The 121,972-nt window shown below is 40.1% G+C and overlaps 2 protein-coding genes across 4 annotated transcripts; one reads left to right on the forward strand and one right to left on the reverse strand.

Moving 5' to 3' along the window:
* Positions 1-3,300: 3,300 nt before the first annotated feature.
* Positions 3,301-41,910, forward strand: VIT (vitrin; the record flags this gene model as incomplete). The annotated part of the gene is made up of 18 exons (XM_080341631.1): positions 3,301-3,331; positions 5,054-5,119; positions 6,044-6,200; positions 8,151-8,284; positions 12,506-12,583; positions 15,779-15,859; positions 18,140-18,346; positions 18,977-19,027; positions 23,030-23,068; positions 23,169-23,225; positions 23,861-23,923; positions 28,515-28,562; positions 34,640-34,702; positions 37,423-37,570; positions 37,765-37,868; positions 38,386-38,612; positions 40,595-41,108; positions 41,732-41,910. 18 exons carry the CDS (start codon positions 3,301-3,303, stop codon positions 41,908-41,910), a joined length of 2,247 nt encoding a protein of 748 aa, XP_080197757.1.
* Positions 41,911-54,247: 12,337 nt separating this feature from the next.
* Positions 54,248-119,293, reverse strand: STRN (striatin). 3 transcript variants are annotated; one of them, XM_080341207.1, is made up of 19 exons: positions 118,952-119,293; positions 105,222-105,325; positions 97,805-97,878; positions 94,639-94,717; positions 93,012-93,176; positions 81,060-81,195; positions 79,961-80,096; positions 76,111-76,221; positions 73,713-73,799; positions 73,034-73,177; positions 70,240-70,376; positions 65,537-65,712; positions 64,439-64,486; positions 63,643-63,764; positions 62,640-62,807; positions 60,315-60,455; positions 57,816-57,920; positions 56,395-56,481; positions 54,248-56,308 (listed from the first exon to the last, which is right to left on the reverse strand). In XM_080341207.1, exons 1-19 carry the CDS (start codon positions 119,252-119,254, stop codon positions 56,139-56,141), a joined length of 2,493 nt encoding a protein of 830 aa, XP_080197333.1. In that variant the 5' UTR covers positions 119,255-119,293; the 3' UTR covers positions 54,248-56,138. The 3 variants fall into 3 exon arrangements, with proteins under 3 accessions (XP_080197333.1, XP_080197332.1, XP_080197334.1); XM_080341206.1 differs by having other exon boundaries at positions 57,816-57,923; XM_080341208.1 differs by lacking the exon at positions 73,713-73,799 and having other exon boundaries at positions 57,816-57,923.
* Between the last annotated feature and the right edge of the window lie 2,679 nt (positions 119,294-121,972).

The raw sequence follows: 121,972 nt of genomic DNA on the forward strand, positions 1-121,972 counted from the left end.
GGTCAGTCTAAGCCTCTGAAATAAACATATTTAACAACTTGGCTTTTCTGGCTCAGCAGAACTCATTACTCGGCTTTTTAAAATAAACAAACACTAGGATTTTTTTTTAATATATAGACTTTCGGATCAACACAGTGCAGTGAGTGTACATCATTCCTTCTCTCTGACAAGAAAGAGGATGAAAGTAAATTGCGTGTGTTAGCCATATTACCTGGTGTGAAGCAAAATGAGCAGCTATTATACTACTGTGCAAGGTGCAATACCATGGGGACAGAATATGAGCATGAGACAAAGAAAAGGTTAAACATTTTTTTAAAAAGAGACAAAAGAAAAAAAAATCTAAAAAATTTTATTCTAGAAGATGACAACCAGCTCTTATTCATTCAAACAAGTTTACTCACACCTACACTAAGCCCACTTGATTTTCCCATAAAGGGCACATATTTGACTCAACCCACGGTGCTTAGAGATCGTGCTGTTAGCTCCATGTTACTTGCTCAGAGAGCTTTCAAACAAAGTTCCCTTCTGGTTTTTTATGGTGCCAGTGCTGCTGCAATATTACAGCCCCTTGAGAAGGCGAACAATAACACACGATTGTGGTACAAAGAGAGTACACAAATTAATTTATGCAGCACAGGAGATTACAGGAAATAAACTGCTTACTCCTGCAGAGACAAAGCACGTGGCACCAGCAAAGAATTTCCATTTGCACATGGAACAGACAGCAGTGCCTGACACCAAATATCAAGGACTTAAAACATACACCTCCATCAGAAAATGTTGTAGTTTGCCATACAGTAACAACTAATATGGATTTGACCGTTTGTTTGTAGCATATAGCAGCTCTCAGATCTTTATAAAAGTCAAGCTGCTAATAAAAGGTCTGTGTAAAAATCTTACTTTCTATGCAGAAAGAATAGTTGGCTAACTCTGTCTCTTCCTTAACATTCAAGATTTTTCAAGTATTTCTGGTCGGGAAAAAGTAATCAACATTCTTCCAAATAGAAATTTGATTTTAAAAAATAAAATAGGACCTGGACTGGAAGATACTGAAGGAGATGCTTCTTACTACATTTGTACTTGACTTAGCTGGAATTTAAGCCCAGGTTACTGTATATACTTAACTACTTTGTGGGTCTAAGCATAACTTCTGTTATGCAGTCTGAAGGATACCAATGAGAAACTGTACTCTGATAAACAAAGATCCAGAATACGTTTTAGAAGGTTTACTGAACAGTCACTAGTTACCAGTACTGACTGGGACTGCAAATGCCATATTAATGGAAATCAGGTAAAGAAAAATCTCAGCAAAGCTCATACTCCAGACTAACCCAAGGTAGAAACTTTCAAGTTTGTTTTAATGGGATCCATTCATTTGTTAAAGGAACAATAGCTTTGTGTTTAATAGCAAAGTATCATTCTCGATCTACAGATAAAACATCCCAAAACCTCCCATTAGATCTAAATGAACTAAAAAGTCTGTTGTATGCACCAGTCTGTTTGCAGGATCAGAGTCCTGCTTTCCCTTGCCTTCCCAGAGAAACAAACGAACAAAAAAACACTGTTTTATTCCATTTACTCCATTTACCATTTTGAAGTAGCAGATGCTGCGCCTGTACACAGTATAGGAGATCTCATACGACTTAAATCAGGTGACTCCCATGGCCCCAAATACAATGAACACACACAGACTTCCCACAAGGGAGAGCTTGGAGCCTCTGAACCAGACCCTAATGGTGTAAATCCTCCTGTGCCTTGCCCCGTGTGACAGCTCAAGGCATGAAGGCCAGGACCTCCCTTGAGAGTGTGGCCACCAGAGCTGTGTCACAGGATGTCTGTGCCTTTTTCTTGGCATACCAGTGCCTAATGCAGAAATTAATATAGTGGCAAAAAATAAGTTTCTTCGTTATTATAGTTCATTTCCATCAGGATCCTAGCACACCAGCAAAAGTACAGAGTCCACAACAGGATGCTTTCAAGTGTAGCTATGACAACAAATATGTTAAGTAAAACAACAGACTTGTCTGAATGCTTCTGTTAGCCCCTCTATTGATAAAATACCTGTTATTACAAGCTAAGGGGTCTGCTGAACTCATTTGCTCCTGATTGGCTTTATTTATTAACTCCTTTTAGACTTGTTTGCCTCTTTCTGCAGGAAACTGTTTTAGGAAAAAAAAGAAAAGGGGGGGTAGCAAAACAAAACAAAAAACCCCAAACAAACAAAACACCAAACACTTTCTGTTACCTTTAAAAGCAATACCAGCAGACTAGGTAGAGATTGCATTTGCAGCCAGGAAGGACTGGGATGGCTACTGGGTCACCTGGCCTTGGCTTGGGGACAGCAGGGCTTGGAGATGGCAGAGCCTCCAGAAAGCAATGAGACGCCTTGTGCTGCACTGGTGGTACAAGTGACTTATACAGGCTGTTTCAGAAAGATGGACCAAATATGTTACAATTACACAAAAATTTACAAATGGTTTAATGGGTTACTAAGCTTTAGTAACCTTTTTATAAACGCTCTATGTTCCCTCCACCTGCTGTACAGACGATAGTTGATAGTTTATGGTTGCAGATACATAGTGATTTCAAATTGACTCCACCTTTTTGAAACACCCTGTACATTGTGTAAGACAGGAAAAGTTAGGTAGAGTTGGACTGTCACCCCAAAACACACAGCAACTCACCCATGAAGCTGGCTTTTATATGGATCCTTTACCATCTCAGACCTTTTCTACTCTAGTTAAACTGCAGATGAAAATACCTCAGCACCAAGAAACCAGTGTCACTACAGTGTCACAATTGCAAGATACTTTATGCAGCACCCTTCAGGAGTGAATGGACTTACAGTCTTTGCATCTTTATGAGATTACATGGTGCAGTTTGAGGTGCAGACAATACAATTCTGTGAATATGCCCTAGAAGAGCAGTGAATGAGCTTGAATTGCTATCAGTGCATGTCCACACCCATCATGCCGTCTGCTGCCACTGGCTTCAGAAATAAGTTTGTAGAATGAAATATTGGTTTCTTGAGGCAAAAGGCAAATCTTGGACAGAAGTAAAAAATCAGTCTGTGGAACTGCCACAGCCCAGACACTATCTCCTCTGGGGACATAACTGCTCTACAAAGCATGAGAAGAAGATGCAACATGTGAGGACTGTGTAAGACTGAAAAAATGTGCACAGTCCCTCTTCCCCTGCTGTTCCACTATCACCTGTAGTATCTCTGAATGCAGCCTGATGTAGTCTTCTTTTCCTTTTCAGTGTTCCTTAGTGACAGATCCAGATTCTGCTTTACTCACCATGAAGGTCACAGTCATTGCAACCTTCTTTGGTAAGTACAGTTGATGTGTTGCAATCGGTTTGTGGGTTTGTGCTTTCCTGTCCTGTCTGAGCAGTGGCTCCTGGCTTCTCCTCTTGCCTTTGGAACCCATGGCTGATGAATCTCTCAGCAGTGGGTGGAGTAAGCCTTGGCACAGCTTTTCAGAAACGGGCTACCCAAACTTCTTGACTTTGGCATAGTGACACTATTATTTGCAGAGATCTCTAAGTACATGACCAGCTGTATGCAGTCCATATCAGATAGCACAAATGGGCCTGAAAAATGTCTGTAACATAAAGATTCACTCCAAACTAAAATCAGCTGTGGGAGCATCCCTTCTGAATTTTTCGAGACTCCAGAATTTGCAGTTCATCTTACATGAACAATCTGTTTGACCAAGCATGATTTCTTAGTATACTTTACTTATACGTCTCCCTTTGATGAAGATCCAGCCACCACGTAGCCCAACAGCACTGCATGACTTAAAATGTGATATTCTGAGGCAACGTTCCCTCTAGCTGGGATCCTCAAGTCTGACAGAACATCAATTCTTAGTTCAACTTCAAGGCTATTTATGTTGTTCTTTTGTCTTTACTAAGAGATCAAACTACTTTCTCCACATTAAATTATGCCCTAACATTGCATGTAGTTAGAACTTTGCACTTTATTTTCCTCTTGTCTTCTCCTTCTATTTTCTATCTATGGTTTTGCCTTGGTTACACAACTGCACTAGTGACAAAAGGCCCCAATACTGCATCTATATGCTATCATTTCAGATATTGTGAGATGGATTTTTCTTTTGAGCAAGTTCATCTGTAAACTCTCTGCAACCAGCCAAGGGGGAGAAGAGTGTAACAGAAAGTAATAAGACTGCTATTGCATATTCTAGCAATATTAACAAATGATGAGAGGATCAGCCAACATATCATAGAGAATTTCAATTCCCTCTGAAAGTTCGGGGAAGGAAAAGGTGAATAGCAATGTCAAGTTATTTGCAATGAAGTTATTAATTACCCATAGTATAGAGCTTATAAAATAACACAGACAATGTCATGCACTTAGCAAGTCACCTGACAGGGTAAGCGACATGCATATATTGTGATGTATGTTTTAACACAACAGAGTTTGTCTTTTCTACTGTTACACTTTTCAAATAGTATTTCTACTTACTAAAGAAAATCAGTTCCCTTGCTGGGACAGGATACCGGGACATGCCATGCTAGAACCTCATCCAGTCCTTCATGTTGCCCAGTATCCCATACCTGCTACCACCCGAGAGTAAAATGCCACAACTCACAGGATAACCGGTCTGTGGGGTTATTAAGAAGGATCTTTCTCTCCTAACTTCCATGTCACTTCAGGCACACTGCATGTTGTTTCACTGACATCTCTGTCACATCAAAGAGCTTCCACCACTTGTGGAAATACTGGGGCCTTTCATGGTTTTCTGGACCACGTGGAATCAATGGCATCTTTTGATCCCAATGACATCTTTCCACAAATGAACACGTGAGCTGAATTCATCTTTAATCCCCTTCAACAAACTACTCCACAGTAGAAGCCATCTTGACTACAAAGCTAACCAAGTAGAAACCTAGTTGTGGCTGAGAACATTCCAATTTCATTGTTTTTCAACCTATTGATTCCAGTTTGGGAAATCTTACGCACAGGAGCTTGTGGTGGCTGATGTTGGTAGTCCTACTTTTTCCTGATACTATGTTTTCTTTGTTTTAGGTGTGTTTCTTTTATGTACATACGCAGCTAAGGAAGCCACAAGGAAGACAAAAAAGGCTAAGCTATGTAAGTGGACCCTTTAGTATTCTTGGCTGCTTTACAGCAGACATGTCTGATGCATTAAAAAAAAAAAGTGCCAAGTGAGCTTATATTCTGGTAACTCTTCACAACTGTCTGTAGAGTCAATGGGATCGTATGGTAACTCACATTACTCTATTGAAATCAAGTCACTAAGTACAGTGTGTGCTACTGAACATGCATAAAGAGGAAATTGTATACTTCGCTACTAAAATGTCTTCACAGGTCGTTAGTTACCACACAAGGATCTAAGCAAGCACTAAAATTTTCACAGCAAGACATAAGTGTGTGAAATGGACTTGCTGTAACACAAAGCATAGGTAGCTGATTAGCATGAGACAAGAGGTGCATGTCCTATGCATTAGGATGTATAACTTTCACTGTACTCCTGTAAGATTATTTTTGTCCACAAATTATTTTGCTCATTTAGTTGAAAAAGAAGCCTCTCGAGGGCAAGATAATGTGATGTGGCTGCAGCCTGGCGTTATAGCAGGCACAGAGCTACATAAGCACAGATGGAGGCTTGGGAGACATCCCTCCTCGTGTGTGCAGAGTCTTTCCCCTAATCCCTCCTTCCCACATGTTAACCACAGTCTGGGTGACTACATTTCTTTCTCTCTCCAGCAATGTGTCATAATGGATATTTCCTTCAGAGAAGCAAACACTGAAGGTCAGAAATATCCTCAGGGTTGTTTAATCCATCTTTAGTTACAGCCACATCCCTTAGTAAAGGGGTTATTATGTGTTATATTGCAGATGCAGAACACATAGATGTGTCTTGTATTCCAAAACCACTGATACAAAGACATAAGAAGAGGGCAACCCCGTCACCCAGTTACTCATTGTTTCATGACAAGATCACTTAGCTATAAAAACATTCGGTCTGACTTAACCAAGATTTTGTACTCACAGATGTACCCCAGATCGATTGCGATGTCAAGGCAGGGAAGATAATCAATCCAGAATTCATCGCAAAATGCCCTCCTGGATGTCAAGATGTAAAATATCGTGTTTATGGCACAGACATTTATGCTTCCTTTTCCAGTGTGTGCAATGCTGCAATTCACAGGTGAGTGAGTCTAAATGAGCAAGGGACTCAGGCAAAACCATCATTTCAGCGTAGGGAGCTCTTGGCTTTTCAGACCCTTTAAAGTTCCCACTGCCTTGTAGGTTTGGCTGCAGGCTGCTCTTCCAGTAGAAAAAACCTGCAAGAAAGACCATGTGTGATGCTATGGATCCAATCTTATAAAGTGCTGTCAATCTAGTATTCCTCTTGAAATCAGTCATGTTTGAAAATGTTTCTCAGCTTTAGGAAAAGTGTCTTGAGATTTGCAGATCTCTCATTCACACATAGCAAATTACTATTGTATTATTATTATCCAAGTGGAAGATCGCAATGGAGCTGCTGTTACTTATAAAGCTTATAAAAAAGTAGGCATACTACCTGTGATGAACACATATAACTCTCACACTTCTGGGACTGGTTTTGGTTCTCCAGATTTGAATTTAACTGTCCTTGACATCAAAGGCTGAGTAATGTGATTTCCTGCCACAGAAAATGACACTGGATGAGAAAAATGCATAATACAAATTTTATAGCACAAATTTTGCAGAGTTCTATTAGCCATGCAAAAATGTGCATACAATTTTAATGGAGAATAACTTCACAAGCAAAACACATCATCATTGCAGACAGGATGCAGAGGCAACTGAAAATGCAGTAAGAACTTACACAGCCTGACTGACAACTTGACTTTGTTCAGAGGTATTTGAGCTATGGCAGTGCTTCCAGTTCTGTAAAATAGCTGGGATCCTGAGTGAAGTTAAATGAATAGTTCAGGCTTTGGGACTTTGCACCTTCTCCCTACACAGTGCAGTGCACAGGCTGACGTGCCGCGGTGCATAGGGCTGCCACCTCCTGGCTGCAGCTCCTGCCACTCAGCCCCTCGCTGGGGAGATGACTGCCCTGTGACTGGCTTCAGATGACAAATTCTTCCTTCAGATGCTGTGCACAATGGAAATTGTGTGTCTCTGCATGCAGAGCTTAACCCAAAGGGAAGTTACAAAATACTGATGGCGATTGTGACTTCCCCCATAGTCCCAGTGCTGGCTGCTTGTATTGTTGCTGTGAGGGTTTCAGTTTCCTCATTTGCCAGCTGGGTTTGGCTTTGTTAGCTTACATGTTGCATTTCCGCAGACAGTGACCTTCCTTTCCCTACAGTTGTTTTACCAGCAGCTTCTTGCAATCATCAAAGAAAGCTACAGCTCTAATATATTATTCACTGTTTGCTGCCCATGACTTGTTTTCCTGCACAGTGTCATTCCTGCCAGTCCTACCACCCCTCTAGTTTCACAGGCAACTCGTGTTTGCTGCTTTCCTAATGATGCCACAGCAGGTTGCATGCACTGAAGGTTTTCTGTTTGTCTTGAGATACATGTTACGTCATGTGTCAAATACCATTGAATGTGCACAGCACATGGAGCCTGCCAGGTTTTCTACAGCTTCCAGCGATACTGTTTACCCCATGCAGAGGTCAGAATCAGGCTTAAGTTTTTGCAGATAACACATACTGGAACTCAAAGAAAACATTGTCATTAGAAAAGAAAAAGTCAAGCAAGTGAAAGGTTTGCCTCATATTTGTATTTCTGTCACATAGTTGGCCTGAAAACTCCTCTGAGTACCTCTCCTGTATCTTCAGTCGTTCAATCAAGCTTACAGGAATTTTAACGAAGGCGGTAGCTTGTTCTTGTGTACAACTAGGTCAGCCTTAAACACAGGACCAGTAGATCAGTGAGAAGAGCAAACAGATCCTGACAGCACTACGTAACAAATGGCTCTTCTCTATGTGGAAGAAGCATAAGTATTTCTGAGCAGCAGACATAGCAGTAGTGTTGCAGCTCCAATACAGCCCCTGGTTTGAAGGTAAAAGTGAACATTTCATACCTCTTGCATTGTTGAACAGTTTCTAAGGTTGGGGGTGGAATTTCCACCTTCAGACACCATGTTTTCCCCTTGCAGTGGCATAATTGACAACACAGGTGGGAAGATCCTTGTCCAGAAAGTTGCTGGCCACTCCGGTTACCGCGGGAGCTTCTCCAACGGGGTCCGGTCGCTGTCGCTGCCGCGCTGGAGGGAATCCTTCCTCGTGTCAGGTACCGCGGGGCTGCCTGCACCCCCTGCTCAACCCCCATACAGCAGCTGGCGGAGGAGGAAGCAGCCTTCTCATTTTAAAGACCTATTCAGTCAGCGCAGGCACACCCCACTTATCTTTAGCGTGAATAATGCCCTTCACACAGTTTTTATTCTGGGCATCCTACATGGCCTGCAAGGAGACATGCGCCCCACCAACCCTGTGCTCAGTTCAGCCCAGCATGGGTCTGAGCCCACTGCAGGAGGTGACCGGTGCTCTGGGTTTACTCCCTGAGGGCACCTTAACTCCTGATATTGGTGCATAAAATTGAAGCCTCAGTACTGAAGGGGAGGTCTTCCCATTGTACTTGCTCTCCACCCTGGTAAGAAGTGCTGCTGAGGGAACTAACGAGCCTTTCGGCCATTTGAAGCATCCTCAGCTGCACCTGAGTTCACATCTGAAGTGACTTCTGGCTTCTGTCAACCCACCTCAAGCTACATATAGCCACACTGTATTTATGCAAACTCTCTATTAAGCAATCCTACTGGTGCATCCCAAGCATGTTATGAATTCTTCCCACCTCTATTAGTCATACCGTTTTGGTACCTACTCAGTGCAGGGAAATCCATCTTAATTTAATGCTCATTCCTTTTTTCTCCCCATAGTATATACAGCAGCTCACGTGCATTCATTGACAAAATTCACAGGGGTTTTTGTGGGTTGTTTGGTTTTTTTTTTTTTAAATTAGATCCCCTTTACACTAGCTTCAGATTAGCTTAATCCTATTTGCATTCATTTTACCTGTGTGAAAGGAGGATCTAATTTACATTGCTTCACATACAATTTCTAAATCTAACTTCTTGTTGCATCCATACAGCAGGTAAGTTCTTGCTGGTCTGTACTTTCAGAAGTTTAGGATAGGTATCACCAGTTGATGTTAGTTAACTACATCATTCCTGGAAAAATCAACAGCTCAAGCAACTGAACAGCCACTAAAAATAAGCGTTCTCTTCATGTCAAATTTTGTGCACAGCAAAGGAGGTATGAGAAACTGACCAAAACAAACTGTCATCTGGTGCTTGCATTAATATATTTGGATGCACTTTTTACAGCATTCTGCCATGGGTACACCACATTAAGAGGAGGATTTATTTTCGATGAGTAGGAATTTCCTGGAGAAGCTGAATTGCTACTTGTACTTGTTGCTGTTTTTTTCCCCAACAAACAGCACATTGTAGTTCTAACACATAAATTGGAAATACACTGCTGCTCAGTTGTTATCTCATTAAAGTGTAGGAATTTTTGATTTATAGTAAAAAATCCTTATTCTTAATTAATGAGATACTATAAAAAACATCCAAGAGGTTGTTATATAAGCACATGTAACAGGGGATGACGAGAAATCTGGGTATATGTAAGCATGATGAGATTTGTCTCTCATGCACTTAATTTTATCCAAGCTGAGTGCTCTCACTCATGTGAGTGGAACTACTTAGTTTATAGACTAGCTCAAGCATAAATCTCACAGCATATCATATCATATTTCATATATAAATAGGAAGAAACACTCACAATACCTACTGAAAATGTGGGAATTTTAGACTTTTAGAGAGTAACTTAGAAAACTAAAACCCCAGGAAGGGAGTGCTATTCATCTCAGCAGCCTGAGGCTGAATGCAGTTAGATCTCACTCTCAAAAAGAGATGAGTTGTTTGGATTTTTTTTTTTTTTACAATTATGAGTCATAGAAAGACAGAGTTGCATAAAGCATTCCCCGATAAAAATATGAAGTCACCTAAGGCATTAATTTCAGGACAGCTTTAGATCTTGAACTTGGTCCCCTATTCTCCAGCCGAATTTCCTCTCAGCAGACAAGATGCATACACACTACGGTACACTGGAAATGCACCAACAGTTTATTCCAAGTTAGGATATTGTCACCAGGAGTTTGTGATGTTTAAATTGTGAATGAGCATCCGCACAAAAGAGCACAGAAGGGGGATCCTCGGGGGACCCAGGCGATGAAGTGGCATGATTTAGGGGCAGAGGGGGACAAGGTCTCTCCTCTGGGATGAGAGCAGCCAGCACACCAGGAGGTATGCAAATGTGCTGGTATTCACTTTCAAGCACTGAAATGCCTTGGCACTCAGTTGAATGACTCCATTCAGTTTAGTGGGAGTTTTGCAGCTAGTGGGTTAAGAAAATAGAGTCGTAAACCTCTGGGTTTGCTCATCACAAATAAGCGTGAGAGAAGGAGCAGCCACCACCCCATAGCTTGTACTTCAATGGCCGGAAGTTGAGGTTTTCAGCCCACATGTAAACCCATTTTGAAGTCTGTTAAGCAAACTCCAACCTAGATGCAACTTTTTCCAGACTGTGGAAAATACTTATAACCATTGATTCAGAGAGCAAGGCCACATTCAGGTCAGACCTCAGACCTACCTCTTGATCACATATGAGATGCAAGTTGCTGTTGATCAAAAACTCCAGCATTCAGGAGCAGCCGGCCTCCTCACGCCAGCTAGATTTTTGCACAGTAGTGGACTTCAGACTTGCATTAAAAATCAGATTAGCACAGAAAGATTCTAAATTAAGATCAGATTATTACACTATTGCTATGTCTGTGTACCAACCACTCACACCTGGCAACTCTGCCTCTGTGTGGAATAAAGAAATGCATTTAGAAATCATCTGCAATCCTATAACTTTTCCGTCTTTCTATAAAATTGGCAGAAGAGTTCCCTAGTCCTGCTTGGCTCCTTATCCTGGTTTTAATTTGGGGAGAAATGGAAGGGAAGACCTGGTTGGCTTCACCTAGGTCAGCCTCTGTGAGAGACCCAAGGACAAGGAGGAAGTTCTTTCCAGCTTGTCTTTGCATGCTAACTTGCCAGATCTGGTGTTTGCCAGATCTGTGTTGACTTCAGTGGAGCTGCTCTCAGTTTATACCACTGTAAATGAGAAATGGAATAGCTCTTTACATTGTTGCCCTGTTAGCAAGTCAAACTAACTTCTTCATTGAGGGTTTTTTAATGACATCTGAAATTTCAAAGAGCAGCAAAACAAAGGAACTAGAGACATGAAAAGGGAAAAAGGACAATGCCTCTCCAGCTCTATGGCCATCCCTGCACATAGAGGACAGGTGAAACAGCCCCCAGTTCCCAGGAGTGGCTCAGGCTGTAGCAGCTAATTCTGTTCAATGCTCTGTTGGTCTCTGGATTAGTCACCCAGGATGATAACTGACATGCTCACAGTGCCATATACACCTTCTGAAAGAATCCACCAAGGGGATAAAGTAAAGCAAACCTAGCATCACCATCATGACTTAGGTTTTGCAAGAGGTGGAGGTAGGTCTCACCTGAGGTAGTCTAGATGTATGACATAGCACAGCATCTTGTAGAGACAGCCAGCAGGTCTGGGAGTCCTACATCCACCAACTCCTAGAGACCTGTCTTCCCTACACTGTGCTTCTCTGCAACACTTTTCATTCAGTGATATAGACATACGTTGGGAATATAAAAATTGCCGCAAGAGATGGAATTGCATGGCCACATGTACCAGTAGAGATGGCATCTGCTGCAGTACTAACAAGACTTGTGGTTTAAAGCTTAACTGGGAAATATACCTCATTGTTTTAAGTCAAGACCCTCATTTTAGATCTAAATGTAGGTACCATATGTTCCCACACACAAGCACAGCCTTCTCTCACTGTTATTACTGCAAAAGACTGTTGCCAGAAATGGTATGTTGCAAAAGTGAGGTCAGAAAAGAATGCTGTGTGTGACGAAATGAATCCCACATCAAACATGCTTTCTAACTCATCTACATAGTTGGACACTGGAAAAGGCTGCCTAGGGAGGCTGTGGGTTTAAGTATAGGTTATACAGATGTCCATCAGAAAAGGTTCCCTTATGCTTAACACCATTTGAGAGCAAGGGAATGAACTACCTGACCTCTTCAAATCCTTCCCATGACTTTGTTTTCATGCTTTCTAATTTTGTTTATCTGTTTGTTTATGATGGTGGATTTAGGCAATGGTATTTTTAGTGGCATGGTTTTGAGATTCTACCATCAGATTAAAGAAATCTTCAAGAAAGTTAGTTGGGCAATAAAGAAGCAGGGCCTGATTCTGAATGCATATGTTAGATGGCAGTTTTGTTGCTAGAAAGCTTAGAATATTTTGTGATGGTGTCTAATGATTTTTTTTTCTTTTCTTTTCTTTTCTTTTCTTTTTTTTTTTTTGTAGAGGGCAAGCCAAGAAAAGGTGTGACATATCCATCAACTCTTGAATATTCTTCTTCAAAAAGCACAATTGTGAAATCAGGCAAGTAATTTTGACTGACTTTCTCTTACTTCCATTCACAATTATCTGTTGCAGTTTCTCAGTTATATTTTGTAACCTTTATAAGAAAGATATAATTATTCAAAGTGAGAAATCAATGCATCCCTTAGTATCTAATTCAAATCTCTCATGGCATTTTTTATGTTAAGCATATGGAAATCATTCCAGACAATTTCTATTTTCTGGTCATACCATGTTTCACAGAATTCTGTTTCCAAGTGGTTTCCCACTTGCTTCGTATCTGTTAGTGAATATGATGCTGTACTAATTATATGAAAGCATTTGAGGTTTGACATGTTAACTTTCTTCTAATGTTATTCATGTTATTTTGGGGATATTCAGTGTTGAGAATATAATAATAAATAATAATAGTAATTACAAAGATGGTAATGCACTGCAGCTTTAGCTAAGGATGATACGATAAGGACCTATTCTGTATAACCATTTCAGTTGGCACCCTACTCTGTTAGACTCAAATCAGTTTAAATGATTAACTGTTTTCAGAGTTCCTTAATCAAGTTTCACACAAGGTGGTAGTTGATATTTCAGTGAACATGAAGTACCTCCGTCACTGAAATGACACTTATTTGTGCTCCTTGTATCAACTGTGTAATGTTCAGATTCTTCCTTGGGGGTGTGAATGAAAACAAAATGAATGTCTCATGCTACTACATGCTTACCTAACATGGCCCTTTTGCTGTTTGCTGAGCCTGAGCTTATCCACTGTGAGATGGAGTATAACAAAACATGCGGTATCTTCTCCATGAACTCACATGCCTGTCGGTGGATGCATCCATCCAAGGCCACACAGAGGTTGCTTGAAGTCCTGCTCTTCTCCTATACATTATTGTTTGGTCTGTGGAAGCAAAGTACAGAGCTCTTTCCTCATCTTTAGACTTTTACTTGCACAAAGGCAAATTTAAATCTCAAAGTTGTAGTTTTTCAGACTGAATATGCATCAAACTATGCCTCTAGTTTGTTATTCCTTTGCATTTACAATCAAATCTGTACAGATTCATACGTATCCTGACTGGGTATGCAGGAATTAGAATCATAGAATAGTTTGGGTTGGAAGGGACCTTCAAAGGTCATCTACTTCAACCGCCCTGCCATGAGCAGGGACATCTTCTACTAGATCAGGTTGCTCAGAGCCCCATCCAGCCTGGACTTGAATGTCTCCAGGGATGGGGCATCTACCACATCTCTGGGTAACCTGTGCCACTGTTTTACCACCCTCTTTGTAAAAAAGTTCTTCCTCATGTCTAGCCTGAACCTCCCTTCTTCTAGTTTGAAAGAATTACCCCTTGTCCTATCACAGCAGACCCTGCTAAAAAGTCTGTGCCTATACTTCTTATAGGCCCTTTTTAATTATGGTAAAGCTGCAATAAGGTCTCCCTTCTCCAGGATGAATTACTGACTGAAATATTATGCACTACTGGAAGGGAGGGAATACCTTACAAATCTTTGCTTCTTCTAAGAAATATTTACTAAAACCATATCTCATCATTCCCAAATGTACCCACGCTTCAAATATCAGCCCAAACATCTCACACCAGACCAGGGACAATCACAGCCAGGGTTGAGCTCAGCAGGTTGCAAAAAACTATTTCTTTCACAAGAGCTAAAATCCACATTATGTAAGGATCAGTACAGAAATGGGAAGTGTCATCAAGTCATGTTTCAGTCATGCAAACAAAATACGAGGAGCCTGTTCCTGCAGCAAACCAAAGATGCAAGTGGCTTCCGTCACTTTGTTCTTGAATCAAACAGCGTGAATGAAAATGTTAGGATCCTAGCAACAAAGACTGTGCATGCACACAAAGAAAACCCACAATGATCAAAGGAGCCAATAATAACTGTTACATCAAACCCAGTGCTTGAGGACGCTACTACCTTGCTTTGCCCAGCCCTGTTCCACAGGTAGCACAGAGATCTGATGGTCACTGTCCACTGTCCCCAAGATCCCCTTGGCTCCATCAGCCCTCTTTAGCCCTGCCACCTCGGCCCAGACATCTCAGCTATAATGTACTAGAAACGACTTGTTCTTAAGGTGAAAAATCTCTGTAATATTGTGCTGGGCCATTTTGAGATAGAGGATTTCCTACTTCTTTCTGAATTTTAAAAAAGTTACCTTTTTTCATCTGATTTAAATTATGGAGACCACATTGCACACTTGGATACTTCAACCCATTATCTGTAAGAGATCAAGGCAGTCCTTTGAGGATTACACTCACTTGCTGCCAGATTAGCCAAAAAAAATCCTGCTTCACACCTGATCGGTTGTCAGAGATGCGATTTTGGTTCTCATCCCAGTGGCAGTGGAGATTCATAGTGCCTGTCATTTCACTAAATGTTGCTGGTGGTTACAGTGCTTCCCAAATGCTGGGCATAAAAAAACCTTCTCAAAATTGTAACTACTCACAGCTGATAAAAGCAGTTAAAAGATGTTGTTCTAAAAAATAATATCCTTTTTTTGGAAACCATTAACCCTGAAGTAATTTCTCAGATAGGTCAATGCTACCAAAATAGCTAGAGAAAAAAAAAAAATAGGAGATCAAAATCCTCAGACATAACAGCAGAGGTAGATTCTTTTTCAGGGTAGCAGCAAATAAACTCTAATAAATGTTCCAAGTACTTTGATGACTTTGTGTCTTAGAAGAAAAAAAAAAAAAAAAGGTCTAAAAAAATCCCCCTTTTCCTTCTAAGCCAGTTCATGGCATCCAAGATGATCTGACAATGTCAGGCAAGAAAGAACTACATCTGAATGTGAATTAGTGACTAAAATAGCTAGTATTAGCTAGTATTCCCCAAACACCCTACATACACTGTGACCCTAATTCTCAGGACATGCTGCTACTCAGAGAAAAAATCAACACCATGATGCATTAATCTTACGAATATTTATTGCTCACTTCAGAAATTCTATTGACGCTGGCAGGAGCTTTTGGGCAGTGAAAATGCCTAAATTGAGCACCAAAAATATGAAGTGACTACTCTCTAGAGGCACCCAGTCATCACTTTTTCTCACTAGGTGAGAAAGCTCTTATTAGATTGATTGACCTTCCTAATGCCAGGTGATGGGATGTTTTCCTTTGGGGCCTGATAATCTCTACATAGGAGAACTAAAATTATTTTCTTCCAGAGCTTCATTTCCTAATATGCTTAATTTTATTTCAGAGCCTAAAAAGCCAGAGCAAGACCTAAAAGCTATGAAGAGTGCAGATACCGCTAACGCATCAGAAAAAACATCGGAACAAGGTATGGCTTGGGGATCTCGGTGCTCTTTTACAGCATTTATCCCAGTCTAAGCTGCCTGCAGATGTGTATAGGAAGCAGACACTGGCAACATATACAGCTTCAGCTCTCTCATCCAACTTCCTCACTACAGCCTCATTCCCACCAAACCAGCCCCATTATGTGACCATCTATAACAATGCCTGAAGGGCATGTGCCAATTCAGAGAAGAGAGGGCACCCTCTCGGTTTAATTTCTGCCTGTGCTTTGGGTGAGTTCAGGTGCCATGAACTTCAAAAGCCTGCGTCACAGCTCTTGGCAGTTTCTTATGCAAGGCATGTGCCCTGCAAACCCTTTGATGATGCTGTGAGGGAGATGGGCACTCTGCCCATAGGAGCATTGGGAACGGCTAGTCCTTGAGAGCCCTGCTCTTGTGTGAAAGGCTCCACCAGAAACCCAGCCAACATGTACCAAGGCAACATCTTTGCTCTTGCTATGCTTCTTCCTTGGGTTTTCTGCTAACAGTGTTAGCTCTCAGCTCCCTTGCTCCTCGCAGCCTGGGGTATAAAGCTGGCTGATATGCCTGCTCCCCGCTCCTGCAGCACCAGATCGCAGGGGAAGAATCACTGTGCCCTCTGTCTTCTTTCTTTTAGTGCAGCGGCGTGGAGCAGGGCACCGTTCAGCCCAAAGAGAGCCATTCATACTGATTTTTTTCAGCTGAGTTGCTTTGTTTTTCTTTTGAACTCTCTTTCAGCATTATCCCATTAAAACTGTCTGAGATCTGAGTTTTTCACTGGCTAGCATTAGGTGGTAATTAATCCACCAGACAGTTTCATGGCGATGCTTTCCAAAAGGAGAACATCCAGCTATAAAATACAAGCTTGTGCTGTGCAGCATTGAATAGGCTGCACACCGTTGCCTTTCAGTGTACACAGCATGTCAGGCCATCCCTGGGGATATGGGCAGGGAGGAGAGGAACAAGACTGAGGTGAACATGGAACATGTTTTAGGGCAGTGTTTTTGTAGATAGGTGGAGAAAATAACCATGAAGGCTGTTTTTCAAGATGATGACTTGAAAGAGCTGTAAGCATGATAACAGTTTCATATAAGGATATTTAAGATGCAAATTTTGCAACTAGAATTGTCTCTGTTCTCACAACAGATGATACATTTTAAAAGTAGTAGGAACTGTGAGATGAGTCAAAGATGAAATCAGCACCTCCCAAGTGGTACTCTCCCCTGCTTCCCTCAGCTAAAGCCCTATCGTTCCCTGCTCTAGCTCTGACCTGCTCCCCGAATCACCTTTACATAAAATTTGTCTTTCTGCCAAAAGCATTTCAGTGCTGTGGTGGGCAACGCGTATTTTATTCTGGTCTCGGACTCCAAATCATCACCTTTTATGTCAGTTGATTTCCATTTACGTAGACTTTATTCATTTATATTTATCCATTTATATGGACTTTCTATCTGCTTAATTACACTGAGAAAAGATGATGGCAAAATGGAAATGCAACTGCAACTGGCTAGTCAAATCACTTCATAGGTCTGAAATGTCTGTCAGGTTGAAAGATGTTCCTGGCCAAAGAGAAAGTGTAGGGGCAAGACTAAGGCTATTACAGGCTGTGTCAGCACCCTCTGCAGAGTGATGTAATTCTGTGTCGCACAGGCACCTGGGCCACACATTCTCACAGCAACAAAGGCTCTAATGGCTGCACAGGTGAGGATGCTAGTAGACATCCTGAGGAGAACACCAGTGCCTGAGTTGCCTTAAATAGTGAGTGCTATTAAGGATGCTTCCATGTGTGTCACACATCCAGCTGCAGTGATTGTAGAATCATTTTGGTTGGAAGAGATCCTTAAGATCATCGAGTCCAATCATAACATAAATCTAGCATTAAACCATGTCCCTAAGAGCCTCATCTATGTGTCTTTTAAACACCTCCAGGGATGGTGACTCCGCCACTTCCCTGAGCAGCCTGTTCCAATGCTTCACAACCCTTTCCGTGAAAAAATGTTTCCTAATATCCAATCTGAACTCTCCCTGGCGCAACTTGAGGCCATTTCCACTTGTCCTATCACTTGTTACTTGGGAAAAGAGCCCAACACCCTCCATGTTACAACCTCCTTTCAGGTAGTTGTAGACAGCGATAAGGTCTCCCCTCAGCCTCCTTTTCTCCAGGCTAAACAGCCCCAGTTCCCTCAGCTGCTCCTCATCAGACTTGTGCTCCAGGCCCCTCACCAGCCTTGTCGCCGTCCTCTGCATTCTCTCATCCAGCTGCAGTGATCGTGTCAATGTTATTACAGGGGACACAATCCACAAAGAGCATCAGACACCTCCAGTGCCGACACCAGCTACACAAATGGCCACCACAACCCCAACACCAACAACCACAACAACGGACCCTTCCACCACAATGCCAAAGCCAACAACAACAGCTGCAACAACCAGAACCACAACACTTGCAGCTGCAGCTAAGACTCGACCTGGACTGCACAGGTTCAGAAATATAGGTCAGTGGCATGATGTCTGCATTGCTTTCCTCCTGACTTACAGCTTTTCTAAAATTTAAGGAACAGGACATGCTGCTGAATATACCATGATTTAGTGGCTCATGAATTCAGTAGTTCAATGCAGAAATATTCGGCATGGATAAAGAAATTAATTCCAGCAGATGGGCTATGGTTAGAGTTGTGCCTTAGACATAAATACAAAATTAGTGTGTCTTACATAAACACAAAGGCATATAGATTCTCTGAGATCAGAATTCATCTGCAGTAAAATTGTGCTTAGTCTCTATCTTTATATTTAATATACTGGCACATAAACTGATTCATATGAGAGTAAGCTCTCCATCCCCAAATGCTGTCATGATTTTCAGGTGTAGGAGTCAACAAATACTTCTTTGATTCACTGAGAGTTCAAAATTTCAGAATTAATTTTGTGATAAGTTTCAATAAATGAAAGTGGTAGTAGGCATTTTTTGTAACAGCCTTTGATTCTTAAAGATTTAAACACTATGAGGGAATTCTCATATGATTTTTACACACCAGGTTTTCCTTAATCTCTCCTCCATTTATTCCTATTCATTAACACCGGTGGTTTTTGTTCAAGAGGTGAAAATTAAAATCTCTTATTTTTAGGTTCTAGCAATGTCCACCCAGCATACTCATCTGTGGTAGCTGCAGCATCAAGTAAGTATGGTAAAGAAGTATGTGCCACGAGGCATGCAGTACAGTGTATTTTAAGGCAGCAATGATTCAATAACCTTTCAAGCCTCAGCAAACTCAATGACTGAATCCAAGTCTGGATTTAAACTGAAAAACAGACACTTGGCCTGAATGTCAGAGGTGCTGCTCACCCACAGCTCTGGGGAAGCCTTTCTAGTGAATATCTGCTCATTTCAGCCTTGACAAATGCTGGGTTTTGGAACACTTGAGACAAAGCTTGTGCTGTTTGAATTGCATTTTCCTATTGCTTCTTTCTGTCTTACTCTCTCAAAGGGAGAGTTGATTTAGTTTTAAGATACATGATGCAGAGGGCTGCATAGCTATCTAAACTTCAAGCTGAGAGCTCTGAAATGCCGACTTGTGTTAAACCAATGCTCTTTGGAAAACCTTGGGCTGTGGTTCTGAGCCTGGTATAAATATGATGTTATTCCTGGCGTGCCATTTGTATTATTGGCAGCAGAGCGGCGGCTGCTCAGAGCTCTGCATCTTGATCCAGAAGCCTGCTCCCGTTGCAGCCCACAGCCTCCAATACAAGTATTTAGAGGTGTTTTCCCATACAATGTGTAACTACTCAGCTGTGCAGTCAAGTAAAGGAGAATATTTTCAACTGTTTGCAAGTTGCTGAGCATGGGGATATGATTGCTTTTGAGTGAAAAGCAAGCTGGGCCATGATTAGGTTTTATGCTCTATTGCTGTTTCTGAGTGCCTTGAGCTCAGCTTTGCTCTCACATATGTAACTGCAGCCATTCTTGCTGCTGAGTAATTCAGAGCCAAGCACGTAGCAGGTATCTTCTGGGCAATTCAGGGCCTGAGGACAGGCATCATCAAGTCAAATTTAACTGTGAGCCCAGAATAAAAGCAGGGGCTGGAGGGGTTAATCTTACAGAGTCAAACATGGAGGTATGTGTATAGCAAAATTTACAGAAGTGCCAACACAATTCAAGAGGATTTAAAGTCAGTGGGAATCTGCGTAATTTGGTACTTAACGTTCCTGTAAACCTGGTCCTGCTCTCTTTCCTATTTCCTATTCCTGCAGGCTGAGCACTGAAGAGGCCATTATTGTCTTTACTAGCAATTAGAAACACTGTTTGAAGTTCCTCAGTCAGTGAGAGATGCATGTTGAGAGTGAAGTTCTGGCAACACTGAAATCAGTGGGAAGGTTGCATTTGTCTTTAAGAAGACCAAACTTTTGGTCAAAAAAACAAACAAACAAACAAAAAGCAACACTCACCTTTCCAAGTCTTTCAATGGTCATTTCATTGCAATTTGGATATATCTCTCTACACAATTTTCTTTACTGAAGTTCTAAGCATAAATTAACTCCCAAAATATTAAATTGATCAGTCTTAGGGGCAGGTTATTGTGGGCTGGAAGAGTGGTGAAGACATACTTCTGATTTCACAGACATATAATTTCCAGGACCATGTCTAGCATGTCTGTTCTCAATATCTGGCTTCCTGAATTCTCCTGGTGTCTTATTGATTCTAAAAGAGAAAAACTGGCTAAAAAAAAATATATATATATATACAGAAAGTACACGTACAGTTTTGAAGCTATGACACAAAGCAGTTTATCAGTTTTCTCTGAGAAGCCTTCAGGACTCACTCCTATTATTCAGGCTAGAGCTTCTGATGATGCCCTTGGCCTTAACCAGAGTTTGGCTTGACCAGACAAAATGAAATGTTCTGTCTATCTTGGCTCAGAGGGACTCATAGATTGACCTCTCACAGGGCTTTGGTAGTTTGCCTGCAAAAGACGCCTCAAAAGTAAATAGCCCTGAAATAGACCACAGGCTGTGGCTGCTGTTGGCTCCAGCATTTCCAGTTCCAGCGACTGGTACTGGCAAAAGTTCACAGGGGCAAGAGAAAAGCAGGACTTGCCACTTAGAGCATTAGAGCAGGGGCAAAGCTCTTCTGTTCTAGCTCTTGTTAGTCTTTCCCCTTTATCTTCTGCTTATCAAAGATATAGAAATGGGAAAAGTATCTGAGACTCTGCTTCATTGCAGGACCCCTGCTTTAAGGCTTGATATGGCAAAACTGCTAAATGAAAAACCACTGATGTGACTAGGATGACATCTGACAGCTCGTTCCTACCTGCCCTACCAATGAGTGCAGCACTTCACCAGTGCAGTATGTAGTCAGGGATGATCCTGGGGGAAAGCAGAAATGGCAGTGAGCTTTGAAAGTAGATGCAAACTCTCTCCTGCTCAGGGCACAACTTCAACTTCAGCCACACTCTGGTACAATGACGACTTCTCCTTCTTTCCAACAGCAGTTAACCAAGCATGCTCCCAATGGCCACCAACCCACTTGCCCCCTCCTATCCCAGCTCTTCAGGCAATCCTTTCTTGCACAGCTGCTTGGACCCTAGATGAGGACTGGGAATAAATCCAGTGCTCGTGTGAACACTGCAATCATCAACCATGCCATGATCCTCAGTGCCACACAGAGGCCAGACTGAGTGGGCACGTGGGGCACAGCAGGAGTGAACAGTCCCAAGGCCAAGCGCAGACAAAAGGAGCATAGATAGAAAGCCAGGTTGCGGAGGGTAGGGTAGACATGGAATTAAAAATGCAGCATAAAATACTGCTGATACTGAGCTAATCTCTACCCCATTGTAATCTGTTTCTACTGACCTTGTAACTGGTGCTATATACACTTTTGGGCTTGGTTGTGGGAAACCCAAAACAAGGAGATCTCTCAGGCTCAGAGTTAATTTTCTTCCACCTCACTGGCATATAGCAATCTCCCGCAAGGAAAGTGTGCCCTGCAAAAACACACACAATGCTGCTGCACAAACAGACTTTTCCCTGCACAGACTTAGAAGTCAGACTGGGCCAGCCATGGTTCACCTGGAGCCAGAGGCACAAGTTTACCGAGTTTAAAAGCCTTGCCGGTTTTGGCAGATGAGCCTGTTATTTTCTTAAACAGGATTTCTTTGGCTTCTGGAGTTCATCAGGTCTCCCAGGACAACTCCTAGAAATCTCATCAAAGGGCTTCCAGTGGCCTGTGAAGGGTCAAGTTCGGGTCAAACACAAGCTATTTGCTGTCATGTAATTTTGCAATATCAAGTTCCCAAGGAGCAGCAATTCCTGTTTTCTGAGGCAACCATGCAAAATGGTCTCATTTATGATATCTTATTGATAAAAATGTCTCATGGGCCCCGTCCAGTGTTCACAGGAGTCAGCTAGAACATTCCCACTGATTTCAGCAGGCTTTGGAATTAATCTTTCTGGGAAAATGAATGAATAACAGCTTGTTAAAGGATAAGTTTGTTAACAAGCTTCTTGAGAATAATTAATGAAAGGCATGATTAAAGATGTGGTTTTCATCTGCAAATGCTTTGAGTCTTTAGTATTTTTGAACAATGGGAATTTAATAACCCAATCACCTTAAAAAAAGCCTTTTGTGTAGATGGTGGTGAAGACGTTTCAGACACATGAATTCTCCCACATTATTTTTGTCATTGGCTCATTACTTACAGTCTGCCTGCTTGCTTGTGTTCACTCTCTGCAGAAAGAGTAGAATCTGGTCTGGGGCATTGTTTTGGGTTGTATTTTTTTGTTAAGCTTCCTCACACAACTAGGACAATTGGATGGTACTGAAATAGAAGTAAACATAGATAACCAGCGGGAGTGAGAGAAAGAAAATTATAAGGGAAAGCAAATCACAGCAGTAACTACAAACCTTTTAAATGCAGACCAGAGACCTGTACAAGTAATATTCATAACTGAATGGGATGTTAACTAGGCTGATCTATATGACAGAATGAGCAAAGCCATCCTTTCTTAAGTCAGGTCAAAATGTATGGAGTTAATATCAGAGAAAGTATATTAATAAAAGCTTTCTCTATACGAGCCATTAACTCTGATAGCTATAAAATGAGAGTCAGTGAAAAAAAAAGGTAGCAGTAGTCCTGAACCAAACATGGTATAAATTGCACTTTTCCATCTTAATGTCTACTTAGGACAGGTTCAGACTGCACAAGGAAGAGGACAGAATACAGGTATGTCTTAAATTAATAATCACTAGTAATTTATATTGCTAGAATACTAGGAAATCTTGTATTTGAGATCTATGTACTAACCAATGTAATATTTTGAAAGCATTCAGGGGAACTTCCACCTCTGCAAGTAACAGAAATATTTTACAACCCAATACAGGTAAAGACGTTACAATCCCTTCTCTTGTTCCTACCCGTAGCTAGTTCTGCCACTCACCTCTCTTGACTCATACAGTAATGCTCTGTTTTCCACTCCTTACCACGTTCATAGCAGGGTGCCGTGGGAGCAGGTAACACACTGGTTATTGCTTGCAGGAAAAACAGACAAACAAACAAAAAAATCCCCGTGGAATAATTAAAATTAGAATTGTCCTCAAAATAATATTCTAAAACAATTTATAAAGGTTTTTACAACATCTGCTGTTGCAATATGAAAGGGGGACTTTGCATTTGCGTACGTTTGGAGGATGAAGGCCTGACCCTTAGAGGAGACACTTGCTTTCAGTTTCCAGGCCCTGAGCATGATCAGCGTCTTAGGATCCACTACTAGTTGGTCTTGTGCACAGGTGTATAGCTACACTGCATAGCACCTACTAACATTTAAACTCTTCACTTCTGCCAGCCTCTTTCAGCTTTTTCCTTTCTTTTTTAATCCATAGTTTCCATTTTCCTTTGCCATTCAGTTTGAAAATATGTGCAGAAAGGCAGTTCAGGGCCACCATGTCCCTTGTAATCATGCTTCTTTCTCCTTGGCTGCTGTCCCCTAACCTCTCACCCCTTTGTTGGCTCATGCAGGTCTTCAGCGCCAGGAGCCTGTCGCTGCCTTCCGGAGGGCTGCCGCCTCTCCAGCCCACCTGGGTGAGCAAGATTACTAACAGCAGATTCTTATGCTCTCTTTCATAGTTTTAGCAACCTAGAATTAGCTCTCAAGCAGTACCGCACATCATTTTCGTGTGTCCTGGAGGAGGACCAGGGCAAGCCTCAGGCACTGCATGCCAACTAGCAGCTTCCTGAGTGTGGAAGGCAAACGACAGCTCAGTCACTGGAAAGCTGTTGTTTCAGGCCGTGGGAATCAGCATCCACCGCAATGTTTGCCCTTTTACTTATTTGTTAGTCAAAATGAGGAACAAAAAACCAGCTCCGTGCAGCCTATCTGGTCTGTGATCAAGCTGAATCTTCTATTCCTGCTGTTGCCAGGAGCCTCCAGGCTGATTGTGGCTGTAGAGTTTGCATTTAATAGTGAGGGTAGAAACATCACCAGTACTTTCCTTCTTCCTTGGCTGCACAATTCACCATCATTGCCAGAAAGCAGGTCCATCAAGTGGACATGCAGCAAGGCCACCAACTTCCTGGGGCAACAGACTGCTTGGTGCATGTACAAACACTAACTCTCCTTTGACAACAAAATTTCTCAGAGATGTTTTTTGTCTGGGTGCAGCCATAGCGGGGCGAGGGATGGGAGCCAGGGTGGCATCAAGGCAGGCAGGGATGTACCTTGCTGACAAGTGCTGCAGACCCAGAAAGCCCCAAGAAGAAGAGCAGAGCAGGCCCACTGGTGGTACCTGGGGCCAGCTGACAGCTCAGGCTGCCAGGCAAGTCCCCAGCAATGAGGCAGGTCTGACCAACTGAGGCAGGATGCCAGACCAGCAAGGCAAGGTCAGATCAGGATCAGGATAGCAAGGTACAAGACTCAGCACAGATGCAAGGAGTAAAGGCAAGGGTATGTGTTTACATGATGTCCCTGAGCAGCACAGATGGAGGACCCACAGATGCTTCCCACAGCCCTTGCCAACTGTTGCATTCAAGCCTAGTCCAGAGCAACAGAGCTGTGCTGCAGAGGAGCTGACCTTGAACAAAATCCCAAATCCCTGGGGAGGGAGAGGTTGCAGTGCTGCAGGGTGTCCCAGGGCCCTGAGGGCTTTGTTGAGAGCTGGGAAGCACTGGAGGAAGCAACAGGAGAGAGCAAAGTAATCTTTGATGCGGAGGTTAGAGGACATTATTATACAGTAGGGCTTTCTAGATAACACAGGCCAAGTAAGTTTACCCAGCAATCTCCCCATCAAAATGACAGTTTGTAGCTGACCTAGTTGCAGCATACTTAAAGTGGGTATGCTCCTCTTCCTGAGATTTACTCTGTTCCCTCACTTTTATACCTCTCTTCCTTATTTCTGTCTCCCTTCTCTTCCCTCTGGTTTCCATCTGTGCGCCATACCCTTTTGGCCATACCAGCATCACAGCCATTGCTGCTTTTTTTTTTTTTTTTTCCTCATCTCATGTTTTTTGTGGTCCCCCAACTCTTTTTGCTCTTATCAAAAACAATGCTCACCTTTAGACGGGAGACAGCAGGTCAATATTTGCCTCTGCAGAACAGCAGAGCAAATATGTTGCCTGCAAGCATGCCAGTCATGGCACTGATTATGTGAAACCACGTATAGGGCAGGTATAGCCTGTGGTGAGAGGCCTGCCTTCCTGGCAGGGCTGGAATGGGAAGAGCCCTAACATCTGGACCAAAGGGTGTGCTGGTTAATCCTCAGGCTAGCCAAATCTTTGTCAGAGAAGCAGGGAGATCACAGTGCTGAGTCTTGTTTAAATCAAAGTCAGAATTTGACACCACCTAATTGTTTAAGGCATCTTAAGGTCCTGCCAAAGGTTAATATGAAGTACAAATTTTCCATCATGAATTATTCTGTATTCTCCATCACAGAACAAGAAGGTAAAAACCCACAAACACATACTTGCTATACTCCCAATGAGTCCTGATCTTTTTTTCAGCCCAAGTTTTGGCAGCTCAGATGTGCTGTTTCCAAGCGGCCAATTTTTCAAATGATCAAAGGGAAATTCCTGAACAACTCCTTGCTTTCTTGGAAAGAATAGTTGTTTTTCTTGATCCTACCAATCGTGCACATGCTGCTCTGCAAACAACAGTGATCAGTTCTGCAGGTTTGGCTGGGCTGTCGAGGAACTTCTCTTCAGCTCAGGTTAGCAAGAGGGTGTGCTGGGAAAACACTCATCCCAACACACTGGTTGCCTGCAGAGCTTCTGGCTGCACATTCTTCAGAAGGTCTCAACTTTTCCAAGCTCTTAACAATGCACATTAACACTCTTGAAATTCCATACTCACTTAGCCCAGAGCTTTTTTTTTCAAGACAATCATACTGATGAGTTGTAGTATTTTAAAAACCCAACCTTCATTTTTATGGGCATCATCAAGTGAAAAAAAGAAAAAGCCCTAGTGGCTTATAAGAATAATAATTTCCTTTTCAGATATGCATTTCATCAAGAGCTTTCTTTGTTATGTGCTTAGGACTACATGCAAGAAGGTGCTTTTGCCTGGATTTACAGGTCACTCAGGAAGCTGTATATTCCACATGTTTGCAGCCAGCTACCAAAAACCCTTAGCACTTTTCCAGTGCTTTTCTTCATTAAGATGAAAAAAACAAGGGCTTTCTCACCACAGCAAGTTTTAAAAGGTTGTGAGACATGAAAAGAGTGCTCAGAGAACCAATAGACAGCTTTTACCTGTAGAGGTTTGGACAGACTAGAGCACCTGCGGTCATTAAGTTGAAGTAGTTCTTGAGAAGAGTGAATCTCAAAAAATTTCAGTGTTGCTCCTACTGACAAAAAACATTTTTTCCTGAAGTTACCAAAAAGCACTTGCATGTTTTTTGAGCTTAAACAGTCAGAGAAGTGAGAGGAGCCTGTGCTGCAGTCACTGAGGACAGTCCCTGGCAATGCACCACCAGCAGATGCAGACCTGTGACAAGTGGGACAGGCACGTACTCTTGCTCATGTCCTTCAGCTCACATCCCTGCTTACGAAGAAGAGCTGGCAGATCTTTGCATGGCTCCCTGGCTTGTTTCATATGCAGTGCAGTTCCTACTGTTTTAAGCACCTTTTCCCCCTTCACAGAGCAATGTATTTGCACAAAACACTCAATAACTGAGGGGTCTTCTTCACTATTTGTTCCATGGCTGGTTTTTTTTCAGCTGGTCAGGCTGAAGAGTAGCTTCATATGAAACTTTTCATGTAGCAGTCACTGGATGCTTGTCTTCCCAGCAAGGGTGAAGCATACCTTTGAGCTGGTTTGAGTGAAGTCTGGTGTTCTTCACGGTGACATCGTTCAGGAGACACATTGTCCACTCTGATAACAAACGAGCACCAGCTCTTCTGTATGGATAGGGTCATACTGCTCTGCAACCAGCACCTCTAGCTCCAGTCGCTGCTATATCCTCATGACTCTGCTGAGTGATGTACAAAATTCTGGCAAACGCCCCTTCCCAGGTGGATTATAAATTAGGAATATTCCTCCTGTCTTTCCTGCTCTTTCCTTCCCCATTACCCAGGCCTGCCCTTTCTTCACCCTACTTCTTCTCCTAAGCTAAATCACAGCAAAACTTCTGTGTATATCATGACTGACTTCTCAGCCCTTCGCTTTCCCCAGTTTTTAGATTCTTCACAGGGTGTCTAAGCAGTGCTAAACGTAAGAAGGGAAAGGAGTCTGGAAAAGTCACCATAGGAATGAAACATGACAGCATTCCTCTTGCCCTAAGGGAAACCACACATCTTATTGAGCCATCCATCTCGTGCGACAAGTCTCCTTCCCAAAGAGAAGCTGATGGCTCCTCCCTGGGATGGCAGCCTAAGGGCAAAGTCACTAGACTGGAGGACACTGGCAAGCTCAGGACTTTTTCCAAACCTACATTGTGCTTCAGCCATTTGCTCTAGTCAAGAGCACCCCAGCTGCCGGTCTGGGCAGGGACACTCGGGCATGGGAGGCAGTATGGATTCAACAGGCCTGACATGTCTTTGTAAAACCCTCTGAACAAACCTGGAGATGGACTGTCAGGGGCCAAGGATCTCACCAGTGCTCCTTGGTACTGTTCTTGTCCTGGTCGGCTGCAAGGGCTTTTGTGGGGCTGTAGCCCAGAGCAAAACATCACTTTTTGGGAAAGCTCTTAAGCAGGTTCCCAAAAAAGATACTTTGTGGTTTATTTATGAAAGCAGCAGTTTTGGTAAAGTTTTCCACGCCTGATAGGCTGCAAGCAAAATTTAGACAAATTCTTTGTTTTGGATGGGTTGAGAAGATAGAAAAACCATAGATGAGAAGTACTTGCAGATTTTCAATTAAAACCAACCTAAGCCAAGAAAAAGTATACTGAAGTCAGTATACTTGCCTCAGTATCAATGCAATTTAGAGGAGCAAAACAAAAACAGATCTGAAGAGGCATATTTAAAATAATAAAACATATTAATGCTCTTGAGGCAGTTATATGAGGCTCCTAAATATGGCTGGAAATGTGCACATAAATGTTTCTAGGTTTACTGATTTCCTTAGGTCCTAGTTGTTCACTGTATGATTGTTGACTATCTAGACTGAGTCAGAGCTTTGTAATCTCTACTAATTCCATTATTTTCAGTAATAATTTTTCTTCTCTTTCATGTGCAAAAGCAGTGGAAACAGACTTGTGGAAACCTGGATTGAGCCTTTTTGATACAGGTAAATATTTAAAGCATCCAGTAACTAGTTTGGGAATAACTGGTTTCCACAGCACATGGGGAAAGCTAACCCTATTCATCAGGCCCATGACATTGCTGATAACAATCTAATTTTAAGGATTAATTGCAGTATTTAAAATTATAAATGAGGCATGTAGTTTACATCTTAGTAGTTAAAATTATTCTGCGCTTGCATACATCTTGAGTTCCTGCCTAAAGTACGAGCAGAACAGATGAGCTCTAGAAAGAGTTGGCAGGTACACTGCAGGAAATGGGCTCAAACCACTGAAATCCATCTGTAAACAAGGTATTTTGGGAATGCCACAGTTGGATTAGCAGTCTAGAGTTGCAATCTGTGAAGGAGGTGACAGATTATTCTGATGTCAATGTACTTAGGAAACACATTCAGATAACTAAGGGAGATGAGCATAAAGAACGGATATCATTGAAAATTTCTGACATTTTAGCCTTTAAAATTGATGTGGTTTAACGTGGCAGACAGCTAAACACCACACAGCCATTCGCACTCAGCCCCACCTTCACAGTGGAATGGGGGAGAGAACTGGGGGGAAAAGAACAGTAAATCTCTGGTGTTAGGATAAAGACAGCTTAATAGGACAGAAAAGGAAAGCAATAATAACAACGATAAAATAATACACAAAACATGTGTTGCTCAATGCAACTGCTCATCAGGCACTTGCTGATGCCTATCCCATTCCTGAGCAGCAATCACCTTCCCCAGCCACCTCCCCCAAGCTGATATGCTGAGCATGACATCGTATTGTATGGATGGATTGGATTCCTTTGGCCAGTTTGGGTCAGCTGTCCTGCCTGGCTGTGACCCCTCCCAGCTTCTGGTGCACCTCTCACCTTCTCGCTGGCTGGCCAGTATGAGAATCTGAAAAGTCCTTGACTACTTAGCAATAACTGAAACATCAGTGTGTTATCAACATTATTCTCATTCTTAACTCCATAACACAGCACTATACCAGCTAATAAAAAAAAAAAAAAAAAAATTAACTCTATCCCAGCTGAAACCAGGACAAGTGACAATATGGAGCTGACAACATTTTTATAATTACTGATGAGTGAAGGGAAAAAAAAAAAACCCTACATTTGTAGCAGGCTCAAGTAGCAGCAAGACCCAGACTTGCACAACTCTTAATCAGGGACACTTACCAACTGCAAATTCTATATGTTCAATAGTTAAGAGATCCCTTTCCTCAGGAGCACTTAAAGCAGGCTGCATGGACTACAGGCCAGTTCATTACAGGGTACTCTCTCTCTTACGAGTGGCTGGACCATCCAACATAAGATGTCTTTTCCATCTCTGGTTTTATTGTTGGAGAGGGAGGTACTGATGGCCCTTGTAAAGACCATTCCCTTGAACACTCTGCTTACTTCAAAGCTGAGGCATGACTAAGCCTTGCACAGGCTGTGACAAGCAGCACAGCCCGCGTGCATTAGCTTGCAAATCTAGTGTCAGCAGCTGCCATCAAAATTTGCGTTGTCCCAAACACAAACAGATCTCCCCTTTCCAGCAGCGGCAGTCTGAGCCAAAGAGAGGAAGTGTTTCTATTTGCTGTTGCCTTCAGCGTGCTTATTTAGAAAAAAGCTACAGCAGTAGCACCAGAGGTGCAGAGGGGTACTTTGAGGCACAAAGTGATAGATCGCATTAAATGCAATGAGAGGTTGAGTGTGGGGGAAGGGATGTTGTATTAATAGTTTCTCAGCAACTGAAGTGCCTGCGTAGACTAGTGTGATAAAGTCTGATGAATTCAGATTGTCACTTCAAAGGAATGGTTTCTGGCGTGGATGTAGTCACTGCTGTCTTACTTAAATGAATGGGAAGTTTAATCAGGATGGACAGCTGTGACAATCAGTGAAGGGAACTTTAATTAGCATGGAGTAGACTGCCCATGCAGCAAGCTGAAATTCCCATGGCAATAACAACATTAAATTGGACTGGCAGAACAGGGAGGCCCATAGAAACTGACCACCTCCCCAATTAGTTGGGGAAGATTGTTTGGTGGGTGACCTTGTTGTTATACCAAGCACAAATCAGCTAGCTGACCTACAACCTTCAAGAACTGGTAATTGCATTGGCAAATAAAAATGAAAAGTGCTGCATCACCTACACTTGGGTTTTCCATACCAACAAAGCTAATGTCAGTTGTATTCCCGGCTAAGAAATATGGATTTTTATTGGATGCAGATAACTGCATGAGGCAGATAACTATGAATTATCTACCCTATACAATTTAATTGCTAAAATGAATGGCACATGTTAATATCTAATTTCACTACAGTGTTAAATCCACCTACTTTCTGTTCTGCAAATAAGGCGAGTGTGGGGAACTGCACATTTGGGATAGCTAGCTGGCACATGTGAGGTATGTGGTGCACAGGCTGTGGGACAAAGCATGTCTTTGGTCTGTTACTAAGGAACTGTTATGGGCCCATGGAATTAAAGCTTGTACTGGAACATACAAAATCAGGAGGACAAGCCACCAACTGTTTCAGGTTTTCAAGAAAAAAAACCCACAATCATTCTCATCCATGTGCCTGACAGAGAGGCTACATAGAAGTCCAAGCTATTGCTTCCTTTCTCTTTCTCTCCCTCATATCACCAATAACTTCTGCATCAGATAAAACCGCCATAAGCCAGCAATGCCAGCAGAAAGAGCCATTGTGCCTCCAGCCACCCTGTGCCCAGGCACCTGTGTGGCCAGGGCTAAGCTCTGTCAGTGGGCTGGTCCAGCCCACCATTAGCCTTGTGCTTTCCTCAGAGTTTTAACTGCGTTCTTTCCCCTTTCTCATTGCGTCTCATCGAGACCAGGCAGGCACGGGGGCCGGTGGTGGGGCAGGAGCAGGTGGGAGGGTGCCTGGCCACAACAGGGCAGTGAGGCTGTTTTGGGCAGCAAGGCTGGTTTGCACCACCTAAAAGCGTCTGTGGGACTGTGCCCGCAGGCATTTATGCACAGGCAAAGCAAGGGCAAAGTGGGGGCATTGCCAAATCATACTGATGAGATTTTCCTCTCCTGGGTTTGGGAGGCCATGGCTGCTGGTGGAGCGTCAGGGTCACCAGACGCAAGTACACAGCCCAGCCTCAGCCTGCAAGAAACACTTGGTCCTGTGACCTCTTTGTTCAAAGTGCCCTCCTGCAGTGCCCACTGCCTTTGCCTGGCTGCTGAACTGCCTTCCTTTGCGTTTATCCAAGGAGGAGCCATCAACACACACCAGCCTAAGCCCAAAGTTTAGTCTCTGCCTCTAAGGCTGTCCTGTTTCCCCTCCCTGCACTGCTGATGCTTCCACCTCACGGTGACAGTGCCTTCCCAGGTCACACTCATGTCTTTCCACATCTGCAGCTGCTGGGTTTGCTCTCATCAAGTATTTTCAGTTAAAATACTCCTCAGTCACCCACATCCCACAGTGCCTAACACAGCAGAGGGTTTAGCTCTCAGGAGCAGCAACTGCACCTGTACAGGATTTGCTTTGTGTCCTTCCTCAGGCAGATTTCATCCCTGGCAGCAAGACTTTTGGGTCTGAGTCAGAAGTGTTTGCTACAGCAGATGTCACTGGACGGAGCTGCTTTCCATCTGTTCCAAAACCATCACTTTTCCTCAGTCGAGAGCCAGTGCCCAGCCTCAGGCAGCGCTGCCCAGCATCACCTGGCTGCCTCCCCCCACTGATGTTCCCCCCATCCAAATAGGTCTCCTGTAGGCAAGCACATACCCCCAGGAGTCCTGTCCCCTGCTACTTGCTTGGGAGCTTGTCCCAGGTGTGCAGAAGAAGGGCAAGATGAGGCACAAACCAAAAACATGCTCGATAATAGCTCCAGGTGGGAAGGATGAAGCCAGCTGGAGCCTGGCTTCCCAGCCCACCTTCCAACAGGGCCAGCCTGCTCTGGCAGGAGGGGGCTGGCTCTGCTAACTGGGGGGAGTGAGGCTTTTCTGGCACAAGAGCCCATGTTGGGATGGGTGCAGAGCCCCTATGCCCTGACCAAAAAGTATCTGCTCCAAAGCCTGGGTAGGAGCGCAGGGAGATGCGCCGGGGCTGTGGGCATCGCAGGGCGCCAAGTGTGTGGTGCAAAAAGTAACACCAGCCAGGGAAATTCTCAAACAAAACACACAAAGAAATCACTAGCTCTTGCCATAAACAAAGTAGAGCTAATCGTTGTGTCCTTTATCTATTTCATTCATTCACAACCACATGGGCTCCTGTACAAAGTCAAGCCCAGCACTCCAGCTAGCTTACTGTCCCTTGCCTAGACAGGCAACAGCAGGTGCCTGGGGACAAGCAAAGCAGAGGGAAACCACATAGTGCTGCTGTTAATGCGTCTGTTTAGTCCCTGCAGCAGAAACTTTCTTCACTGGCAGCTGAATTAAAAACAAACAAACAAACAAACACGAGAAGCCAAAGCAACATTTCTATCCTGTAAGGATGTTGTAGTGTGCTATAGCCACCCAGCGTGGGACCAGGCATCAGGCCAGCTTTGCGTTAGGCACTGCATACTCAGACTTAATACAAACTTGGCCATGACCCAAAACTACGTGTAGCTTTCAGCATGCGGGTGTAAGGACTCAAGGTAGTTGTATTTGCCCCTTATGAGGGGTGGATCATTAGACATAAATGGAATAGAAATAGGAGTAGTGATGGAGGGAGATAGAGCTAGTATTTCCCCCCATTTTCTTGGCTATTTTCTGCATTATTATGGCATGATCATGAATATCTTCAGAAGCAAGCCGAGGTGGTGCATGCTCTCAGAACTGTTACACCTCCCATCAGATTTAGGTGGTGACCTTCACTGATGTCCTTTTGCTGCCTGCGTTCTTTACATACACTGACGCCCTCATGCTTTGCTTGCTGGTGGCTGCCTGGCTGCTGTGGAGAGACAAGCTCTGTGGCACCTAGTAATTTCTCATATTTTTTCTATATTAAGCTCATGCTTTCTAAAGTTACCTTTTTACTGTCTTTCTGAGGTGTGCAGTCTTTCTTTGACTTATTTGGTGATGAAGATTTAAGGAAGCCTTCCTCCTCCTTTTTTTTTTTGTAAAAGTTAATATGCATTTACAAACATAAGCCATTCTGCTATTATTTTCAGCAACTGCTTCATTAGTGAGTATTGGTTTGGGGCTTGCCTGATCACTGCAGTCTCTTCTGAGGATTATCCCAGCTAAATTCCCTTAATCTTGCCTTCCTATAGTGAAAAGAAACAGCTCCTTGCCCTTTCATGGGAGGGAGATCCTATACTGTGGGAGACTCTCACCAGACATTCAAGTCATGAGTAAGTTTAGCATTTTCAAACCTTCTGATGCCAGCCTGATCAGTAAGTCAATGCATCTCATAACAAGATATTCATGTTGCCAGGGCTACTACCATTCAAATACCTCAGTTGGGACTTCAGCTAAAACTTACCAGTGACCCATGAGACTGTTTCCCATGACTGGACTGTAGCTTCGTGCCACCATTTACCCTGTTTCTTTTGTGCTTTCCAAAACAACCCAGCCCTTTCGGAGCACCTGAAGATCTGTGGCTTGCATTACATTGCAGCCACAGCTGTAACATGGTGGGGCTGAGTCGCTGCCGGTGCCTTCCTCTCCAGACAGAAATGTGCTAAATCTGTCACTTATCTGCTTCAGATGTGCAACCCATTGTAAAGCACAGGTGAAGCATGATGAGCAGCAGTGGAGCAGCGCTGGTTCTCTCAGAGGCAAAGCACTGGGAGGTTACCACCCCACACCATGGCCACCAGCCTCTGCACCTGAGGAACCCTCTACTTGTGCATGCTGCTCTCAAGCCCTTGCAGTGAAGGGATTGACTCGCAAAGAGGAGTCAAAGTTGGTGCTTGGAGAGATTTTGGTAGCACTTCTAGAAATGCCTCCACTCTTGTTTTATACTAGAAGTGACATAGGTAAAAAAGGTAAGCTCCAAGGATGTGCTCCCCATCCTTGTTTTCCCTCCCAAGTCAATCCTCAGGCCAGGGGGAACTCTGTAGCCACCTCATTGCCTGCTTCCTTCCAGAGCAAGGGCAGCCACCAAGCACACACCGACAGAGCCTTTCCTTCCTCTCTCTAGGCTTCAGTTCAAAGGAAAAATTGAATCCGAAGCCGCTGGAGTCCATCTCCCAGGGGAACCCAAGTACGTACTTCAGAATTAATTTTATAATTAAGCAATATCATTTTATTAATTACACATTGCTAGAACGCATTCAAATTAAATAGCAAAATGTAAGTTTTCAAGAAAGCCAGAGAAACTCGAGGAACGCGTTTTTCCCTTGCAGAGGAACAGTGATCGCTCTCCACTGGCCCCTCTCATACACATAACTGGTTTCTGCTTCTACAGGGGAGGAAATAACAGCCAAGATTTGTCTTACCTGGATGGGGAGATGGTGGCTGCTCACCGCTGCCTCTTCCCAGACGGTATCAGCTCCACGTTTCTGGGGTGCAAAGCTTCGCTTAGGGACTTCAATGGTGGAGGACAGCAAACCAATGTGTTGCGGCCACGGTTAGATGAGCGAGCCCTGCTGACCAAAGCAGGCTCCTCTAGCTGTGCTGAGTGTGGGCACCCTCCCCACCGCAGTGGGTGGGAAGGAAAGAAACCACCTGAGAAAGGGACCCAGCGCCTGCCACAGCAAAGAGAGAGGGGAGCATGGAGGATCCCTCTGTCCGGGGTGAAGGTGTAGGGTCCCTGCTTGGAAATCTTCTACAGCCTTTTATAATTAAGTCAGATTTTCCCATTAACTCATCTTTAGATGGGGCCCAGAGTAGAAGGAGAAAGAGAGAGTAAGCTCTGAGTGGAGAGATGGGGTCGTCTGACGCCTCCTCATGGGAAGCTGACCTGGAGAGGGGGCTTCGCCCTCCCACCAGTGCCTGGGTCCTCTCTTGCCCATCCTCCAGCAGCTGAATGCCGTCTCTCACAGAATTGGCATTTCAAGGACTCTTTACATTAACTACTGAACTGAATGTCTGCACATTCCCAGGCACTGCTCCTAATACTTAAAAGTATTTATTCCCCCTATCAAAGATGTCAAATACACCTAAAACTGATACAGAAATAAGGGAAAGAAGAAGAAAATGGGAAGCATTTGCCCTACAGACCCCATTGCACTGGAGGAAAGCAGAGCTCAGTGTAACAAAGACGGAGGCAAGCACAGCTGTGTTTGCAGCAGCCAAACTGAGATAAAGCACACCAGAATCAAAACTCTCATCCTGCTGATACCTCTAGGACCATAAAAGCTATAATTCAGATCTTGCCTCCTTGCAAATCAGAAAGCACTCAGCTCCCTCCAGAGCACCTTTCGGCTGTGCCCTTGCAGAGTTCCACTGATGTCCCAGCACCAAAATACTCCTGCTGCCTGAATCCTCCCCAGAAATAAAGTCCGTGTGTAAGAGTATGTAAATCTTTGCATGCCCAGACCCTGCTGTCTAACAAACTCCCATTTTCCACATATAGACTGCATGGTGTAGCTCCCTTTAAAGGACAGGAAATTCAGGAAAACTTGGCTGTTAATTGAGGTATTATTTGTTGTGGGTTCCCGGCCTTGCCTCATGATATGCTGTGAACGAACACGGTTCTCAGTCACGCTTCTATAATTCAGCATTATTAAAATTAGAAAAACAGACAGCTACGGGGGAAAAAATTGAAGGTAATGAGATGGGAGACAGTTGCATAAGCCAGTAAGAACAATCAGTGCTTTGTAGCCTTCAGGCTACCTAATGATTAAAACACACTATTTTGGACAGTCTGATTGATAGGAGACATCATCGAGGGGAAATCAAGAGATGAGGATGACCCGGACACCAGAGGGGGAAAATGTTAATTAGCGCTCTAGTTAAGCCACGTTTTGATCCGCTCCTGGTCACAGTCCAACCAATGAATGTTTTACCACTAACTTGCAGAGAAGTAAAAGCAGGCCAGCAGTGACGAAGACAACATTCACAGAAGGACAAAGGTTAGGTTCATCTGTTTAATTAGAAGGAAGAGAGTGTCTGGGTGCAGGCATAGTTTTTCTAGAATATTGCTTTCAGCCCAGAGAGCCAACACACAACAGCACACTGCTGCTGCTGTGCACGCAGGTAGATGCCTACAGTCGCATGTGAAAAGAGCCCCCACTCAGTCCAAATGCACCAAACAAAATCATCATCCCTGATCTTAGCTCCAGACCAGAATGCAACCGCTGAACACTTCTCACTCAGAAGCACAGTGTTGCCAGGACTGCTGTCAGCAGTTCCTCAGAGACCCCACAATGTCCTTTGCCTCAGGGTGCATCCTGGGCACCAGGGAACTGAGCCTTCCCTCCCTTCTGAACAGCATTAACATCACATGTGAAGACCTGTTCCTGTTATGTCTATCATACTAATTAAGCCCATAAAACTGTAACCAAGGAAATCCCCGCAGCCTGTGCTCTGCAGGCAGCCAGAATTCAAAATCCAAAGGTCTCCGCTGTCTTTACAAACTTTCTCCACCTCTGGGCTGAGAATAAAGCGGGCTAAGCCCAATCCGCATCTCTGAGGACACAGGACATAAGCCAGCTTGCTCCTGCACAGCCAACCTCTCCTCCACAGCCCCCAAACACAGTGCTCCCAGACCGAAACCTGGGGGCAGCTTCTTGTACTCTTGTCACCTAGCTAGGCTTGGATGTTGTGTGGGAGAAAGTCACATGAAGGACCATGTTTACCAATAAGCAGGACAGACTTGAGCCCCCAGCTGTAACCTGGCTTTGTGAAAGGCTTTTTGTAGAGCTTGCTCAGCAGGACAAGTCACTGGATGCAGACTTTTTTAGGCCTTTGCTCCTCATGGGAAGCACAGCTATCAGAAAGGACCAAAAATATTTTCCATGGTTCTGTGTCTCTCCTCAGATTGCAAGGTTGATTTGTCCTTCTTGATGGACGGGAGCTGGAGCATCGGTAAACGTCGCTTTGAGCTCCAGAAGCAGTTCCTTGGTAACGTGGCTCAAGCCCTTGGCATCAGCAGTGCTGGTCCTCTGATGGGCATCGTTCAGTATGGGTAAGAGCTTCTTGTGCAGCTGCTCCCATTGCCGTGCGGCACAACTGCACACTCTGGCAGCTGTAGGTCTGCAGCTGACCTGTGCTCAAGGTCTCACTCCAACTCACACCCAGGAAGCACAAACAGGTCCTACACTGTTTGTATTTTTGCATGTGAAGTGAAAAACTGACAATGGCTTTCATTTCTCCTTTTAGTGATGACCCTTCCACCGAATTTAACTTAAAAACATATGGCAACTCCAAGGATGTAAGAAATGCCATTGAGAAAATCGCACAGAAAGGTGGACTTTCCAGTGTTGGTAGGTGATGGGCTGTTTGCACGTCCTCAGCTCAGGGACAGCTCCAGAGCTTGGGCTGTGGTGATCCCACACCTCCTCGCTGGGTACAGAGGCTGTGACTGAATGGTGCTCAGCGCTAGGGCAGGGCTGCGGGGGAAACTGTTCCCACCATGACCTGTCTGCGTTAGTCCAGGGTGCTGTGAGTCCACCACAGGTGGACAGGACTTACCTTTCTCCTCACAGGGAGGTCTCACCAACATGTTGGGGACCATTGCTAACCCAGCTTGTCACCCCCAGCCTGTCTGGGGCATGGTGAGGGGGCAGATGTGGTTTGGCACACCTGTGCAGGAGGGCCCAGGAGGAACTGGCACCAACAGCAGTGACCTCCCCTCCTGCTCACAGTCACAGAAACAGCTTTCCCCAGCTCCCAGCAGGGCTCCAGCACTTGAGTCAACCCTCTGTCTACCATTTTGTGAGATACTATCAGGCAGAGTGCTTCAAGGCCTGTAACTCATCCTCAACTCCTCTTTTATTCCAGGGAAGGCACTTTCTTTTGTCAACAAAAACTTCTTTTTGGATGCTAATGGTAACCGAGGTGGAGCACCCAACGTGGTTGTGGTGATGGTGGACGGGTGGCCAACAGACAGAGTGGAGGAGGCCTCCAGGCTGGCCAGAGAATCAGGGATCAACATTTTCTTTATCACTATTGAAGCAGCTGCTGAAAGTGAGAAGCAGAATGTTATCGAACCAAATTTTGTGGACAAGGTACTTCCTGGGCTGGGCTCTGACTCTACATCTTCCAAGCTATTTCATTAAGGCTTTTTTCCCATTCCTTCTTACCACTTATGGTTATTTCTTGTCCTGCTCATACTGTCTTGAGGTCTCTCATATGAAGAGGCAGGCAGAAATGCTGAAGTCAGAAATGGGATGAAGTCAGTATAGTTCTGGTTTGGGGTGCAACATGGAGCAAGTGGCATTTCACTGACTAAACATTGGCACAAACCTGCAGTCGTATTGAGATGGGACATTTTCTAAATATACAGTACCGTTGCAAAGCACAATTGTGGCCTGAGCTTTCCACAAGCCTCCTGCTGCACATCTCTGACTTTGCAAAGGCTGAGGAGCCCTGTCAACCTAATGTCAGTGTTGCCTTTACAGGCAGGTCCCATACACACAACTGTTGGGATATTCCAAGGCAGGCACATCCCAGTTGTTCAGCTATACTGGATAACTCAAACATTTATTTCCACTGTTGGTCCAATGTGAGTTATTTTTCTGTTGTTTGTTTCTGCTGCTATGGACTTCACAGTATCTCTCAGAAAAAGAGTAAATCCCTGCCATCTGCAGGGAAAAAAAAAACAAACTAGTGCAAGCCTTGAATGGTTTGTATCTGGCATTAACAGTAGCTGCCTGCTCAACAGTGCTTCAGGGCAAGCTGGCACCCAGTTAGGGCAGGAGGGATCTACCAAGTGCCAGACCAGGCTGGGCTCCGGAAGCAGACTTGAGTTATCGGTTACTTTCAGAAAACAGATTCCCATCTGAACCACATCGCTCTGCCATTAAATAATCTCCCGTGAGTTTCAGAGCTGCTCCAGAGAGCTGCTTCATCTCCGGTCAGCATTTAATTGGATTGTAGTCTCGTTTGCATTTAAGGTTTTTAAAAGGGCAAAGCTACGCTGAGTCTCTGCAAACCTGCCAGGGACATGGTAGAAAGGCGAGTAGAGTGGGGTCAGAATAGGAAGGGGAAAAGGGAACGGTGACTTGATACTGCTGCATCATAACACTAAAATAGCAGCAAGACAGTGAGAGCAAATGAGAGCAGGACACAGCAAGAAGCCCAGGCTGGTGGGAACCATAACGCCCTTAGCTGTTAGGCTTTATGGAAGTCAAGACCAGGCACCAAGAAAACAGGGCCTCAGTCTTGTAAAACACACAGAGACACACTAAAGTTGACAGATAAAGGCTGGCTTAACAAAATATTCTTACCCAGAGATCCGAGGCGTTAGCATTTAAAAGGCACTGAAGCCAAGGACAACTTGATCCAGCCTGTCCCCACCATCCTGCTGACTTCTCCCATTCCCTCTTCTATGCCACCCTTTCTCCTGACCCACACTCACTCGACTCCCAATTAATCCCATAGAAGCCTCCCACACATCCACTCCCTACAAATATTCAGTTATAAAAGTTAATGATTTTTCTTTTTACTGTTTGGCAGAACCAGCACAATGGGAAATCCTTGTAGGCTTTTTGCATTTTCACTAAAATTGCCTGGGTTCTTTTCTCCTTAGAAAGGTATAAGCCAAGGATAACCCAACTTCAGTTCAAGGTTTTAAGTTCAAGATAGTAGAGTTTGTCAGCCGGCAAAATTTTCCTTGTTGCCCTAAATGTCAGGAGCTGAAGTTGCCACCTGGCAAACACACAGGCTCCCATAATGCCCACTGGAGCCACACTAACAGCAGCTCTGTGATTTGGGTGCTTTTTCTGCCAGCAATCTAACTCATCTAAAAGAGCTTGACAGGTGGCAAACTTGCTTATTACATTTCTTTCACTACTATAATATCAGCTCCAACCCACAGCTTAAAAAAAGGGGGGGGGGGGGGGGGTAGGAAAACTGTCTTGTTAGACAAGTGTCTGTGATGTTACACTGACATCATTTCCCAGGGAATCAGCGTTGCTCTTTCCAGGAGTCTATATTTACAATTTAGATACACAATTTCCGTTGCATCCATCCTTGTGTTGCGTTGCAGGCCGTGTGCAGGACAAATGGTTTCTACTCCATCAATGTACCCAGTTGGTTCAGCCTCCACAAGGTGGTCCAGCCCTTGGTGAAGCGGGTCTGCGACACCGATCAGCTGGTTTGCAGCAAGACGTGCCTCAATTCGGCCGACATCGGCTTTGTCATCGACGGCTCCAGCAGCGTCGGCACCAGCAACTTCCGCACGGTTCTCCAGTTTGTAGCCAATATCAGCAAGGAGTTTGAGATTTCGGACACCGACACCCGCATCGGAGCAGTTCAGTACACCTACGAGCAACGGCTGGAGTTCAGCTTTGACAAGTACAGCACGAAGCAGGATGTGCTGAGCGCTATCAAGAGGATCAGTTACTGGAGCGGCGGGACCAGCACGGGAGCAGCCATCAGCTACGCCTCAGAGCAGCTGTTCAGCAAATCCAAACCCAACAAGAGAAAGATCATGATTCTCATTACAGATGGCAGGTCTTACGACGATGTCAGAGTGCCGGCCATGGCAGCTCACCAAAATGGTAAGCCCTTCTATTGCTGCCTGCTCTCCCTGCAGGCCTCGTTATTTATCCAGGTCAGAGAAATGCAGTTTGCTACGATTTGAAGGTACTGGATGAAGCTTTATAAAGGAAGAGTTGTGCCTCACTCTGGGGTCTCATTGAGCTATAACAAGACCAGCATCTGCTTAATAGCTGAATGAGGAACTTAAACAAACAACAACAAAACCCCCATAAATCTGGCAAAATGCAGCTATGTCTAGGAGATCTCAGGGGATTTCTACTGTCTTAGCAACACATGAAGCCTCCTTTGGCTTTCCAGTCAGGACAGTCACACATCTTCCAACATAACTATAAGACATTTGCATTGGAACAATAACCTGTTGTTCAGTTGCCTCTTGTTCAGATACGGAGCAGAAGCTTTACTATTTTTTAAACCTTTTTGCTCTTGGCAAAAGGTACTTGCAAGGCACAATCTAGGCCCTTTCTGCAAATTTGAAAATACCACTTTTATTCAGAGATAGAGCACTGCAACTCACTGCCCACATTTTTCTGGCCTGGCAACTACCTTTGCAATATTGGTCTTAAATCAAATTTAATGCAATGACAACTTTTATGCTCATTGTAAACTCTGGGTTTCTTTCCAGGAGTTATAGCTTACTCCGTTGGAGTTGCTTGGGCAGCCCAAGATGAACTGGAAGCCATCGCGACAGACCCCGACAAGGAACATGCCTTCTTCGTGGATGAATTCGACAACCTCTACCGCTTTGTTAATCAGCTCATTCAAAACATTTGCACAGAATTTAATTCCCAGCCACGGAACTGATGGACTCAAGCAAGGCGGGACCCTCGAGCACTGCACACACCAAGTGCCACAGGCGAAACGTCGGCCCTCAGTTCAAGAAATAGTGGAGGTGTTTTTCTCTGGTTCTTTCCACTCAACAAGGTTGATCGCAGCTCTGTCCCTATGCATGATAATGCTCTGTGTAGACTGTTGGTTTTTTGGTTTTTGTTTTTTTTTCCCCTCTCTGCATTCAGGCTGCAGTAACTCTGATTTGGATGGATAGCAAAAGAGGCAGAAAACATGGAGGAAATAACTGGAGCTATTTGAAAAGCTGCTTCTGTCATAGAGCCCTGGCTTGTCTAATTCCCACCTTTGGGCACAGGCACACACAAGTTCCTTAAAACATGCCACCTGCTTCCTGAAGTGGCCAGGTCCCTCCAGGGAGCAGCCACACTGCTCAGCCACTGTGGCAGAAGCCCCTCTGCGTGGCATTGCCCACCAGATGACACCCACGTCAGGGCTGAAATACTAGTCACTTTTTTGGGGGAAACAGGACTCAGATTTGAGTATGTTCTCAAAAGCAGGCACTCTCTCCATACGGCTGTTTTGCCAGCAAGATAAGCTTCAGCTAGTGTAAATTAAAGCATTGAGATTTATCCAAACCCAGAGACTGGAAAGCAGGTGAGAGGAGCAAGTCAAGCTGCGGGACTCTACAACCATTTGATAACCCCAGTAAAGCCCCAAATCCACAAAGCGGCCAACAGGCAACTGGAATCTAGTGTCCTACAGTACTACATCATCATTTGATTTTGATAAGTGTCTCATCCCCTTAGCTCTCCTGCTCTGTTCTCATGTGGCTCAAGGCCTGCAGGAGAGTTGCCAGGACAGAGGTGACTCTGAGAAAAATGGTGGGTTCAAACTGCTCATTGCAAAAGCATTTGAGACCTGCTGCTCTACCATTAAACCACAGCTCAGAAGAGTTTACAGCAGTCTCTAGTGTGAGGAGAGCTATTCAAGAGCCATTAACAAGATTTAATTTAAGGGCAAATTATCTGAACTTCTGCACTACACTGGGAAAAGCAGCATTTTGAGAATTTACAGATGCCCTCTCCCAAATCTGGGATTGACTGCCATTTTATGGATTTATTTCAAAATGAACCTACTACAGCTCTGAATTATTCAAACAACACAGTTGTTCCTTAAGTGAAGAGATAGCCATATCACTGGTCAGTAGGGGAGGAGTGACATGTTATTATAAGAAAGTCAAAAGAATTGCACTTTATTTAGGAAGCAACAGTTGCTGGCTATGTTTCCATCCAGTACAATTTAAGAAAACATGTTCATTAAGCAAAGTTATCAAAGGAAAGGAATAGAGTTGCAGAGCCAATAAAAATGTGTGTGTTTATGCACCTTACGGCAATCAAAGCCACACCACGTCATGTTTGTGGAACTAACTGGAAATGGAAAGCAATTAAAACTCAAATTTCACATCTTGCACACAAAACAGGCTTCTAATAGCATTTATAATTTCAGTGACCATGACCCAGGATATCTATTGTTCACATAAAAATGTTAATTGAAGTAAATCGCCATAAGGAAGAGTCCTTTCTGTCAGTGAAAGCCCAATCTTTTAAATTGTTATGTTTAGAAATATGACACAAGTAGATAAAAAATTACCAATTATGTAAGCATAATGTAAATTAATGAGAACGGCAGTTTCTGCATGATCTCCCTGGTATGGTAACACAAGCCAGGCTGGGGTCCTCTCAAGAGCTGTCCTGGATGAAACAGTGGTTCTACACAGGGAAGGTTCAGATCTTCCTCCCAGAAGAAACAGTTCCAGCTTTAATAATGCTATCCAGAGAGAAGACACCGGGCACTGCCAGCTTCCAAAAAAAGCAAAACAAAGACGTAAAATATACATGTACACAGAGCTTTTAGCATTCACCTGTGCCACTGCACTTCCACAGCAGTATCATCTTGGCTTGAAAAAAGTAAAGATTAAGCATAGAGAGTGAGGTAGAAGCAGTGCAACCCCTGATGCCCCCATCTCCTGACCCACCTCCCTCACTACTGTTCTGCAGAAAGCATCTTTCTCTGTCGACAAGGCACATTACACAGGCTGGACAAAATTAAAATGAATAAACTGAATTTACTATGGACTTCAGTTCAGACACCAGATTTATTGTCTGGAAAACCTCTTTTCTTGAGGTTTAATTTGGGGGTCTCTGAGAAAAAGGCCTAAGTCTTACTTTTTAGCTACTCTTAATTCTGTGGTTTAATTTTTGATGCAACAGCTTACCACCACATACTGTTTTCCATGCCATACTTTAGCAAAAAGGGAAGACTGCAGAGACTCATCATTTTACTTGTGCTCTGCTGAAACCACAGCACAGACAGCAGAGACATTACGAGCAGTTAGAGCTACACGGGTTCTTTAAGATATGCATTTTAATTTCTTCCAAAATCTTAAACTTCCAGCAATAACAGTAAGCTTTCAAATGCTCTTTTACAGGGAAGTTGCACAGCTATCTTCTGTGTCAAGCATTTATAAAGGGCACTTCAAGGTTTGTTGCTGTTTAAATGGTTTATCTTACATTTATAGAACTATAGCCCTCAGTTGACAATGTGCTTTTTTATTAACACTTTTTTATTAACTCAGGATGACTTTGAAATTGTTGGATCTCAAAGGGCAAAAGTGGTTTAATGTCTATCTGATTCTCATCTCAATTCATAAACACTGTCCTACTCATAAACACTGTAAACTTGAGCATAAGCCTCAAAACTTTTAAGAAAATACCCTTCCATTAACAAGAGTGGATCAGCACAGAACACAGTCCTCGTAACCATTACCTTTCATAACAATCGAACTACTTGCCATCTAATAAGGTCTCTAAATATTGTTTTTGAAAAAAAATAAGATAACTTTCATCTAAGTCTTCATAAATGTTTGAGGGGGTATATTTGTTTGAAGAAAGCAGCAGAACTCCTTCTGTAACATATACAAGCTATTTTGAGCTTATCAATTCAAGTTGCTGTATCTTTTGCAATAAAATTGTCCCAAAGGCATATGTAATAAATGTCTCATTTGTAGTTAAAAAATAAAGAGCAAATATGGTCCATGCCATTTTAGTTTCTGAGATGCCGCTGAGGTTCTTACTAGATTACAGAAGATCTAGCAAGGTTGGTAAAGCCCCAGGTGTTTCAATGTCATCCTTTTACATGGTCAGCTGAAAAAAGGCCTAGGAGTGAGCTAGCAGGGGAAGGATTACCAAGTTACCTATCAGAGGAATCCGCTGTTGAAGCAGAGCCTAATGGCCAAAAGGCATGAAAATCATATGTACTTTTCCAAGCCTGCAAGATCACATATTTGGAACCAGACTTCTTTTGGAAGCTGGAAAAAAAAAAACAACAGTGTTTACACACTTTCTAAACGCAGGGCTGAATCAGAGAGGATCTAGATGTACAGATGCTTCATGCTGGGCCACTTAGTTTCCGATGCCTGGCCAGCGCAGTAGAACCTGTGTCTGGCTGAGGCATCCAAAATCAATACAGGCATTCACACTCTGGAAGACTTGGGAGAGCTCTATGGCAGTATCTCTTGCCTTTAACTCCAGCATTAGCTACTCACGTTCTGGGTGAACAATCAAAGATCGAAGTTCAGCCATCACTTCAGAGAGACGTAACTCCAAGCCCTGTTTCCCAGCAGTATCTTACCTTGCTGGCCCAGAAGCAGGACACTCAGCACCTCTGTTGTCACTGTGCCACTCTGCTGTGTTTGCCCTCTTGCTCCTCAGGTGCTGCTGCTTTCGTGGGGTTCCCCATGGCAGCTGCTGAATTTTGCTTTTCTCATCGGCAGGCAGATGATCTTCCCCTTCCTCCTCGTGTTCCTTCCCCCAGGGCTCTCCAGCACACAAGGGGAACTGTTCCAGGACCAGTGCAATCTAAGGGTCCTTAATGGTTTTAACACCCTATCTGTAAACTCCATACAAAAATTATCCATGTTATCTACTTGGCAAATCAAAGCAAGCTGCAAATATAAATATTACCCAGACACCAAACACTAAGTCAGTCTTCTGTGGTATACATGCCTTAAATCACTTCATGGTTGAACAAAGTCACTCTCTATCATTCTTCTAGTTATTTTTCCTCTGCTCATCAGCAACATTACAGAAAAAATTTGATCCCTTTTCTTTCCCATTCCCATCTCAGTTTGAGAAGTCTTAGATTTCTCAAAGGCCATATACATTTGCTAAATCACTACATATTGAAAACATTGCAAGTGTACATCTATATAGCTGCGTGCCTCAAATTCCTGAAAAGCAGTCTTTTTTTCCTTGTTAAAAACTTACACCGGGCAGGTATCACAGGTTTTAGCACTGCATCAGCTACTTCACCTGTAATCAGCTGTCAGTCACACTGAATGGCAAGAGACACAAGGGCTATTTTCCTTAACACCAGTTTAACCCTTTCTCCGATTTCTAATAAAAACTCTGATAATGAAGTTCAAGAACTCCAGTACTCACTCATGGAAATTATTTAAGCACAAATGACAGCTAAAAGTTTCACCATACAGAGAGAAATATACTCACTTTTCTCACATTCAAACCATCATGAGGACATGTCTTGTTCATAGGCAAAGCCATAAGGCTGCTAAGAAAGGCCTCCCATGTGGGAAGGTCACCCCTACATTGTGAAATCTTCTTTCTCTCTGCCTCAGGAATCTTCTGCTGACCCTCTCTGAAGGCAGAACAGCAGGGTGAGAATGCAACTGTATTCTCATTTCATAAAATAATTCCTTCTTTCCTGCAAGAAGTGAAGATGGGTAGGACTAAATCAGGAGGGTTATTTTACCTACCATGGAGAGGAGATGAGAACTTCACTTATCTCACCCTACAAGCATAGAAAAAACAGGTTGGACTCGCTAACAAGTTGTTCTGCTCAGTTCTGTGTAGGTTCCTGTACCACCCCCTCACCAGTGCCATTCTGAGCCTCTTCCCGTAGCAACGCGACTGCCATCTGTGGTGTGTGGTTTGCTCTCCCTCATCCCCTCCCCAGGGGCAGAACCATGTGCTTATTTTTATGTTAAATGAATGTTCTCCCCAGGAAGTGCACCACATCTCACTGGGATCAAGGTACCGCTGAGAGATCAGCTCCTGCACAACGGCACCGTGCCCACCCTGCACGTCTGCTCCCCTCATGAAGACACAGGGGACTTAGTGCATGGAAAGACATAGGATGCCAGCAGTGACAAGACCACAGAGCTGTACAAAACCAAGACATATGGAGAAATGAAAAAATGAGACGCTACTGAGAACGGTAACGCTTTGCACAGCTCGAGAGGAAGTTCACGTGAAGTTTCCTCATGTCCCTCCAAATGCACGTCTGCTTCTCCTCGTCTGAGCGCACATCCCCCTCCCAGCGCACGCTCCAAGACCACACATCCTGTGATAAAACACAGAATTATGAACACAACACAAAATGTTGAAAAATAGTATTTATTAGCACCCAATTTACATAAGTATATGGTACAAATGACACTTACTTGCTGCTGTAACATTAAATAAAGCTGCTCTGAAAAACCATTGCTTTTTTTCTGGAAGTCCATGTGATTTTGCTCAGCACAGATGGCGGGTACAGCACACAGCTACCCCACTGCACTACTGTCATACCAACACTAACACCTGCAAGGTTACCTCAACATCGGCTCATTTGAAACTGCACACTAACATAAGCAGATCTATATAAATTTAATGACAAGATATTGACTTGATGTATCCAGGCAAGTGAATGCAGCTTTAAATATAACCTATCCAAGAAGTTTCACAAAATAGGAATTGCAGTGAAAAGGAGAAAATCCAGGGCTGCAGTTGAAAAGCTCAAAAATATACTGGCATATTTCAAAATAATCTCCCTCTGAATCTTCTGGTTTTGCCATTTTAAATGCTTATCCAGGATTTTAAAATATTGAATTTTAGTAAGAAGTTTAATATTGTTTGAAGAATCATTTTCATTTAAAGCAAAAATGTATACTTTTTATAATAAATGCTTATCAAATCTTTGGAGAACTAATCACTTTTTCACTTTTCTCATGTCACATGATTAAGAAGCCTTTCTAAAATCATGAAATACATGACATTTATGGATCCTGACTCCGAAGAAAACAATTTCCTTTCACAAGTTAGAAAACAGACTTTCTCACTTAAATTGACATTCACTTTTGTACGACAGTAGCACTTAAACAAGGTAATTTGGTGGTACTGAAATTCTGACACAGCCTCGTACTGAGCCATACACAAACTGACAAGCAGCCTATTCCTCAACTAGTGGGTCTTTCTCATTTGGATCTACCACTTTGCAAGACACCTGAAGCCCAACATTGTTTCAAAGTAGTCGTTCAAAACTGGCATGCAAAATCATAACTTCAGCGTAATTCTGAAGGAGAGTCTTAATTTCCTTTAGGTGTTTACATATCAGTCACAGTAGCCTTTTCGTATCAACTATCTGTCATGGAAGTGACCCAAAAAAGAAGAGGAGCAACTGTAATTACTAACATTTAAGTGGTTATTAATTACCTGTGGTATTTTCTCCAAAAGAGAACTGTCAGGTAAATCTAAGTTCAATAGTTATTCTTGAAGAGAGAGAAAAATAAAAGTATATTAACAGTAAAAAAAATTAAAAAAAAAATTTAAAAATCACACTATGCTGCATAAAGCAAATAAATTTGTCTGGATTTTTTTTTTTAACCTGACAGCTTCTTTTAAAAGAAATCGATTGAAGATAGTTACACAAAATATGATGCAGGTAGTTGATATGCTGACAAATGTCAACAGAAATCTTACAGCAACAACGGTCTTCTTATCACAGACCTTCTCCTACAAGTTGTTTCAGATGCATGATTCGTGGAAAATATAGCACAGGACCGCTTTTCAGTCTGTTTGGGCTATACAGCTACAAGAAATTATTATCTAATGTGCTCAGTTTGCATTTCCAGAAAAAGTGCTACCATATATGACACAGTGTTCAAAACCTATGTATGTTTGTAAATGGCTGACTGCAAGGAAACACTTCTAGGAGTCATACATCTGAAAACAAGCTACATTCAAAAAGCACTACCTCGATGACAGGAAGAATAAAAAAATAAATTCTTAATGGAAAAATATTAGCTTGAACTCCATCGTTCATCCCTTATACAATGTTTTTGGCTGCTTTTAGTAAGAACTCCAAAAATAATGAAAATATTTGGTTTGGCAACAAGTTATCCCTTCCCTTTTGGAATAGTACAAATCCAGCTGCGTAAATCTTTTCTCAGTGTCCCAGTTTAATACACTGGTGTGAGGACCAAGGGCATCTTGGAATAGCAAAGAAGTAATTTTGGGAGCCTGCAATTCAATTCAAACGGAGGGAATGCAAGTAGACTGGGCTTGAGGACCGTGTCCACACAAAGCTCTGAGCAGCTTAAAAACCACATGTGCAGGGATGGTTTACACATGGGTGTGATCTTCCACGATCACAACATGGCTTGTCAACATGAGTGGGGCGAAACTAGTTCAACACACAACACCAAACCCCAGACCTAATCCGGAAGATAGCTGGGCTAAAAAGCACTTCTATTAAAAGCCTTTCTAGTTCAGCCATAGTTTGGATTTTGTCATCCAGCAACAAATCTCTTCTGACAATGAACCAGCCGAGATCAACAAACTATAGTACTGAACTGGATTTACACTTTCTGTAGTGGAATTCAGATTCTCAAAAACATCTTATACAGCACTTCCTACGTTTCCACAACAGACAACAAAGCAGCAAAATGAAGTCAGCAGGCAGAGTAACTCAGCAGAGTTAAATGAACTGGAAATAAAGAGGTACAAATCAGCCTTTGGATGGTGTGAGGGGCAGGGCTGAAGCGGAAACCCCACCACTGCTCAAAAAACACTCAGAGAAAAATCAATAGCCCTTTATGAAATTGACCCTGCAATGACAGTACACTGCAGATGCAATTTTCAAATCCTTGCAAAATATAGCCTGAAGGAGGATTTAAGTGGGAAGATAAAAATCAGATATCAAAAAGACAGATAACCTGCACAACAGGTACGTTCATTAGCACAGGCAGATACATAATTTTAAAGGTGTTACTTCCCACCATCCTCCCTCCTGGGATGAGTCCCACCAGCTGAACAAGAGCACTTGCCCAGGCAAGGACGATTTACAGACAGGTCACCCTCGTCATCCCCGCTACCCCCTGCCTCCCCACGTGTTTGTTCCTTTGCTCTCTTGTACGTGACACTATCTGTTACAATATGGGTTATTTCTTGTAAAACACTCCCTATATAACTGGATGGATTAAGACTGTGGTTTTCATCAGGTTCTCTTCTGCTCAGTAGAAACATTGCAGAGGTTTCGAACAGCAGTTAGGGGCCATGCATTTCAGTCATGGTGTTTGTCTCTAAGCTTGAAGACACCAATGATGAAAGATTTAAGACTAGTCACCTATTGTAACCCTCTTCAACCAAATACATTATCAGATTTAGATAAAATATTCTCAAAGCTTTCATGTCCTTATAGAAAAAGAGCTTCCTGCAACATTTGAGTAGTTTTTTCAGGGAAAACTTTGCTTCCTCTCTGTGACTCAATACTAAGAGCTATGCTGTGCAACCCTACAATGCCCACCAACAGCAGATGCCCAAGAAAACTCAATCTACCATGTCAAAGATTGCAACATCTTACACAAACCAATTCATCATATGTAAGTGGTTTACTATCATATTCTGATTTCTTAATTCTTAACAGTGTATCCAAAACAATTTCCACTAAGCAGCCACAAATTTCAGAATCTTTTTAAATTCTAGATTATAAGCAGCATCATGTTTTCTCAGTTGTTTCCATCAATCTTATCAGCTCACCCATTGGCAAGCTGAAAGACATACATGCTAAGTGACTCACAATTACCTGGAAGCGGGGGGAGGGGAGGAGTGGGAGATAGAAACAAGCCTAAAATTCTACTCTGCTTCCAAAATTTTGTGGTTTTGGTTCAATTCTAACAGACATCATGAGACAAAGTCTTAGCCCTGCAATCCTGTTTTTAAATAAATGTTTATCTGGAAGCAAAGGAGTAGTCCCACTACGGTGTCTGAGGAACTTAGCTTCACATAACTATGGCCCCAACATGAAGACTATCTATGTCAGCAGAAGAGTAAGCTCTCTTCTTAGACTTAAGTAATCAGCTATTACAAATCTCTTGCCATGTTCTCATCTAAAGTGACATAGTTTTGAAACCTGAACCATCTCCACCTTGTACTTTGACACAAAAGTGCATAATTTGGAATCTGGATATATACTAGATTTTATCCTTCATACGACCTGCAACCAACGGACAAATTAATAAATCTAAGGAATCACTATGGCAAAGGCTCCCTAAACTTGCTACACTAACCTTTTAATGTCTTCCTCTGTGATACCATTGGGCTTAACTCCACACTGCTCCCCAGCCCAGTTCTCCAGAGATGACACCAGTCACATGGAGGACACATCAGTTCCATCCATCCCCTAGAGAGTTCAGCACATGGTCTCCCTGCTTCCCTTGCTGTGCAGCACACAATCCGAATGACCACTGCCCACAGCTCTGCAAAGTAAAAATACAAATAATCTAATATGCAGATACTCTCACACTGCAGAAATTACTCAGACTGCAAACCTGATGCTTCAGCAAAGACGACTCCAAGGACAAGACTGCTGCAGTCTCTTGCACAGGCACAACCACAATGGCTGCATTTTCTTCCTTAACTAAACCTATATTACTAGGTTTTATGAGGTGTACTAGATACTTCACACAGGGGTCAAGCAGGCTCCTTAGGACAGTCTGCAAAGACACTGCCAAAGCACAGCCTGCAAATGCTTCCACATACACATCTTGAAATGCATTAAAAAAACTGGAAAACTTGCTTATCTGATAGTTATGCCCGCTTTTTAACTTTTTGTTTCCTTTAGGATGGAATAACACTTCTGCCAATCAAACATTGCTCAAACGACACATCAGTTTATGGAAATTGCTGCTCCCTAAAATTACATTGTTAAAACATAAGGAAGGGGGTGAGGAAAGGGGGCACATCTGTGATCAAACACGTGTACTGAAAAAGGTGGTGTAACTATGTCCTTTATCTCCTACACATTTATTCAAAAGGACAAGTTTCTGGTTACTTTAAGTTCACAACCGCAAAATGGTGTCGCATGACCTAATCACAAAGCTGTGTGGTGAATATCACACACTTAATCAAATACATTACATATGGGACTGCTTTAACATAACATTATTTGAAAACATATGGCCTAAAATATAACCCACAGTACGTGGCATATAGTTCTACAGGCTTCTTGATAAGAACATATTTTATCAAAATAAAGATGAATAAGATCCCAAAAATATTCATCAAGTGACTTTCTTACAGGTAATAAAATCTTTTACAGGGTATGTCAAAAGTTCTCCCTTTGAGGCATAAAAATAAATGCAGACACTAGGATTTTATAAGAGTGAAGAAAATGTTTTCCACAATAGAATTATATCTAGAGCTTCTTCCAGGCTACTCCAAATCATTTTGTGCAAGCATTTAGTTAACTGAATCAAACATGTGAAAGCAAATAGCACAGTGAAGTAAATTAAAAATAAAAATGAGAGTACTTAAACCTAGCAGACCAATTTCCAACATATGGAAAGACTGAAAATTCTTCCATTAAATTAGTTAGTAAAACCAAAATCAGCAGCACAGGCTAACATGCACACAAAATTAAATGAGTTAACCATTAAAAAAATGTACCATGTAAATTATATACGGGAAAAATAGTAATGGTAAAATGTCATATATCGATGTTGCACAAAAATGCTTTTTTGCAAGAACAAGCCTTAGGTCCAGTTTTGTTTCCATCTTCAACAGATGTATGCATCACATTCATGAAAGCTACCAATTACATTGAACCCAGAAGAACTGCACATAAAAGGGAAAAAATAATTTACTGCCCTCAGAGATCCGAAGTTCAAAGCTTATAAAACCAAGGATCATAATGCAATGGGAATTAAGCACCTAGCTGCAAAAGAATCATAACAACATACTGAAAGAAGAAACTTCAGAAGCAACAATGCTCAAAGTTATTTAAAACAGTTGTCAGAAATAAAGAAATATTATTTGGGTTTGCGAGACACCAGCCGGAAGACCAAACGTTTGGTCTTCCCATACAAAAGCATCACATCAGGGAGGAACAAACTAACCAAACAAAAACTACACTTAACAGATGACCTTTGGACTAGGTCAAACAAATCATGGACATGGAATGGAGGTGTGGGCACCAAGATATGAAGAACTGAGCTAAAAACCTGCAAACAAAGTTGTGTAAAAAAAGCAGACTAAAAAATAACTTGAAGAAAGTGGAAATGACTGGAAATAAAGAGCTAGAACCAGTGCATGCATGCAGCTTCCAAATTACAAAGACGATGAGGAATATGCAAAATGGCACAAAACATGGCTTGGGATACTGGCATGAATTTATAAAAAAGAACTACTAAATATCATGTCAAATCCTCCTGTCAGTGAGACATAATCATTGAAATAATCTTCGAAAGGAAGCCAAATTGTTTAGAACATATATAAAACCTCACTGGCCAACACAACGTTAAAATGTACAAGTCTACAACCTTGCTTTAGCAAGCAGATGGACTAGATAACCTAAATAATTTTTTCATCCCTAACTCCTATGATGATGTTCAGAAGATCTGACAGGCTCATGCACAATACCCTGCAGTCCTACAAATATGTGAGCAAGTACAGTAAAAAGACATTGACATCAATTATGAAGACCAGCACAAAAATATATATACTCCACAACCTCTTTGTAAGGCTACATTTGTTTTGTTTTGTTTTTTAAAGGCACCTCATCCTCTAGCTATTGCCAGCTTTTTAAAAAAATCACTTTTCAGTTTGAGCAAGAGCTCACTAGTGAGAAGGAAACATCTTTCAATTCACATTTGAACGGCCACTTCTTACATTCCAATTGTAATCAGAATGACAGTCTTTAAAAACAAGCATGCTGGCCTATTAGCTTTATGTACAGCAATTTAAACAACTGTAACTACATATTGTATTGTGTAAGCAAAAGCACAACATTCATTTCATACTCACACCATTACCCTTTGTATACACAAACTCAAGAGAACTCTTAATACTAAAACATTAAAATGCACCCATGAAGTCTTCCCTTACTAGACACATTTAATACATGTTTACAATATATATACACATATATAATATACATAACTTTTAGAATTTTTCAAATAAATCTTTGTAATTTCCTCTTCAAAAAGCAATAAAATGACACTGAAAGAATGAGTCAAGTACACAGAACTCTCACAAAGTTGAATGCTCAGTTTTGCAGCCAAGCTTCCCCCGTTCCGTCATAAACAAAACACTTTATAAAAACTAAATAATCTGAATTACTATTGTAGTCATCTGTTTCATGGTAAAAGTTCTAATCTTATCTATGGAAATATATTGCATATCAATATCATGAAGTGACATATCTGAATATTCTGAGCAATTAAAGTATTCCAGGATATTTTAGCAGTAAATATAATGTGTTTCAGGCTCAAACAGCACAGATCAACCTTTTATTCTAAATAATATAGTTGATTTAAACTCTGAGATCAGCTTCAAATGTGGTCCCATCCCCAAACATCACTCTAAAAACAACACAGTCAAACCCTTTCCTGATATCTTTCAATGATTCCTTTTCAAAAAGTGTCAGTTTAAATAAAGGTAAAGATTTATTTATCGTTTTCCAGTCTTAACCTCAGTCTGGCATGTGGAAGAGCTGCACTGGGTTCTTTACTACTCACATCAGCATCAGAAATCATCTCCTGCAGAAATTCTGCCTTCCATTCCCATTAGAGGAAAACACCAGCTTCAGGCTTATGAGTAGTAATAACTCTGATGATGACACATAATAGAAAAGAATCCACTCCCCTTCCCTTAAGAAGGGATAAAAAGACTAAAAGATCAGATTAAAAGTTATTTGTCATTCAAATCAACAGAGAAGCCCTGAATAGATAAACAAAGCACATCTGTCGAGTAATTACAAGAAGCACTCATTCTTCAGGTAACCTAATCAATGGCACAATACACCCAGTAAAGTGGACAAGTTTCAAGTTCCACAAATGGTGAAGCTGGGAAATACCTCTAGAAGTAGCAGAATGTCTCAAACTGATGGAACTTCGTATAGTCACCACATACTGCACTAGTAGGACTCATACAAAGCATCGGGTATAGGTTTAATTGTCAAAAGAAGCATGTCACTTTTATCTTTAATGCCCAGAATGATACCCTTTTTAGCAGGAATAGAAAAAGGAGGTGAATATTTGATAGTTAAATTGTAGGAGAGCTTATTTGGAAATCTTTCTGATATTTTCCGGTGCCAGATCTCCAAGAATAAACAGCATTATAAATCTGAATAAGTTAAATCTGCTACTACAGTATATACAGACTGCTTCAGCCTGTCGTTAATCGGGACTAGACTAAAGGCTCAGCTTCTAGCCACACGCTAATACAGTTTTAAAAAAAATTATATCATTTTTTTTTTTGCAAACTAAATATTTGCTGTATAACACAGAAGATGTAACAAAAAACTTTACTGCATTTTAATTTATGTTAGTAATTTGCTTTCCTTTAGTTGCATTTATCTTAGGCTAGCAGCCAGGTGGCTGAGATTAACTATCCGCTACTGCTCTCTGAACAAGATCTACGTTATTATTACCAAAGGGATGACAAAGTGCCTCCCACATGACACAGTAATGAGCATATGAACTGTCACTTTTTCCAGGTGATTTAAGTACATTAAGATTCCTCAACAAGAAGCATCCTAGAAGTTTCCCTCTTGTCCTACTCCCTGATGCAATTAGACCCCTTCTTTCCAGTACTCCATTTTATTAACAGAGAATACATAGACCTAGTTTCACCCAAGGCCTGCCTGGACGAAAATTCACACCCTCTGAAATAAAAGCATTTCTTTTGTTTTTTAACTACCAGAAACTGAGAGTTTCCAAGCTCTCAGCACCAGCTGAGCTCACAGAAATCAGAACAAATGTCAATTTAGAAAACAGCACCCTGCAAAACTAAACACTTACAAACATTCTCTGAATTACATGGCAGGATAAGAAGACACATGCCCTCCTCTTCTCTTTTGTGCAGCTGGTTAAATATATACAAAGCTAGAGTTGAAAGGGAAGCACTCTGTCATACGAACACTTTAGCCAGGGCATCTGCTCCTGCACTGGCAATATAACATTTGGAGGGGTGGAATGCCACATCATGAATGGACTCATCAAATTTTTTGCGGTGAGCAGTAAATTCTTGGATGCAGGTCTTGCTTTCAAGATTCCACAAGCGAATCGAACAGTCATGACCTAAAGAAAGGGGAAACAGTTGTCTTTATAATTCTGCTGTCTGCCACCATTATGAGAAAAAGAAAATGAAATTTGAATGTACTTACTGCCAGACATCAAATACAAGCCATTAGGATCAACAGCTAAACTTGTAACTGCATCTAAGTGAGCTACCATGGAGTGGATCAGTTTTCCTTTGAAAAAAAAGATTTATTTAGGTTATTTTCTGCAATTCGTTATCTGTGTTCACTGATTAAGCCCTACCACAGCTCACATTATAAATACATCTTGTCCTGTGACTGAATTACACAAAGGAATTATGAAAATTATGGAAGAAGTCATTCTTTTAATATTTACAGTTTCAGAAGAGCCACAGTGCCAATATCACCAACTTTGCTAGACCTTTGTTTTATACCTGCAAAACCACCGCGAAGCTGCAGTCACTGTGTATGTTAAATATCTGCTCCTTACGTCAATTGCAAGCAAGTTCAGGAGTAAGATCTTGACTGGGAAGGATAACAGGGGCTGAGTATACTAATAAGCAACGAATATAAACTACATAAGAATATGGGATAATTTAGCTAACTCAGAATTAGTGTTCTATTACAGCTTATTATAATTACACTAATGATTTCATTTTAAAAATAAGAAAACATGGGTCAAATGTACTTTTTTTTTGGTTGCGGAAGATAATAAAACAAAAAAAAAGAGCTTCTGTTTCCTCTACTGTTCATTACAGAACCATATCATCAAACAAATGAGCTACTTTCGGCTTTTTTTCTCATCTTCCTTTGGGTCCTTTCACCTCTTCTTATTTAACATACATTTGGGAGTAGTAAACTTAAAATCAACAAGAACACTGACAGATCTCAATTTAACTTTTCAGACAGTGCAACCTGGAAGCAGTCACCAACTGAAGATTATCAAGGCTCACAGTCAGAATACTGATTAATGTATACTACCATTCCTATCAAAAAGTCTTTTAAAACCCAAGAGATTTATAATAACACATCTTAGTGAGCCTCTCAATACCAATCAGAAACAAGTATTATAAGCTCTCTAGATATTTCTGCAGAAGGGAGAGATTTGGAGAAACACAATGGCTCAAATTGAGAATGATGCCCACAAGGGGACTTCTACTTCCAAGCTGTCAGGCAGAGGTCTTACAAGCACTAATGGAGCTTCCTGCCCTCAGATCAAAATAACATAGACAACACCAACAGAAGCAGCATGAACATAAGCATATAAACATTTTGAAAAAGCTTCCTTTTATGTTAAATATTTATAATCCGCATGCATAAGGCTTTTTAAAACAATGGACAGAGAATGATGCAGGTTCCTTATCACTTTGCCAATAAAGTTGTAAGTGGGCTGGCAAACTTTGACGACGAGAGATTTCTGTGTCAGAGAATATCCAGTTCTTGACAACACTCATCATTGATGTGAATAATATTAATCATAATGAAATTCTGCTTATGTATTATGTTATACAACTGCTGCGACCAGGACCTGCTGAAAAGATGCATACCTGTATTGTTGTCATAGAATTTGATGTGTCTGTCTTCATGAGCTGTGATACTAATTGGAAGAGTTGGATGGCTGATGACTCTGTTTATCTGACAGGAGGAGGTGACTGCTAAGAAAAAACCCACACGTGAATACATGGAAAATGCTAACTGCTTTGAAAGATTGCTACTAAGAAATAAATACATATTCAATCTTGTTTGCAAAAGAATTCCTACCTTTATTAATGAAAACTCCCAGCTAGCAGCTTATGTAATGTGGTTTACTCTAAAATACTTTCCAAATTACACACACACAGAAGCATACGTAAGCTATATGTACGAGTGTAAATACAAACATATATGGTTCAACTTTTGGCCATGGTTTTAGACGGCTGCATCAGGCAAGAATGTGAAGCCAAAAACTGAGGGAAAATACCTTTTTTTCCACTTCCCTACCTCCACATTACTTCTCCCGTCAAGCCAAACTTTCTTCATAACATATAGACAGTACAGGAAAATTAGTACTGCAGGCAGTTATGTTTCCAAGCAAACAAGATCCTATGCCCTCACAGAGCAAAACTCACCTACTATTATTTGATGGATTAAATTTCTTCTTGAAGAAAGGATGGTAGACTATTCATAGGACAGTCATTTTCCTAGCCTTCAAGAATATTGAAATATCATATGCCTATATATATGTATATATATGTACACACACATACCCATACACACACAAACACACACACAAAAGAAGAATAGGAGTTTTTTAATTAGAAATCTAGGCATTGCTGTGATGCACAGACTAGTGCATGTGTGATCTTAAAAGGGATAGATTAACACAAAAACACAAATAGCCATGTCACAGAGCATCAAAATACAGTTATCTTGCTTCATGTGGGAGCTGACTGGTTTTGTTAAGCTGATGCCAAAGAACACTCACGTCATCTAATCAAAATTCTTACTTAAATAAGCAAAATACACTACTATAGGATCACCTGCTACTAAGGTGGTAAAGACTTCACTTTACATCTTTCTATAAAAATTTCAACTCTCAAATAGTGTCAGCATTCACAGGACACTTGCAAATTACGGAATGGTAAATTAAGGAAAAAGCACATTCATATTAATAAACCCCCCCTAAATTACTAAAAGTACATGAGACTGTACTTCAGTCAGCTATTCTTCATTTTAAAACGCCAAGCAGAGCAAGGCTTATAGCAAACAGCAGTGTCCCTAAATGGTGGTGGCAGGGCATTTCAGGTGACTCATTTTTCTCTTGCCTAGTTCTTGTAGAGATAATTTTTTATATACATAAATATCTTTTTTTTTAAATACATACAAGATTTATAACACTATTACATAACTAAAAATACTAAACAGGGACTGCTGCTTGCTATACCATGGTCTCATTTCCTTAAAGGAATATTACTGTATTACAGTAAGGAGGAGGTGGTGAAAAAAATAGAAGGAAAAACAAACAAAAATCCCTCACTAAAATAAAAACTAAAATAAGAAGAAAGGTAACTTCTACTGAATAGACATAACTGACTTAGCAGTGCCTTCTCAGACAGGAACAAAGATGTGAGTTAAAAAAATCAATCCTGCATAGTAAGGAATAATATAAAGAAGGGAGATGGCACTTCCCATTCCCTCTTATAAAATGACAGTCCATTTAGCTGTTTTAAAGCAAATCCAACAAGAATGGCTTATCCCCTTTTAAAAATATAATTAAATGGTAGAATTCAGTGACATAAAACTTCTAGGGGAAAAAATTTTCGAAACTTTCAAAGGCAGAATGTTTACATTGTTTTCAGGTCACAATTTTGGCCTGAATACAAAACCTAATGCTTCAGCTCATTCTGGTCTCTTTCCTAATGCCAGGGCAAAATAATTCACTGATAGCAGGCTCCTTAGTTTCCTCTAAAACTTCTGATACTGGCCGCTGCCACAATCCAAAGCATTATATGGGACCTTGTGAATACTCTTTCACTGGAGCTTTGTTTTTTTCCTACAGTGAAAATTTCAAATAAAGCCCAACTACAAATGAGTCAAGAGTGCATATAAAACTTAGAAAAGGGATACCTCTGAGGAAAAATAAAAAGTATCCACACATATGCCCTCCCAAATTTTTCATAAATTCACCTTTAGATTTTCCTGCTATTACCTCTATCTTGCAATTTTGGACTGCTGAGAGAATGAAAATCTTGAAGCTCCAAAGATCACTGGGCTTTAATAAAGAAACCTGTGCTGTTCCTTGAAAAGGAATCCATATAGTCTGCGCTTGTTTCTACTACTGTCTTCCAAAAGTATATGCACTCTTTTGCTACTGAAATAGCCACAAGGTCTGTTGTAGTAGTAATAACTTACCATTACATCTCAAACACAGGCTGTAACATAATTCACGTTATAATTTAGCATGACACTGCCTAATTGTTTGGAAACACTGAAAAGACCATCAACAGTGGCGATCTTAAACAAGTTTTTTTGGGTTTTTTTTTTTGTTTTGTTTTTCTGATACATACTAGTGTCTGCACTGGACTCCAGGATAAGAACTCGTTGTCGTGTCTCCATGTTAAAAATGCTAGTGTGTCCACTGTTAAATGATGCTACCATGAGGCTTGGGTCACTGCTCACAAGATCTACTGATGAAGGGATTCCCATTTCTAGAAAGCAACACAGTGAAAATTTTTGTAAGATTTAGTTTGTGCAAAGAAAACAAAACAAACAAACAAACAAACCCAACAACAAAATTTAAAAAAATTCCAACCAGTAAGCACTTTAATATCAAAAGAGCCATGATTACGAAATGTTACATTTAAAAATCTACATTATGCCAATCTAAACAGATTTCCCTGTATGATCACTAATTGAATCCTATTTTTCTGATATGTGTATTAACAACATTCTTTACCAGGATGCTGTATCTGGAACTGTGTCTGGACAGAAATCTGCTTTGAATTCAAGAAAGTAAGAACTCCCTGCCCCCTTTTCCTTCCTTTAATGGTAAGAGCAATTCTTAAACAAACTTCCATTGCATCAAGTAAAAGGACATGAAATTGAAGTGGTAAAATAATTTATACGATAGATGATTCATGTTGCTATTAATCTGGGCAAATTCAGAGCTTAAAAAACCCCAAAGCTTCCTAGGTGCAAATGTATATGCTGGCACTGTCAGCATGGGAAGTTACATCAATACATATTCGTATTACCAAACCTTCATCCTCCTGCCTATTATGGTATACATCTGATACCTTTACACAGTAGCTATCTGAACACTACAGGACAGGTGGCAACATCAGCAGACCTTGGGTACAAGAAATATCCCTTCAAATTTTTGTCCTCAAATGTCCTTTCACCATTCAACTATGCGAAAGAACACCACCGGTTGGAACAGAACCAGGAGGGGAAGGAAAAGGTAGACAGTGAGACACCAAGTGTCCATGGATCCAACCAACACAGTAGTATCATCACCTCTCTCTAAACCCAAGATTCATAGGAGAAGCATCTTTCTTGGACACACAACCTCAGGAATGTTGCTCGGGAATGGTGGTACTTATCTACTGGTACTCCAAAAAAGCCAAAAAGGAGTGGTGTGAGTAGACAATCTGTATTATTTCTGAAGTGACTTTCTACCACTGCCCTGCCTGCTTATCTGCAGCCTACAATGGTTCATCTAATGGACTTAAATGATGACTGCTAGATATTGTAGAGAGTTTGCTCAAAGTTCTTAATAAGCCATAGGAAAACTCTTTGAATTTCACAACTGGGTTTCAATCCAGTTTGGAATATTAAAAATCCAAAGATTGTCTCTGTGAGGCAAGACTGCTCACCTCTCCCACTTAATTTAATAATTAAAAACAAAACAAACAAAGAAGCCCAACCCAACAAACAAAAAAGCCACCACACTGTACCAGGAAGTTTTCAAAGTAGCCAGGTAGGCAGGCTGGCAGCAAACCAGGTATGTTTTTACACAGAACCCTGCAGACCTTTGGAAACACAGTTCTGCAAGAACTAAAGTACATGAAACATTTCTGTTTTGCTCAGTCTATTTAACTAATGAGTAATGGCAGATATGACCAGCTTTACACCACACATCCACAAGTTTGTTCAGTTATGTTCAAGTTTATGTTGCCTCAAAGTTGCTCTGAAGAGCCAAGGAACTGTCTCAGTTTGTGGGTTGCCTTTACGACCATCAGCTCTAGGAGAGCTAGGCAATCTCAATGGGCTTATTCTAGAGCACTTACTCAAACAGCACCTTCAAGAAATTATGCTCTAAACAGTAGGACTTTGATTCATTCGTGACATTTCAGTAACTAAATCCAAATGAGAATTTTTTCAACTAGCAGTGTAGGATGACTAGGTTATTGCCATTTAGTTAATACAAACTCAGGAATTCAACTGGAACCTCTGTATTAGAGGCACAAGGAACGTAATCTGGAAAGTACAATGACACCAGCCTGAGACAAAGCACTGGTTACTCCAGAACTCTACTGGGCCAAAAAAAAAAAGGGCTTTTTACTCTGGACAAACCAAAAGCAACAGCCTAATGGAAACTCAGTTTGAATCTGAACTATGGAGTTGATATATTACACTCCATGGTTCTAGTAACATCAGCAGATAATCCACGGCAGTTGGCTTTTAGATGTATGTGGCCATCCTCCCTGCATGTAGATATCTATTCAGCTGGTGTCAAAGGAGAAAAGACCCAAAATTTATTCTTACCAAAACCATTCATTAACAGACAAAATCCAGCAAAGCAAACAAGAAGGATTTCTATTCAGCAGCCAAAAGGATGGCAGCCTGAACAGTGATGCTGATGAACTTTAAGGTAGCGCAATTTTCTGTACCTTGATTATCATTAAATATACTGAGAGCTGGAGCAATTTCTGTAGCTTTCCATAGACGTATAGTGCCGTCTGCTGAACAGGACAGCAAACGCTGGTGAACTCCACTATAAACTAGACCCCACACTGCATCTGTATGGCCTACAAAAGCACCTCTTAAAACAGAAGGATCTGTGAACAAAACACAACAAAACACATTTTAGAACAAAATTTGAATTAAGTCAATACTTGTATGTTGGTCTGTGTTTATGGACCAACATTAAGAAGCTAGTCCATTAAAAAAAAAAAAAGACCAATCAGGTCATATCATTATAGAAGTCTCAATTCTTGTCTGAAGATGCTTGAATTTCATCAGCATATGTGGCATTCAGTTCTCCACTTTACAACTAAAGGAACAAAGCAATGTTTCTGCAGAAGGGACAGTATGAAAATTGGTGAAACACACTTTGATTTTAAAATTCACTTTCAAACAACCATTAATGGCACCTCAGTCTCCTTTTTTCCGAAATCCAGATTTGACGTCAACCACATCTGAATCTGTGAGAAGTGAAAAATGTTTTAAAACACAGCCACAAGGCTGACATCCAGTCAGGTCTGGTAATCTTACTGAACTGAGTGTTTTTAGCCATTTGCAGACGCTAACAGCTTTGGTCTCAGACTATGCTCAGACTATCTTCTTATCTCAACTGCACAGAGATTGTCAAAGAAAAGAACATTAAATACATTTGCTGTAGTTGCCAAGTATCAGGTGTAGTCCTGTACTTTCTCAACCCAGCTATTTCTCAAAATTGTGATGAGATCAAGGCCTTTTTTTTACGAAAATGACATTTTTTCTTCTTGTCAACTAGCATCAGTATTAAAACAAAAAATTATTTAAAGTAATTGGAGCCAACATTCCATTTTCTCTTTTAAGTTTTAAGGAAGTATCTACAAATTATACTATTTTAGCCACATAACATTAATGTCACTTGACATATAATTTCAGTGGTGTGTGAGAGCAACGTACCGTAAGAGTCATAGGGGTCGATGTTTGGGTTGGTTATATTCCAGCCATGGATGAGGCCATCCGTTCCCCCACTGTAACACTGTTCACCATTGCTGCTCATCACCACACACAGCACTGGGCCACTGGAAGAACCACCCCCCCGAAGAAACATTGATTATTATTAAACATTTTCATTATGTGAAAAATGATGTCAACAGAACCTTCAAATTTCCCTGTTAGATACAATTCAATTGCTGCACAGACTGCAACAAAAATTTTGCGTAGTCAGATCATATTGTACAACACTTCCCACAAAAAAGCCTCCACAATATTTGGTAACGTAACTAAAATCAGGAAAATTTAATCATTATGCACATGAAATAAGAAAAGTGTCACACTTTTAAACTATAGGCTTCGTTATTTTGCATAAACAGCTTTTTTCCCTTTTTGAAAGATCTAAGGCTCTTCTGTGAAATCAACTCAGTCCATTTAAATTAACTGCAAACAGCTTCATTGTACAGATGCACATATCTGACAAAAAGGTAAGAGCTGCAGTGATGACCAGAACACCTGATCAAATTTAAACTGTAAAATTTGTAGGTTTTTCTTTTCAAAACTGACGTACCTAGCTCCAGACATAAATAATTAAGCAGAAAGGAGATGAATATAAGCAGATATTTTAAATAACATGGGGACTTAGAGCATGACATGAAACCACCAGTTGACAAGATGGAAATTACTTTTTTTAAAAGTTCTGTGTCTGTTAAAAAGACACATATTTCTCAAAATATGACAATGTTTCTCAGGAAATACTCACTTATGTGCTCTGAAGGTATATATTGGCTCTACATCAAGAGAAGCACTCCTAAATGAAGTACAAGAAAATGTTAACATGCATATGATCTTACACAATGCTTTACAAAAATATGCCAGAATTGCTAAATTCTTAAAATCACTGCTGCCTCTTTTCAAGTGTTTCTCCCACAACTAGCTCTCCCAATATGATTTTTCATATGTCTAGAAATTCTTTACATTCTTTCAATATACAATAGGATTTGCTTGTTTGGTGGCATTTCTTTGTTTTGGTTTGGTTTTGTTTATTTGTTTTTGTTTAAAGACCTTCAACCTTCAAAGACCTTAGAGAGTCACCAAACTCTCACACACCAGTCAAACCAGTAGGTAGTAGGTAGATAGGGAAGGAGTAGGGGGCCATCATATGGAATATATCATTAAGTGTTTCAGTCCCTGCCACAGCAGAGGAGCTTACAACACCATGTTTTTACAGCAACAGTGCAGCATAGTTACAAACTACTTCAAGAACTGCTGCTCTGGACTTCACCAGCCTGGTGCTTGTCACAGGCAATGGGGAAGCCCACGTGCTTTGGCCAGTCCTCCTAAAGGTGTGATGCACTCCCTTACTGTATTTGCCCTGCTCAGAATTTGCTCTTGTTTCCACAGATCCCCAGCAACATGCAAGAGACAGTGAACAAAGGAACCTTGCAACATCTCAGTCAAAGTTTAAAGCTTTACACATGCATATGCATACATATGTATACATACATATGCACATATACATAAAAATGCATTTTTTTACATTTACATACACGTGCAAACACACTACCAGGCCACATCCAAATATTTTCACTAGTAAATTAATTTGCCATGTTATTGATATGGAGAATATTAAAAGGTGAATGGTTTTCCTTTCCACAAACAAAACACGTTCATAAACATGCATAGATTTCTTCTGCCACTCTTTAAAAATCTCCATCCTTCTCTAAGAGCTTGTTTTCCCACTCTCAGATTCAAGGAACAATTTCCATTAACTCAAAGGGCCATCCAGTGAATGGACATCTACAATTTTTTTCTTCATAAGTGAATTTTTTTAATACAAAGCGAAATAATAAAATCTTACTTTTTTGCTGGGGCTGTTTTTTGTAAATTCCACATTTTTAATGTATGGTCCTCTGAAGCTGTTATTAAGACTGGTTCAACCGGATGAAAAGCGAGACCTCTTATTCCATCAAAGTGACTTCTTAATGTGAATTTGGGGTTCCAAGTCTTTCTCAATGCATCCTTATTGTTTGCTATCTAATAAAAAAAAATGCCAAACTTTTAATTAATCTGGAAGGCACAAGGAAAGGAAGAAATCAGAAATTTAGTTTGGCATTTTCAGAGGATCGCAAATTACCTCACCCACTTTTCACAAGAACCTGCTCTTGAGCAACAGTCCATTTAACACTAAACAGACAATTCAAAAGGAGAACAAATGTAGATGTATTCCACAAAGGCAACAAGTAATGTCATCTCCAGAGTCATACATTCTGTGCAGGTCTTAAATACTCCACATGTCTGTTAAGTTACACATTCTAAAAGCTGAAAAGTATTTTTCTGACTGACAGTGCTGTGAACTCAGTTTGGTATTTGAAATTTGATCTATACCTACTGGCTCATTCATGAACATCAGGCCTGACTCAATCAAGCTGTGGTCCCTGAATATCCAAAGTATAACTGACATGGCATCTCTAAAAGTAAAGATCTAAGAGAAACAGAGAGGAGTCTAGCAGCACAGAAAGGAACACAACCTAACTCACTTAAGGCAACACAAGCCCTGTAATAATGCACGACAAATAAAGCTTGCCAGGAGAAGGAAAAAAGGCAAAAAGGACTCGGCTACACACTAAGAATACAACTGGCAAGCAATAAGCTATCGTATAAAGAGATGCAATTATTTCACAATAAATGCATTTTTAGCAGAAGCAAAAAGAAAGCTTAAAAACAAGGGACTTCAACATTGCTCCACTGAACAAATGTTGATGTAAAATGCTGAACAGACTCTTATTGACTGTCAGTCAACAGTCATAGTTAAATTTACCTTCCCATAACCGCTGCTAATGGTGGTTATGGAAAACCAGGAAAACAAACAATTGCAACTCAAATATTGATGATTTCGTATGTTGAAATCTACAGATATTCCCAAATAATTTAGTATCATTAACTGCAAAGAGACAATTGATTTGGACCACTTCAAGAATCTACATTTTATTCTGGAATGTGAGGCCTGGGGGAGGCAGGAGGTTTAGGAACAAAAATGGGTTTTTTAAAAAAGTTTCATTGCTTCTCGATTTAAAAACAAAAATATGCTTCAATTAACAGTTTTTATAGATTTTAAACAATGAGAAAGTAGCCCTGACAAACAGCAGGTTTAGTCTCATCATATTTCTTAATAATGATGTACTATCTTGCTTATGGAGACAAGCCAGTTTCTTTGTCAGTTCACTGAGCTGCGTTGGCTCAAGGAGGGAACAGCCAAATGCTCGAGCTGGTGCAAGGATGGGGCAGGACTGCAAAGTCAACAGCTCTGGCAGATTGGCTGGAGAATGGCCAAGAAAGTTTCAGAAAAAATGGTACAAGACATACAGGGTATTCACAGATATCTAGAAAGGAATTTGGTTGCCTTGATGCAGGCAGCAAATGCCGACTAGGTGATGGAGGGAACCACGCCTGCCAGACCAGCAGCACAGGTCCCATGTCACATCTGCGAAAGCCACAAAGAGACCTCAGACAGCCTAACAGTGCAGGCCAGTTCTGTCAGGAAAATGTTCTCCACTTGCTTCTCATACATTCAAAGATGTTCTTCCAAAGGAGCCCGAGATGATCAGCTTATAAATTGGGAAGCAGATGGAGGGCAGTCCCAGCCAGCGGACCAGCAGCAGAGGTGGGAACAGATGCCAGCGCCTACCTGGCTGTACTGTCACCCCTCTGCACCCACCCGCCTCTCCCAGCCTGCCGGGGCCACGGTCACTGCCTGGGTCACTGCCAGGGTCACTGCCAGCCCTCTCTTCTCTCTCCCCACTAAAACAGAACACTGAGGTAATCTGAGTCTTGAAAAGCAGTTGGTGGGCTGGAGGGAAGGGGAAGATGATGTTCAATTAATACCTGGTCTAGATTTGCCACTAATGGTAATATTTGTGTCTACACAGACAATTTGAAAACTCCAGAACCAGCAAGTAGGATTATGGACACTTTTCTTGTTCAAAGTTGCAGGAAATCAAGCAAGAGCTAACTGCAAAGTCCAAAACCTCCAGGTCAGTACACAATATTAAATGTAATGATTTTGTAGTTCAGATACTCTTATGTACAGTAATCAGGGTATTCTAATTTTATGAAGCTTCTTAATCTACCCAGGAGACTAGGGAAAAAAACAGAACCAACCAAAGTGAACAACTATTACAAAAATCATTTGTAAAGGAAAAGAAAACAACAACAACAACAAAGATAAACTTAAGAGAGTTTTGGCTAACAATCTGGGATATTTAATCTCATTAAATATTTTTAAAACTTACCCAAAAGGGAAAGTTTTCTGTTCAGGTAATAAATTCATAATCTCCATTATCATGTCAAAATCATTACTTAATTTACAGACAGCGAAAGCAATATGTCAAAAGCTTAAATCATAAAATGAGGTGGGCTAATGCTGCCATGTTGTAGAACAAGACAGTAAAAATGTCAGTGGGAAGAAAGAGATTTAAACCAGGAAAGTGTCTGCAATTCTTGAAAGCAAAAATATTTAACTACCAACTGACATTAATCTTCTAACTTCATTCTGCCTGATTCAAAATTGACACTTAAAAAAAAAAACAAAAAATGAAATTTCCACTAATTCTGCCTGATTCACATTTGGCTGTTGGAAGAATGTATGAAGCAGTCCAACATAAAACCAGATAATATTATTTGTAAGCTAAACTTCCGGTGAAATTTGAAATAGAAAAACTATCCTTTCATTTTGCTTCAATAAAGAGTACAGTGCCAAGAGCAAGGAGCTTTATAATTTTTTTTTTTTTTAAATTGTCAGCACTAGGAAAAGGTAAGAGCTGAGCTGAACAAGACTACGAATTCCTGATAAAAGTATTCCATAAAGCCATTTAACAGGGAACAAACGGAAGTTAATATTCTCAGCTACACAGAATAGGATAAGGGTGGATAAAGAAAATAACATTTCATAAATGAAAGCTGTTAGTTCAGGATATAGACACATGGACAAACACAATAGCTGTTATGGACACTTAAACAATGTAGTCACGCACTGAAACCATTAAGAACTTGTACACATGGTTTAGGTTTGTCATCTCCTCTGAATTTACAAATTCAGCAGCTAAATTTTAGGTGTAACTGTAAAATAAATTAGATTTGTACACCATCTTAACCCTCTTTGGAGACAAAATTAGGGAAGATAAGCAAAAAAATTAAGAGCTGAGCCCAAATTAGGAGATAATGCTGAAGTCTGAATGTTAGTAGAGACGCTCTATATCACTGCAATCCTGATGGTTAGCAACATATTATATGCTCAGAAACTTGCTTTAGTACTAGAGCACATCTCTGCAATGTCACACTCAAAATGTGTGTAACCTTTTATTAACTATATAATTTATTGCTTTACAAGTATATAAAAGTGATGTGCAGGTTATTTCTGAAGTCTCAGATTTGATTTGTGATAGCAAAATCCCAGATAGTGATTACTTAAGAGTCAGATTTACTGAAGGGTAGGATTCATCCCCAGTACGGAACACTAAAGAAACACCTCTGACACCCCTCAACCTTGACAGAGCTAGGCAATGCAATAGCAAGATTAATCTGCAGTTCACAGAGCATAAAGGAGCAGATGATTAAAGTAATACCTGAAGTATTTTAAGAAATCAGAAATGCAGACAAAAATTGTGTATGACTGCAAAGAGGCAATTTTAAGAAAGATTTTTCACAAAAAATTGACAGAAAAAGAAGCTGTAGGCTACATACATAGTCACAGAAGTGTTGGCTACAAGAGTCTCCTAAAAAGTCTCTGGTCCAGCTTCCCATTTGAAATGAGACAATTGCCCACACCAGGTAATATAAGCCACAGCTCTCTCACAGTGGAGTCTTAAATACGTCCCAGGAGAGGGATTCCACAGTTCCACTGGGGCACTTGCTTCAGTACCACCTCCTGCATAACACTTTTTCCCCTAAAGACCAAACTGAACCTCCCAAGCCATAATTTGCTACTGTTTCTGTTTTAACATGTAGCACTATGGAGACGCTGGGCTCTGTCATCCTTATAAGCACCTTTCCAATACCTACAGGCTGCTATTTGAGCTCCCCTTACCCTCCTAACAACTGAAAAAGACTAGTTCTCTTAACACCTCCTCTTCAGTTACATGCTACTGGACTCCCCCCAGTTTCTCTACAATGCTCTTGAAGGGGAGGGGCCCAAAACTGCAGACCTGCTCCATGCAGACGGGCCATTAACTGCCCTCAATCTGCTGGCCATGCTACTTGCAGTTTTGCTCAGCGTCACTGGGGTTACAAGTACCCAGCTGTATCCCTGTCACTAATTAAATTTACTTTCAACTTTCAACTATTTGAATGACATAGCAGGCAAATGAGAGAAGGAGAGGGTCTTGCAGAAAGCCTGAAGGCTGCTGTGGATGGGAAGAACAGATATGTCAAGTAAAAATTTGTGACATCCTTTGGCAGCATAATTTCAACAGGAAAAGGTTTTCTGCTGAGTCTGCACACATGTAACTTGCATCTGCCTTCAGCAAGTAGACAGCAGATCTTGAGTTACCACTAATAACCACTTACATCATAAGTCAGTGAATCTGCCTCATTGGCTACTGTAAGGCCTGCCAGTTCTCCAAGACCCAGTTCATTTTCAAGGGCTTCATCTGTTCCCATAATGAAAGATTTCCCTGAAGAAGGAGGGAATGTTAAAGCTTCCACTGCAAGAAAACAAAACAAAAAAATCCTGAAACATAGGTTTATATAATATTGATTAATAAAAGCATATTTTCCACTTCCAATATACTAAACATCTCTCAAGCAGCTGAGGGCACAAAGATATAACAAGATGCATTAAAAACCAGCCATTCTAAAGAGAATCACTGCACTTGCCAATAAACAATATCCTCTGAACAAAATACTTACATGTGAGTTGTGCATGACTCAAAAGACTAAGTGTAATTAGCCACAGGAAGGAAGAGTACACTACCATTCGCCCATATATAATACAAAAGTAACAAAGAAAAGCTCAGGCCCTTCTCCAACTCCACTATAAAATATGCTGATAGGCTCTGGAGAAGCGGAAAAATGTTGAGAAGACCTGATGGGAGTAGCTGGACTCTTCCTTCCTAACAGTGTATCCACATGCATCCAAAAGCACGTCTACAGTGAGGGTGTTTACAGGCACTCTGAGCTAGCAATACGACAGGAAGCCAACAATTCATTGCTGCTTGTGAAATCAGTTTAACTACCGGACAGGTTAGTCAGCACTGAATTCCAGGTTTTTACTAGCAGTTTCTAAACTGACTAGTTTACAGCTGCTGTAGCATGCTTATAGGAGATCCAGTCACTAACATAAACACATCCATAGGCAGAGTCACTAGAAAGAGGAGGGTCGAAGGCTAAGAGGAGTCCAGTTCACACACTCGTACCACATAAGGTTCTTCACCAAGTGGTACAACTAAAAAGTTGTGCCTTTACCATCTTCCCTGTACAATAGCTCCCCCACATCTATACATCACAAAAGGGGGAATGAACAGATGAAAATGTGTTATCTTCTGGACACAAGAGACTTCACTTAATTTTATACATCTTTTGTCTCAAATTATAAGGGTTTTTCAATAAATTATGTTTTTTTCCCCTGTTAGCTCCACTGTAAATACAAGCCTTAGCGAACACTGTTGCTACCAGGGAGAGAAAAGGAAACACCACCTTATTCACCATCTTATTTAGTCTGACAGCACCAACTCTAAGTTAAAACCAAGCAAACAATGATTTACAGTGATGAGCCTCGTGGTCAGGCTGCTTCTCTCTTGTCTCGAAGGCATCAGGTTCAGATGCTACTCAATTTCCCTCCAGTACACCCAGCACAAAGTAAGCTAATCTTTCTGTGGTCTTTCTGTTCCACCCTCAAACCTCTATCGAGTGTCCTGCTCACTACCTATTACTTTTTACAACCAAATAAAAGTCCGTCAAGCTCTGATGTTTGATTAGGTCTTGTAGTTATTACCTTTTAATCACAAGCATCTCTTACTTTCTGCACTTTGAAGTCTAAACTACCCTTTTCTTTTTCTCTCTTTGGAGCTTATGATGTAATTTTCCACTCAACACACAATACACACAGGACATCAAATTTGAAAGGTTAGTAGAATTAAAAAATTGTATGCCAAAAAATGATAGTCTCACATTTATAAAGGCATACACAGCTTTGTAATGCTGAACTCAGACTGATAACAACTAGCTGTCCTCTTCTGTTTTTGTGAGAGTCCATTTGAATCTCTGAATTAAAAAACACATTCTTGAAAGGACATGAAAATAGAGCTCTGCTAATATGGCTCTCAGTACATGTGAGAAAAGTTGGAAGGAAAACATCCAACAAGAAATTCCTCCACTTCTCAAAGTGTTGCTAAGTTACCCCCTTCTTTCATAAAGAAAATCACTGAGTACGTAGGAAACAGAACTACTGAGATCTTTGGTAACTACACCACACGCCAGAGCTTTTTATGCATCTTAATTATAACTTGGCTGACCTACTTTTTCACACTCACTGAAAAAGTGTTAAGTGAAACCTGTGTTTTGCCCATCTTTCAAAAGACATATTTGCTATTTAAATAAAGAGCAGATATGATCTTCTACAAATTAATATAGCCTCATATGTTTATTTTATTATGCTGTATATTATAGAATTTCAAATGCTGAATTACATAGGTGATTTAGTGATTTTCAGAGATAATTTTAATAATGGTAATCACACGCCTCATTGCAAAGATGCATGGCTTTCCATACTGCGACTAGCCACTGAGAATATTTTTTAATTTTTGGAACACATTATGGAAATTAACACACTGGCAAGAGGCAAACTGTTCTGTATTATTCACTACACAATCACCACATACATTTAAAAGCTCTAACTAGACACCTGCATTTACCTGCAGAGCCTTTATTTTTGCACTTACAAAAAAGAACACATACATATATGTGTATATGTGTAAATAAATATATACACTTAAAATCATGTTCATGGAGAGAAAAAGCAGATACTTTTATGTCCTGAGAGGTTATATTCCACACTTGGCTGCCAGGCTTGAGCACAAGCAAAAGCAAGTGCCTTAGAACTTCATATTACAAAGCTGCCAAGTGAGTTTTTGCCATCATGTTCAAAGGTATTCAGCCAGGACTTCACCTAGGTAGGTGTTTTGACCTTACTAATAGTGACTGGAGGGGAGGAATGGGAATGTCATTTATCACATACAGAACTCATAATCCTGAAATCAGTATTTGTGCAGTGCTTGCAAGGTCTTAGAGAATAATCTTTAAGCAGAAGTAACCATAAACATCTACCCTTTACAAAAGGTGTACGCACATTTTTAATACTTACCTTCATCCGTCCTGTTTATCTCGTGTTCAATGAGCCTTGAGCTACTGGGCCTAGAAGAAGGTGCAACAGATGGTTGTAATGAAGGGAGATCATCAACATCTCTCAAGTTTGCAAGCATATCTTGCAGCTTTGACCTGTTGGGCCCTAACCAGAAAAAAAAATTAAATGGTTTATGCGTAGTTCATAACAGCATTACTTACATCAGATATGCTACTGCAGCACATGCAACAATGGATCCTACCTTGCATTATAACATTACCACAGGAAAACTAATGAGCACCTATTTTCAGCAGTAACTAATCATCCAGCATGAAATGAATTTCTTGAAAAGAAAGTGATAGAAGCAACTGATAATTGTGAACACTATTTTCCCCACATTTATGAACTCATACTGCTACTTGCATGGGATGCCGAAGAATGCCTCCAAGTCACACTGATTATTAGAATATTTACTTTCCAAAACAATAGCTGACATTTGTGAATACTTTAAAATTTGTGCATTGGGTACTTTGTGCAGCATATTCTTATGAAAACATGATTATTTTAAATTTAGTTGTGCAGTCATGAACTACATAATCCAAAAGGTTTTATTCATATTAAAATATAAATGCAACTGGATTCACTGGCCTACGTCCTGAAGCTACATATGGTGAAGACCCATGCCCTTCTTGCCACTTACCTGTGCTTTGCTCCATCATTTTCCCACATCCCTGTTTTGACTGTTTTATATAGGATTGAGGCTGAAACATATCTTCGGTAGTTTTTCCTGTTGTAAGTTTAATTAAGAATGGGAAAATGTCTTACCCATAGTCCATTATGTTTTCTCCTAGACCAGTAAATAATACAGCTATTTTTAAGCAGCTCTAACACAGAAGTGTACTCTAACATATGTATTCTCTCATAAAACCATTCTATGATTCTATTTTCTTATTACTTCACAGGAGTGTTTACTACAGCCTTGCAAAATCGTAAGGTCACTAATGCAGTTGCAAACTACTTTGTCCACCCTAATCATAATGACAGATAATGAACTAAACTGTATTTAACTTGTCTGTCACAAAAATTTTATTTGATTCAGAAAAACAGTCCGTAGGATTTTGCAAGATTGTTTTACTATAATATCTGATTTATAAAAACAATATTTTACTTAGTAGCAGTTCAGTGTCTAAGCACCATTTATGATGAGATTAAAGTAATAGAAACAAACTTCATACAATTTAATGTCAAGTTACTTAGTCCCTACTTTTTCCCTGGGCTTCCTTCCTTACATTCTTCATCACTACATGCACTATTATGAATAGCTGAAAACAGGTTGTGATTCTTCCTGATTTTTCCACATTGATGCCTTTCCAACGATGGTTTGTCCATGGAAAGATGCTTAATTTCTGTACTGCAATAAACCATTTGGTCTCCCAAGGTCAAACCAATCAAATCATTCTGAAAGGTATTATAAACATACTGCGCAGCAGTTATCTTCATGAAGGAGCACTGCATGTCCAAGTGCTGCCTTACATCAGGAATTTTTCTCATGAATATATAAAACATGTTCCAATAATATGTCTATATTAACTATCAAATATTATTTTTATTATCAAAAATAAAAAAGCACTCAACAGCTGTTCAAGAATTGCAACAGTTTGATTAGATAATTTCTGCTAAGTTAACCCTACAACTATTTACCCTGAACTACATACCATGTCTGCATATTTTTAAAATGACAGACAAGTTACAAAAATCAATTTCACTGAAATCACATATTGGTATGGCCTCTCCATCTTAACTATAAAGAAATTAAGAATCAATTTTGTGAAACATGAACACTTTATTTGGCCAGCTCAGCTCCTTGTCAGACCTGTAATTTCCAGTAACTTACAGGCTTCCAAAGATGACAAAAATATCACTTAAGAAGTTTAAAGCATGGTCATTACTTACTTTTTTACATTTTAAAAAAGAAAAAAAAAAAAAAAAAAGAGGTTCAGTTTGTGTATCTGATAGCATAATTTCAGCAACATAACCAACTGCTGAGCAGCAGGTTATCACAGTATCAATACAAAAACTAACAAGTCAGCCTCAATGATGTGAGGATCTGACACCTTTTGCATCGTTATTCATGTCCCTTTGGAAGTGAGAATTTCCTTGGTATTCATAAGCATCTTCCCACAAAGGGAGAAACATCCCTCAAATTTCTTACTGGGCTACATGCAATATTATTAATTGACATCATTCACATATGAATTCTCAATATGGCTAGATGTTTGAAACAGCTGTGAATACAGTGTTTCATTTTAAACTCTTCATCTGAGTTCAAAAAGCTTTAAGGCTTACTTATAAAAAACCATTGATTTTACAAAACATCTGCATTTCAAGAAATGTAACAAAAAATATAATACAGGGCTAGAAACTGTATTCCAGACACTGATCACAGGTTTGGTTTTACTTTTGGATAAAAATACCCAACATTTTTAAAAGCTAGTCCCACAGGTATGAAAGTCAATAAATAAAATACTGTGATTTACGAATAAACTGATGGTCAAAGTCGCTTCCTATTTCGAGCCCTGCATAACATATTATGAGGACAGCATGACTTTCATGTTGCGAATGTTAAGTATAAACAGGGGTAGAAATTAACCTGTTTTTGCCCTCTGTCATCTAATGGGATACTCAAGACAGTTTCTGTTTTCTTTTTTATTTACATACCAGACTTTAACTTGTCCTGTGAAACTGGCATGTTTCCAGCTAAGAAAAAGTTCTGAAGTCTTCTATATTAAAGTATGAACTGTTAAACCAATGCCTTTTACAATTTCAGTTTCTGAACAAAGTGTAGTGCATGCTGAAAGCAAGAATTTTTAATTAATCCAGCACCTGGTTGGAAGAAGTTGTATCTAATCCAACTATTTACCAGGTAACTTGATTGACTGTCATTAATTTCAACCCCTGAGAACTGGTGAACAGGAAAGCAGTCAGGAGCAGCAAAGTAAAAGAGTAAGTAATTTTAGGAAAACATTGAAAGAGAGATAGAATTAAGGGTGTGAAAGATGTGGGATTTATGATTTTAAGGTGCAATGTTTTCCACTTACTCTTCACCCCCTTTTTCCCCTTGCGCTCCTTTTTGTATTGTTCCTTGAGTTTGGTTATTACTCCCTGGTCGACATTCCAAGCTTCAGGCATGAGACACTGGTCTTCCTTTTCTAAACAAAGTGAAACAAATGAAACATCCTTTTTCAATAATGTCACCAAGTGATCTCCACTGAAGGAGGTAACAGCTGCTGTCAATGGCATTTGTCTTATTTTAAACAGACAGAAATAGCACCAAGCTCATGAAAGCTGTAAAACTGCTACTCACATTCCACTTCTACTTGCTCAGAATTTTCTCAACATAAAATTGAGATGAAATTTCACATGCCTAAATTCTATGACCGAGCACATAGCTGTTCATAAATGTAAGCAACCTTTGCTTTATAATAAATCAGGAGATATTTTGCAGCTTTTTCTTTCCTCCAGGGAAAGAATTACTACTGGTCAATATAACTTTACAACTCGGATGAAGCGTCACTGCATTTCAAATTCTCATTTCATTGTCTTTGTGCTACATTGTCATTTACACAAAGCAGCAACACCTTTAAATCTTTTTGGAACATAGTACATGCCACCAAGGTTTGAATAAAATCTTAAAACACTAAAGCTATGCAATTTCACAAAAAGGAAAAGGCTTGAGTTACTGAGTTACTAATCTTTGAAAAAATACACAAAACATTTCAGCATACCTGTGACAAAAATATCTTTTTTTTTTTTGTAACATCTCTCTTAAATTGTTTCCCCTGTGACATGATACAGAGAAGAAGTATTCCTCCAATAGTACGGTATTTGGAGATTTTGGACAGAACATGTTACACGAGTTCAAATCTCTAAGTCCTTTTTTCCATATATGGAAAGAATGCACTGAGGCAGCTTAGAAAAATAATTTGTGAGAGACGGGAGGTAGTGCAGCTTTTCCTGATATATATTTATTTTCATGACCATTACAGCTACAAATTTTTTTTAATTACATTTTTGCTTTGTTTTCCTCATTAAAATCTCAACCTTATTATTTAAAAATCAATTCCTTTCAGATCAAGTTTTCTTTCTACATCAATAAACTGTTCTAAACTTTTTAAAATACAAACAATAATACACTTATCCTCAGACTAATATGCAGAAAGGGCATTAAATATCTGTAGAGGAAGCACAAGACTATCAATCACAACCTGAAGAAGTTACTATGATTGGATACAAAAACTAACATGGGTTGTTATTGGGACTGACTTGTTAGAAATTAACTATGCTGAAAAAGACCTAAGGATCCTATCAACATCAAACTGACCAGGAGTCAGCGGTACCCTCTTGCAGTAAAGGCAATCAACCATCCCCTGGGCTGTATAAACGAGAACGTAGCCTGAGGGAAGTGACTGTTCCCCTCTGACCACACCTTGAGTACCATATCCAGTATAATATTTCTTATACTGGGAAACATTGTAAGTGTAATGCCAAGGACCCAGTATTAACCCAGTGTTGACCCAGTAGAGCAAGTCCAGAGGATCCGACAGGATGGTTAAGGCAGCTGGAGCAGAAGAGCTACAAGGAGCAGCTGAGACCACTGTGAGCACTCAGTGATGGTGAAAGCAACATCTTAGTGCTGCTTACAACTACCTACTAGGAAGGTGTAGAGAACACAGACTCTGCTTGGGCTTGCAGCACAGGACAAAATACTTATTAGCACAGGAACACCAAATACCAGAATACTGCCCATGAGAGTTTATGGGAACTCCTTTCTTGGAAGATATTAAAAACTTGACCAGAAGGCAGCCAAAGTAACCTGCTGGAAATGGACCTGAGCAGGAGGTTGGACTAGCTGATCTCTGTCCTGTGAAGCCTACAGTCCTGATCCTATACTCATAAGTGACAGATCAATTCAAGACCCAAATTCTCGAGGCATTAGTGTTTTTGCAGCAGCTATGAAAATAAAGAGGTATTAATAAGGTGAAAAGAGACTCTAAAAAGTCTGTGGGCTAAGTCATGTCCTCTTAATACTTATGCCCAATTAAGTACTACTGATGATCAAAAATTGCATGAAGAACTCAAAAAAGGAAAGAGAAAACCATGTTTGAGAGAAACAAGTATATATTTTTTCTGGGACCACATTATAAGTTTTATTTGTGCTTTTTCTCCCTGGCTAGACAGGATTTTTTGCTCTCCTCCAGCGAAAAGTTTAGATACCTTTGTATAAGATTCTACTGTTTCTAGGGAAATACTTAATACACTAATTTTCTACACACTGTCCCAGATGCTTCCTGCATGTCCCACAGGTTCTGTTCAACTTCAAAAGTGGATCCTGAACTACTAGTGTGTGCAAGTGCTTTATAGCTTAAAAATTACCTGAACACTTCTGAGGACCTTTTCAGCCAAATGGATTCAACAGATTACTGTAACTGATGACTAAAGCCTGGGACACAAAATGAAGTAAAGACTTCCTCTGTTTGCTTCCATCCTCACTACACAACATCACTCTTCTACGCTACCTATAACAGTTTCACTTAAATTAACGGAAGTCATTCGTAACGGCAGCTCCTTGAAGAAGCTTGTTCTCATAAAGAGTCACCATAAAAGATACAGGTTGTGAAACAAGTATTTGAAAAAAATGAATGTCTGTACCTCAAAAAAACTCTTAATATTTCTAGAAATGAAACTACTACTTTCCATGACAATTTATTTTTAATGTTAGACTTTTGCTCGTTTGTACTCAGCTGTCATCAATGAAAGTAAAAATAAACCAGAAGTGTGAACTTGAGAACAAAAAAGCTCCTGTTGGCATACTAACTTTTTGGTGACACAAGCAACAGCTACACTTATCAAGCATAAATGGATAAAATTTTAATATTAAATAGAAGCATCAGAACAACCTAATATATTTCGTAGAAAAGAGTAAAATTCCTAAATTGGTTAGGTGAGCAGAACACTGACTGCTGTATCTAACAATACTGAGATACATCCTCTTAAGAAGAGAGACTACACCACAGTGAACAATAATTTGGAGTCCAACCAGGAGCTGGACACGGCTTCAGTGAAATGCAGCATCTCTGAGCTGTTGGCTGACGTGAAAGCCACAACTACCATGGCTTATTTGTCTGTCAAGGTTTCAGTTCCATTATAAAGCTCAATTATTTCCCATTCACCTTCCGTAGCTCCCTCTGTGTCCAGAGCAGCTTAAGGAGGTAAAAACTCCCCATAAAGATAATTAACCAGTCTCTTCCTTCTTCTCTTACATACACAGTGGGTTTATGTAGAATAATTACATCAAGGTAAGTGCATGCTGGCGTTCTGGGTTGCAGTACATGAACCTCAAAGGACAGACAACAGTTTGTGAAATGTCTCTCTATGGCTAGGGGGCTTAAAGATATATTCTTCTGCTAAATTATTAAAGAAAACTTGAGCAAGTGAATAGTTCATATGGCCCAAATTGCTAACACACAATAAAAGTACAACTAATTCAGTCTTTATGACTCACATTATTCTGTGTATCAAAGTGAGAAAAAGCAAAGATGAAATAACTCTAATGTCATAACTGTGAAATACACCTTTATCAGAGCCCTTCATTAGCAAGGGTAATTGGAAAAACATATTGAAATTCCACTTATAAAATTCAAATTCTCTGTGCCTTACTATTAAAAGAAAAAGTCAAAGACCAGAAGCATAAACCTTGAAGAATCCTTACATTAAAGCAGCATACAGAAAAATGAGAATATTTTGTCCAGAGGACTCTAGTATGCCAATTATTTACTGCAGGAATACTCAATATGTGTTGTGATTGTGACAAAAATCTTCATCAACCACTCACAATATATTCTTAGCACATTTTTTTTTCTCCTGGTACAATCCATTAGATTTTCTTACCCCAGTCTGTTCCATCTCCTGAACTTCTTGAATCCCCATCACCTTCATCTGAGGTAATCAAAAAGTCGAACTCCTTCAAAGCTTCTTCTGTATCTCTGTCTTCACTGCTGTCAGACAGCACTCTTTTCCTTACAATCTAAAAGGTCAGGAAGGAGAGAAAAAAGCTGAGTTAAGTTACATACACATCTTTATATTGAGCAGTACTGTCTTGTCTTCTACACAAAATCCTAACAGGAAGGTGAAGAAGAAACAGAAAAGTGTATACTCATAAGCTATCCAGAATAAGCATACAGACTTTGTTCAAATGTCTAAGTCAAGATGAAATTTACTATGGAACTTTCTTCCTGTGACAACCAACAATCAATCATTTGATAATGAATCTACACTGATCTAGGAAACACAACTCATTGAATAAATATTAATTTTGAAAAGAAGAGAGAATAAAATGGATTACTGACTGTATGTATCTATTTTATGTGATCATATGACCAAATCATAGAGCAAAGTATAGATCGTGAGGGAATTTCAGGTATTTGACTGAATTAAAAAAAACAATTATTAATCACATGTTAGAGTTTCTTCCAGTTATACTTTTTCTTCCTTCCACAAGATATTTAAAGAGAAATGCGGTATTTCAGTTCAGTATGTCACATGGATAATTTTTTACAGGTAATTTTAAATATCAACACATGTATATAAATATTCAATAAACAATGTAGTTTTGACATGAAACATTACAAACAATACCTTCGAACTGAGCTGAAAATTGTAAAAAAAGACATCTGCTACCTTAAAAAAAGCATCCAATATATTATATATCAAAAATACCAGGCAATGGGGAATAGCAGAAAAACAATCGAAAAATTTTTCATCTGTCACTACAAATTTAAAGCAATAAAGAAGGAAAAGCTTAACTTGTACCTACAAACTCAGAAATCCATATAATTCCTCTTACGCACACATGCTTGGACAGACCATCGTAAAGATGCATTAATGATTTGCACGTGTACATACACAGTCATATACTTTGCATATAGGCATCTCATTAACCTCACTTTTTCTGTTCTTCGTAACTTTTTCAATTATTTTTTCCACTCACTGTTGCGCTATCAATGATTGTTTTCTCTCTTCCTTCAATATCTTCTTCATCTTCTTCATCGCTAAAGTCCGCAGCTGCATTTTCAAGAAACTTGAAGGTCTCTAGCAGAGAGGCAGAGTCAGTCAATTCAGGTTTCCTAAACAACAACGACAACCATCATCATGAGTAAAAAGAAATCATAAAAAAGTCACTTTTGCAATTACCAGTCTGTTCTGTATCAATATTCAGCAATACAAGAGACTTAAAGAAGCCTATAGGTAAAAATGGACCATTACAGGTAAAAATGCCTGTGGGTTAAAAAACTAAACATTATCCATAAACTATCTCATTAGAGCCAACAATTATTCTTCATCCAGCTGCAATTACCAGGACAGACACTTCAAATTTTAATTTGAAAAGCATTTTAAAGCAACACTCATCTGAGCACCCAAAAGCAACATCAATACCAATACATCATTACTGAAAGCCTCAGCAACAGGGACATGAGTTACAGCTAATAAGCTGCTCTCCCACATGTACATCAGGGTCCAGGAAAACTTTGCTCCTGCCCTCTGATGTTCCGCACCTTGCTGGGAAACATGAAACTCTAGGTCTATCATTCATTAACTTTTGAGACATGGTAAATTTACCACTATAAAACAATATAATAGGAAAATACCACTGATGACGAAATAATGTTTATGTAGGCGTTAACAATAAACAATAAGGAAACAGATAAAGGAAGACTGGGTAAAATTATGACTGCACTGGCACAAATTCTGGCAGTGCCTCAGAACATGAAGCATAAGGGTGGTCATATTGAACAGGAAGAAACCAAGAAGGTCCCACCATAATTAAAACTCTGATGAAAGTACAATTAAAGGTCTCCTAAAATTAACAACAGGTACCATGTTTTCTATGCACAGGATGCACTTCTCTACAAATCACTCAAAGTGATGAAAAAAAAATTATTCCGTTTGAAGGCCAATGGTATCCTGTTCTGTATCAAAAATAGCGTGGTCAGCAGGACAAGGGAAGTGATCCTTCCCTTGTACTCTGTATTGGTGAGGCCACACCTGGAGTATTGTGTTCAGTTCTGGGCCCCTCAGTTCAGGAAAGACATTGAAGTGCTGGAGCAGGTCCAGAGAAGAGCAACACGACTAGTGAAGGGACTTGAACATAAGACCTATGGGGAGAGGCTGAGGGAGCTGGGGTTGTTTAGTCTAGAGAAGAGGAGGCTTAGAGGTGACCTCATCACTCTCTATAACTACCTGAAGGGAAGTTCTAGCCAGGTGGGGATTGGTCTCTTCTCCCAGGCAGTCAGCAATAGGACAAGGGGGCATGGGCTTAAACTCTGCCAGGGGAAATTTAGGCTGGATATTAGAAAGAAATTCTTTACAGAGAGAGTGGTCAGGCATTGGAACGGCCTGCCCAGGGAGGTGGTGGACTCGCCGTCCCTGGAGGTTTTTAAACTCAGATTGGACATGGCACTTAGTGCCATGATCTAATAAATGGACTAGAGTTGGACCAAGGGTTGGACTCGATGATCTCTGAGGTCTTTTCCAGCCCAGTCGATTCTGTGATTCTGTGATTAACTCCAGTAAAACCTTGTACATTCTTTATATGGCTTCACAGCAGTGAAGACAATCTTTATTGTTTTCTTACCTTTAATCAGTAGTCTGTTTTTCATAGTTCATCACTAAATGCACGCCATCTTGATTTTCACAACCACTGAAACCATAGAAGTCTTTCTCTATCATTTTGGAATTGTAGCTCTACAGTGTCTTGCACAGTCACCCGTGCTACCAGCAAGTGCCTCACTAATGCTGTATTTTGCTTCTGCTGTGACCCATTTTAAAACATTCAATCAAACAAAAAGTCTATATAGTACAGCCTTTTAAACTCTCCGCAGTGTGAACACCTGATTATCCATCCTTTACTCACTTATTCCAGTGTTCCCTTATAACACTCTTCAAAGGTTTATTACAGGAAACATCCAAGAGCAAAAGCTCTGATGTGTAATAAGGCATGACAAGCAACACACTTCCTTCCCTACAGTCTCTGCCCAAGTAGTTCTATGCTTACATGACAACAATTAGCAGGAGTGGCTACTTCATAGCCCCAATATGTCTGTATCTCATTAAGACAATTTGCTCTGCTACACTTTCTGCATTCACTTATTTCTACATCCCAAAAATACCAATAAAGATTTCACTTGCCACTAGAAATTCCAAATATACAGTAGCATAATATACCATGATGTACAGTATGTTTTCATGGTCACTGGTTTTACTGAGAATATTCCTTCCAGTTTCCCATATCTTGGATAAGAACAATCTCAAACATGCTTCCAATTTGCCTTGCTTCCTGCAGTATTTTGTTTCTATGGCAAACCTGAAAGTCTCTGTAATATTTTTCTTTTTCCTTAAGTAATCACTACTTTTGCAGATTATAATACCTCATGAATCTGTAGTAATAATGTGTATTTTCATAGAAATCCTATGGTACTGTTATTTTGCTGTTTCCAACATACAGATCTTGATAAGACAAAACTTGTGATGTGCTTCACTTCACTAAGTTCTTGATTTTCAGCAAATTTTCTGTGTCCTGGTCACCTTTTAGTGGACTAAATCATCTGACAACAATTGTATTTGCTTTTTCCTCTGTATTTCGCTGTGTAAAAATCTGCCATGTAAAAACATTATGGTTGCTGATCTACATTAGCAACTATGCGACATGCTATGCTAAACAGCAACACATGAACTAATACCAAACACAGAATATAAAATTTTAATCTACTAAAGAGACATATCCTTCTACAGGTACATTTATTTGCAGTAATTCATACCCAGAGTTGGTTCTGTACTCATTTGATCTTAAATCAGGCTCTCTCACATTGAAGTTCAAAGTGACCACCAAAAGAGAAAGTTTTACCTTTTTAAAGTAACTGGTCTGAATTCAACAATCATACTAATTATTATGTATTTTAGTGCAAAAAATATATACATAATTGTATATCTCCATTTCAATGGGAGTTACCCATATCTCATGCATTGGAAAACACAGTCATTTATCATGTATTTAAAAACTCCTGCATAGTACAAAAATGTACGAAGTCAGCATAGTGCCACTGAAGATTATCTGTGCTAAGGCATAACTTCCAAATAATTCATAAGAAAAAAAAACAAAACCAAAACCAAAACCACAACACCAAAACCAAAAAACCCCACAAAACAAACAAACAAAAACCAGACAGAATTTACAGAATATTTAAATCACTTAAAGGTTCTACAGGGAAAAGAAGCTTCAAGTTAACAGACAGGTTGATTTGCTGCATTGTACCCCAATGCGCTTTAGCAGTCAAGTCAAAATTAACTCAATAATTTAGCTATTTTTCACCCTTTAGCAGCACATACACATAACGTATTTTAGATATTAATGTCAGTATGAATACTTAGCAATACTATGAAATATATTCAAGAAAATGCCAAGCCTCAGCTAATTTATATTATGTAATTTGATCCAATTTGAAGTTTGCTTGTTTCATTATCATCCGTTTGTTTATTTCTCTTATGGGGTCAGTCACGAAGCAACAAAAAAAGTAGAAGTGGCAAAAATATATTCAGAGATAGGGTAGTATGATTAAACTCCATTTTAGAAAAAGAAGCACAACTCAACCTTTCCAGGTGTTTTGTAGTCTAGAATACATTTTTTAAAAAATAGTGGGTGAAAAAATAGAGCAGAGCTCCACAGGCAGGGGCTGATGCATGAACTACAGGCATGAATGAGGCAAGACTATGACCATGTTCAGAACCTGTTGCAAATAAAGGGAGACCAAAAGAACCAAAAAGGTCTCAAAAAGGACAGTTCCTCTTTACTGGACTATCCTGGATCAATACATATGCAAGGGAGAACATAATTTTCAAAGTGCAAGATCTTAGGTGCTGCTTTTTCCTTCTTCCCTAGCCATACTGTCTAAAGAAAAACTGCTGGGGAGGAACAAGCCAGAAACTCCAGACAGCAGGAGCAGCTACAGAAGCTGCCAAAGCAGAGATCACAGAGCAAACTGATTTTGTCAGGACTTCCCCAACCCTGTGCTCCCCAGCTGCTTGTTCTCACTCCTTCCCACTGCCCCTTCCTCAGTTGTGCTCCGCAACAGCACCCATGCATGGTTTTCTCCCAAGCACCTAACCTGGCCCTCATTCCTTGAGGGTTTCATCCCAGTTGACTTACTACTTCCAAACAAGTAAACAAACAAATATATATATATATATATATAAAACTTTACCAATATAACATTTTCTATTAGGTACCATTAACTGTGCATTATGTTCTCCTCTCCAGTAGCTTTATCCAATTAGACAGGAAAGTCTCTGGGGCAGAGAGACTACCTGCTATTCATGACTGCACATGATTAGATACAATAGGACTAACTGATGTCACAAACATAACAAGAACAATAAGTAGTGCCAGAACATAAAGTATAGCTACATTAATGCTGCTGGGTTTCCCATATTACTACTAACAGATGGGCAATGTGCAGATTTTGTGAATATTACCCTTGACATAAGGAACTTCTGATCCCTAAAGATAAGAAACTTTTTCCTGCTTAAAACACAAAATTCCTGTTACAAGTGGGTTGGTAACTGAAGTACTTACCTCCCTTAAAGCAATATAAACCTGAAATTACATTAATATTTTTCTCCTCAGGAAACAACGCCAGAATTTTCTGCAGCTGTGACTGCCTCAAAAATCTCATCCCAATTTGTATTTTACAGGTTGTTTAATTATCCAGATTTCTCTTAACCCGCTGGCCCCTTCAAGACTAAAAATAATAATGATCTCTTTCCATGAAATCTAACAAATATGATTTGTGGATGTTCCACATGCACTAGTTAAAGTAAGTGTGGCTCTCGCTTGGTCTCAGCAGGCCATACAGCCAAGTCTCCATCTCCTGCCCTACAGTCACACAGCTCAAGGCAAATATTTTGTGTAAAAATCCAGTTGGCCCTGACACTGAAATATTAGCAGCTTTACAAAAAGTATAGTGTTCAGTTGGCTCTCGACATTCAATTTTCAGGATCTTAACAAAAATTCTATTTCTTACTGAGTGACACGTAGAAACCATAACCTATAGGAAAGGAGAAGTTGTTACGGGGAAACCAAAACAGCACATTGGTGACACCATTCCCACTCCCAACATGATACAGTACATTTCATATTGCAAAGTGAAGTTTAGCTTATACTAAAGCTACATTACAGACGTATTTTTTTTCTAATCAACACATTCAATATTTCTACCATTATCTTCTCCTTATTTGAGAATAACTCTTGGGAGCCTGTGGTCATGTCCAGGGATACCCTTATAAACTTCTCCCATGAACTGCCCAACCACAAGGCCATTGACTGCCTTGGTCCTACTCACTTCCCCCAAGCAAAAAAAGGAAGTAGGGGGGTGTTTTATCCAAGACATACACAAGTTATCTTACACAAAACCAGATTTTATTGGTAAATTCAGAAGCAGGAAGAAACACCATAATAAAGTTAAATAAACACAAGTTCAGCTCAGGCTGAGAAACGTTTCTGGGGGCCCCTACAGGAAAAATCCTGTTGTGACCCAGCATTCAAAGAGCTATTCCAACATACTGTTTCTTCAGCCTTTTTTGTGGGCTCAGTTTCCTCCTACTATCAAAATGAGCTACTGCAAGATCATGAGTTTTATTAATTCCCCACAGAATTTAGTTATTTCATGTTTTCACACAGTCTTTTCACCATAGCTAGTTTAGCTCTTTCAAACTGGACGCAGTAAATAAACACATGCAAATTCAAACGTATTCCTTTCTATGACAACTGTCTTTAAGGAACAGTTCATGAAATCTTCAGTACTGTGCAAAATCTTTCATAATGAAGCACAGAAAGCATCAAACTAAAATTAAACTATGGAACACTTACAGTCATCAAAATTTACACACAAGGAACATGGGGCAGGCTAGACAGCCTGTCACAACCTTTGAAACCTTGTATAAATTCACACCACACAGTGCAAGAACCAGTGCAACACATACTACAACTAGTAAGCAACACTTACAAAATGGTTTGGATATAAATTGGAATCATGAAGGAATGCCATTTAAAAAGGAAAGGCTACTTCTCTTGCCAAATCTAGTCAGATAACTATAATAGGTCAAATAAGCAAGTTTTTTAAAGATCAAAAATATAAAATAAGATCCATGTTTGAAGAACCAAAGTAACTTTCCTGAGTTATTTCTCCATCCACCTCCCCTCTCTTTGCTTCTCTCCCACTGCACAACTTCTCCATGTATTTCTCCCCATTCCTTCTGTACCATGAGTCTTACATGACATTTCTAAGAAGCTTCCCTCAATCCCTTAAGCCCTAGATCTGTACCAATGAAATGAAAATAGTGGTCCACTGGTACTACTTTCCTCACACAAAACTTGAATCTACCTATTTTTTTTCTGCTTCAATGCATCTGTTGCAAGTGTCCAGATCTGGCCTACACCAGGTGGCTTTGAAGCGCTTGTTAGGTCACTGCAAGATGGAGTCAGGGACAAATGGGAAAAGGGTGAAAAAAACATCAGTAAAGTGAATAATACAAATAGATTTTGGATTTTTTTCTTTTTGTAATTCAATATTTTAGTGTCACATAACATTTTGGAAATCGTTTTCATGGCAGATATTACCTCAGGTTGTTAAATTCAGAGGTATTTTCCCCAAATAAACCATTTTATAAGCAAGTCAACACACAACATTCATCAGCCAGTATGCAGCAGTTTCATTACATGGGTCAGCGTTAATAGGATTTAGAGATGCAAAAGAGTTACTCAAGGCCTTCTGGTATAGAAAGACATTCATTCACTGAAGTGTAAATTGGAATGATTTGTTGTACATCAGAAAGATAAGGTCTTCAAAATGTTTAATTTTTGAGAAGGTCTTTAGATTTGCTCTCAGTGTTTTAGGTGTGATGCTTTTTTGTTCATGTACAGACAGTGGAAGCCATATTCAGTCTAATAAAAACAAAGGACAATAGATCAGTTTCAGACAGAGACTGATATATCATTCAGGATCATTCTTCTTTAAAAGTTTCTACTTAAATATAGTTCTAATGATCAAGCCCTTAACAAGAACTCAGATAATTTATCTATATTGTTTTTATGTATACACACATCCATATATATGTGTATATACATACAAATGCTTGGTATACCCTCATTCCTTTCCAGTTCTATTCCTTTATTATATTTGCTTCCACTCATATCAATTGGTAGTCAAATACACACCTTCAAGAAGGTAAACTAATTTAACTGTTTAGGTCAATAAGATAAAGCTATTAAAAATGAGGTAATAACTGCAAAAAAGATACTTGAATACTCTCATGTTCTAAAGGCTACAAGTGACATTTGCAGGCAGCTTTCATCTCTGTTTCAGTTTGTTGGGGAAAAGCACCCATTCCTCTCACTGCAGATGTTAAGAATTTCAACCATTACTATAAAGTTATTATTTTAGTATCTATTTTTGAGTCCAGTCATGCCAAGTGGTACTTATCTTTTTTAATGCAAGTGAGCTGATCTGAAGAAACTGAAAACAGATTCCCTTTTAAATTCCATGAAAAAAAGTGGAAACAGGACTATATTATCTCATGTTATCATATTAACATTTTCATTTATGGAATCAAAATCTTCCGGGGTGTATTCAAAATCCACATGATGTCTTGAGTGCTAAAGTTTTCAAGAGGATCTGTACATTAGCAAATAAATAGGCAATGTAAGAAGACAAGTTTGGCCACAGATGTAGCATCTAGTTACACAAAGACGGAGGCTACTTCAGTTAAAAGTAAGGAAATAAATTGATTTGGCTTTTCAAGGCTTTCAGACAACAGTAGTTTGTTCATCACTGTACCAAAAGAAAAAAAAACAAAACCAAAGAGGTGGGGGAAGTCTTCTGATGTAACTGCAACCCTTTAAGATACACAATATTATGCTGAGGGGTATGAGGGACCAAATGACAATTTTCTAAAACAACTGGAGCTTAGCAGAATTCAAGTTACATATTGTCTGCTGCAAACAAATATTATTGTCCTAAGTATTTGCACTATGGTAACTACTGTATGCTTCTACATACAGTACCAACATCACAATAATCACCCCAAACATTCTAATAGCATTTCCCACAAAAACACTCAACTTCCTGTCAATATCACAACACTGAGTGTCCAAACTCTGGCTGTTGAGGTAGGTATAACTGGTATAATAGACAAGTTCTGATATAACAGACAACTCATTAAAATTTGTAAAAAGTGTAGTGAGTTGAGCAGAAGAGAAATACCCTCCCTACCCACCACAAAGTATACACTTCACACATCCTGTGTGTCAGAGAAAAAATGCTTATCCTTACAACAAGAAAAGATATTCAGAAAAAAAAAAAAAAAAAGACAGAAGTGTGGGTGTCTGCTGTTGTCAGAAATACAGTCAAGTAGATCAGAGGTATTACTGAAGCAGGCTGAGTAGCAGCAATAATCACTATACACACATTAACGGGCTTACACAAAAAACATGTTAAAATCAGACTGTGCTGAGAAGTATGTCAGCTCTTCTATTATTTTACTGATACCAATTTGTATTGTTCTCCACTACTTTCATTTTACTGAGAAAGTATTGATTGATTACTAATAAACAATAGTCAAAAGATAAAGGAAGTTTTGTTTCCCATTTGATACCCTTCTCTCCTCCTAAAGAGGCAACCATATGGCAGCATAAAAGCATCAAATACCATTTTTTGCTTTCTTTGGGATTCATCACATGAGTGTTCAGTTGTACAGAAAGCAGTTTAGCCAATCTGTTCTTTCTGCAATTTACATTGCTACATGGAAAAATCTTTAAGGAAATTTAAAGCTCATGTGCCTTCTATTTTCCTGTTCCTGAAACACATCATTGTGTCCATTTTCCTTCTGTTTTTCACTGTGCCATTTTCCTCTCTATTGTACATTATCTTCAGCACATTCACTCACATTCTTTCCAAACTTCTGCTGATTTGTGTCCATTGTTTCTCACCCACAAACTTTCTCTTTCTTCAATCCCCATACTCCACTTCTCACATTCTTCTCAGACTTAAAATCTGCACTCTCAGCTGGGTTCACAATATCATGCAGTTCTTCCAAGATCAAACAAACCGATGTTCTATGGGCGGCATTTCCTCACTTCAACTGAGGTCAGATTAGATTAGTTTCCGTGTATTACATTTTGTCCAGTATTCTGCTCTTTAAATGTAACTAAAACATCTTCAGGCTGACCACCAGCCTCAGACTTACTAGCAGACATTTGACATCAATGTTCATTAAATGTTTTGAACCACAAAATTTGCCAAACTGCATTGGCTTGAGCAGTCTACAGCTTTTTGTGGTGACAGCAAGGATTTCTCCAACAAAGAGTTTCACTGTATCCAAAAAGCCAGAGAGCATCTTCCATCTGCATTTTGGTTTGCAGCTGTCCCAATGTCTGGTGGTCCTGCCAAACACACACATAAGTCCTTAAACTTCCTTGGATTGCAGTAAGGCTTTGCTTGGTTCCTTGTTCTTCCAATCTGCCACCGTAACTTTTCTATCACTACCAAACTGCAGACAGTTCTTCATCGTGTTCCTTCTAAACGCACAACCTTTCTGTGGCCCCAATGCTCTTCTCACTTTACATCCACTCTTGGAATAGCAAGAGGCTGCTTAAAGAACTACCAATCTTTTTGCCCTCCTGATAAGTGGCCTAGCACTGGTGAGGTTGCTTCAAAGAGTGCCCCTGCCTTGACTGTGGGCCAGAATTTAGTTGAGCTACCTCAATTTTTCCCAGTTCTGACAATCAGGTAGAAAAAGCAACAAAATAAGTAATGCTGACAGCAGATGAGGCAGGGAACAGGTAAGTATGAGCTGAGTACAATATCTCATCTCATTTCTGATTTCCCACCTGCCATAAAGCTGCACTGTGAAATCTCAAGAGGCAAACGATGATGCAGTTGGGAGGAGAAGAACAGTGCCACATGCCACAGAAACAATCAGGTGTAACATTTCACGGTATCTAGTAGCACAAGATGAAATAGTTGTTAAATAACAGGCAGTCTCCACCAGGAAGAAAGCCACAGAATTATTCCTGCACGAAAAATTGAAAGAAATGGTCTGAAAGCGTATTTGAAATGGCCAGAAGAATCACAGCATTGAAAGTTAGTCCTGTATCCAGACTGACCAAGGAATTTTTGTAAAAAACCAACATTTTCCTCTCAGTGAAGGAGCGCTCAGCTGACACCCACAAACTCAAAATCACCCAGGAAGTTTGACCTGACTACGCTGAACAAGATTCCTGGAAAATTCCCTGAAAAACCCTGGAGTCACTTCTTGCCCATCACGTATCTCATACTGACGGCCCCCTTCTGCACTACAAACCAGACGAAAACCCTCTGTCAAAGCCTGAAGGTGACAAATTTGCAGAGCCACAATGGAAGTGAAGTCACTTTGCTCCAGCAGTGAATATCCTCAGCCATAGGACAGATGACAAAGTGTTAAACCTAATGTCAGATCTACCCAGAAAGCAACTAGATAGGGAAGAAATGCAAATACATCCGAAAATGCTATATTGAAACCACTGTCCAACCATCTCATCCATCAAATATCTACCTTACAAATGTATCCATTTGCTTCAAAACCAAAGTAAACATATTTAAATAAATTTTAAAGTGTAATAATTGGAGCGTTATTTACCTACTTCCCCCAAAAAGTGACCCCTTCACCACAAATCAAACTAAAATTGTTATTGTAATCTATCAAGCTTTCCTCGTTCTTCAAAAACAAGGCTGCTGTACATAAAGGACATGGTTTGTCATGTATGTAGCAGCACAATATATTTCAGTAGCTCGTGAGTTTTCTCATAAATTCAAATTTTCCACCTCATAGCATTAGACTTAATTACATAGCAATGAACTTCCACCCTAACGTAACTTGTTGGCCTGAAGTTGTTATCTGCTAGATATAATTAAATTTTACAAATGCTTTTTAAAAGACAGAATGTGTCATATAAGAGTATTAGACCTTAGGAAAACAAGGCCCTGCATTTTGCCTCATCAGTATAGAAAAGGAAAAAAGAGGGAGAATCTTTGAGGAAAGCTGTGCTCCATAGTATAGCACAAACTACTGGGAACAGTTGCCTCATGTGTTGTTCAGTATACTACAGTATCTTAAGCAAAACCAAGCAGATTTTTTTACTGAAGCCTGTACTGTTACGTTTCAGATTTAACTTACTCTTAAAAAAAAAACCAAAGCAAAACAAAACAAAAAAACCCACACAAACCTCTGCATGGAAAAGAGAAGAAAATGAAAAAAAAGAAGACTTATGTTTTCAACATTATTTAAAAGTAAAATTAATCACAACAAGCTTTTACACTTCTTGACTGACTTTTCACAGTATTATAAATATTGAAAGACACAAATTAATACCTTACATTTCAGCCACATTTACATGTTTATCTATTAGTGGAAAATGAAAAACTTAAGAGGAATAGGAATGTAACAAGTTTTCCTGATCCAGTCAAAAAAATCCTATATCTCATATAGATTATCATGTCATAGCCAGCACACATCAGAAGAGCAAAGCCTATAATCGATACAGTAACATTTCCAGCAATACAAATAAACAGTTAACTTGAAACAACACTGACCTCTAGCCACTTCGGAATTGTTTCTCAAAGAGGCTTGATTTACTTTGTGCTGCCCTTCAACTGAAAAAAACCTTATGGTGCTTTTCAGCTGTAAATCTTAAGAGTTACTTCCATACCTATTGCTTAATGTAATAAAATTAGTTAAAATTGCTCTAATCTCCAGCTAGGGGAAAATTCTTGAAATCATCTCAGTAAACAAAGATTTGTTCTACACCATTAAGTGCATTTATGCAGAAAGATAACATTGTCATCCTGATGCTTACCCCATCATCGCGTTTTCTTTAATCTGCCCCTCTGTGCCATTTACCATTGGCTCTTGATTTCTGTTCTCCTTCTCTGAAGCATCACTTGAGAGGCCCAATAAAGCTCGTACTCGTTTTGACTTCACATCCAATATCGTGTCGGTGTAGCCCACTTCTTGTAGATACCTGTAGGAACACAACTCATGCTAATCTTCCATGCACATCATCTCAACTATTCAAAACAGTAAATGACAACTTCTCCCTCAACTCATCTTCAGCCCCTTAGCTTAGCAAAGTAGGGTGCTGTGCTAACGAAACATGCTTATAAATGACCCTGTACCAGCTGCCGAGGGATCGTCTCTTGCAGTACCAGCCTCTACAGTCACTGAAGGGAAAAAAAAATAGTCTAGCAGTCAGAGGTTACACAATACGTTATTCATTCATTTACTAAAATGGATGGAAAAGAACTTTAAATTAAAATATTTACAACTGCCTTACAAAAATCACCACAGTTGCATGTATAACATGGCCATTTTGTTCTTCAACACACAGAAACTACACATGAAGCCTTACAAGAAGTGTCAGATATGTTCCTTATGTAAGCATTTTTAGACGCCTAGAAAACAGGGAATAAAAACAAATTCTGTAGCTGTAGCTACTAGCAAGAGTTGCTATTTATAATGCACTAGGTTTGGTAAAAATCTTAGCCTCGTCTTTTTCTTATTCTGTAATGGATCTGCAAAACATTTATTTGCCTTGCATATAAAGGCCGGGCAGCAAGAATCCTGGTCCAGCTTGTATGAAAACCTCAAGGTCTAAAGTTGGCTCTTTCATCAATATAGCATATTGCCTTTGGAGGTAAAGGGCAGAGGGAAAATAATTGTTTTTTAAAAAATAGAAATCGGTCTCTGTCCTTTCCTGTAGCATAGGGAGTTCACAGCTCTGTCTTCTCAAGAGCACTGCATTGATTAAATGGTCAATATTCTAGACAACTCTAAAGAGGGGAAATGCTATTTTATAGTAACAGTTGTTACAAAGGACATGCATTTTTTCTGCAAGAAGATTCTCCAAGGCAAAAAAACCCCACAAAAATGTGACCAAATACCTTGGAAATTAATTAACTCATTATGACCACAATTCAAAACTGACTTAGATTAACAGACATGTGCTTTATTGAGATGAACTGAGAACTAGAAAACTTCTAGTCTAACCTTCTGGATAGTAGTCTTTTTTGTACCTAGAGCAGGCCAAAGTAAAAGTTATCCCACTCAAACACCAGTTATTTTTATTTTACATAGCTCTTAACAGAATTACTTGTGTGTGTTGTTTTCTAATAGCAAAAAGAATTGCAAAGTGCCATGACCCAGTGTTTTCCTAAGCAGACTGTCATATTATACTCAGTGAAAGAAAAGCAAAGGAGATGAGGTGCTTGTGATTTGACAAGACTTCTCATCTGAACTTCTGAAATATTAAAATTTTTCAAAAACCTAGGAAAAGTAGGGCAGAAACTAAATGAAATTCATTACACACACTAATGTTTCTTGAAAGAAAAACTAACAGAAAAAAATCAAATACCACCCTCATCACATTTCATTACCAGATTCTTTCTCTTGCATTCATTATTCAAGTATTTTTTTTCAACACTTACTGTCTTAGCAGCTGTCGTCCTTGTTTCCATATTAGCTGACTGTTCTGTTGTGGCTGAATCTCTGTCTCATTCCCTTCATCTAGAAAAGATTATTTAATTACAAACATTTTTTCCTTGTCCGACTTTTTAAAAAGATGCTCAACCACTTGAAAAGACAAATGTGATTTTTTTAACATTATTAGGAATGGTTTAATAACAGAATAAAAGATTCAAGAGAGAAAAAAATGCACATAGCATATAACTGTAGTACTACGTACACATGAAGACTGTCAGGTACATCGTGCTGTGTGACAGCAAGTTCCACTATTCATCAGTGCCTTCCCTTCTGTCTCACATCCAAAAGCCCCATCTTACTCCTTTTCCTTTAAGGGAACGTAATGACATAGACAATCTGCAGTTCCGTTTCTGCATTAACCTGCCAATATATTTGCTGCTTATAATTTAAGTTTGAATAAAAACATCTTTAAATGCTAACACTATCAAATACAACTGCAGCATGGTATCTATTTACAACTTACTGTTCAACCGATTTCCTTAACATTTGACTGTACACCACAAAACCAACAGACCTACACACATCAACCATATATGTATTAGTTTTCTGGAATGAAAAAGATGTATATACAATAGGAGTTGTTTATTTTTTTAACCTGAAAAGCTGTTGAAAAATTTTAACCACATTTTCCACAACTATAAATTTATATTGAAACAGTACTACTCCAGGAAAATCCACAAAAAAATATTTGTGGGTGTTCTGATGAGGAACCTACCTGAATGCTAGCAACCAATTGCTCCACATTTATTCCATATATAGGTTCATGCTACATGATGGTGGGGGTTTTTCCCCTCCTCCAGGAGATACATAAGCATTTGCTTCCCAAGATAAAATATCTTGGTTTATTATCTACAAAAGCCTCTACAAAACTGGAAATCCTTGTGGTCTAAACACCAAAGGATGAACAATCTTCTTGTGTAAACAAAAATTAAGAACCAGAAAAACCTGTTGTATGAGTAACTCAATATGTGACGAGGAAAAGCTACTGTCCTTACCGGGAAGTCATTGACCTTTAAACAACTGAATTAACACCACAGAGGAAAAAACCCACCACCTATCCAAAGAAGCTATCAAAGACTAATCAGAATCCACATGCAAGGAGAGTCATATGAATTTTATCCACCTCAAATTCACAAATCCATTTAACAGCAACCATGGGAAATAATCAATGCACAATCATTTTTTGATTACAAGTGAACACAGTTGGACCCCGTACACAACTACCAAATCTCACTTCATAAGAATTAAAACATGACTGAAACAAATCTGTCTGAAAACTCCTTTTAAAAGCAAAACTCCTTCTTCCAAGGGCATTTAAGTACCTCTACAAGCAAGAATTCTGTTTTGCTTAGTCACCTCAAAACTGATGACGACTGTAACAGCACTTTACAGATCAGAATTAAGGGACTTGCATTATGAGCAAGTAATAGCATATCACAAGCAGTTAAAAAAAAAAAGCAACCCTTCATCAGGAGATTGACCACTTTCTTCTAAACTGTAACACTGGCTCCTCATAGAGAGAAAACAACCAACAAGGGCCCATTTGGAAGAACTATTAGAGACATTTCCATATTTTTTCCTGAATGGGCAGAAAAAACAGGGGCAGGGGAGTGAAGACACAGGCATACAAGTAAATATTTATCAAAGACAACTCCAAAGGAGCATGATAACAAAGTTTCTAGTTTAAGTGTGTATCTTCAATTAATCCAGGTTTGATACAGAACAAAAGTGCACATTTCTGACAGCTACATATATAGAATGCAATTGGATAAATCAGGATAATGGACTTTTAACAAAGGAAATTCCACTGCTGTTCACTTTGCAGAAGTAATGCACTGGCTACAGCTCTGCTGGGCAAGCCAGGCCTTGCACTACATTCCTCAGCTGGAAACTGGAGCAACATGCTCTATCTGCATCCTGAGAAATTACAAAAAACAAGGATATCTAGCATTTTGGTATGATCAGGACAAAGTTTTCTAGTGGTCCAGATACAGATTGAGGTCTTCTACTTAGCAACTCCAAATTAAGCTATTTCTTCAGTTAAGGAAATAACTTTGACAATAATGTGAAATAAAACGTCTCATAAATTCATTGTATCTTCGAAAAGAAACACCTAGTGTAAAGTTTCATCAGTTGGTGCAAGGTTGGATTTTTTGTTTGTTCAGGTTTTTTTAACGACCTTCTGAATCCAATGAGATAAGAATTAACCATGACAGTAAATCAGACCATCCCTTCCACCAACCAAGTGACAGAGCTGAGGTCTGCAGACTTTCTATATCCTTACTTTATGTACAGGTGGTTCTAGTTTTGTGGCTGTGGTAGGAGTATCAGGGGACTGAGATAGAAAAATCATCACCTCTTACTTCTCCTTTCAAGGACCTGACCTATAACCAGATCTTTATACTCCTTGAAAGGACAGGCAGATAGAGAGAGAGATGAAAGGAAATAATTTAAGTTCTTCATTCCCCAACTTCAGTGCTTAAAACTATTTGTGTTAAGTCAGAGACGCACCTTATAGAAAAACAAATCAGCTTTCCAGAGACCGCAGAGACCACAAACTGTCCTCTCACAGAACAGCACTGAAGTGAGTTGTATGCTTTTCCAACGATCACTGCAATTTTGTAAATAAATTCCCCACTCTAAAACTCTCACTTTTGTCTAATATGTACTTTCATTATTTTTCTCCTGGAATACCATTGAGGTAATTGCACAAGAAATTATGTACTATACATTTCAAGTCCTTTGTGATTAACTTCTTATTCAGAAGAATTATATAAAGATAAAAAGATTCTATAGCTATAAATCTAGTATGGCCCTGTTCCAAAACATCCATACACATTACTCACGAAGAGAAAAATTATTCTATCCAGAAGCAGATTGTTGGTTTGGGTTTTTTTAAATCAAATTTAATTTGTTTTATTAATAGAATCTTTCAGAGCATTAGCATTCATTTTTAATTTTAGAAGAGTTAAATACAGAGTTCATTAATTATCTCTATTCCCATTGCTTCCATTGAGCGGCTTATTTTATCAACACTATCATTTCAGCATTTGCACAAACCACAGTTAAACTTTTATGCCAGTAACAAACATGTTCATAGGAAATTCTTACCAGAATCATAGTTGGGTGGCTTCATATCTCCCTGATTCAATTCTGTGCCATATTTCAATTTGTGATATTTAGCCCTGAAAGAAAAACAAATTTAGTAGCACATTTAAAGGCTCTCTCTAAACACATAAGTGTCACCTGTCTTCACCTGAAAAGCCACTCCTTTCTTCTCGGTTAGGAACAAAACAATTTCAGCAGGACTCCAGATATGTAATTTTGTTTAATTATTTTTTCCAAGGTTGACACATAATTGCAAAGTGATACTGATGAAACACAGGATCAGCAGACTGCAGATCTTACAAAATGGTCTTGCTACAAGAAAGGTTCCTTGCCTGCAGATATGGGCTACTCTTTGTTTCCCTCCTCATTCTCCCTTTCTTTTTTATCTATCACTATGAAACATTTTTACTATCTATGTCAGTTCAGTGCCATCTACTTCATATTTCATATTGCCACCTCCATTAAGCAAACTTCGTCATTTTATTCTTCAAAATGCCGTGCTTTCCAATGGCAGTAGGCCCTCAGATCTGTTCTAAATGAGATTTAGCACTAACAGCAGTCCATCTACACCGATTTCTCATAAAGCTGATAGGTCTGCCACTTGACCAAGTTCAAAAATGGAGACTTCTCTTCCAAAAATATTTAGCCTACAGGAAGCCTATTGTAATAAACCCCACAGAGCATGCTATTCAATGACAATAAGGGTAGCAAGAAGAAAAAGGGAAATGCTTTCTAGTTTGAAACGCTTCAGTGTCTTTTAAACACACAAAATAATGCCACAGCAGTACACCACATATAAGTTATTAAAGATTCATTCGAGTAGTCTTATAACACAGTAAGAACGAAACTGAGGCAAAGAGAGCCTTAGCTAGTTTTGTTATCTGTTCCCCCCTTCCATCATACTCACTGTAACTTCTTTCTGTGATTGTTTTCTGCCAAACACGAAAATTTAGATGACTCAGCCCTGGTTCCCTATGCAGTTTTGTAGACAATTAAAACTGGGTAGAAAAGCAGCACTCATATATACTAGTTTCTACGCTGAACGAAAGGTAGGGAAGAATTCCGGCAATGTTGGGCACACAGCCTGGCAGGATGGGAACGAGCAACCGGCACATGCATATATACAGAGCTCCAGTGCAAATATACAGAGCTGGGTGTAAGGCAGCAAGATACGACCTACACAAAAAACCACCACCAACCTACCTCAAGTACACCAACATGACAATGGGCTTCATTAGCTTCACTACTCACATTCTTCCACTTAACATTTGTTTTTAAAAAAAATTAATGGGTGTGACAGGTCATAATTGTATGAGGAAAGTCTCACTAAGCTCAAATGACTGTATTAAGAATGGCTGTAGATAATGTTTTCAAGTTACCTGTACCTCTTGACTGCTTCTCAGACATCCTCATTACATTACTGTTTCATTTTGCCTTTTCCCATGTCATCAAAAAAACTCATTACTTCTAACAAAATGGTGCTGAGGGAAGCAATGCTTGGTAGTTCCTATGCTGTCAACAGTACTAGTTTCCTATTAATTCAGCTTCAACTTAATTCTGGATAAGAAGGGTAAGTGCAGAGTGAAGAAATGCTTCTTAGGCATTGCAACAAAGCCAGATGAAGGCACTGATCTCCTCCTCAAGAGCTAGAGCACTAAGCTCTAACTCAGCTGAGCAGCAATCAGCAAGGAAAGGAGAAAGGATGAACGTGAAATGTCTTAACAGCAATAAATGAAGGATAAACATTTTGGTTGGTACAGAAAAGAATAACCAAGAATAGAACAAAATTAAAGCTGGACGCTCAATCAAAATATTTCACTTTCTTTCCCCAGCTGTTTCCTACATCTCACCAGCAGAGAGATGTTACCCTGGTAAAACACTTGCATTTCATTATTTTTAATACTGATGCTATGTATACATGTTCCTCCCATCACTAATAAAAAGTAATGATTAATCAAGAAATAAGAAATCATCTACTGTCACTAACCTACCTCACCAACTTTACACACTACACTTTGTCAAAAACTTCAAGGTTTTATGCAGTCAGCAATTCAAGTGATCCTAGTGTTTAATTTATTTTGATTTGACTTATCAAAAGAGAGCAAATATTAATACTTCATTTTAATCTGGATTAGTGACCTATACTGTGCTCTACTAAATTCCTGCAAATAATTTCAGAGAGCAGTTAGTTTTGTGGCATGAGGCATTTGCTTTTAGCTCATGGGTCTTATATAATAAGTTCCATTATCCTTCATGCATTCACTAATTTTCTTATTAAAGTTTTGTTAATAATTTTCACTCTGAGAACCAAAGTAGAATGTTTACTAGGTTAACTGAAAGGATTGTTCCTTATGCTTTTTTTGTTTCTCAGATCTCTCACCTGTTTTGCAAAATCCATTTTTCAAAAATTCAATGTGCATTTTTAAAAATTTCTTAGTATAGTTATTCCAATCCTTTACATCTGCGTATGGTCATTTTGTAAATTTATTTCCCTCTTAAAACAACTGAAATATTCTTCTTGCTTCTTATTGAACTTTTCCACCCTTATTAAAGTCATTATAAAAATCAGTTCAGCAAAGTGAGATTATTCATTCTATCCACATTAGTAGCACATATTAGTAGGAGGTTTTTTAACTGGTTCCTCCTCATAATGCAACAGTTTTTAAAGCCTTTGTTATTCTTCCTGACTTCAAGAGGATAACCAAGATTACATAGTCTTGTACACCACTGGCCCTTAAATCTATTTTAAGGCCAAGCTGGACTAAGATCTCATCTTTCAGAAGATTTAACTTTGTATATCAGTCAGAGACCAGCAGAAATACAGATACGGCAGAAGAATCATGTCCTAAAAAAGACAGGCAATTGAAGAGATAGAAACCACAAAAAGCAATCCTTACTTTTTAATATTGCTGGGAAAGTAAAAAACAAAAAGCCACAGACCTTAGCCTGAACAAAATGACAAAAAAAAACCCAATGCCAAGCTCAAACACGAATTAATTAGAATCAATGAGTATAAGTTCAGGTATTTGAGCAAGACACCAGTTAGATGTGAAACAGAAGTTTGAATACCGTGTCAGAGTGCTTGACTCAGTGAACCCACCTTCAGCTATGGTCAGCTTCTAAAGTTCAGAGGAATATTTTTTAAAAAAATCAATATAGATAGTTAACAGTCTACCAAGGAAAATATTTTCTAAACTTTTTCATGCAGTAAGTATGAGATTTATTATTAGAAACTTTCCTATGGTACAGGTGAAGATGTCTCAGGTATGAAAGACAAACAAACTTATTTCTAAAGCATATTAAGGAAAGGGCTGAACACAATGATTCAGACTCCAAGACTAGAAGGGAGAGTCTTGACCATTCGGTTACACATATTGCAGTCAAAGGTGACGAAACTCTGCATAAAAGAAACTTTAATTCTTTTCTATACAAATTTTGAATATAGCTTATTCTATTAGCATGTTTATATTTAATCTACTTCTACAATAGCAGAATATCTCCTGCCCACCTGTCATGCTTAATTTCTCTGCTTTTTCAGAAATCATATAGTCCATTTATTAACAGCTTTAAACTGGCCCCTGCAGTTTATATTGAACTCTAGTTCACACCTCACAGCAGTGAGATACTACTATCACAAAAAAGAGCAAATGTATTTTTTCTGTAAATAAGTATAAAGAAAAACCAAAGTTTCTCCAACCTTTGTATAATCTAGTCAAAAAACAAGGACAGTGGTTTTGGGGGAGAAGGATGGAAACAAATCACAAAGATGTGCCTTTATTATCTGAAACTTGATTGACTTGGATGATATTCCTTCAATTCCAAAAATTACATCTGAATTATTAACAATATGCAGAGAATGAAAAATTACTTGAAAATAACCAGCTGAAGGACACAACTTTACAAAAGGTATTTTCCATCCGAAAACTAGCCCTCAAGTCGTTTGGAACACAGCTATTTTGGGGCTATGAAACTATGTTACAGGGTAGATGCCCTTACTCAGATAAAAATGAATATTACCACTGCTCTGGCTTCTGCACTTCATTATGCAATTCTCCTTTTTTGATCAACAGTATTTTCTTTAAACTGTGCGTCTTCTATGCAAATGGTGCTTGGAGACATCCAACATGGCTACCATAACACTTCAAGAGTTGCTTAGGAAAATGCTGAAAGCTTTCATCCTTTTAAATTTCCTAAGACTGAGAGCAGAGAAACTTTTCTGAATGCTTCACATAGAAACAAGTTTGCTCCCAGTCAAAAAAGACCATTATTTCTTGGAAATATCTGTCGCCAGACCTGAAGCATCTGATCCAGCTGTGCTGCGGGAGCCTGCCAAAACATCCGTAGAAGATCTGGGAGCCGCCGCCAAACCAAGAGACATAAACAAGAACGACTGCCAGAAACAGCACGGCAATATTCTACCCAGGGGAAAAGGCGCCAGCCTTACGCTGATCAGACACATCAGTGCAGAAAACAACATAAAATTAAATCAAGTGTTTCTAGAGACATGGCTCAGGAGTCCAGTTCTTTGGTTAAAATATGTTAAGGCAGGAAATGAGCTAGACTAGATAAAATAGGACATGTACTTGAGAGAATCAGTGCTACATTTCAGCTGGCTCCTGAAAATCCAGAGGAAACAATGCAATTTACTGGTGGTGGAGCAAGTATTGATAAAGTAACAAACATTAACCCTCAACTGTGAACAGCCTCAGACTGCAATCTACTGGATGTTGGCAAAACTACACCAAAACTGCTGTCAAACAAATGATAGTGCTTAACTATTAATTACCTCATTCTAAGCTCTTTGCTATTTAGTGTATTATGATTCTTCAGGAGAAATAACTGGGCTTCCTATACGTGCAACAAAAAGGTCATCTTACAATTACTAACAAAAAGACCAAACATTAAACTAGATTTGTCAGAAAAGCATGATAATCAGTAAGCAAACTCATTTTCTACCTTGCCCACTATAAAATTACATAAGTGCCATGAAATAGAGAACAATGACAATGCTTCCAAAGTTATTTACTTATAGTAAATTTTGAAAACATCTGTTTGACAAAAGAATGCTGAACACCCACTGTACAGAACAGCCGCTCATAAAATCATGTGTCTAAGAAAACCGATGTCACTCATTTCTTGCAAATATAGACTACTCTGGGTCACAATTTCATGTTCTGTGCTGCTAGTCATAACTTATTTCATCAAGCTAAGAAAGATTTGGTGTGCTGCAAGGCCACGGCAGAAATGAAGGAAGGCAGGAATGGTTCCCTGCTGCCTCTCACCCACACCACCCTTCCCCTAACTTGACCAGAAATGTTCTCCTCCTAACTTGTAGGATCCTGTTTCCCAGCTCTGAGGTCCCAGTGGACACAGGCAGCATCCCAGCTGACTACTGCCTGACCTGGCCAAGGCTGATTAAGGAAAATGCTGGGAAAGACAGCAATGCTTCCAAGCTCAGCTTGTTGCCATTCTTTTTAAGTATCAACCAAGAATACTTGCTGAGAGACATTTCCAGCAGAAATACAGGACAGTTTCTTCAGAAACTGGTAAATAATGCTGCTGTTTAAAACTACAAGCTCTCATAAATACCTGTCTCCAGTACACACCATTCACAAGCATCACATTTCTTTTAAAAACCATTGCACACCCATACTGAAATTGTCAAACTGGATCAGATCAGCTGACTGTAGCCTACTGACCTGAGTAACTGAGCCTCATACCATACACTGCAGAAAAAAATACAAGAAAAGATAAAAGATGCTTACGTAAACACTTCTAGTAAGAAACCACCAGGTGTTTTTTTCCTAATGCTGACAGTGACTGCTGCATTAGGATTTAAATGTCTTAATTTAGGTGGATTTCACTGAATGCAACTGAGGGACATTTTCACTATCCATATGGAAGTTTGACTTGTGATTTTTTTTTAATCTTACAAAGCTTCTCTGATTGTACATAGAAATGTATTTACATAGTCTGATACTTTTAGATAAATTGCTATTTTGCATGGGTTATAACCATGAAGTATTAGAGATATCCCTGAGTAATAAGGAACAGCTCCCTTGATTTTTAAATACAAGAAATCTTATTGAATTTATATATTTTAGAGCATATATTTAACTATACAAGAATGTGCTCCATTGCCTCCGTCTTCTTTTAAAGTTACTCTAATCTTTAGAATCATGCCTTAAGTGTAAGCCTTTCCACAGCTATAAACCGCAATCTCCATTATGCATTCAATTGATATTTTTCTGTGCTACTTGATATGAGATCAGTGCCATGACAAAGCCTGAGCAAAAAGGGTATCTACCTCAAGCATTCCTCCCCAAAGTGGAAGCAAGAACGCTGGAACCCTGAGGCTGCTGTTGGCCAGGGAACTGCCTGCAGCTCCATCGGATGCTACTGGAAAGAGCCAAACTGGATGCTGCGAGACTTGTCCCACACGCTACAGCAGTCCATATAAGATAAGCAAATCTAAATGCAGTACAGTGATGTACAACTATTAGCATCCTTTTTAAATTACCTAGCTGCTACATCCTATTCCTCATTTGCATATGTGTATATTTCTAATCTCATTTCTACTAATACAAACCATTTAAAACAGGCTTATTTTATTAATAGTTTACAAAAGAGAAGTAGGAATTATCTGTCAGGAAAATGGTATGTAAGTAATGATTGCTTTGCAGTAGTACCATAAATTACTCTTTGGTCAAGAATTTTAAGAGACATTTTACCAATAAAAACAATTTTAAAGCTAACTTGGGCCCAAAATAAATCAGTTGAACAGAAAGACTTGTGGAAATATGATTAAAAAAAAAATTGTTTGCCTCAAAGATTAGAGGAACAGAAAAGTATATGTAAGAAAATAATGGCAGACTAGGGATTTCTGTTGAAATCCCTGTGAACAAAGAAACAGACATTTGATTAACTGCTAAACATTAACATTTTTCATTCCTCACACAACTAGCCTCCAGAAGATATTCTTGTAGAGTCTATCATACTGAAAAGACTAAAAATTTAGCATGATTAAAACCTAGCAATTACTAGACTGAAGACAGTTATTCAAGATTTCAGTTGTCAGAGATTGTTAAACAAAGCTAGTAGTTTGAACAAAAAGAGAATACACTATAAGTCGGGGGTATAATTTGTACAGTTAGGTGGAATCTTACCAAGGAAAAAGTTTTTGTCATGGATCAATCATGTGTTTTATTTGCATGTTTTGGAGCCACACACTGTTAGCTATTGTTTTTACCATAACGCAGACATTTAGACTACTAGGCTTATTTAGTATACTAATACTTGTCGATTTGAGCTCTGGATATACTCAGAAGAAATATTTATTGGTTTTATCAAACACAAGGACAAAAGAAAGTATCTGTTTTCAGAATTCCTACATCATGTACTCATCACAAAAGCAGCATACCTTTCCTGTTTAAGCGCATATTCCAGCATTTTGATTCTTCGCACCAGATCCTTCTTCAGATTTTCTTGTCCTTTCCTTTCACCTTGAAGAAAGGCAATCTGGGCCTGCAAAAGGCCAAGATCAATTAGTTCAACTAACCTTAATTAGTTCAATTTACATCTGCTTCCTCAAAACCATTCGGCATAGCTCTTAAGTGTTTCTCCCCCAAGTTATTTTAAAATTGATTTGTACAATTCAAAAAAAATTAGTTTACCGTGTTTCATAAACATTAAATGCTTAGACAAAACACTGTATAGATAAGCCTTTTAAACCACATGTTCATTACAGATTAAAAAAAGAAATAAAGCAATTTTCATTTGCTTGACAGAGTTTATTTCCTCTTCTAGCTGAACATTCAATAAAGGATAAGGAATAGATAAAAAGTCTTCAGCAGATAAAAGCATTTACCAACAATAAACAGGAGAAGATGAGAAAGTATTTCTGCTCACTAGCTGAAGTAGTATATATTTAGTGTACTGTTCTATAGATACATGCTAGATACATGATACTAGTCGAACTGAAGTACAGCATGTTCAGCTAAAAGAAAAATAAAACCCTGTCTGTAATACAGTGCTAAGTGTTAATTATAATACTTACTAAAATAGGTTAAACAAAACTCTCTAGAAACACTATAATTAAGACAGAGAAAAATCGGAAAACAGGGAAAGATATTTTGGTGAGTGAGGAGAAAAATGGTGTAGAAGAAAAGTGAAGTGGAAACCAGACACCTAATCTTTACCAACTTCCAGCAGAGAATAAGTATTTAGTTGCCCATGAAAAATCTCCTTTAAATAGAAAATTATTATACATACAAGATAGTAATTCCTAATCATAAAGGCAGAACTACTTACTTTTGTCCCTCCTGTTCAAATCAAGTCCCTTATAAGAGGCAGGTTCTTGTGCTCCCTCAACTCATGAATTGCAGACAAAAATGCCTATGGGCAGTCACCACTTCAGGCCTCCACCTCACCTGCATTGCAAGACACCTGCCAGTTCAGGATCAGAAGCTTTCTGCCACCTTTGCAGCTCAGTTTCCAAGTATCTCGTCTGTCTCTTGAGAAGCACAAAAAGGACAAAAGGCAACTGGTCTAGACCATCAGCTGCTGAACATGAAGACCAGTAAGCCTTTCATTTATATAAATATCCATTGCAGTTCTATAAGCAGTGTTTTCTGTAGGTGCTGTAGTCTGCACCAATCTCTAGGTAAACCTCAGGAGCAATGAACAGGAGCATCCTCTCTTCACTTGCCACAACCTTGCAAGCAGTATCCAGATACTTTAGTTAATGGAGACAGACACTTCTGAAGAAAAACTTATTTGACTTCAGATTTTTAACCCAAGGTGAGAAAAACAGTGTTTGTAAATACCATTTTCTCTCCACCAACTATGATGAGAATGCACACAACAAACTCGGTTGAATTCTGGAGAAAAGGCAAGATGAGTCTTACTCCAAAACACCATTTGCTGGTGGCCAGCTAGAGCAGCTGCTTTAAAATAAGACACCAGCTGACATAATTTCATTGCTCAAGTACAGCCAGTAAACAGCTTGACAGACACCTGAAGAATCCTTAACCACAGTCACCAACTCAAGCAGCCAGTTTAAGATGAGTAAAAAACACTGGCTGCTCTCCAGTGAAGTCAGTCTTCACCTTCAATAGGAGAAATGCATTTGATTGCCAAAAAAAACCCCTCAGCTGAATCAAAAGAAAGGCCTCAGTTGCTCTGGCATCAAGCTTCTCCTCACTCAACACTCAAACTGTGATGAACAAAAAACTACAATTGAATTCTAATGTGAATTTGACACTCAGGTTTAGGGAAAGGCGCAGAACAAAGAAATGCTGGCTGTGGAGGCAGCATTTCCCATCCAGATGAATGGAAGAGTGCAAGCAACATGTCAACTCAACACGGTCACCATCCCTTTCAGTACCAAGAGGAGCACCCCAAGCACAAAGAACCTGGTTTGCAGTAACTGGGATTAGACTAGATGCTCTTTTGAGGTCCCTTCCAATCCCTAACATTCTGTGATTCTGTGAACTGTGCAGACACCCAGATTATCATGCATATCACTGCGTTAGCGATCCCTCTTTCCCTGCCTCCAAACAGGCCCAGTGAAAATAAACAAATGCTCTTCTAGCCAAAAAGTGAGAGAATATCAAATCACACTATAAAAAACGGTGGGACATGATATAAATATGGATTTGGCTGGAATGAAAAAGATCATCCAGTGCCATAAGGACACACGCTGAAGTGATCTATGATGGCACCTGCTGTCTGCAAGCAATTTCTTGCTAAGAATGAACTGAGTGACCAGGCTGGAATGAAGCACGTTTAGCCAGCAGGTTGGCAAAGGGCAGCCAGTAATGGGCTGGCTCATGTGGTGCTCTACCACAAGGGTCAAACCTGCATGACCATGCCCACAATTGAGGTTAAGGTAATCCTCCACTGGTAGCAGCTTAAACAAAGAAAAAAAACCCACAACTTCTCAGTAGTTTTGACAGCTTACTTTTGTAAGAGAGAGAGACATGAATGGATTTGATTAAGAAATATGACACAATACCTCCTTCATGTGAAAATGAGCAGAGTCACGCTTCCAATAGAGGGCAGGCCTGGCTCCATGACTTGCCTGACTAACTATTCGAGAAACAAGATTCAAAACTGTTACCAGAAGCTTCATAAGCATGTAAAAGAATGTAAATGTTCCTAACTCTGCCTCTGGAGCTAAAGCATCTATGTCTTATGATTCAAGATGAAGGAAAAGGATTGTGCTTTACCTCCTTGGGGCCACTGGCAGGCTGTATGTATTCTACACATATTGCACAGGAAGAAAGAGCACTGGATGAAATATAGATTCTTTGGACATTTTTTATTGTCAGTAGTATGCCAATGCTCTTATTGATGTCTTACAACTTCTATTTTTCCTGGACTTCCAAGAAATCCTTATGTTTATTACTCAAAAAACATGCAGCAAAAAGAGAGTGGAATTCATGGTCCAAGAGCTGTCTCTCCAGCCACCCCTACACAAGCTTATTTGCCAGGATCTTTCAAGGTTACTATATACTTCACAGACCAGTAGTTTTATTCACAAATCAAGAAACAGAGAGGTGCATCAGAGGGCTTGAGAATAATGCTTGGAGGCTGCATGAATTTCTAGCAAAATTTGTTCCTGCTTTTTTTCTGAGTAGCATTCGTATGTCCAATACTCATTATTTTTGAGAAATTCTGGTGCTAAAATTTAGAATTATTATATTTTATCATTTGCATAATATATAAAAAGTCAGGATAATAATCTCCACCTTTCCCACAGGATGTTGGCAACCCTTATCCCTCATTTATATAATTACTGAATAATTACAATTAAGTCAGCCTCAGTGGACAACAAAACATCAGTTAAATATGACAGCTCAAACTTTATTTAAGAAATTCTTAAATATAATATTCAGGTTTATTTGTAATGCACATAAAGACAGCATTAAAATAATAACTGAAATTTCAGACTAACGATAATACTATAACAGTCCATATGTCCTAACTAAATTTCATTCTTTACAATGTTTGGCAATTAACTGAAAATAAGCCAAGGAACCTAAATTTTCATACCATAAATGAAACAACTTATAGTATGAATGAAAACTGAATAAATGAAGACACCAAGTTTAAAAATCTAAAATGACAAATGATGAGATCTAGCAGGCTTTTCTCAGTCTCTAGAACAAACCAGTGATAACTCCACGTTCACCATTTCCGATCAAAATATTTAGCCAACACCTGTCTAAATGTTTGTACAAATATCTAAAGTGTAAAAGGTCTACAGTTTTCTTATGATTCGGATATAAATGACAGAATTTTATCAGTAGATTGAGACTGCACAGGCCATTTCCCACAGTTGCAGCTTTAGCGCAATTCAAACCTGAAGGCTGTGCTACCTGAGGAAGAAGGAGCACAAAGGATGATGCTCCTGCTCTGAGTGACCCACAACACTGATCCACGCTTCTGCTACTCCTGGGAAGGTTTGCCAAAAAATTTCAAGAACTCACAGATATGCCCAACAAACAGGTTTTGCGGCAGCTGACCTTCTAGCTAATAAGGTTAAAATGCATGAAGTTGTAATCTAGCCATCACAAACCTCTAAAATGCCTACAGGGGTCACACAAAACCTCATCTTGTTCCTCGCCTTATGGGTGGGGCCCATCATCTCTACAATGCACTCAGCCCCACTGGCTCCACAGTGAGGAACCAAGGTAGTGCCTGCCCCAAGTTTATTCCAGGACAAGTGCTACAAGCCACTGTACCACAGCGCAACTGCGAAACTAAAATCAAGAGAGAAAACAAAACAACAACAAAAACCCAACACCAAACAGAATACTGAGAAGAGAGATGCTTGGAACAGTCTATTTCAGCCACAACTGTACAGTTCGGTTTGGGTTTTTTCCACTTTATCTCATTGAAGTTTTTAGTCTTACCAACTGCAAAAAACTTAGAAGTTTCCTGTGCATTTGGTCTAAATTAATAGCACTGTAGCTATCTTAACTATTCCATTTCTTTACCAAGAGATTTTAAAAATAACATTAATCCTCATGTTAAAAAAATAAAATAAAATAAATAAAATAAAATAAAATAAAATCTCAAGCAACAACACTGTCGTTTTAAGAAATTCCCCAAAAAGACTCTAAGGTCACATTACTGTGAAGCAGACAAAAGGGTGAGGAGATGTTTTAGGTAGCACTGGGTTAGAAACAACATTTTAAAAAATGTTGTCAACTTCTTAATACAGGTTTAGCAGCTGTAACAACATAATCAAATAATTAAACTGTACCTTAACAAATCTGGATTTTACCAGTGTTGAAAAAAGTAAACAGAAATTTACGCTTCCTGGAATCAGCAACCATGACAACAAGGATGTTAAAAAGCATATTCATAGAATCATAGAATACCAGGTTGGAAGGGACCACAAGAATCACCTTGTCCAACCTTTCTTGGCAAGAAGACGATCTAGACAAGATGGCCCAGAACCCCATACAGCTGAATCTTAAAAGTGTCCAAGGCTGGGGAAACCTAGAATCTTGTGACGTTATATCTGCACACCTTTTTAAGCTGTCACCTTCACATTACGCAAAAGTGAGAGATTAAAAAATATTTTCCTTTAGCAGAAAATATTTAAAAATAAACAGTACTATGGCTGCTAAACAAGTGATGCATCTTTAGTATCACCTTCCATCAGTTCCTGAATTTTACAACTATTTCAGATTTAAAGGTAATTTTTTTTTAATCCTTAAGACTCAAGAACTATAAAAAGCTTTTCTGTTCTTTTCTTTAAAATCTTTATCTTACTATTTTAAAGTAAACCTCACTTAAAATTTATGGGCACCTGAAGGTCAACAGGCATCATTTGACAAATTAAGAGCTAGTAAGACATGCGGTCCTGTGTAGGCTGCTTCCATAATTCAACAACAAGGTCTTCATAGGTGGAGAGAAATGGAACAAGGGAGGGGAAAAAATGCAAGAAAAATATTGCACAAAATATGTAGATAGCTAAAATAATGAAATACATATACAGATGAATCAGCCGCAAACAGTCTTTCTAACCAGTCTACCGAGATCTGCCAGAAGCTTTCTGCAGGCTGTCGGGGTGCTCAGTATTTTAGATCATAGTTGGCTCACTGAAGCGCTACATATTTAAGTATATTTGTAAATAAGTGTAGGTATGCCCGGGGGGAAGTCAGAGGAGAAGAGATAAAAAACAGGTACAGGGAAAGGGGGAAGGGAAATACCAGTGGTCTAGTACAACCAGCAAACAATTCTTCAGGCACCATACTTAACATTGCAACACACACCCACCAGCACTCTGTGGTAGAAGAGCCAAGGAAGCGTCTGTAGCCATTTACAATCACAAAACTGAAGCAGGGCCACAGGCTGAAACAAGTGGCAGGCACAGGGATGTATTTAGCTTCACCCTCCCCAGACACACTTCATCCTGTTTATCACCAGCACGTTGGGCGATACAGTCCCATGGGACTAACACACAGCACGATCTGCTACTGGCAAATTATTTTTGCTGGATTTCTCAGAGATGCCCTAACACTGGCATCACAGCTAAGCCCTGAAAAAATTAAACCATCCAAAAGAGATTAAAGATTTAGCTTACAGTAAAAAAAGATGGTTGAAAAAGCCATTTACTTACATTCTTCATCTCTTTCAAAAGACTGCTTGAAAAACAATTTCTTATCGGTGGATTCAAAACTCCTAATAGATCACCCAGAATCAAAAATAATTCAGTGATTTATTCCTGACAATAATTTGATTACTAATTTAAGCATCTCAACCAACAGGAAGACTTTTCTTTCTGCAGTTTGAAGTGTTTTGCTAGGCAGATCTCTGTTCAGATAACCAGTCTTTTATCCACTCTGCAGTGCTTGCTGCCTTTCCCTGTTCTAACAACTGCAAACATCAAAATACTTGTTGAGTTAGCCAAGCAATGTATATTTAGTTTATTTAATTGTTCTTCATAAGTAAAAATTTTCTCTAATCCTCCAGTCATTTTTGTAATGCACTTACTTAAGTGCCGAGCATTAACTTTTTATTTTCTTTTTGAATCTCAGCACTATGCTCCACATAGACTGATATAAGGACTAAAAGAGAGCAAGTTTTAAACGTGGTGTAATTTTATAGGCAACACTGCAATGACATGTCACAAAACAATTGCATAGTATGAGCTGGAATCCAAATTGCAAATGCTCAAATGTAATTCCGTTCCACCTACTGTACAATAAAGGCAGAAATGCAACAGCAATCAGCACCAGGACTGATAAACAGACTTATGGCCCACATTTTAACCGAGACAATAGAAGTTCACAGGCTGAATGAATCACTTGCTACGGCAACACAAAGGAGAACAAATCTGGAGGAGATTTGTAGATTTGGATTCGGTAACAAAACAAGGAGTGAACCAGACTCGACCACACAAGCACTTGCAAGAGACAACTGGCTCGCTCCCGGTTCTCACCCCTGCAGCCAGGAGCAGCTACTCCATGTATTCAGTCATGTACCACCACCCTGAACTGACTGGAGCACCAAGCGAAACAGATACAAAAATAACTGATTTTGTTCTCACCTCCTGTTTACAAGCTTGGATATATATATAACGCATGCCATTTTTGTTCCGATGCTTCTCCAATCCTGCCCTATGTGACTGCCCTAAAGAGAAACATATTCCTGGCTAAGCACAGAAAAAAAGGTAGTATTTCCACACTTCGGTCGTTAATTTATTTGTCACTGGATTATTTTCAAAATATTCAATATGAGTTAGCATATATCAAATTCTTTTCCAATAGGAAAATAACACCTTCTAGATGTATCCACCTACAGGTCCATACAGAACAGGTCACTATGATAAAGTGAACCTTTGTTTTCATATTTCAGAGTATTTTTATTTCTAGTGTATTGTATGCAAAGCTTGGATCCTGGGCACTTTGAAGTGATTCAGAAGAGCTGTTTCAAGTATCTACACATTTCTCGGCATTTAAGAACAAAACATAACAATCCTTCTTCTATTTCTAAGTCAGTTCTTGCCACTTTTTAGCTAAGGAACTTAAAAAGGAGGACCTGACAAGATCTTGCAGCCTTGTGAAGCCAAATAGATGAGTAGGTTGCTGACCAATACCTATTTTCTCAGAAAACCGTGTATGGATATCAATTTTAGTTGAACCTTGGCATTTGTACAGCCTTACTTCTTTTGGCATTAAACTAAGATGAACCAAAAGTCTCTGGGGATGCATCTTACTTGGGGAATTTTACACAACTTGTTCTAGAATTAGTAAATAAAGGTTCAGTGTCTACTGAAATGCTCATAAAGGCCAAGTTATATTTGCAACTTGCTGTTCAAACAGTGCAAAGTTACTTAGCCCTGATGCAATAAAACTGACATCAGCCAAGGTCTTCAACAGAAAAAGGAGGATTACAATTTGAGTAGGACACAGAGATACTGATTTAAATTATAAACGGGCACTAGTAAGGACATATACGATGTTTCACCATATGCTAATCTGATATAGAAAACCAAAGTTTTCCCACCTAGAACATAACAACTTATTTCATTTCTGCTTAATTCAACAACTCTGTAGCAAATAACGAAAATCAGAAAATCCTTTTTTAAAGTACAACTTGATGTGAAAGTGTTTGTAAGCTTTAAAGACCACTTGGAGACAATGTAACATCGCAAAACTGACTGTTCATGCCACTTTGATACTTAAAGCAGCATTTTCCTAAAAAAGTTAGGCCCATTTAAGAAATACATTTTCATTACACTTCAACTAAATTACACGTTTAAGAGATTTGAGAAGAATGGAAAAATCTGATGTTGGGTTGGGTTAGGTTATGTTGGACTCGATGATCCTGAGGGTCTCTTCCAAATGAAATGATTCTATGAAATATTCGGATCATTTATGCAATTAAAAAAAAAAATTTAAAAAATCAAGCTACTATAAAAACCAGAAACAGACCTGCAAAGAACCAGTCTCATCAGTTTCTTCTCACATTCTACTTCTCAACAAAAGCTACAGATTTCTATAATGTAGCTCTTTGATGACTGAACATTTACTCCCACTAGTCCTCCTGGCTTAAATAAAAAAAGGCCGTGACAGCTTATCAATGAGTATATTGGGATTAGCTGGCAAGCACATATATAAGCAAACAGGAAAGAGGAGGACAGAAGCTTCTCTCCTTTGCTTCACATGAATTGGGCAACTAGAAAGTTTGCTAAAAAAAACCTTAGCAAATGAAAGGACATCTGGCAGTCACCAAGACACATTTAGCATCATCTTTCCAACTGAACATGCCTCAATATTGTGACCAGGGCTTATTTTCTGCCGCTTTTCTTTTGCTTTAGCTGACATATTTAAAAGAATAAAGCTGAAAATATTGTCCTTCTGGGGTGGAGAGGAATTTAACATTAATCATTGTTTTCTTTGTAATATCTGCCTTATAAGAAAAAACATTTTATTGAAGACTTCTACAGACTTCTGCCAAGTCATATTTCACAGAAAATCTCAGAGATTCAACCCACATCATCATATTTGAAAATCTTACACAAAACTTCTTCAAACTGTATTACTTGATCTTCCCTTTTATTGGCCAAACCAAATCTTGAGGAGTTTTCCATTAACTAAATAACTGATTTCATCAACTTACTGCTCATTACTTTTTCTCAGACCAATATTTGCAGATTATCCAACTATCAGAAGGATTTTCAACTAGAAACTTAATCCAATAAGAGGACCGCTATCTAAAAGCCAACAAACTGTAAATATCAACTATTTCTGAATCAAGTAACGAATGTCCTAAACCACACTATAAATAGCCACAGCCATCTGTCTGATTTGCCCCTTCTCCTCATTACTTTAACTTGTTTGTCTCCAAGGACACAATCTTACCACAGAGCGCCTGGTTTCACCGCCAGCCTCTGGCCTCAGAAAAGCAGCAGCAAGAGGAAAGATCATAAGCCCTGAGCCTCCCCAGAGAGCTTACACCTCCAAATCTGACCTCCACGACCCACCTCAAGTGCTTATCTAGTACTTCCATCACATTCCTTCTATTACAATTGTTTGCTATCATTTAAGCACATTTTATTTCATGTCATTAACTCCTTCCCTAACATTTAGGGGGTTTTTTGTTTGTGTTGTTGGGAGGTTTTTTTGTTCGTTTGTTTTTGGGGTTTTGCTTTTGTTGTGTTGTCTTTTGGCACTGTCTCACAAGGAGTATTTTTAACAAAGTTCTGGAAAGACAAGCACATTGTATCCACCCATTCTCTGTAATTTCCTTGCAAACCTTTTCAAAGGAAAGTTTATCCAAGAAAAACAATTTTAATGTAACCCTATCAGGTCCTACTACTCCAAACCTGTCTACTACTCTTAAGAAACATTTATCAGTTATAAGAATTGAAAACTTTAGCAGTGAAGAGGACAAGACCTAGAAAATTCCTTAGCAGGATATGAGGTGTCTATACACACAGTTACATAGAGAATAGCAGTTTGTTGCAATTTAGAACATTTGTGAAATGCGGAGAAATGCCAAAGTCTGCAAATCAGCATTTTTGCCAGAAAAATGTTTGTCAGAAGCAAAACTTTCCACAGCAACATATGCATTGCTTGCAAAGACAGAATTTCTAGTCAAAACAAAAGCCATACGCATACAAGCCTTCCAAGCTCACCCAGCCCAGAACAGCGGAGCTCAGCAGCTTTGTCGCTTGTGAGGATGCGCATCAGCAGCGCTGGGCTCTGCAGGGTCCCAGCCCCCCGCGCACAGTTCCCATTGCTCTCTCTCCCAGGGGCGGAAGATGGATAATTAAAAGGCAAATAACATCCACAGCAGAGGATCTCCCCCAACCAGTCAGAATACATACAGTTAAGGCAAGACACCAATAGGAAAGGCATTTTCAACCCTGCTAGCTGCAAGCAAAGATATGAATTTCGGTGCCTTGCATATGTATTTGAACAAACTCTTGGCTCCTTTGGGATGGGCTTGTCCAATACATAATGACAACTCTGAAATGCCTCAGAAACACAGTTCAGAAAAACGCAGAATGAAAAAAATCTGAAGTTTAAAACTTTTGCAGAGGAGGAAACCCTTCATTGTAAACTATCCCAAGCAGCTGCTAGAAGAACCTAGGAAACGGAAAATTACTGATTTCTGAAAATATATGAAAATACATGATAATGCTATAAAACACAGTTTCTGAACACTAAACTTAGGATTAATAACATTAGTATTTCTCCTAGTGAATTACTTCACAGAGCATCATGAAGTTTATTCTTAGGATAATTTTGCAATCTGCAGATGTCAAAGTACTGTAAACAGAAAGCAAGCACTAAAAGTGAAATATGTAATTAGCAGATAAGCATCTAGGGGAAGTCTGTAGGAATCTGTTTTCATTCTGATTTGAAATACACAGCTTATTAATGATACTTGCATAGACATAAATATTGAAGTCCCCTTTCACTGTGAATGAGGAAGATTATATAATAGAGGAAACAATAATTTTAAAAGATTAAAAAAAAAAAAAAAAAAGAAAAAAAAAAAGAAAACCAGAGTAAACATGGATATTTGCCAGGGAAAGCAAAATAAAAGCACTTGATAGGAAGAAAAACCTTGGAAAGGCAGTAGCATACCTGTAACTAAGAACAAAGAATGAGCTGCCCTGCCTGCCAGTTCACGTATGTTATAAACTCAGGTGTGTGTCACCTGAATAAGTATCACGTAATGCAACAGAAAGGTGCTCTACCTGAATATCACATTTAGTTCCACACAATTAATTACAAGGAAAATAAGAAAATAAAAACAAGCCCAGATGGGAAGAAAAGGACGATAGGGAATCACAGTGGGACTGATTGACAACCTCATCTGGGTGCTCCTGCTCTGGTGGGGGGATTGGACTAGATGATCTTTTGAGGTCCCTTCCAATCCCTAACATTCTGTGATTCTGTGACAAGGTGTTTTTTGGAGTTAGAGTGTGCCTTAGCTAACCAGCAACTACTGAGCAGAAGCCAAGCATGTGGCATAAAGCATCTGAAGTATTTAAATATCATGGCAGGTGACAAATTGGATATTAAAACAAAAAAAAACTCTAAGAAACAAGATGAATTGCAGATAAAATTTATGGAATACTAAGAAGACCACACAAAATCCATCCTCTGTCACACAGCCTCCCAAGAGAACAGATAATCTAACATTTACATTGGATTCAAGGCTGGTGAAGTACAACGAGGAGCAATGAATCTTTATCTCAAGAGACAGTAACTGCTCGACCTCAAATTTCCATTATTCTGTTAAACACTTTCAGAGATATAGGCCAACAAAAGGCTTCAGAACTGTTTTTTTAATTAACACTTGTTATCCTTTAACTATACATGTACGATTTCTACATCCTGTAGTTGCTGAACCCCTAACACAAACCTCCCACATGGATCAAAGAACATTCAACTGCAAATGGTCACAGCAGATGTAACGTCTGATGCCTGTAGAGACAGCCAAGAATTTTGCACCTTTCTGAACATGACTCTGCAGCAGATAAATGCTGTTACAGCTCGTGGCAATGCCAGCCACAGCTAATTATAACTTTATTGAGATGTTTTGGCAAGAGCCAAAGGCGTTCAAGCAAACAACTTATAATAGGGTTATATTCCCAGTTCTGCCACTGATAATACATGACTTCGGCAAATAGTTTAAATACTCTTCTTCTTTCCTCCTGTCTCATCCATAACACCCAAGCTTTTGAGAGATATTTAGGGGAGGAGGGGGAAGAGGAATAGCATGCTAGACTTTGTCAAGGGGCATTATAAACCCACAAAGTGTTATTAACACACTGGCAGAATTTCCTGGGTCCTGTAAAATGGATTTTGTTCTGCAAATCAATTTTTGAGATCTATATCGACTATAAAAAAAGTCAAGATATTTACAAGACTCCACTGGGCATGTGACACATGATGTTCTTATACACAGCCAAGCTTTCTACATAGTATATAATACTTTCTACATAGTATTTACTAGATGTATGGAGTAGAAACATGATTCAGTTAATAATGAATTTTTCATTGAATCATTGAAGCTAAAATTAAAATTACTCTTTTGTCCTCATGACCACTTCCTTTAAATTCCTACAAAGGAAACCTCAATGAAGAATGTCACATCGGCCACCCTTCTCAGAGCGGTTGTTTGATGTTACCATAGGAAGTACAATTAAAAAGATGACTTCCCTAATAATTAAAAAAAAAAAAAAATAGTCAGAGAAGTGGTTCACGTTGCTAAACAGGCTCAAGACTCCCTTGATAAATACAGTAGTTTCAAGCAATGATATAGAAAGAAAAGAGATGGACAGGAAGCGAGAGACAAAGAAAGGAGGCCTAAAAAGGAAGCCCAAGTCGACACTTTTCAGTCTCAAGCATGGCCAACTGAGAGTCAAACAGTGGACGGCTGGTAACGTGGACAGTGTTAAGGTTTACAAGAGAGATTTTCTTGTAAACAAAGCCAAAGAGGAACAACGAAGGTTGCATTATCGGCTGGTATTAATGTAAGGCGCCCGTCAGTGAAGTATCTGACAGCGACGGCTCCAAGCCAGCAGTTCACAAGTTCTTTAACCACAAGATCACTATCAGTCCTTCAATACATTAATAAGCGCATCAACCCCACCGCTTTTCAACTTAAAACACTACATAACGCGTCCCATGACACCGAAGGAGTGGCAGCCGGTGTCCCGGGCCGGGCCAGGGGCCGGCGGGCCCGCGGAGCGGGGGGAGCCGCCCGCCGCGGAGGGGCAGCGGCACCAGCGGTGCGGGCAGCCCGCCGGGAGCGACTGGGAACGGCGGGTTATGAAACTGGTGACAAGTTGAAGCAGCCGGGCCTGGAGGGGCACGCGGAAAACTCCGGGGAGGCGGCGGGAGGCGCTCCCCCCAGCGCCGCCGCCATGTCACGCCCCTCCGCCCAGCGACGGGGGGCGGCCGCGCTCCGAGGGGAGGGAAATGGCCCGCGGCAGAGCCGGGTCACCGCTCCCTCATGGGGAAAGGGACAAGGGGAAAGCCAGGGCAGAGGGTAGGGCGGCCGCTCCCCTCCGGCTGCGCAGGGCCAGGGTACCCCGGCCCTGCGCAGCCGGAGGGGAGCGGCCGCCAGAGCAGGGACGGGGAGAAAGCAGGAGGTCGCGGCTGTTACCTGCAGCTCCGCCCGCTCCGCCTCCCACTCGGCGCGCTCCGCCTCGAAGCGGCCCCACTCGTGCTGCAGGAAATGCAGGATGCCCGGCACGCTGTACTGAGCCCGGGACGCCGACACCGGTGCGGCGGCTCCGGAGGCTGAGACCCCCCCGCCGCCGCCTCCTCCTGCTGCCGCCGCGGCGGCCGCTGCTGCCGCCGCCTCGCCCGGCTCCAGCCCCGGCCCGCCCGCCGGCGGCGGCAGAAGCAAGGCGTTGTTGTTGTTGTTGTTGCTGAAGAAAACACCGGGCCCCGCTTGCTCGTCCATGGCCGGGCCGGGTCTGCCGTGCTCCCCGCCGACCGCCCCCTCCTCCGCGAGCCGCCGCCCGCACCCAGCCGCGTCCCGGCAGCAGCAACAACCTGGGCGCGTCCCGCCCGCCGTCACCGCCTGACAGCCGCCCCCGCCGGCTGCTACGGCAACGCGGAGGGGACAATGCCAGAGCGCGATTCGCCCCGGCCCCTCCCGCGGCATTCTGGGAAGTGTGGTTCCGCTGGGTGGCGGGGCGGAGGTGGGAAGATTGTCCCCGCCGCCTTCGTCGCCTCCGCGCTGCCCTTATGGCGAGGACTGACGTTACAGGGAGCGTTCCTCTCCCCCGTGACGTGGCGCCCTGGGGCAGAGACGGGCAAGCCGCGGCAGAGGGCAGCTGGCAGTGTGCCCCTGCCCCGGGGCGGGGGGGACAGCAGAGCGAGCCGCCCCGCCAAGCCGCGGCGGGAGGGGCAGGGCACGCTGAGCAGCAACGGAGCAGGGATTAACCATAATCTCCACCTCGGAGCTGGATTTAAATGGCTTTGGCACACTCGCAGCCCACCCTGGGGACATAAGAAGGGCAGGTGTCTCGCAGCAGTTCCACAAACACGGGTGAAGCCCTGACCTCTCACTCCAGGCTTCTCCGTTTCAGCCTTGTTATGAGCAGCATTTGGCATCAAAGCACCAAACAGTATAATACCATCCCTGGTTGGGATGAAATGGAGAGCAAAACTGCATTTTTCAGGAGTTACCACTCTGCCTCTTCAGCAAGGAAAGGGAAAACAAGATCATTTGAGGCTGATGGCAAAGCCCTGGGCTGAGGGCAGCAGCTGTCAGCAGCACTTCTGTCTCCTCTGTCTCCCAAAGACAAGGTCAGGTTTGCCTTCCATGCTGGTGAGGCTTGGTGAGGACAGACCTATGGCTACCAACAGGCCTTACAGCCGGGGCTGAGCAGCAGCAGCACCTGAAAGATGGACCCGCCGCCCCTCAGGGCACCCCGGGCGCAGCCAGAGCGCCCGCTGCTTGCTCAAGCAACGCTTCCTGTTTCCTTCAGGCTGTTCCGAAATTGTACTCGCCCTCTTCATAACCCGGCCCTCGGAGATTAAAAGCATAAAGAGATCGTCCACCAGCCACAGCTCTAAAGGGGGAAAGACAATGAGGGAAGCTTATAGAGAGCGTCGCAGAGCAGGAGGGGAAGAGGAGCAAAAGCACAAAAGAGGGAGTGTGGTCTGGGGGAGCTGGGCAGGGAACCAGGGTAGAACAACATGGCTCACCCAGAAAGGAAGGAAACAGTAGAGAGGAAAGACATGAAAGGGAAACTGAGCAAACAAGCTTTTTGAAAAAGCACATTAAAAAGGCCATCAACAAAGACAAATATCAAAAGGAAGGTGACAAAGGACAATAAGAACGATGGGTATTTCAAGTTATTTTGTGTTTTTTAATAAAATGAAATTTCATGCCAAAATATTATGTAAAACCACAAGGCCCTACCTTTAGTACCAGGAACAAGCAAAGAAGGAAACAAGGACTAGAAACTGTGAAGGATGTATACAAATGAAAACTGAGCATGCTGTACAGTCACACAGTATACAAAGAAAAACCTCTCCTCTATCCCTCCACATCTGTCTAGTGCCATTTCTGCTAACATTTTTCTATTTTTCTACACGCTTCTTAGTTATGCTTGATTGCTACACTTCCCCCCCCCCCCCGCTTTCGTGAGTTTTCAGATATATTGTAAACTAGAATCTAACTAAAACATAGAAATGCTGAGATAAAAAATAAATTAAACCTTATTATAGACAAAAAGTTTCCAACAAACAAAGTCATTAATTACTAGTGTATCTGCAGGGGAGGGAATCCAAAACTTATTTTCTTAATTTTACTTTCAAAATTGTTGTGTTCAATTTTTTACTGAGTTTCCTTAATACTTCCTCTCAAATGTTAAACAGGTTCAGAACTTCTTTCTGAGCAAAAGAACTTTGTAATGCTGGAAATCCTTATTAGAAAGTGATATATGTTAATCAATTTAATTCCTGCTATATATAAAAAACTAAAAAAAGTAGAGAAATTACTTTCCTCCTCCTGTACGGCATATTGTTTTCACTTTTGTGTGCATCTTTACTCCTGTAGGACAATGCAACAAGACTTGGATGTTAACATCTTTATAAAAAAAAACATTTGAAAGATTAGAGCACACACCCCTTGTTGTGTCCTCACCTCAGTACTAAAATATTCACTGTGAAATAAAAGCTTTTCTGATTTTATGTTAAATATTTGGCACACACCAAACACAATAGGGCAAAAGAGCATTGTCTTGTCCTCCATTTTGCATAGGTACTCAAAGCGTTATATCAGATATTATGGGAAACGAGAAAGTAGGCAAGTGATTATTCAAAAATAATGATGTACAAATATTTCAACCAGGTATTAATCACAATCAGTACTATTCACTATTCCTTTCAATTTTTACCAAGTATCCAGAAAAACATCAGAGACGAAACTCAACAGGCCTAGCTAAAGTTTCTAGTTATGTGTCTTCTCTCTAGAAAGCAAAATGTATAGAAAGATCTGCATATAAACCTATAAATTCAACAGCAGTGTCAAAAAATTCATGTCAGTCTTGTATACACACGAAAATACATGGTTCTACACAATCGGAGGGGTGAGGTCTGGCAGCAGACAGACATGGGGAATCACTGGCTCCGTGCTCCAAGGTTCGCACAGCACTTGAGCCCTGAA

The sequence above is a fragment of the Nesoenas mayeri genome (assembly GCF_963082525.1).
Source record: "Nesoenas mayeri genome assembly, chromosome: 3".
Classification (NCBI taxonomy): domain Eukaryota; kingdom Metazoa; phylum Chordata; class Aves; order Columbiformes; family Columbidae; genus Nesoenas; species Nesoenas mayeri.

Bases quoted from the DNA above. Each gene is read 5' to 3' on its own strand.
- STRN (XM_080341206.1), bottom strand. From the start codon at position 119,254: ATGGACGAGCAAGCGGGGCCCGGTGTTTTCTTCAGCAACAACAACAAC. The intron at 62,808-63,642 runs GTACGTTGCTCT...TTTTGTTCACAG, and splicing joins CGACCCCTATGACTCTTACG to ATCCTTCTGTTTTAAGAGGT. The intron at 57,924-60,314 runs GTATGTATCAGA...GTTTTTTCTTAG, and splicing joins GGAGTCCAGTGCAGACACTA to CAGTCACCTCCTCCTGTCAG.